This window comes from Crinia signifera, chromosome 5 (genome assembly GCF_055691185.1).
Source record: "Crinia signifera chromosome 5, ASM5569118v1, whole genome shotgun sequence".
Classification (NCBI taxonomy): Eukaryota; Metazoa; Chordata; class Amphibia; order Anura; family Myobatrachidae; genus Crinia; species Crinia signifera.
Genome location: NC_139221.1, coordinates 107,890,699 through 108,034,877, shown reverse-complemented (window position 1 = coordinate 108,034,877; position 144,179 = coordinate 107,890,699). Strand labels below are relative to the sequence as shown.

Sequence of the window (144,179 nt, the reverse complement as noted above, 5' to 3'; positions counted from 1 at the left end):
TTCACAAATAGGACTTCTAGCTATGAACTCTTCTATTATTGTACTTTGTGATTACTTAGTGTACAGTTAAATAGATAGAGATAGGTAGAGATAAATAGAAAGAGTAAAATATAAACTGATACCTTCCTTCACTGTCCGCTAAGGCAGCTTAACGGACATGGGGGTGGGAGGGAAGTCAGTAACCCACTTTTTTTCTGTCAGCAACCTTCTTCCCTTTGTAATGTTGCAGCTTGACCAGCAGGGAGGGTGGGATCCTTAATTGGGTAGGTAGGTAGATGGTAAACATGAAATAGAAAATGGCTAGGTGGTTGAAGCGCAATATCTGTAAAAGATATGTGGGTGATCCCTCACTCCTTGTGTAAAAGTACAGCTCGGCCAGCAGGGAATTGTTATCCTTTGGGACCCCTTTTTTTTTACTGAGCACATTAACTGTAGATAGATGGTTAGGTGAAAAAATGGGTGGGTGGGTGGGTAGATAAATGATAAATCATTAGATAGTGAGCGATCTAAATGTGGATAGACAGATAGATAGATAGATAGATAGATAGATAGATAGATAGATAGGTAGGAAGATAAATGGGAGGGTGGTTGGATAGGTCGGATAGATAGTGAATCATTAGATAGACAGATAAATGGGTGGGTAAGTAGATAAATGGTAAATCATTAGGTAGATAGGTGAGTGGGTGAAGCGCAATACCTTTAAAAAATATGTGGGTGATCCCTCACTCCTTGTGTTATAGTGCAGCTTAGCCAGCAGGGAGTTGTTATCCTTTGGGCCCCACATATTTTTTCACTGAGCACATTATCTGTTGATAGATAGATGGGTAGGTAGACAAATGGGTGGGTTGTTGGGTGGATAGGTGTATAGATAGTGAATCATTAGATAGACAGATAAATGGGCGGTTGGGTGGATAAATGTTAAATCATTAGATTGATTGATAGTTGGGTGGGTGGTTTTCAATAACTGTAAAAAAAATGTGGATGATCCCTCACTCCTTGTGTTATAGTGCAGCTTAGCCAGCAGGGAGTTGTTATCATTTGGGCCCCACATATTTTTTCACTGAGCACATTATCTTTTGATAGATAGATAGATGGGTAGGTAGACAAATGGGTGGGTTGTTGGGTGGGTAGGTGTATAGATAGTGAATCATTAGATAGACAGATAAATGGGCGGTTGGGTGGATAAATGTTAAATCATTAGATTGATTGATTGATAGTTGGGTGGGTGGTTTTCAATAACTGTAAAAAAAATATGTGGGTGATCCCTCACTCCTTGTGTTATAGTGCAGATCAGCCAGCAGGGAGATGTTATCCTTTGGGCCCCACATATTTTTTCACTGAGCACATTATCTGCAGATATATAGATGGGTAGGTAGACAAATGGGTGGGTTGTTGGGTGGGTAGGTGTATCGATAGTAAATCATTAGATAGACAGATAAATGTTAAATCATTAGATTGATTGATTGATAGTTGGTTGGGTGGATTTCAATAACTGTAAAAAATATGTGGGTGATCCCTCACTCCTTGTGTAATAGTGCAGCTCGGCCATCAGGGAGTTGTTATCCTTTGGGCCCCACATATTTGTTCACTGAGCGCATTAACTGTAGATAGATAGATATATGGATAGATAGATAGATGGTTAGGTAGATAAATGGGTGGGATGTTGGGTGGGTAGGTGTATAGATAGTGAATCATTAGATAAACAGATAAATGGGCGGGTGGGTGGATAAATGGAAAACCATTAGATAGATAGTTGGGTGGGTGAATCTCAATACCTGTAAAAAAATATGTGGGTGATCCCTCACTCCGTGTGTTATAGTGCAGCTCAGCCAGCAGGGAGTTGTTATCCTTTGGGCCTCACATATTTTTCACTGAGCGCATTAACTGTAGACAGATAAACAGATATATGGATAGATAGATAGATAGATGTTAGGTAGATAAATGGGTGGGATGTTGGGTGGGTGGGTAGGTCGGATAGATAGTGAATCATTAGATAGACAGATAAATGGGTGGGTGGTTAAATGGTAAATCGTTAGATAGATAGGTGAGTGGGTGAAGCGCAATACCTGTAAAAAAATATGTGGGTGATCCCTCACTCCTTGTGTTATAGTGCAGCTCAGTCAGCAGGGAGTTGTTATCCTTTGGACCCCACATATTTTTTCACTGAGCGATCTAAATGTGGATAGACAGATAGATAGGTAGGTAGGTAGATAAAAGGGAGGGTGGTTGGATAGGTCGGATAGATAGTGAATCATTAGATAGACAGATAAATGGGCGGGTGGGTGGATAAATGGTAAATCATTAGATAGATAGATAGATAGTTTGGTGGGTGAAGCTCAATACCTGTAAAAAAATATGTGGGTGATTCCTCACTCCGTGTGTTATAGTGCAGCTCAGCCAGCAGGTAGTTGTTATCCTTTGGGCCTCACATATTTTTCACTGAGCGCATTAACTGTAGACAGATAAATAGATATATGGATAGATAGATAGATGTTAGGTAGATGAATGGGTGGGATGTTGGGTGGGTGGGTAGGTCGGATAGATAGTGAATCATTAGATAGACAGACAAATGGGCGGGTGAGTAGATAAATGGTAAATCATTAGATAGATAGGTGAGTGGGTGAAGAGCAATACCTTTAAAAAAATATGTGGGTGATCCCTCACTCCTTGTGTTATAGTGCAGCTTAGCCAGCAGGGAGTTGTTATCCTTTGGGCCCCACATATTTTTTCACTGAGCACATTATCTGTAGATAGATAGATAGATAGATAGATAGATAGATAGATAGATAGATAGATAGATAGATAGATACATGGATGTGTAGGCACATGGATCGTAAATCATTGGATAGACAGATAGATTGGGTGGATAGGTAGATAGATGGTAAATTATTAATTAAATTGACAAATCATAGCTAGAATAGTTCATAAAATAGAGGCATGGATAAAGAGGTGAGGGATCCCTCTCATTTTTCTAAAGCCCCATAAACGCTAATCAAAAAGAAAAGTTATCGCTCAGAATGGCATTTTTGAGCGATCTCTTTTCTTTAAAACAAATCTGTAGTATGTATACTCAATATAGTTAATGATGTGTGCTCCCGCGCATCCTTAACGACCACCCTCCTGCCCCTTCACCTGAACATACAGGTCATCTTTGGCCATATAGCCTATGACCCGCATGTTCAGCAGGTCACTGGGACATCATTGAATGATATCGGTAACTGATTTCTTTCAGTGTGAATAGTGGAACCACAGATATAGTTGACTATATAGATGGTGCCCCTAGACTCCCAGTGTGTACAGGGCTTTAGGGTCAATGTATACTGAGAACATATTATCATGCCTATTTCCATTTTTTAGGTGAGAATTCTCCATAAAACATATGATGAGGTCATAACAGCTGACTACTGCGAAGTGACCTGGACTGCAGAATCCTCCTCAAGTCAAAAAACAAAGATTAAGCACAGCAACAGGAGACCGAAGTCAGGTAATTAATGAAAATTAATTACTGATAATATGTTTTTGGTATACATTTGGTCTTCACAAATAGGACTTCTAGCTATGAACTCTTCTATTATTGTACTTTGTGATTACTTAGTGTACAGTTAAATAGATAGAGATAGGTAGAGATAAATAGAAAGAGTAAAATATAAACTGATACCTTCCTTCACTGTCCGCTAAGGCAGCTTAACGGACATGGGGGTGGGAGGGAAGTCAGTAACCCACTTTTTTTCTGTCAGCAACCTTCTTCCCTTTGTAATGTTGCAGCTTGACCAGCAGGGAGGGTGGGATCCTTAATTGGGTAGGTAGGTAGATGGTAAACATGAAATAGAAAATGGCTAGGTGGTTGAAGCGCAATATCTGTAAAAGATATGTGGGTGATCCCTCACTCCTTGTGTAAAAGTACAGCTCGGCCAGCAGGGAATTGTTATCCTTTGGGACCCCTTTTTTTTTACTGAGCACATTAACTGTAGATAGATGGTTAGGTGAAAAAATGGGTGGGTGGGTGGGTAGATAAATGATAAATCATTAGATAGTGAGCGATCTAAATGTGGATAGACAGATAGATAGATAGATAGATAGATAGGTAGGAAGATAAATGGGAGGGTGGTTGGATAGGTCGGATAGATAGTGAATCATTAGATAGACAGATAAATGGGTGGGTAAGTAGATAAATGGTAAATCATTAGGTAGATAGGTGAGTGGGTGAAGCGCAATACCTTTAAAAAAATATGTGGGTGATCCCTCACTCCTTGTGTTATAGTGCAGCTTAGCCAGCAGGGAGTTGTTATCCTTTGGGCCCCACATATTTTTTCACTGAGCACATTATCTGTTGATAGATAGATGGGTAGGTAGACAAATGGGTGGGTTGTTGGGTGGGTAGATGTATAGATAGTGAATCATTACATAGACAGATAAATGAGCGGGTGGGTGGATAAATGGTAAATCATTAGATAGATAGATAGTTGGGTGGGTGAATCTCAATACCTGTAAAAAAATATGTGGGTGATCCCTCAATCCTTGTGTTATAGTGCAGCTCAGCCAGCAGGGAGTTGTTATCCTTTGGGACCCACATATTTTTTCACTGAGCGCACTAACTGTAGATAGATAGATAGGTAGGTAGATAAATGGGAGGGTGGTTGGATAGGTCGGATAGATAGTGAATCATTAGAAAGACAGATAAATGGGCGGGTGGGTGGATAAATGGTAAATCATTAGATAGATAGATAGTTGGGTGGGTGAAGCTCAATACCTGTAAAAAAATATGTGGGCGATCCCTCACTCCTTGTGTTATAGTGCACCTCAGCCAGCAGGGAGTTGTTATCGTTTGGGCGTCACATATTTTTTCACTGAGCGCATTAACTGTAGATAGATAGATAGATATATGGATAGATAGATGGTTAGGTAGATAAATGGGTGGGATGTTGGGTGGGTACGTGTATAGATAGTGAGTCATTAGATAGACAGATAAATGGGTGGGTGGGTGGGTGCGTGGATAAATGGTAAATCGTTAGATAGATAGGTGAGTGGGTGAAGCGCAATACCTTTAAAAAAATATGTGGGTGATCCCTCACTCCTTGTGTTATAGTGCAGCTTAGCCAGCAGGGAGTTGTTATCCTTTGGGCCCTACATATTTTTTCACTGAGCACATTATCTGTAGATAGATAGATGGGTAGGTAGACAAATGGGTGGGTTGTTCGGTGGGTAGGTGTATAGATAGTGAATCATTACATAGACAGATAAATGAGCGGGTGGGTGGATAAATGGTAAATCATTAGATAGATAGATAGTTGGGTGGGTGAATCTCAATACCTGTAAAAAAATATGTGGGTGATCCCTCAATCCTTGTGTTATAGTGCAGCTCAGCCAGCAGGGAGTTGTTATCCTTTGGGACCCACATATTTTTTCACTGAGCGCACTAACTGTAGATAGATAGATAGATAGATAGATAGGTAGGTAGATAAATGGGAGGGTGGTTGGATAGGTCGGATAGATAGTGAATCATTAGATAGACAGATAAATGGGCAGGTGGGTGGATAAATGGTAAATCATTAGATAGATAGATAGATAGATAGATAGATAGTTGGGTGGGTGAAGCTCAATACCTGTAAAAAAAATATGTGGGCGATCCCTCACTCCTTGTGTTATAGTGCAGCTCAGCCAGCAGGGAGTTGTTATCGTTTGGGCCTCACATATTTTTTCACTGAGCGCATTAACTGTAGATAGATAGATAGATAGATAGATATATGGATAGATAGATGGTTAGGTAGATAAATGGGTGGGATGTTGGGTGGGTACGTGTATAGATAGTGAATCATTAGATAGACAGATAAATGGGTGGGTGGGTGCGTGGATAAATGGTAAATCGTTAGATAGATAGGTGAGTGGGTGAAGCGCAATACCTGTAAAAAAATATGTGGGTGATCCCTCAATCCTTGTGTTATAGTGCAGCTCAGCCAGTAGGGAGTTGTTATCCTTTGGGACCCACATATTTTTTAACTGAACGCACTAACCGTAGATAGATAGATAGATGGATGTGTAGGCACATGGATCGTAAATCATTGGATAGACAGATAGATTGGGTGGATAGGTAGATAGATGGTAAATTATTAATTAAATTGACAAATCATAGCTAGAATAGTTCATAAAATAGAGGCATGGATAAAGAGGTGAGGGATCCCTCTCATTTTTCTAAAGCCCCATAAACGCTAATCAAAAAGAAAAGTTATCGCTCAGAATGGCATTTTTGAGCGATCACTTTTCTTTAAAACAAATCTGTAGTATGTATACTCAATATAGTTAATGATGTGTGCTCCCGCGCATCCTTAACGACCACCCTCCTGCCCCTTCACCTGAACATACAGGTCATCTTTGGCCATATAGCCTATGACCCGCATGTTCAGCAGGTCACTGGGACATCATTGAATGATATCAGTAACTGATTTCTTTCATTGTGAATAGTGGAACCACAGATATAGTTGACTATATAGATGGTGCCCCTAGACTCCCAGTGTGTACAGGGCTTTAGGGTCAATGTATACTGAGAACATATTATCATGCCTATTTCCATTTTTTAGGTGAGAATTCTCCATAAAACATATGATGAGGTCATAACAGCTGACTACTGCGAAGTGACCTGGACTGCAGAATCCTCCTCAAGTCAAAAAACAAAGATTAAGCACAGCAACAGGAGACCGAAGTCAGGTAATTAATGAAAATTAATTACTGATAATATGTTTTTGGTATACATTTGGTCTTCACAAATAGGACTTCTACAGTAGGAGCAAGTTTTATCTTTGCTCCTTTGGTCATGACTAGCCATGGCTAGCCATGGCTATTCTATTGTTCTCAGCTGCAATACAATACGTATTGCAGCTGAGAACAATAGAATAGCCATGGCTAGCCATGGCTAGCCATGGCCAAAGGAGCAAAGATGAAACTTGCTCCTACTGTAGCTATGAACTCTTCTATTATTGTACTTTGTGATTACTTAGTGTACAGTTAAATAGATAGAGATAGGTAGAGATAAATAGAAAGAGTAAAATATAAACTGATACCTTCCTCCACTGTCCGCTAAGGCAGCTTAACGGACATGGGGGTGGGAGGGAAGTCAGTAACCCACTTTTTTCAGTCAGCAACTTTCTTCCCTTTGTAATGTTGCAGCTTGACCAGCAGGGAGGGTGGGATCCTTAATTGGGTAGGTAGGTAGGTAGATGGTAAATCATGAAATAGAAAATGGCTAGGTGGTTGAAGCGCAATATCTGTAAAAGATATGTGGGTGATCCCTCACTCCTTGTGTAAAAGTACAGCTCAGCCAGCAGGGAATTGTTATCCTTTGGGACCCCTTTTTTTACTGAGCACATTAACTGTAGATAGATAGATAGATGGTTAGGTAAAAAAAATGGGTGGGTGGGTGGTTAGGTGGATATATAGTGAATAATTAGATAGATATATGGGTGGGTGGGTGGGTGGGTAGATAAATGATAAATCATTAGATAGTTTGGTGGGTAGGTGAAGCTCAATACCTGTAAAAAAAAATATGTGGGTGATCCCTCACTCCTTGTGTTATAGTGAAGCTCAGCCAGCAGGGAATTTTTATCCTTTGGGCCCCACATATTTTTTCACTGAGCGCACTAACTGTAGATAGATAAATAGGTAGGTAGATAAATGGGAGCGTTGTTGGGTAGGCGGATAGATAGTGAATCATTAGATAGACAGATAAATTGGTGGGTGGGTAGATGAAAGGTAAATTATTAGATAGATAGGTGGGTGGGTGAAGCTCAATACCTGTAAAAAAATATGTGGGTGATCCCTCACTTCTTGTGTTATAGTGCAGCTCAGCCAGCAGGGAGTTGTTATCCTTTGGGCCCCTCATATTTTTTCACTGAGCGCATTAACTGCAGATAGATAGATATATGGATAGATAGATGGTTAGGTAGGTAAATGGGTGGGATGTTGGGTGGGTACGTGTATAGATAGTGAATCATTAGATAGACAGATAAATGGGTGGGTGGGTGCGTGGATAAATGGTAAATCGTTAGATAGATAGGTGAGTGGGTGAAGCGCAATACCTTTAAAAAAATATGTGGGTGATCCCTCACTCCTTGTGTTATAGTGCAGCTTAGCCAGCAGGGAGTTGTTATCCTTTGGGCCCTACATATTTTTTCACTGAGCACATTATCTGTAGATAGATAGATGGATAGGTAGACAAATGGGTGGGTTGTTGGGTGGGTAGGTGTATAGATAGTGAATCATTACATAGACAGATAAATGAGCGGGTGGGTGGATAAATGGTAAATCATTAGATAGATAGATAGTTGGGTGGGTGAATCTCAATACCTGTAAAAAAATATGTGGGTGATCCCTCAATCCTTGTGTTATAGTGCAGCTCAGCCAGCAGGGAGTTGTTATCCTTTGGGACCCACATATTTTTTCACTGAGCGCACTAACTGTAGATAGATAGATAGATAGGTAGGTAGATAAATGGGAGGGTGGTTGGATAGGTCGGATAGATAGTGAATCATTAGATAGACAGATAAATAGGCAGGTGGGTGGATAAATGGTAAATCATTAGATAGATAGATAGTTGGGTGGGTGAAGCTCAATACCTGTAAAAAAATATGTGGGCGATCCCTCACTCCTTGTGTTATAGTGCAGCTCAGCCAGCAGGGAGTTGTTATCGTTTGGGCCTCACATATTTTTTCACTGAGCGCATTAACTGTAGATAGATAGATAGATAGATAGATAGATATATGGATAGATAGATGGTTAGGTAGATAAATGGGTGGGATGTTGGGTGGGTACGTGTATAGATAGTGAATCATTAGATAGACAGATAAATGGGTGGGTGGGTGCGTGGATAGATGGTAAATCGTTAGATAGATAGGTGAGTGGGTGAAGCGCAATACCTGTAAAAAAATATGTGGGTGATCCCTCAATCCTTGTGTTATAGTGCAGCTCAGCCAGCAGGGAGTTGTTATCCTTTGGGACCCACATATTTTTTAACTGAACGCACTTACCGTAGATAGATAGATAGATAGATGGATGTGTAGGCACATGGATCGTAAATCATTGGATAGACAGATAGATTGGGTGGATAGGTAGATAGATGGTAAATTATTAATTAAATTGACAAATCATAGCTAGAATAGTTCATAAAATAGAGGCATGGATAAAGAGGTGAGGGATCCCTCTCATTTTTCTAAAGCCCCATAAACGCTAATCAAAAAGAAAAGTTATCGCTCAGAATGGCATTTTTGAGCGATCTCTTTTCTTTAAAACAAATCTGTAGTATGTATACTCAATATAGTTAATGATGTGTGCTCCCGCGCATCCTTAACGACCACCCTCCTGCCCCTTCACCTGAACATACAGGTCATCTTTGGCCATATAGCCTATGACCCGCATGTTCAGCAGGTCACTGGGACATCATTGAATGATATCAGTAACTGATTTCTTTCATTGTGAATAGTGGAACCACAGATATAGTTGACTATATAGATGGTGCCCCTAGACTCCCAGTGTGTACAGGGCTTTAGGGTCAATGTATACTGAGAACAAATTATCATGCCTATTTCCATTTTTTAGGTGAGAATTCTCCATAAAACATATGATGAGGTCATAACAGCTGACTACTGCGAAGTGACCTGGACTGCAGAATCCTCCTCAAGTCAAAAAACAAAGATTAAGCACAGCAACAGGAGACCGAAGTCAGGTAATTAATGAAAATTAATTACTGATAATATGTTTTTGGTATACATTTGGTCTTCACAAATAGGACTTCTACAGTAGGAGCAAGTTTTATCTTTGCTCCTTTGGTCATGACTAGCCATGGCTAGCCATGGCTATTCTATTGTTCTCAGCTGCAATACAATACGTATTGCAGCTGAGAACAATAGAATAGCCATGGCTAGCCATGGCTAGCCATGGCCAAAGGAGCAAAGATGAAACTTGCTCCTACTGTAGCTATGAACTCTTCTATTATTGTACTTTGTGATTACTTAGTGTACAGTTAAATAGATAGAGATAGGTAGAGATAAATAGAAAGAGTAAAATATAAACTGATACCTTCCTCCACTGTCCGCTAAGGCAGCTTAACGGACATGGGGGTGGGAGGGAAGTCAGTAACCCACTTTTTTCAGTCAGCAACTTTCTTCCCTTTGTAATGTTGCAGCTTGACCAGCAGGGAGGGTGGGATCCTTAATTGGGTAGGTAGGTAGATGGTAAATCATGAAATAGAAAATGGCTAGGTGGTTGAAGCGCAATATCTGTAAAAGATATGTGGGTGATCCCTCACTCCTTGTGTAAAAGTACAGCTCAGCCAGCAGGGAATTGTTATCCTTTGGGACCCCTTTTTTTACTGAGCACATTAACCACATTAACTGTAGATAGATAGATAGATGGTTAGGTAAAAAAAATGGGTGGGTGGGTGGTTAGGTGGATATATAGTGAATAATTAGATAGATATATGGGTGGGTGGGTGGGTGGGTGGGTGGGTAGATAAATGATAAATCATTAGATAGTTTGGTGGGTAGGTGAAGCTCAATACCTGTAAAAAAAAATATGTGGGTGATCCCTCACTCCTTGTGTTATAGTGAAGCTCAGCCAGCAGGGAATTTTTATCCTTTGGGCCCCACATATTTTTTCACTGAGCACACTAACTGTAGATAGATAAATAGGTAGGTAGATAAATGGGAGCGTGGTTGGGTAGGCGGATAGATAGTGAATCATTAGATAGACAGATAAATTGGTGGGTGGGTAGATGAAAGGTAAATTATTAGATAGATAGGTGGGTGGGTGAAGCTCAATACCTGTAAAAAAATATGTGGGTGATCCCTCACTTCTTGTGTTATAGTGCAGCTCAGCCAGCAGGGAGTTGTTATCCTTTGGGCCCCTCATATTTTTTCACTGAGCGCATTAACTGTAGATAGATAAATAGATATATGGATAGATAGATAGATGGTTAGGTAGATAAATGGGTGGGATGTTGGGTGGGTAGGTGTATAGCTAGTGAATCATTAGATAGACAGATAAATGGGCGGGTGGGTGGATAAATGGTAAATCATTATATAGATAGTTGGATGGGTGAATCTCAATACCTGTAAAAAAATATGTGGGTGATCCCTCACTCCTTGTGTTATAGTGCAGCTCAGCCAGCAGGGAGTTGTTATCCTTTGGGCCCCACATATTTTTTCACTGAGCGCACTAACTGTAGATAGATAGATAGATAGATAGGTAGGTAGATAAATGGGAGCGTGGTTGGGTAGGCGGATAGATAGTGAATCATTAGATAGACAGATAAATTGGTGGGTGGGTAGATAAAAGGTAAATTATTAGATAGATAGATAGATAGATAGATAGGTGGGTGGGTGAAGCTCAATAACTGCAAAAAAATATGTGGGTGATCCCTCAATCCTTGTGTTATAGTGCAGCTCAGCCAGCAGGGAGTTGTTATCCTTTGGGACCCACATATTTTTTCACTGAGCGCACTAACTGTAGATAGATAGATAGATAGATAGATAGATAGATAGATAGATAGGTAGGTAGATAAATGGGAGGGTGGTTGGATAGGTCGGATAGATAGTGAATCATTAGATAGACAGATAAATGGGCGGGTGGGTGGATAAATGGTAAATCATTAGATAGATAGTTGGGTGGGTGAAGCTCAATACCTGTAAAAAAATATGTGTGCGATCCCTCACTCCTTGTGTTATAGTGCAGCTCAGCCAGCAGGGAGTTGTTATCGTTTGGGCCTCACATATTTTTCCACTGAGCGCATTAACTGTAGATAGATAGATAGATAGATATATGGATAGATAGATGGTTAGGTAGATAAATGGGTGCAATGTTGGGTGGGTACGTGTATAGATAGTGAATCATTAGATAGACAGATAAATGGGTGGGTGGGTGCGTGGATAAATGGTAAATCGTTAGATAGATAGGTGAGTGGGTGAAGCGCAATACCTGTAAAAAAATATGTGGGTGATCCCTCACTCCTTGTGTTATAGTGCAGCTCAGCCAGCAGGGAGTTGTTATCCTTTGGGACCCACATATTTTTTAACTGAACGCACTAACCATAGATAGATAGATAGATAGATAGATAGATAGATAGATAGATAGATAGATAGATAGATAGATGGATGTGTAGGCACATGGATCGTAAATCATTGGATAGACAGATAGATTGGGTGGATAGGTAGATAGATGGTAAATTATTAATTAAATTGACAAATCATAGCTAGAATAGTTCATAAAATAGAGGCATGGATAAAGAGGTGAGGGATCCCTCTCATTTTTCTAAAGCCCCATAAACGCTAATCAAAAAGAAAAGTTATCGCTCAGAATGGCATTTTTGAGCGATCTCTTTTCTTTAAAACAAATCTGTAGTATGTATACTCAATATAGTTAATGATGTGTGCTCCCGCGCATCCTTAACGACCACCCTCCTGCCCCTTCACCTGAACATACAGGTCATCTTTGGCCATATAGCCTATGACCCGCATGTTCAGCAGGTCACAGGGACATCATTGAATGATATCGGTAACTGATTTCTTTCAGTGTGAATAGTGGAACCACAGATATAGTTGACTATATAGATGGTGCCCCTAGACTCCCAGTGTGTACAGGGCTTTAGGGTCAATGTATACTGAGAACATATTATCATGCCTATTTCCATTTTTTAGGTGAGAATTCTCCATAAAACATATGATGAGGTCATAACAGCTGACTACTGCGAAGTGACCTGGACTGCAGAATCCTCCTCAAGTCAAAAAACAAAGATTAAGCACAGCAACAGGAGACCGAAGTCAGGTAATTAATGAAAATTAATTACTGATAATATGTTTTTGGTATACATTTGGTCTTCACAAATAGGACTTCTAGCTATGAACTCTTCTATTATTGTACTTTGTGATTACTTAGTGTACAGTTAAATAGATAGAGATAGGTAGAGATAAATAGAAAGAGTAAAATATAAACTGATACCTTCCTTCACTGTCCACTAAGGCAGCTTAACGGACATGGGGGTGGGAGGGAAGTCAGTAACCCACTTTTTTTCTGTCAGCAACTTTCTTCCCTTTGTAATGTTGCAGCTTGACCAGCAGGGAGGGTGGGATCCTTAATTGTGTAGGTAGGTAGATGGTAAACATGAAATAGAAAATGGCTAGGTGGTTGAAGCGCAATATCTGTAAAAGATATGTGGGTGATCCCTCACTCCTTGTGTAAAAGTACAGCTCGGCCAGCAGGGAATTGTTATCCTTTGGGACCCCTTTTTTTTTACTGAGCACATTAACTGTAGATAGATGGTTAGGTGAAAAAATGGGTGGGTGGGTGGGTGGATAGATAAATGATAAATCATTAGATAGTGAGCGATCTAAATGTGGATAGACAGATAGATAGATAGATAGATAGATAGATAGATAGGTAGATAAATGGGAGGGTGGTTGGATAGGTCGGATAGATAGTGAATCATTAGATAGACAGATAATTGGGTGGGTAAGTAGATAAATGGTAAATCATTAGGTAGATAGGTGAGTGGGTGAAGCGCAATACCTTTAAAAAAATATGTGGGTGATCCCTCACTCCTTGTGTTATAGTGCAGCTTAGCCAGCAGGGAGTTGTTATCCTTTGGGCCCCACATATTTTTTCACTGAGCACATTATCTGTTGATAGATAGATGGGTAGGTAGACAAATGGGTGGGTTGTTGGGTGGGTAGGTGTATAGATAGTGAATCATTACATAGACAGATAAATGACCGGGTGGGTGGATAAATGGTAAATCATTAGATAGATAGATAGATAGATAGATAGTTGGGTGGGTGAATCTCAATACCTGTAAAAAAATATGTGGGTGATCCCTCAATCCTTGTGTTATAGTGCAGCTCAGCCAGCAGGGAGTTGTTATCCTTTGGGACCCACATATTTTTTCACTGAGCGCACTAACTGTAGATAGATAGATAGATAGGTAGGTAGATAAATGGGAGGGTGGTTGGATAGGTCGGATAGATAGTGAATCATTAGAAAGACAGATAAATGGGCGGGTGGGTGGATAAATGGTAAATCATTAGATAGATAGATAGATAGATAGATAGTTGGGTGGGTGAAGCTCAATACCTGTAAAAAAATATGTGGGCGATCCCTCACTCCTTGTGTTATAGTGCAGCTCAGCCAGCAGGGAGTTGTTATCGTTTGGGCCTCACATATTTTTTCACTGAGCGCATTAACTGTAGATAGATAGATAGATAGATAGATAGATAGATAGATATATGGATAGATAGATGGTTAGGTAGATAAATGGGTGGGATGTTGGGTGGGTACGTGTATAGATAGTGAATCATTAGATAGACAGATAAATGGGTGGGTGGGTGCGTGGATAAATGGTAAATCGTTAGATAGATAGGTGAGTGGGTAAAGCGCAATACCTGTAAAAAAAATATGTGGGTGATCCCTCACTCCTTGTGTTATAGTGCAGCTCAGCCAGCAGGGAGTTGTTATCCTTTGGGACCCACATATTTTTTAACTGAACGCACTAACCGTAGATAGATAGATAGATAGATAGATAGATAGATACATGGATGTGTAGGCACATGGATCGTAAATCATTGGATAGACAGATAGATTGGGTGGATAGGTAGATAGATGGTAAATTATTAATTAAATTGACAAATCATAGCTAGAATAGTTCATAAAATAGAGGCATGGATAAAGAGGTGAGGGATCCCTCTCATTTTTCTAAAGCCCCATAAACGCTAATCAAAAAGAAAAGTTATCTCTCAGAATGGCATTTTTGAGCGATCTCTTTTCTTTAAAACAAATCTGTAGTATGTATACTCAATATAGTTAATGATGTGTGCTCCCGCGCATCCTTAACGACCACCCTCCTGCCCCTTCACCTGAACATACAGGTCATCTTTGGCCATATAGCCTATGACCCGCATGTTCAGCAGGTCACTGGGACATCATTGAATGATATCGGTAACTGATTTCTTTCAGTGTGAATAGTGGAACCACAGATATAGTTGACTATATAGATGGTGCCCCTAGACTCCCAGTGTGTACAGGGCTTTAGGGTCAATGTATACTGAGAACATATTATCATGCCTATTTCCATTTTTTAGGTGAGAATTCTCCATAAAACATATGATGAGGTCATAACAGCTGACTACTGCGAAGTGACCTGGACTGCAGAATCCTCCTCAAGTCAAAAAACAAAGATTAAGCACAGCAACAGGAGACCGAAGTCAGGTAATTAATGAAAATTAATTACTGATAATATGTTTTTGGTATACATTTGGTCTTCACAAATAGGACTTCTAGCTATGAACTCTTCTATTATTGTACTTTGTGATTACTTAGTGTACAGTTAAATAGATAGAGATAGGTAGAGATAAATAGAAAGAGTAAAATATAAACTGATACCTTCCTTCACTGTCCGCTAAGGCAGCTTAACGGACATGGGGGTGGGAGGGAAGTCAGTAACCCACTTTTTTTCTGTCAGCAACCTTCTTCCCTTTGTAATGTTGCAGCTTGACCAGCAGGGAGGGTGGGATCCTTAATTGGGTAGGTAGGTAGATGGTAAACATGAAATAGAAAATGGCTAGGTGGTTGAAGCGCAATATCTGTAAAAGATATGTGGGTGATCCCTCACTCCTTGTGTAAAAGTACAGCTCGGCCAGCAGGGAATTGTTATCCTTTGGGACCCCTTTTTTTTTTACTGAGCACATTAACTGTAGATAGATGGTTAGGTGAAAAAATAGGTGGGTGGGTGGGTGGGTGGGTAGATAAATGATAAATCATTAGATAGTGAGCGATCTAAATGTGGATAGACAGATAGATAGATAGATAGATAGATAGATAGATAGATAGATAGATAGATAGATAGGTAGGTAGATAAATGGGAGGGTGGTTGGATAGGTCGGATAGATAGTGAATCATTAGATAGACAGATAAATGGGTGGGTAAGTAGATAAATGGTAAATCATTAGGTAGATAGGTGAGTGGGTGAAGCACAATACCTTTAAAGAAATATGTGGGTGATCCCTCACTCCTTGTGTTATAGTGCAGCTTAGCCAGCAGGGAGTTGTTATCCTTTGGGCCCCACATATTTTTTCACTGAGCACATTATCTGTTGATAGATAGATGGGTAGGTAGACAAATGGGTGGGTTGTTGGGTGGGTAGGTGTATAGATAGTGAATCATTACATAGACAGATAAATGAGCGGGTGGGTGGATAAATGGTAAATCATTAGATAGATAGATAGTTGGGTGGGTGAATCTCAATACCTGTAAAAAAATATGTGGGTGATCCCTCAATCCTTGTGTTATAGTGCAGCTCAGCCAGCAGGGAGTTGTTATCCTTTGGGACCCACATATTTTTTCACTGAGCGCACTAACTGTAGATAGATAGATAGGTAGATAAATGGGAGGGTGGTTGGATAGGTCGGATAGATAGTGAATCATTAGAAAGACAGATAAATGGGCGGGTGGGTGGATAAATGGTAAATCATTAGATAGATAGATAGTTGGGTGGGTGAAGCTCAATACCTGTAAAAAAATATGTGGGCGATCCCTCACTCCTTGTGTTATAGTGCAGCTCAGCCAGCAGGGAGTTGTTATCGTTTGGGCCTCACATATTTTTTCACTGAGCGCATTAACTGTAGATAGATAGATAGATAGATAGATATATGGATAGATAGATGGTTAGGTAGATAAATGGGTGGGATGTTGGGTGGGTACGTGTATAGATAGTGAATCATTAGATAGACAGATAAATGGGTGGGTGGGTGCGTGGATAAATGGTAAATCGTTAGATAGATAGGTGAGTGGGTGAAGCGCAATAACTTTAAAAAAATATGTGGGTGATCCCTCACTCCTTGTGTTATAGTGCAGCTTAGCCAGCAGGGAGTTGTTATCCTTTGGGCCCTACATATTTTTTCACTGAGCACATTATCTGTAGATAGATAGATGGGTAGGTAGACAAATGGGTGGGTTGTTGGGTGGGTAGGTGTATAGATAGTGAATCATTACATAGACAGATAAATGAGCGGGTGGGTGGATAAATAGTAAATCATTAGATAGATAGATAGTTAGGTGGGTGAATCTCAATACCTGTAAAAAAATATGTGGGTGATCCCTCAATCCTTGTGTTATAGTGCAGCTCAGCCAGCAGGGAGTTGTTATCCTTTGGGACCCACATATTTTTTCACTGAGCGCACTAACTGTAGATAGATAGATAGATAGGTAGGTAGATAAATGGGAGGGTGGTTGGATAGGTCGGATAGATAGTGAATCATTAGATAGACAGATAAATGGGCGGGTGGGTGGATAAATGGTAAATCATTAGATAGATAGTTGGGTGGGTGAAGCTCAATACCTGTAAAAAAATATGTGGGCGATCCCTCACTCCTTGTGTTATAGTGCAGCTCAGCCAGCAGGGAGTTGTTATCGTTTGGGCCTCACATATTTTTTCACTGAGCGCATTAACTGTAGATAGATAGATAGATAGATAGATATATGGATAGATAGATAGATGGTTAGGTAGATAAATGGGTGGGATGTTGGGTGGGTACGTGTATAGATAGTGAATCATTAGATAGACAGATAAATGGGTGGGTGGGTGCGTGGATAAATGGTAAATCGTTAGATAGATAGGTGAGTGGGTGAAGCGCAATACCTGTAAAAAAATATGTGGGTGATCCCTCACTCATTGTGTTATAGTGCAGCTCAGCCAGCAGGGAGTTGTTATCCTTTGGGACCCACATATTTTTTAACTGAACGCACTAACCGTAGATAGATAGATAGATAGATAGATAGATAGATAGATAGATACATGGATGTGTAGGCACATGGATCGTAAATCATTGGATAGACAGATAGATTGGGTGGATAGGTAGATAGATGGTAAATTATTAATTAAATTGACAAATCATAGCTAGAATAGTTCATAAAATAGAGGCATGGATAAAGAGGTGAGGGATCCCTCTCATTTTTCTAAAGCCCCATAAACGCTAATCAAAAAGAAAAGTTATCTCTCAGAATGGCATTTTTGAGCGATCTCTTTTCTTTAAAACAAATCTGTAGTATGTATACTCAATATAGTTAATGATGTGTGCTCCCGCGCATCCTTAACGACCACCCTCCTGCCCCTTCACCTGAACATACAGGTCATCTTTGGCCATATAGCCTATGACCCGCATGTTCAGCAGGTCACTGGGACATCATTGAATGATATCGGTAACTGATTTCTTTCAGTGTGAATAGTGGAACCACAGATATAGTTGACTATATAGATGGTGCCCCTAGACTCCCAGTGTGTACAGGGCTTTAGGGTCAATGTATACTGAGAACATATTATCATGCCTATTTCCATTTTTTAGGTGAGAATTCTCCATAAAACATATGATGAGGTCATAACAGCTGACTACTGCGAAGTGACCTGGACTGCAGAATCCTCCTCAAGTCAAAAAACAAAGATTAAGCACAGCAACAGGAGACCGAAGTCAGGTAATTAATGAAAATTAATTACTGATAATATGTTTTTGGTATACATTTGGTCTTCACAAATAGGACTTCTAGCTATGAACTCTTCTATTATTGTACTTTGTGATTACTTAGTGTACAGTTAAATAGATAGAGATAGGTAGAGATAAATAGAAAGAGTAAAATATAAACTGATACCTTCCTTCACTGTCCGCTAAGGCAGCTTAACGGACATGGGGGTGGGAGGGAAGTCAGTAACCCACTTTTTTTCTGTCAGCAACCTTCTTCCCTTTGTAATGTTGCAGCTTGACCAGCAGGGAGGGTGGGATCCTTAATTGGGTAGGTAGGTAGATGGTAAACATGAAATAGAAAATGGCTAGGTGGTTGAAGCGCAATATCTGTAAAAGATATGTGGGTGATCCCTCACTCCTTGTGTAAAAGTACAGCTCGGCCAGCAGGGAATTGTTATCCTTTGGGACCCCTTTTTTTTTTACTGAGCACATTAACTGTAGATAGATGGTTAGGTGAAAAAATAGGTGGGTGGGTGGGTGGGTGGGTAGATAAATGATAAATCATTAGATAGTGAGCGATCTAAATGTGGATAGACAGATAGATAGATAGATACATAGATAGATAGATAGATAGATAGATAGATAGATAGATAGGTAGGTAGATAAATGGGAGGGTGGTTGGATAGGTCGGATAGATAGTGAATCATTAGATAGACAGATAAATGGGTGGGTAAGTAGATAAATGGTAAATCATTAGGTAGATAGGTGAGTGGGTGAAGCACAATACCTTTAAAGAAATATGTGGGTGATCCCTCACTCCTTGTGTTATAGTGCAGCTTAGCCAGCAGGGAGTTGTTATCCTTTGGGCCCCACATATTTTTTCACTGAGCACATTATCTGTTGATAGATAGATGGGTAGGTAGACAAATGGGTGGGTTGTTGGGTGGGTAGGTGTATAGATAGTGAATCATTACATAGACAGATAAATGAGCGGGTGGGTGGATAAATGGTAAATCATTAGATAGATAGATAGTTGGGTGGGTGAATCTCAATACCTGTAAAAAAATATGTGGGTGATCCCTCAATCCTTGTGTTATAGTGCAGCTCAGCCAGCAGGGAGTTGTTATCCTTTGGGACCCACATATTTTTTCACTGAGCGCACTAACTGTAGATAGATAGATAGGTAGATAAATGGGAGGGTGGTTGGATAGGTCGGATAGATAGTGAATCATTAGAAAGACAGATAAATGGGCGGGTGGGTGGATAAATGGTAAATCATTAGATAGATAGATAGTTGGGTGGGTGAAGCTCAATACCTGTAAAAAAATATGTGGGCGATCCCTCACTCCTTGTGTTATAGTGCAGCTCAGCCAGCAGGGAGTTGTTATCGTTTGGGCCTCACATATTTTTTCACTGAGCGCATTAACTGTAGATAGATAGATAGATAGATAGATATATGGATAGATAGATGGTTAGGTAGATAAATGGGTGGGATGTTGGGTGGGTACGTGTATAGATAGTGAATCATTAGATAGACAGATAAATGGGTGGGTGGGTGCGTGGATAAATGGTAAATCGTTAGATAGATAGGTGAGTGGGTGAAGCGCAATAACTTTAAAAAAATATGTGGGTGATCCCTCACTCCTTGTGTTATAGTGCAGCTTAGCCAGCAGGGAGTTGTTATCCTTTGGGCCCTACATATTTTTTCACTGAGCACATTATCTGTAGATAGATAGATGGGTAGGTAGACAAATGGGTGGGTTGTTGGGTGGGTAGGTGTATAGATAGTGAATCATTACATAGACAGATAAATGAGCGGGTGGGTGGATAAATAGTAAATCATTAGATAGATAGATAGTTAGGTGGGTGAATCTCAATACCTGTAAAAAAATATGTGGGTGATCCCTCAATCCTTGTGTTATAGTGCAGCTCAGCCAGCAGGGAGTTGTTATCCTTTGGGACCCACATATTTTTTCACTGAGCGCACTAACTGTAGATAGATAGATAGATAGATAGGTAGGTAGATAAATGGGAGGGTGGTTGGATAGGTCGGATAGATAGTGAATCATTAGATAGACAGATAAATGGGCGGGTGGGTGGATAAATGGTAAATCATTAGATAGATAGTTGGGTGGGTGAAGCTCAATACCTGTAAAAAAATATGTGGGCGATCCCTCACTCCTTGTGTTATAGTGCAGCTCAGCCAGCAGGGAGTTGTTATCGTTTGGGCCTCACATATTTTTTCACTGAGCGCATTAACTGTAGATAGATAGATAGATAGATAGATATATGGATAGATAGATAGATGGTTAGGTAGATAAATGGGTGGGATGTTGGGTGGGTACGTGTATAGATAGTGAATCATTAGATAGACAGATAAATGGGTGGGTGGGTGCGTGGATAAATGGTAAATCGTTAGATAGATAGGTGAGTGGGTGAAGCGCAATACCTGTAAAAAAATATGTGGGTGATCCCTCACTCATTGTGTTATAGTGCAGCTCAGCCAGCAGGGAGTTGTTATCCTTTGGGACCCACATATTTTTTAACTGAACGCACTAACCGTAGATAGATAGATAGATAGATAGATAGATAGATAGATAGATAGATACATGGATGTGTAGGCACATGGATCGTAAATCATTGGATAGACAGATAGATTGGGTGGATAGGTAGATAGATGGTAAATTATTAATTAAATTGACAAATCATAGCTAGAATAGTTCATAAAATAGAGGCATGGATAAAGAGGTGAGGGATCCCTCTCATTTTTCTAAAGCCCCATAAACGCTAATCAAAAAGAAAAGTTAGAATGGCATTTTTGAGCGATCTCTTTTCTTTAAAACAAATCTGTAGTATGTATACTCAATATAGTTAATGATGTGTGCTCCCTCGCATCCTTAACGACCACCCTCCTGCCCCTTCACCTGAACATACAGGTCATCTTTGGCCATATAGCCTATGACCTGCATGTTCAGCAGGTCACTGGGACATCATTGAATGATATCGGTAACTGATTTCTTTCAGTGTGAATAGTAGAACCACAGATATAGTTGACTATATAGATGGTGCGTCTAGACTCCCAGTGTGTACAGGGCTTTAGGGTCAATGTATACTGAGAACATATTATCATGCCTATTTCCATTTTTTAGGTGAGAATTCTCCATAAAACATATGATGAGGTCATAACAGCTGACTACTGCGAAGTGACCTGGACTGCAGAATCCTCCTCAAGTCAAAAAACAAAGATTAAGCACAGCAACAGGAGACCGAAGTCAGGTAATTAATGAAAATTAATTACTGATAATATGTTTTTGGTATACATTTGGTCTTCACAAATAGGACTTCTAGCTATGAACTCTTCTATTATTGTACTTTGTGATTACTTAGTGTACAGTTAAATAGATAGAGATAGGTAGAGATAAATAGAAAGAGTAAAATATAAACTGATACCTTCCTTCACTGTCCGCTAAGGCAGCTTAACGGACATGGGGGTGGGAGGGAAGTCAGTAACCCACTTTTTTTCTGTCAGCAACCTTCTTCCCTTTGTAATGTTGCAGCTTGACCAGCAGGGAGGGTGGGATCCTTAATTGGGTAGGTAGGTAGATGGTAAACATGAAATAGAAAATGGCTAGGTGGTTGAAGCGCAATATCTGTAAAAGATATGTGGGTGATCCCTCACTCCTTGTGTAAAAATACAGCTCGGCCAGCAGGGAATTGTTATCCTTTGGGACCCCTTTTTTTTTACTGAGCACATTAACTGTAGATAGATGGTTAGGTGAAAAAATGGGTGGGTGGGTGGGTAGATAAATGATAAATCATTAGATAGTGAGCGATCTAAATGTGGATAGACAGATAGATAGATAGATAGATAGATAGATAGATAGATAGATAGATACATAGATACATAGATAGATAGATAGGTAGGTAGATAAATGGGAGGGTGGTTGGATAGGTCGGATAGATAGTGAATCATTAGATAGACAGATAAATGGGTGGGTAAGTAGATAAATGGTAAATCATTAGGTAGATAGGTGAGTGGGTGAAGCGCAATACCTTTAAAAAAATATGTGGGTGATCCCTCACTCCTTGTGTTATAGTGCAGCTTAGCCAGCAGGGAGTTGTTATCCTTTGGGCCCCACATATTTTTTCACTGAGCACATTATCTGTTGATAGATAGATGGGTAGGTAGACAAATGGGTGGGTTGTTGGGTGGGTAGGTGTATAGATAGTGAATCATTACATAGACAGATAAATGAGCGGGTGGGTGGATAAATGGTAAATCATTAGATAGATAGATAGTTGGGTGGGTGAATCTCAATACCTGTAAAAAAATATGTGGGTGATCCCTCAATCCTTGTGTTATAGTGCAGCTCAGCCAGCAGGGAGTTGTTATCCTTTGGGACCCACATATTTTTTCACTGAGCGCACTAACTGTAGATAGATAGATAGGTAGGTAGATAAATGGGAGGGTGGTTGGATAGGTCGGATAGATAGTGAATCATTAGAAAGACAGATAAATGGGCGGGTGGGTGGATAAATGGTAAATCATTAGATAGATAGATAGTTGGGTGGGTGAAGCTCAATACCTGTAAAAAAATATGTGGGCGATCCCTCACTCCTTGTGTTATAGTGCAGCTCAGCCAGCAGGGAGTTGTTATCGTTTGGGCCTCACATATTTTTTCACTGAGCGCATTAACTGTAGATAGATAGATAGATAGATAGATAGATATATGGATAGATAGATGGTTAGGTAGATAAATGGGTGGGATGTTGGGTGGGTACGTGTATAGATAGTGAATCATTAGATAGACAGATAAATGGGTGGGTGGGTGCGTGGATAAATGGTAAATCGTTAGATAGATAGGTGAGTGGGTGAAGCGCAATACCTTTAAAAAAATATGTGGGTGATCCCTCACTCCTTGTGTTATAGTGCAGCTTAGCCAGCAGGGAGTTGTTATCCTTTGGGCCCTACATATTTTTTCACTGAGCACATTATCTGTAGATAGATAGATGGGTAGGTAGACAAATGGGTGGGTTGTTGGGTGGGTAGGTGTATAGATAGTGAATCATTACATAGACAGATAAATGAGCGGGTGGGTGGATAAATGGTAAATCATTAGATAGATAGATAGTTGGGTGGGTGAATCTCAATACCTCTAAAAAAATATGTGGGTGATCCCTCAATCCTTGTGTTATAGTGCAGCTCAGCCAGCAGGGAGTTGTTATCCTTTGGGACCCACATATTTTTTCACTGAGCGCACTAACTGTAGATAGATAGATAGATAGATAGATAGGTAGGTAGATAAATGGGAGGGTGGTTGGATAGGTCGGATAGATAGTGAATCATTAGATAGGCAGATAAATGGGCGGGTGGGTGGATAAATGGTAAATCATTAGATAGATAGATAGATAGATAGTTGGGTGGGTGAAGCTCAATACCTGTAAAAAAATATGTGGGCGATCCCTCACTCCTTGTGTTATAGTGCAGCTCAGCCAGCAGGGAGTTGTTATCGTTTGGGCCTCACATATTTTTTCACTGAGCGCATTAACTGTAGATAGATAGATAGATAGATAGATAGATATATGGATAGATAGATGGTTAGGTAGATAAATGGGTGGGATGTTGGGTGGGTACGTGTATAGATAGTGAATCATTAGATAGACAGATAAATGGGTGGGTGGGTGCGTGGATAAATGGTAAATCGTTAGATAGATAGGTGAGTAGGTGAAGCGCAATACCTGTAAAAAAATATGTGGGTGATCCCTCAATCCTTGTGTTATAGTGCAGTTCAGCCAGCAGGGAGTTGTTATCCTTTGGGACCCACATATTTTTTAACTGAACGCACTAACCGTAGATAGATAGATAGATAGATAGATGGATGTGTAGGCACATGGATCGTAAATCATTGGATAGACAGATAGATTGGGTGGATAGGTAGATAGATGGTAAATTATTAATTAAATTGACAAATCATAGCTAGAATAGTTCATAAAATAGAGGCATGGATAAAGAGGTGAGGGATCCCTCTCATTTTTCTAAAGCCCCATAAACGCTAATCAAAAAGAAAAGTTATCGCTCAGAATGGCATTTTTGAGCGATCTCTTTTCTTTAAAACAAATCTGTAGTATGTATACTCAATATAGTTAATGATGTGTGCTCCCGCGCATCCTTAACGACCACCCTCCTGCCCCTTCACCTGAACATACAGGTCATCTTTGGCCATATAGCCTATGACCCGCATGTTCAGCAGGTCACTGGGACATCATTGAATGATATCGGTAACTGATTTCTTTCAGTGTGAATAGTGGAACCACAGATATAGTTGACTATATAGATGGTGCCCCTAGACTCCCAGTGTGTACAGGGCTTTAGGGTCAATGTATACTGAGAACATATTATCATGCCTAATTCCATTTTTTAGGTGAGAATTCTCCATAAAACATATGATGAGGTCATAACAGCTGACTACTGCGAAGTGACCTGGACTGCAGAATCCTCCTCAAGTCAAAAAACAAAGATTAAGCACAGCAACAGGAGACCGAAGTCAGGTAATTAATGAAAATTAATTACTGATAATATGTTTTTGGTATACATTTGGTCTTCACAAATAGGACTTCTAGCTATGAACTCTTCTATTATTGTACTTTGTGATTACTTAGTGTACAGTTAAATAGATAGAGATAGGTAGAGATAAATAGAAAGAGTAAAATATAAACTGATACCTTCCTTCACTGTCCGCTAAGGCAGCTTAACGGACATGGGGGTGGGAGGGAAGTCAGTAACCCACTTTTTTTCTGTCAGCAACTTTCTTCCCTTTGTAATGTTGCAGCTTGACCAGCAGGGAGGGTGGGATCCTTAATTGGGTAGGTAGGTAGATGGTAAACATGAAATAGAAAATGGCTAGGTGGTTGAAGCGCAATATCTGTAAAAGATATGTGGGTGATCCCTCACTCCTTGTGTAAAAGTACAGCTCGGCCAGCAGGGAATTGTTATCCTTTGGGACCCCTTTTTTTTTACTGAGCACATTAACTGTAGATAGATGGTTAGGTTAAAAAATGGGTGGGTGGGTAGATAAATGATAAATCATTAGATAGATAGATGGGTGTGTGAATCTCAATACCTGTAAAAAAATATATGGGTGATCCCTCACTCCTTGTGTTATAGTGCAGTTCAGCCAGCAGGGAGTTGTTATGCTTTGGGCCCCACATATTTTTTCAGTGAGCGATCTAAATGTGGATAGACAGATAGATAGATAGATAGATAGATAGGTAGGTAGATAAATGGGAGGGTGGTTGGATAGGTCGGATAGATAGTGAATCATTAGATAGACAGATAAATGGGTGGGTAACTAGATAAATGGTAAATCATTAGGTAGATAGGTGAGTGGGTGAAGCGCAATACCTTTAAAAAAATATGTGGGTGATCCCTCACTCCTTGTGTTATAGTGCAGCTTAGCCAGCAGGGAGTTGTTATCCTTTGGGCCCCACATATTTTTTCACTGAGCACATTATCTGTTGATAGATAGATGGGTAGGTAGACAAATGGGTGGGTTGTTGGGTGGATAGGTGTATAGATAGTGAATCATTAGATAGACAGATAAATGGGCGGTTGGGTGGATAAATGTTAAATCTTTAGATTGATTGATAGTTGGGTGGGTGGTTTTCAATAACTGTAAAAAAAATGTGGGTGATCCCTCACTCCTTGTGTTATAGTCCAGCTTAGCCAGCAGGGAGTTGTTATCCTTTGGGCCCCACATATTTTTTCACTGAGCACATTATCTTTTGATAGATAGATAGATGGGTAGGTAGACAAATGGGTGGGTTGTTGGGTGGGTAGGTGTATAGATAGTGAATCATTAGATAGACAGATAAATGGGCGGTTGGGTGGATAAATGTTAAATCATTAGATTGATTGATTGATAGTTGGGTGGGTGGTTTTCAATAACTGTAAAAAAAATATGTGGGTGATCCCTCACTCCTTGTGTTATAGTGCAGATCAGCCAGCAGGGAGATGTTATCCTTTGGGCCCCACATATTTTTTCACTGAGCACATTATCTGCAGATATATAGATGGGTAGGTAGACAAATGGGTGGGTTGTTGGGTGGGTAGGTGTATCGATAGTAAATCATTAGATAGACAGATAAATGTTAAATCATTAGATTGATTGATTGATAGTTGGTTGGGTGGATTTCAATAACTGTAAAAAATATGTGGGTGATCCCTCACTCCTTGTGTAATAGTGCAGCTCGGCCATCAGGGAGTTGTTATCCTTTGGGCCCCACATATTTGTTCACTGAGCGCATTAACTGTAGATAGATAGATATATGGATAGATAGATAGATGGTTAGGTAGATAAATGGGTGGGATGTTGGGTGGGTAGGTGTATAGATAGTGAATCATTAGATAGACAGATAAATGGGCGGGTGGGTGGATAAATGGAAAATCATTAGATAGATAGTTGGGTGGGTGAATCTCAATACCTGTAAAAAAATATGTGGGTGATCCCTCACTCCGTGTGTTATAGTGCAGCTCAGCCAGCAGGGAGTTGTTATCCTTTGGGCCTCACATATTTTTCACTGAGCGCATTAACTGTAGACAGATAAACAGATATATGGATAGATAGATAGATGTTAGGTAGATAAATGGGTGGGATGTTGGGTGGGTAGGTCGGATAGATAGTGAATCATTAGATAGACAGATAAATGGGTGGGTGGTTAAATGGTAAATCGTTAGATAGATAGGTGAGTGGGTGAAGTGCAATACCTGTAAAAAAATATGTGGGTGATCCCTCACTCCTTGTGTTATAGTGCAACTCAGCCAGCAGGGAGTTGTTATCCTTTGGGCCCCACATATTTTTTCACTGATCGATCTAAATGTGGATAGACAGATAGATAGGTAGGTAGGTAGATAAAAGGGAGGGTGGTTGGATTGGTCGGATAGATAGTGAATCATTAGATAGACAGATAAATGGGCGGGTGGGTGGATAAATGGTAAATCATTAGATAGATAGATAGATAGATAGATAGATAGATAGTTTGGTGGGTGAAGCTCAATACCTGTAAAAAAATATGTGGGTGATTCCTCACTCCGTGTGTTATAGTGCAGCTCAGCCAGCAGGGAGTTGTTATCCTTTGGGACCCACATATTTTTTCACTGAGCGCACTAACTGTAGATAGATAGATAGGTAGGTAGATAAATGGGAGGGTGGTTGGATAGGTCGGATAGATAGTGAATCATTAGATAGACAGATAAATGGGCGGGTGGGTGGATAAATGGTAAATCATTAGATAGATAGATAGTTGGGTGGGTGAAGCTCAATACCTGTAAAAAAATATGTGGGCGATCCCTCACTCCTTGTGTTTTAGTGCAGCTCAGCCAGCAGGGAGTTGTTATCGTTTGGGCCTCACATATTTTTTCACTGAGCGCATTAACTGTAGATAGATAGATAGATAGATAGATATATGGATAGATAGATAGATGGTTAGGTAGATAAATGGGTGGGATGTTGGGTGGGTACGTGTATAGATAGTGAATCATTAGATAGACAGATAAATGGGTGGGTGGGTGCGTGGATAAATGGTAAATCGTTAGATAGATAGGTGAGTGGGTGAAGCGCAATACCTGTAAAAAAATATGTGGGTGATCCCTCACTCCTTGTGTTATAGTGCAGCTCAGCCAGCAGGGAGCTGTTATCCTTTGGGACCCACATATTTTTTAACTGAACGCACTAACCGTAGATAGATAGATAGATAGATAGATAGATAGATAGATAGATAGATAGATACATGGATGTGTAGGCACATGGATCGTAAATCATTGGATAGACAGATAGATTGGGTGGATAGGTAGATAGATGGTAAATTATTAATTAAATTGACAAATCATAGCTAGAATAGTTCATAAAATAGAGGCATGGATAAAGAGGTGAGGGATCCCTCTCATTTTTCTAAAGCCCCATAAACGCTAATCAAAAAGAAAAGTTATCGCTCAGAATGGCATTTTTGAGCGATCTCTTTTCTTTAAAACAAATCTGTAGTATGTATACTCAATATAGTTAATGATGTGTGCTCCCGCGCATCCTTAACGACCACCCTCCTGCCCCTTCACCTGAACATACAGGTCATCTTTGGCCATATAGCCTATGACCCGCATGTTCAGCAGGTCACTGGGACATCATTGAATGATATCGGTAACTGATTTCTTTCAGTGTGAATAGTGGAACCACAGATATAGTTGACTATATAGATGGTGCCCCTAGACTCCCAGTGTGTACAGGGCTTTAGGGTCAATGTATACTGAGAACATATTATCATGCCTATTTCCATTTTTTAGGTGAGAATTCTCCATAAAACATATGATGAGGTCATAACAGCTGACTACTGCGAAGTGACCTGGACTGCAGAATCCTCCTCAAGTCAAAAAACAAAGATTAAGCACAGCAACAGGAGACCGAAGTCAGGTAATTAATGAAAATTAATTACTGATAATATGTTTTTGGTATACATTTGGTCTTCACAAATAGGACTTCTAGCTATGAACTCTTCTATTATTGTACTTTGTGATTACTTAGTGTACAGTTAAATAGATAGAGATAGGTAGAGATAAATAGAAAGAGTAAAATATAAACTGATACCTTCCTTCACTGTCCGCTAAGGCAGCTTAACGGACATGGGGGTGGGAGGGAAGTCAGTAACCCACTTTTTTTCTGTCAGCAACCTTCTTCCCTTTGTAATGTTGCAGCTTGACCAGCAGGGAGGGTGGGATCCTTAATTGGGTAGGTAGGTAGATGGTAAACATGAAATAGAAAATGGCTAGGTGGTTGAAGCGCAATATCTGTAAAAGATATGTGGGTGATCCCTCACTCCTTGTGTAAAAGTACAGCTCGGCCAGCAGGGAATTGTTATCCTTTGGGACCCCTTTTTTTTTACTGAGCACATTAACTGTAGATAGATGGTTAGGTGAAAAAATAGGTGGGTGGGTAGATAAATGATAAATCATTAGATAGTGAGCGATCTAAATGTGGATAGACAGATAGATAGATAGATAGATAGATAGATAGATAGATAGATACATAGATAGATAGATAGATAGATAGATAGATAGATAGATAGATAGGTAGGTAGATAAATGGGAGGGTGGTTGGATAGGTCGGATAGATAGTGAATCATTAGATAGACAGATAAATGGGTGGGTAAGTAGATAAATGGTTTATCATTAGGTAGATAGGTGAGTGGGTGAAGCGCAATTCCTTTAAAAAAATATGTGGGTGATCCCTCACTCCTTGTGTTATAGTGCAGCTTAGCCAGCAGGGAGTTGTTATCCTTTGGGCCCCACATATTTTTTCACTGAGCACATTATCTGTTGATAGATAGATGGGTAGGTAGACAAATGGGTGGGTTGTTGGGTGGGTAGGTGTATAGATAGTGAATCATTACATAGACAGATAAATGAGCGGGTGGGTGGATAAATGGTAAATCATTAGATAGATAGATAGTTGGGTGGGTGAATCTCAATACCTGTAAAAAAATATGTGGGTGATCCCTCAATCCTTGTGTTATAGTGCAGCTCAGCCAGCAGGGAGTTGTTATCCTTTGGGACCCACATATTTTTTCACTGAGCGCACTAACTGTAGATAGATAGATAGGTAGGTAGATAAATGGGAGGGTGGTTGGATAGGTCGGATAGATAGTGAATCATTAGAAAGACAGATAAATGGGCGGGTGGGTGGATAAATGGTAAATCATTAGATAGATAGATAGTTGGGTGGGTGAAGCTCAATACCTGTAAAAAAATATGTGGGCGATCCCTCACTCCTTGTGTTATAGTGCAGCTCAGCCAGCAGGGAGTTGTTATCGTTTGGGCCTCACATATTTTTTCACTGAGCGCATTAACTGTAGATAGATAGATAGATAGATAGATAGATAGATAGATAGATAGATATATGGATAGATAGATGGTTAGGTAGATAAATGGGTGGGATGTTGGGTGGGTACGTGTATAGATAGTGAATCATTAGATAGACAGATAAATGGGTGGGTGGGTATGTGGATAAATGGTAAATCGTTAGATAGATAGGTGAGTGGGTGAAGCGCAATACCTTTAAAAAAATATGTGGGTGATCCCTCACTCCTTGTGTTATAGTGCAGCTTAGCCAGCAGGGAGTTGTTATCCTTTGGGCCCTACTTATTTTTTCACTGAGCACATTATCTGTAGATAGATAGATGGGTAGGTAGACAAATGGGTGGGTTGTTGGGTGGGTAGGTGTATAGATAGTGAATCATTACATAGACAGATAAATGAGCGGGTGGGTGGATAAATGGTAAATCATTAGATTGATTGATAGTTGGGTGGGTGGTTTTCAATAACTGTAAAAAAAAGTGGGTGATCCCTCACTCCTTGTGTTATAGTGCAGCTTAGCCAGCAGGGAGTTGTTATCCTTTGGGCCCCACATATTTTTTCACTGAGCACATTATCTTTTGATAGATAGATGGGTAGGTAGACAAATGGGTGGGTTGTTAGGAGGGTAGGTGTATAGATAGTGAATCATAAGATAGACAGATAAATGGGCGGGTGGGTGGATAAATGTTAAATCATTAGATTGATTGATAGTTGGGTGGGTGGTTTTCAATAACTGTAAAAAAAATATGTGGGTGATCCCTCACTCCTTGTGTTATAGTGCAGCTCAGCCAGCAGGGAGTTGTTATCCTTTGGGCCCCACATATTTTTTCACTGAGCACATTATCTGTAGATAGATAGATGGGTAGGTAGACAAATGGGTGGGTTGTTGGGTGGGTAGGTGTATCGATAGTAAATCATTAGCTAGACAGATAAATGTTAAATCATTAGATTGATTGATTGATAGTTGGGTGGGTGGATTTCAATAACTGTAAAAAATATGTGGGTGATCCCTCACTCCTTGTGTAATATTGCAGCTCGGCCATCAGGGAGTTGTTATCCTTTGGGCCCCACATATTTGTTCACTGAGCGCATTACCTGTAGATAGATAGATATATGGATAGATAGATAGATGGTTAGGTAGATAAATGGGTGGGATGTTGGGTGGGTAGGTGTATAGATAGTGAATCATTAGATAGACAGATAAATGGGCGGGTGGGTGGATAAATGGAAAATCATTATGCCCCTTTCCCACTGCAGGCTTTACACGTGTAAATGCCGTTTTTTTAGCCTTTTTAAACGGCTAGAGCTGCAGTGGGAAAGCTCCAGGTTGCTTTACACGGGTAACAAATACCGGTTTTTGTTACCCGTGTAAAAAGCAGTGTTTTTAACGTGTAAGAGCCGTTTTTTCGGCAGTGGGAAAGGGGTAGCCCTTACACGTTAAAAAAAAAACGGCATAGGGTCCCCCCCCACTGCCGTAACCAGCACCAGGCTGAAGGAGCCGGGGCTGGTATTAAAAAAATCAGGAAACCCGACAAATAGGGGTTCCCTGATTTTTTACAACCAGCCCCAGGCTCCAGGTCCGGGGCTGGTTCCCAAAATACGGGGGACAAAATGACTAGGGGTCCCCCGTATTTTAAGAACCAGCCCCAGACCAAACAAGCCAGCAGGGTAATGTCACAGCCGGGGGACACTTATAATATAAGGTCCCGCGGCCAAAACATTCTCCCTACCGACCAGTCAGCCTGGCCAGGGGCCCTGGGGGAGTGGGGACCCCCCCAATAAAGGGGTCCCCCCCCTCCAGGACTTACCTGACCAGGCTGAAGCCTGGTGCTGTCCTCGATGCCCCTGGGCGGTGGGCATCGAGCTGATGGTATGGTGTAAAAAATAGAATAAAAACCATTGTCTTTTACTGGTGAACTATGAGTCCCAGCAAGCCTCCCCCGCAAGCTGGGACTTGGAGAACCACAAGTCCCAGCCTGCGGGGCATTAAAGGGCCCGCTGGGTCTTGTAGTGCCACAGTAAAAGAAAGAGTTAAATAAACACACTGACACACGTGAAAAATAAAAGTTTAATACATACATAACACATACATACTGATACTTACCTATCTTGAGCCCGTAGGTAGCCCTGGTCCTGATGTCCTGGTCCGTGTCGGCGTCTGTATCCATGTCGGCATCCCTGTCGGTGACGGCGTCGGCGGTCCGGAGTCCGAAGAAATCCATTTGGGAAGCTGTGGAAGGAAACCATACTCACCTGTCCCAGCGCGACGTAGTCCAGGTAAGGTCTTTGCAAAAAAAACAAACCGACACCCGAAACCAGACCGGACTGACGGAGACGCACGTGTGTTTGTTTACATCGTGCGGCTCCGCCTCCCGAATGCCGCTATTGGCCGCCTTGCGGCCTAGCGGCTCCTGATTGGCCGCTAGGCCGCAAGGCGGCCAATAGCGGCATTCGGGGGCGGAGCCGCACGATGTAAACACACCGTGCGGCTCTCTGCCTGTTCGCTTGGTTCGGGTGTCGGTTTGTTTTTTTTGCAAAGACCTTACCTGGACTACGTCGCGCTGGGACAGGTGAGTATGGTTTCCTTCCACAGCTTCCCAAATGGATTTCTTCGGACTCCGGACCGCCGACGCCGTCGCCGACAGGGATGCCGACATGGATACAGACGCCGACACGGACCAGGACATCAGGACCAGGGCTACCTACGGGCTCAAGATAGGTAAGTATCAGTATGTATGTGTTATGTATGTATTAAACTTTTATTTTTCACGTGTGTCAGTGTGTTTATTTAACTCTTTCTTTTACTGTGGCACTACAAGACCCAGCGGGCCCTTTAATGCCCCGCAGGCTGGGACTTGTGGTTCTCCAAGTCCCAGCTTGCGGGGGAGGCTTGCTGGGACTCATAGTTCACCAGTAAAAGACAATGGTTTTTATTCTATTTTTTACACCATACCATCAGCTCGATGCCCACCGCCCAGGGGCATCGAGGACAGCACCAGGCTTCAGCCTGGTCAGGTAAGTCCTGGAGGGGGGGGACCCCTTTATTGGGGGGGTCCCCACTCCCCCAGGGCCCCTGGCCAGGCTGACTGGTCGGTAGGGAGAATGTTTTGGCCGCGGGACCTTATATTATAAGTGTCCCCAGGCTGTGACATTACCCTGCTGGCTTGTTTGGTCTGGGGCTGGTTCTTAAAATACGGGGGACCCCTAGTCATTTTGTCCCCCGTATTTTGGGAACCAGCCCCGGACCTGGAGCCTGGGGCTGGTTGTAAAAAATCAGGGAACCCCTATTTGTCGGGTTTCCTGATTTCTTATTACCAGCCCCGGCTCTTTCAGCCTGGTGCTGGTTACGGCAGTGGGGGGGGACCCCACGCCGTTTTTTTTTTTTAAATTCTCCCCCCCCCCCCTATCTTTACACTGCTTAAACGGGTTTTTAAACGGGTAAGTGGGAATGTGACAAAAACAGCTTTTAAACGGTAATTTACCGTTTAAAAGCTGCAGTGGGAAAGAGTCTTTTGGCTCTTTCCCCTTTTAAAGACCCGTTTAAAAAAAACGGGTCATTACCCGTGTAGGCAGTGGGAAAGCAGCATTAGATAGATAGTTGGGTGGGTGAATCTCAATACCTGTAAAAAAATATGTGGGTGATCCCTCACTCCGTGTGTTATAGTGCAGCTCAGCCAGCAGGGAGTTGTTATCCTTTGGGCCTCACATATTTTTCACTGAGCGCATTAACTGTAGACAGATAAACAGATATATGTATAGATAGATAGATGTTAGGTAGATAAATGGGTGGGATGTTGGGTGGGTGGGTAGGTCGGATAGATAGTGAATCATTAGATAGACAGATAAATGGGTGGGTGGTTAAATGGTAAATCGTTAGATAGATAGGTGAGTGGGTGAAGCGCAATACCTGTAAAAAAATATGTGGGTGATCCCTCACTCCTTGTGTTATAGTGCAGCTCAGCCAGCAGGGAGTTGTTATCCTTTGGGCCCCACATATTTTTTCACTGAGCGATCTAAATGTGGATAGACAGATAGATAGGTAGGTAGGTAGATAAAAGGGAGGGTGGTTGGATAGGTCGGATAGATAGTGAATCATTAGATAGACAGATAAATGGGCGGGTGGGTGGATAAATGGTAAATCATTAGATAGATAGATAGATAGATAGATAGATAGATAGATAGTTTGGTGGGTGAAGCTCAATACCTGTAAAAAAAATATGTGGGTGATTCCTCACTCCTTGTGTTTTATAGTGCAGCTCAGCCAGCAGGGAGTTGTTATCCTTTGGGCCTCACATATTTTTCACTGAGCGCATTAACTGTAGACAGATAAATAGATATATGGATAGATAGATAGATGTTAGGTAGATGAATGGGTGGGATGTTGGGTGGGTGGGTAGGTTGGATAGATAGTGAATCATTAGATAGACAGACAAATGGGCGGGTGAGTAGATAAATGGTAAATCATTAGATAGATAGGTGAGTGGGTGAAGAGCAATACCTTTAAAAAAATATGTGGGTGATCCCTCACTCCTTGTGTTATAGTGCAGCTTAGCCAGCAGGGAGTTGTTATCCTTTGGGCCCCACATATTTTTTCACTGAGCACATTATCTGTAGATAGATAGATGGGTAGGTAGACAAATGGGTGGGTTGTTGGGTGGGTAGGTGTATAGATAGTGAATCATTACATAGACAGATAAATGAGCGGGTGGGTGGATAAATGGTAAATCATTAGATAGATAGATAGATAGATAGTTGGGTGGGTGAATCTCAATACCTGTAAAAAAATATGTGGGTGATCCCTCAATCCTTGTGTTATAGTGCAGCTCAGCCAGCAGGGAGTTGTTATCCTTTGGGACCCACATATTTTTTCACTGAGCGCACTAACTGTAGATAGATAGATAGATAGGTAGGTAGATAAATGGGAGGGTGGTTGGATAGGTCGGATAGATAGTGAATCATTAGATAGACAGATAAATGGGCGGGTGGGTGGATAAATGGTAAATCATTAGATAGATAGTTGGGTGGGTGAAGCTCAATACCTGTAAAAAAATATGTGGGCGATCCCTCACTCCTTGTGTTATAGTGCAGCTCAGCCAGCAGGGAGTTGTTATCGTTTGGGCCTCACATATTTTTTCACTGAGCGCATTAACTGTAGATAGATAGATAGATAGATAGATATATGGATAGATAGATAGATGGTTAGGTAGATAAATGGGTGGGATGTTAGGTGGGTACGTGTATAGATAGTGAATCATTAGATAGACAGATAAATGGGTGGGTGGGTGCGTGGATAAATGGTAAATCGTTAGATAGATAGGTGAGTGGGTGAAGCGCAATACCTGTAAAAAAATATGTGGGTGATCCCTCACTCCTTGTGTTATAGTGCAGCTCAGCCAGCAGGGAGTTGTTATCCTTTGGGACCCACATATTTTGTAACTGAACGTACTAACCGTAGATAGATAGATAGATAGATAGATAGATAGATAGATAGATACATGGACGTGTAGGCACATGGATTGTAAATCATTGGATAGACAGATAGATTGGGTGGATAGGTAGATAGATGGTAAATTATTAATTAAATTGACAAATCATAGCTAGAATAGTTCATAAAATAGAGGCATGGATAAAGAGGTGAGGGATCCCTCTCATTTTTCTAAAGCCCCATAAACGCTAATCAAAAAGAAAAGTTATCGCTCAGAATGGCATTTTTGAGCGATCTCTTTTCTTTAAAACAAATCTGTAGTATGTATACTCAATATAGTTAATGATGTGTGCTCCCGCGCATCCTTAACGGCCACCCTCCTGCCCCTTCACCTGAACATACAGGTCATCTTTGGCCATATAGCCTATGACCCGCATGTTCAGCAGGTCACTGGGACATCATTGAATGATATCGGTAACTGATTTCTTTCAGTGTGAATAGTGGAACCACAGATATAGTTGACTATATAGATGGTGCCCCTAGACTCCCAGTGTGTACAGGGCTTTAGGGTCAATGTATACTGAGAACATATTATCATGCCTATTTCCATTTTTTAGGTGAGAATTCTCCATAAAACATATGATGAGGTCATAACAGCTGACTACTGCGAAGTGACCTGGACTGCAGAATCCTCCTCAAGTCAAAAAACAAAGATTAAGCACAGCAACAGGAGACCGAAGTCAGGTAATTAATGAAAATTAATTACTGATAATATGTTTTTGGTATACATTTGGTCTTCACAAATAGGACTTCTAGCTATGAACTCTTCTATTATTGTACTTTGTGATTACTTAGTGTACAGTTAAATAGATAGTGTACAGTTAAATAGATAGAGATAGGTAGAGATAAATAGAAAGAGTAAAATATAAACTGATACCTTCCTTCACTGTCCGCTAAGGCAGCTTAACGGACATGGGGGTGGGAGGGAAGTCAGTAACCCACTTTTTTTCTGTCAGCAACTTTCTTCCCTTTGTAATGTTGCAGCTTGACCAGCATGGAGGGTGGGATCCTTAATTGGGTAGGTAGGTAGATGGTAAACATGAAATAGAAAATGGCTAGGTGGTTGAAGCGCAATATCTGTAAAAGATATGTGGGTGATCCCTCACTCCTTGTGTAAAAGTACAGCTCGGCCAGCAGGGAATTGTTATCCTTTGGGACCCCTTTTTTTTTACTGAGCACATTAACTGTAGATAGATGGTTAGGTGAAAAAATGGGTGGGTGGGTGGGTGGGTGGGTGGGTAGATAAATGATAAATCATTAGATAGTGAGCGATCTAAATGTGGATAGATAGACAGATAGATAGACAGATAGATAGATAGATAGATAGATAGATAGGTAGGTAGATAAATGGGAGGGTGGTTGGATAGGTCGGATAGATAGTGAATCATTAGATAGACAGATAAATGGGTGGGTAAGTAGATAAATACTTGTGTTTCCCCCTATATCCCTATAGATTGTAAGCTTGCAGCAGGGCCCTCCTACCTCCAAGTCTGTATGTTGTTACCCAGTTTGTTTTATCACTGTCTACTATTGTAAAGCGCAACGGAATCTGCTGCGCTATATAAGAACCTGTAAATAAATAAATAAATGGTAAATCATTAGGAAGATAGGTGAGTGGGTGAAGCGCAATACCTTTAAAAAAATATGTGGGTGATCCCTCACTCCTTGTGTTATAGTGCAGCTTAGCCAGCAGGGAGTTGTTATCCTTTGGGCCCCACATATTTTTTCACTGAGCACATTATCTGTTGATAGATAGATGGGTAGGTAGACAAATGGGTGGGTTGTTGGGTGGATAGGTGTATAGATAGTGAATCATTAGATAGACAGATAAATGGGCGGTTGGGTGGATAAATGTTAAATCATTAGATTGATTGATAGTTGGGTGGGTGGTTTTCAATAACTGTAAAAAAAATGTGGGTGATCCCTCACTCCTTGTGTTATAGTGCAGCTCAGCCAGCAGGGAGTTGTTATCCTTTGGGCCCAACATATTTTTTCACTGAGCACATTATCTGTAGATAGATAGATGGGTAGGTAGACAAATGGGTGGGTTGTTGGGTGGGTAGGTGTATCGATAGTAAATCATTAGATAGACAGATAAATGTTAAATCATTAGATTGATTGATTGATAGTTGGGTGGGTGGATTTCAATAACTGTAAAAAATATGTGGGTGATCCCTCACTCCTTGTGTAATAGTGCAGCTCGGCCAGCAGGGAGTTGTTATACTTTGGGCCCCACATATTTGTTAACTGAGCGCATTAACTGTAGATAGATAGATATATGGATAGATAGATAGATGGTTAGGTAGATAAATGGGTGGGATGTTGGGTGGGTAGGTGTATAGATAGTGAATCATTAGATAGACAGATAAATGGGCGGGTGGGTGGATAAATGGAAAATCATTACATAGATAGTTGGGTGGGTGAATCTCAATACCTGTAAAAAAATATGTGGGTGATCCCTCACTCCGTGTGTTATAGTGCAGCTCAGCCAGCAGGGAGTTGTTATCCTTTGGGCCTCACATATTTTTCACTGAGCGCATTAACTGTAGACAGATAAATAGATATATGGATAGATAGATAGATGTTAGGTAGATTAATGGGTGGGATGTTGGGTGGGTGGGTTGGTCGGATAGATAGTGAATCATTAGATAGATAGACAAATGGGTGGGTGAGTAGATAAATGGTAAATCATTAGATAGATAGGTGAGTGGGTGAAGCGCAATACCTTTAAAAAAATATGTGGGTGATCCCTCACTCCTTGTGTTATAGTGCAGCTTAGCCAGCAGGGAGTTGTTATCCTTTGGGCCCCACATATTTTTTCACTGAGCACATTATCTGTAGATAGATAGATGCGTAGGTAGACAAATGGGTGGGTAGGTTTATAGATATTGAATCATTAGATAGACAGATAAATGAGCGGGTGGGTGGGTGGCTAAATGGTAAATCATTCGATAGATAGATAGTTGGGTGGGTGAAGCTCAATACCTATAAAAAAATATGTGGGCGATCCCTCACTCCTTGTGTTATAGTGCAGCTCAGCCAGCAGGGAGTTGTTATCCTTTGGGCCTCACATATTTTTTCACTGAGCGCATTATCTGTAGATAGATAGATATATGGATAGATAGATAGATGGTTAGGTAGATAAATGGGTGGGATGTTGGGTGGGTACGTGTATAGATAGTGAATCATTAGATAGACAGATAAATGGGGGAGTGGGTGGATAAATGGTAAATCGTTAGATAGATAGGTGAGTGGGTGAAGCGCAATACCTGTAAAAAAATGTGGGTGATCCCTCACTCCTTGTGTTATAGTGCAGCTCAGCCAGCAGGGTGTTATTATCCTTTGGGTCCCACATATTTTTTCACTGAGCGCACTAACTGTAGATAGATAGATAGATAGATAGATAGATAGATAGATAGATAGATAGGATAGATAGATAGGTAGGTAGATAAATGGGAGCGTGGTTGGGTAGGTTGGGTAGATAGTGAATCATTAGATAGACAGATAAATTGGTGGGTGGGTAGATAAAAGGTAAATTATTAGATAGATTGGTGGGTGGGTGAAGCTTAATACCTGTAAAAAAATATGTGGGCGATCCCTCACTCCTTGTGTTATAGTGCAGCTCAGCCAGCAGGGAGTTGTTATCCTTTGGGCCCCACATATTTTTTCACTAAGCACATTAACTGTAGATAGATAGATATATGGATAGATAGATAGATGGTTAGGTAGATAAATGGTTGGGATGTTGGGTGGGTAGGTGTATAGATAGTGAATCATTAGATAGACAGATAAATGGGCGGGTGGATAAATGGAAAATCATTAGATAGATAGTTGTGTGGGTGAATCTCAATACCTGTAAAAAAATATGTGGGTGATCCCTCAATCCTTGTGTTATAGTGCAGCTCAGCCAGCATGGAGTTGTTATCCTTTGGGACCCACATATTTTTTCACTGAGCACACTAACTGTAGATAGATAGATAGATAGATAGATAGGTAGGTAGATAAATGGGAGGGTGGTTGGGTAGGTTGGGTAGATAGTGAATCATTAGATAGACAGGCAGATAAATGGGTGGGTGGGTGAGTAGATAAATGGTAAATTATTAGATAGATAGCTGAGTGGGTGAAGCGCAATACCAGTTAATTAAATATGTGGGTGATCCCTCACTCCTTGTGTTATAGTGCTGCTCAGCCAGCAGGGAGTTTTTATCCTTTGGGCCCCTCATATTTTTTCACTGAGCGCATTAACTGTAGATAGATAAATAGATATATGCATAGATAGATGGTTAGGTAGATAAATGGGTGGGATGTTGGGTGGGTAAGTGTATAGCTAGTGAATCTTTAATTAGACAGATAAATGGGCTGGTGGGTGGATAAATGGTAAATCATTATATAGATAGTTGGATGGGTGAATCTCAATACCTGTAAAAAATATGTGGGTGATCCCTCACTCCTTGTGTTATAGTGCAGCTCAGCCAGCAGGGAGTTGTTATCCTTTAGGCCCCACATATTTTTTCACTGAGCACATTATCTGTAGATAGATAGATGGGTAGGTAGACAAATGGGTGGGTTGTTGGGTGGGTAGGTGTATAGAGAGTGAATCATTAGATAGACAGATAAATGGGCGGTTGGGTGGATAAATGTTAAATCATTAGATTGATAGTTGGGTGGGTGGTTTTCAATAACTGTAAAAAAATATGTGGGTGATCCCTCACTCCTTGTGTAATAGTGCAGCTCGGCCAGCAGGGAGTTGTTATCCTTTGGGACCCACATATTTTTTAACTGAACGCACTAACCGTAGATAGATAGATAGATAGATAGATAGATAGATGGATGTGTAGGCACATGGATCGTAAATCATTGGATAGACAGATAGATTGGGTGGATAGGTAGATAGATGGTAAATTATTAATTAAATTGACAAATCATAGCTAGAATAGTTCATAAAGTAGAGGCATAGATAAAGAGGTGAGGGATCCCTCTCATTTTTCTAAAGCCCCATAAACGCTAATAAAAAAGAAAAGTTATCGCTCAGAATGGCATTTTTGAGCGATCTCTTTTCTTTAAAACAAATCTGTAGTATATATACTCAATATAGTTAATGATGTGTGCTCCCGCGCATCCTTAACGACCACCCTCCTGCCCCTTCACCTGAACATACAGGTCATCTTTGGCCATATAGCCTATGACCCGCATGTTTAGCAGGTCACTGGGACATCATTGAATGATATCGGTAACTGATTTCTTTCAGTGTGAATAGTGGAACCACAGATATAGTTGACTATATATATGGTGCCCCTAGACTCCCAGTGTGTACAGGGCTTTAGGGTCAATGTATACTGAGAACATATTATCATGCCTATTTCCATTTTTCAGGTGAGAATTCTCCATAAAACATATGATGAGGTCATAACAGCTGACTACTGCGAAGTGACCTGGACTGCAGAATACTCCTCAAGTCAAAAAACAAAGATTAAGCACAGCAACAGGAGACCGAAGTCAGGTAATTAATGAAAATTAATTACTGATAATATGTTTTTGGTATACATTTGGTCTTCACAAATAGGACTTCTAGCTATGAACTCTTCTATTATTGTACTTTGTGATTACTTAGTGTACCGTTAAATAGATTGAGATAGGTAGAGATAAATAGAAAGAGTAAAATATAAACTGATACCTTCCTCCACTGTCCGCTAAGGCAGCTTAACGGACATGGGGGTGGGAGGGAAGTCAGTAACCCACTTTTTTTCTGTCAGCAACTTTCTTCCCTTTGTAATGTTGCAGCTTGACCAGCAGGGAGGGTGAGATCCTTAATTGGGTAGGTAGGTAGATGGTAAACATGAAATAGAAAATGGCTAGGTGGTTGAAGCGCAATATCTGTAAAAGATATGTGGGTGATCCCTCACTCCTTGTGTAAAAGTACAGCTCGGCCAGCAGGGAATTGTTATCCTTTGGGACCCCTTTTTTTTACTGAGCACATTAACTGTAGATAGATAGATAGATAGATAGATAGATGGTTAGGTAAAAAAATGGGTGGGTGGGTGGTTAGGTGGATATATAGTGAATAATTAGACAGATAAATGGGTAGGTGGGTATAAAAAAGGTAAATTATTGGATAGATAGGTGAGTGAGTGAAGCGCAATACCTGTAAAAAAAATGTGGTGATCCCTTACTCCTTGTGTTATAGTGCATCTCAGCCAGCAGGGAGTTGTTATCCTTTGGGCCCCACATATTTTTTCACTGAGCGCATTAACTGTAGATAGATAGATAGATATATGGATAGATAGATGGTTAGGTAGATAAATGGGTGGGATGTTGGATGGGTACGTGTATAGATAGTGAATCATTAGATAGACAGATAAATGGGCGGGTGGGTGGATAAATGGTAAATCGTTAGATAGATAGGTGAGTGGGTGAAGCGCAATACCTGTAAAAAAATATGTGGGTGATCCCTCACTCCTTGTGTTATAGTGCAGCTCAGCCAGCAGGGAGTTCTTATCCTTTGGGCCCCACATATTTTTTCACTGAGCGCACTAACTGTAGATAGATAGATAGGTAGGTAGATAAATGGGAGCGTGGTTGGGTAGGCGGATAGATAGTGAATCATTAGATAGACAGATAAATTGGTGGGTGGGTAGATAAAAGGTAAATTATTAGATAGATAGGTGGGTGGGTGAAGCTCAATAACTAAAAAAATATGTGGGTGATCCCTCACTTCTTGTGTTATAGTGCAGCTCAGCCAGCAGGGAGCTGTTATCCTTTAGGCTCCACATATTTTTTCACTGAGCACATTATCTGTAGATAGATAGATGGGTAGGTAGACAAATGGGTGGGTTGTTGGGTGGGTAGGCTTATAGAGAGTGAATCATTAGATAGACAGATAAATGGGCGGTTTGGTGGATAAATGTTAAATCATTAGATTGATTGATAGTTGGGTGGGTGGATTTTAATAACTGTAAAAAAATATGTGGGTGATCCCTCACTCCTTGTGTAATAGTGCAGCTCGGCCAGCAGGAAGTTGTTATCCTTTGGGCCCCACATATTTTTTCACTGAGCGCACTAACTGTAGATAGATAGATAGGTAGGTAGATAAATGGGAGGGTGGTTGGGTAGGTGGATAGATAGTGAATCATTGGATAGACAGATAAATGGGTGGGTAGATATATGTTAAATCATTAGATAGCTGGTGGGTGGTAGAAGTTCAATAGCTGTAAAAATATATTTGGGTGATCCCTCACTCCTTGTGTAATAGTGCAGCTCGGCCAGCAGGGAGTTGTTATCCTTTGGGCCCCACATATTTTTTCACTGAGCGTATTAACTGTAGATAGATAGATAGATATATGGATAGATAGATAGATGGTTAGGTAGATAAATGGATGGGATGTTGGGTGGGTAGGTGTATAGATAGTGAATCATTAGATAGACAGATAAATGGGCGGGTGGGTGGATAAATGGTAAATCATTAGATAGATAGTTGGGTGGGTGAATCTCTTTGGCATCTGCAGCCTTTTATCGGGCGTTTTCCAAGCCCCTTCCAATAAATCCTGTAAACCTTCATCTGCAGGGAAGGTAACAGCTTGCTTACGCTGCCGTTTAAACACACCTTTTGCAGTTTTATCTTCCACAGACAAATTCTAAGCCTGTTTTACAGCAGTAATCAAATCCTCCACCCCTGCGGCAGAGGAATCCTCAGAATCATCACCCTGCTCCCAGGGAATGTCTGCATATTCTCCTTCCTCTTCAGCAACAAGTAAAGGCACTGAATAAGACCTTTTAGGGGTCCCCACAGCATCAACATCTATTTTGTCTAGTGATTCACTAAACCTGCTAATCCCTTTTGCAGTATCCTGCATGACCTGAAGGAAACCAGGATCTGCCTGGGTCAGAGGCAAGGAGCCAGAAGACTGCTGAGATGATGACATACAGTAGGTCTCTGAGAATCTACCAAGACATCACTCTGTCTGTCCAGCAATTGCACTAAAGCATTCACAGACCTGCCCAGGGCACTGGCCCACGCAGGCTCCAATTGCTCTACCCTCTGGGGTTCACTCCCCATGGGTCTCACAGCAGCGCAAGTAATACACAAGCCCCCCTTGGCCATCTGCTCAGGGACAAAATTCAGTGTACAAACACTGCAAGCGCTCAATGTATTAAGGGCTCCCTCCCCCAAAACCACAGACTGATGCTCAGACATGATGTAAAATAACACAGTCAAAGCGCATTCACTGTACAGGCGTTTATACCGAGCCAATGCACCTAGTCACTTATCTGTCTGATGGTTTCAGATGTGGGGAAAGCGATCCCCAGGAAATCCAAACACTCTGCCAGGATCTGTCAGCCAGCTCAGCTCCGCTGCAAGCGTTCCGAATGGCGCCAAAACAGAGTAAGGGAAGAGACCAAGTCCCTGCTGCTGCTGGGTCCGTGACTTTTGGCACCAAACCACCCCCAGACAGCCGCTCCCATTACAGGATCTTCTAGTTCCAGTATCTCCCCCTCAGCTGGGGACCACTTGGAACATGCCTGTAACACACTGCTGTCCTCTCATACAGGAGCTCAGTGTGTAAGCTCTGCGGAAAATGGCCGCCGCCATCACGGAGCGCCTGTCCCCCATGATCCCCACCTAGCGTGGAGCCGGTTTCAGAGCGCTCCGGAGCCCAGGCAGCTTCTTAAAAGAAGCTGTAAGCGCTGCACAGGGAGGCCAGACAGCGTCTCCCCTGTGCACAGCGAGCTGACAGGACTCGCTTCTGTCAGCTCCTGCTGCGCTGTCAGTGTGAGGATTCAGTGAGAATCCTCACACTGTGCCTACCTAGCTAGTGTAAAAGTTAATAAAATAATAAAAACCCTAACTAACTCTAATCCTTCGGCTGCTCCGGCAGCCCTTTAAAATAGCACCCACTCCAGTGGGCACCTAACACGAACTGAGGAGTCTGGGATGCAGAAGGGAGGAGCCTACCCTCCAAAAGCTTTAAGATAGGTGCCTGGCTCCTACGGACCCTCCTACATCCCAATGTTGAGCTGTGTCACCAGGACCATTGAAAGAGAAATGTGACACATGACTGTCAAAATGCGGCTGACTGGCTAAACAATCCATCAGCCTATCTGACAGTGTATACACTTATTGGGCCAGTTGTAATGTTGGACAAAGTCCACCCCCAAAGCAAGTACATATAGCACAATTCACCAATATATCAGCATCATTCAGAAGAAGTGCCCACGATATGTCCGCTGTTTAGTTGTATTGGCCACCCAGCATTAGTTTAAGAATTGGTTGCAGCTGTAGCATGCATTATTGTAGGACAAATGTCTTAGCATGGGCCATTCTGGGAAATGAACGAAGTGTCCAGTCATGTGCTCTTCTGTTTTACAGCTCTATAATTTAATAATGCTATTGAATATAAATAGTCATTGTACAGTAGTCCACTTTAATGATCATTGTGTGAATATGCTATGTATCAGACATTACATCACAGTATTGCCATGCAATAACCAGCTACTGTGCAATTAGTTTATTTGGAAAATAGTTGAATTATAAATCGAAGGATAATGCAGTGAAGTAAAACCATATTTATAAATAAAGGATAATAGTAACTGGGTTTAAATACTCTGAATTTCATTTAAATTATCATAGTTTGAAATGTGCAAAATAACACCAGAGACTTAAGTGGTAACAGTACAAACTTTTACTGAAAAACACCGTCCATTTTAGCAAATACCTCCATTGGATTACACATGTTTGTATTAACATTGTAGACATTGAAGTTATTCACATTTACATTTATATAGCACAATATTATGAACATAAATATGGAGATTTCCCTCACATATTTCTGTAGAAGTAGAATGTTCAGCTTAACAAAATATATAATAAAGTTGATTATACTTCATAAAAATCCCCTTTTGTCTGATTTGTCTCACATGTGCTTAGCCTCTCCAGGATATTAGGAAGCCATCCATTGTCATTCTGAGAGGTCAATTTATTAAAGCTTCTAAAACTGAAAACTGGTGATGTTGCCCATAGAGCAGGCATGTCCCAACTATCACACTATGGCCCTCCAGCTGTTATGAAACTACAAGTCCCATCATGCATTGCCACAGTTTTACTACAGGTATTAGGGAATGCTAAAACTATGGCAAGGCTGTGGAGGGTCACAGTTTGGACATGCCTGCCCTAGAGAGGCCCCTAGATAGAGAGAATCTGGTTGCTATGGGCAACATCAACTTTTTATACTTTTTAGAAGCTTTAGTAAACTTACTCCTTAAAATGGATGTGGCCAATGCATTCAGAAGAAGCAATGTAACAGCACATCAAAAATAATAGTTCTTCTAAAATAACTTTATTAACATCAGTTGCAATGACATCCTTACAGATATTTTAATAAAATGTTTAAGTATGCATTAATGTTTTAAAAATCTGTAAGGCCTCAATATTTTCCATTTTGAGTGCGATCAAACACCTGGTCCTGAAAATCCATTTCTGCTCTCACTAGCTCAGTTTATCTGCACTTTGAGCTAAAGTTAAAAGGTGCCCCATTTTTGAGGGCTCCGCTACTGAGATTTTTTGGGTTCTCATGTTCCACCTTCTCTCGACTGAAAATTGTATCTTGCTCACTGTCGAACTCTGACTCGGATACCATAAGACTTGAGTTGTGCTCTGTGCTCCTATGTTTTATACCTGTGAAATAGAAAGATTACAGGAGTCATGATTATAGCACATGGGTCCAAGAACTTATTTCGGATGCCACGCATTCTCACTCAAAGACGGGTGCTTTTTCAGGTGTGTTTTTTCGGCTGAAAAATGAATGGGCTAAAAGCAGGGCAGTTTTGAGGGCATTGGGAGCCCTAGGCAAAGCAATGCACTGGGGTCCCTACTTCAGCAAAAAAAAAACCATCACAACCTCCAGAGATGTCTCTCCACCTGCTTATCAGCCAACCAACAATTAGCATTAGCTTAAAGCCATTGGGGTGGTATTCAATGCCGCCGACGCAAGGGTGGCTTGTTTTTGGCGAGGATCGCTGTAAACAAGCCATCTTTGCTGTTTAACCACCGTGCCAGTTGCTCGCCCCATTCAACGTTCCAGGTGACATCTGTCCATCAGAGGACAGCAAGGATTCCCCAGAATGGTGAGGTTCCCCGCTAATGCAGCGAGCCCACTGCATTTAACCGCAAACCTTGCCGTTTTGGTGGCTGAACTCAATGGGGGGTATTCAATGTTCGGGTCACGGCAGACAAGCTTGCTCGCCTGCCGTGACCCAGTCCCGTTCTCAGTCAGCTCGACCGAGAACATGCAGGCGGGATTCAATGTCCCGCCTGCAGCGGGGCGAGAAGGGGGCGTGGCCGCGAGTTGCGGCCGGGAAGAGACGAGCTGCCGGCTGCTCACTTCCCGGCTGTTCTCGGCAGAACGAGCCCGACAGCTAGAGATGTCGGGCTCGTTCTGACAGGAAACCCTGTTCAATGCTGTCGGGGAAGACAGCATTGAATAGGGCCCGTCGAGCATCTCCCCCACGGGAGATGCTCGACGGAGATTGAATCTCCCCCAATGTCTCAACCTTGCTGGAAAAGGCGAGTGCAGGAGGATCACTTGAATACTGACCCACGAGCTATCGGCACTGCTCGCCATCACAGCTCGTGACAGAGCATTTAATACCCCCCCCCCCCCCCCCATTAACTGTTTGAATGTTTCCCAGCAGCTCTGATTTTGTGTAAATCACAACCAAGGCAGCCAGGGAGCAATCTCTACGAGTCTCACAAGACACTCCGGAGGCACCAGCAAACCCCTGCTTGAAGGCCCCTAGAATTTGGGGCCCTGGGGTAGCTGCCCAGTAAGCCCATGCGTTAAGATTGCCCTGGCTAATAGGACTTGGCCTCAACTGTTAGAGAATTATTGGATAATGATTAAGTGCTAATAAGTTATCTGTAATGTCTTCATACATACCATACTTTGGTCTCAGTGCCATTCTTTCTTGCTCGTCAAAGTTATCCAGGATTGTATATTTCGTTTTTTTCCGTATTTTTGTCCTTTTTCGGCTGAAGTTAAAAAAAATATGAATTTAATTTAAAAACTGAGGTACAAATGGGCATATACTAAGTATGAAATGTAACTAAACGATCTGTGCCAACAGCAAATTTTAATGTAATCGTTTCAAAATGAATTAGCCAGTTGTGCAAACTGGCTATAAGCTTGGGAGATCCAGAAGATTGAATAAAAACCTCATGAAAACTCCAAAAAAGTAACTTATTTAGGTTCTGACCACCAAATTCATATTTATTTTTACTTTTGAAACTACAAAACAAAGCTAAGTGCCAACAACATATTTTCTATATAGTGCTATACACATAGTCACTAGTAATGTGACTTATTTATGCTTTTATTTGCTGTTCTTGAGTCATCTGAGAGAGAACTGACAAATCATGTGAAGATTTAAAACAAGAGAACTGTGTGTTCTGTGCTATGAGGCCTGACATTTGATTATCTAAAGTTTAGATGGAGATTGCCTTTGTATTTTGTTTACCTCTTGTAACAGCAAATGCAAAACCATGTTAGACCCATCAAGATGGCAACCAAGGCAAATGTGAGCACACTGATATAAAGGACACTCCATTCTGTAACACAAACAAACAATTATGTAAAAAATCCGAAGGGATGATACTAAAATATGTACGATAGCAGTCCGCTCCAAAACAGCATTATTATCTACCTTATATGAAGCAATAATCTATAGCATGTACAGGGCCGAAACTAGGGTTTCCGGAGCCCGGGGCAAGGCAGTCATTAGGTCACACACAGTCATTAGGCAGTCATTAAGGGACACACACCAAATGACTGCCTTGCACCTGGCGCTGGAGGCTGGGCGACCCCCCCCCCCCCCCCGCTGCCAACATACCTGTGTGCAGCCAGCGGGGGTCCGGGGAGACTGGTGTAGGGGCAGCTTTCACTCCGTCTCCAAGCGCTATTTGCCTTGCGGCGCGGAGCGCTGATGACTTTGAAAAGGCTTGCCGGACGCTGATTGGCTCAATTCAGCCAATCAGCGTCCGGCAAGTCTTTTAAAAATCTGCTTCCCGCCTACTGCCCTGGACATAGCGCTAGGAGACGGAGTAAAAGCTGCTGCTACAGTGTACAGTGTAGCCTACACCCGTCCCCGGACCCCCGCTGCCCGTCCCCGGACCCCCACTGCCCGGACCTCACAGCGCCCGGTGCGCCTACTGTTACAGTAGGTGGATTAACAGTCTGATGTAGCAAATACCTGTGTTACAATACAGGGGTGCCATTAGACGGGGCCAGATGTATCAAGCTTCAAAAAGTGATAAAATGGAGAGTGATAAACAGTCAACCAATTGGCTTCTAACTGCAATGTTACAGGCTGGGTTTGAAAAATGACATGTAGGAGCTCATTGGCTGGTGGTTTATCACTCTCCACTTTGTCACTTTTTGAAGCTTGATACATCTGACCTAGGAACTGTTCATTACAAAGACCTGCAGCTCTGCCTTTGCACTTTCGGTTTCATTTGGACTTAACAATTGATTGTTGTATATACTCAACATTATCACAAAACTTGTTGACTGTACTGCTTTAATTTATATTTTGAACATTTAAATAAAGTTTTTTTTTTTTAAATGGCTTGCAAATACAAATAGAACATGGGATGTGATTAGGAGGCAGAGGAAGACCGTAATGTGGATAAGTGCTAAGTTGTCTGGAATGGGAACAGTAGTTGGGCAGTAGCGATTGATATTAATACAATGTACTCACCACAATTGCTCTCACCATCACTTATGTAACGCTGGATCAAGTTCTCCATCCAAAACGCATAGCACAGACATGATTTTGTGATTGGATCACAGTGTCCGTGGCCTGAACACTTCAAAAGACAGACTAGTAGAAAGAGTATTTAAGGGTTAATATTTTTGCTGGCATTTTGAACTTATTGGTGGTAATTCAGTTGCGTTTGGTACCTCCTGCTGGGCATCTATATGAATGGGCACCTGATAAAGCAAATCAATAGTTTCTCCATTTGGGTGACAATACTTAACATGCGTGAAAGCAATGTGTTAACCAAGCTGCTAAATGGATCTCAAGTTCATGTCTGGGCACCTCAAATCCTACTTTTGGGCACACTATTTTATTCTCCCACCATGCCCTAGTGGATAGAAGGGCATGAAATACCGCCTGTCGGCTCAAAAGGAAACCCCAAGTCAAACTGTTGACCTTCCCCATGTCCACTGTCAACCTTTAGGCATGTCGACCTAATGCTTGTTGACCTAGTGACCGTATCTCCTTCCACTATAGTAAAGCAGCAAAACTGGGGAGCCTTGCTAACAGGTCTGAATTAGGCCCTTTGTAACACACACACACATATAGGTCCTTATTCTGGTTGACTTGCAAGGATACAAATTTTGCAGCCTCGTGAATCCCCCAGAAGCCGCCCATACAGCCATTCCGCCCCCTGAACCCCCGCAGGCATGCAAATGGTTAATTTGCATAATCGTCCACCCCCTACATTTAGTACAAAACAATGTGCGATGCAAGTCTTACCCGCAGCATCTACTCTGATCACCTTGTAGAGTAGGAAATCTGCCTTCTCCTTTAGCAGCTGCCGCTGCAGTGTACGCGCTACTTCTGCTGCCTTTCGTATTTTAAGGGGGTGACCGCTTTGGACATAGAATAAAATGACAGTGCTGTTGTGGAGATACAAAACAGACGCAGTCATATAGAGGTCGGAAATGCAGATAATGGAAATGTTAAGCTTAAAACATTGTAAAAAAAAAAAAAAAAATTCTCTATAGCAGTGGTTCTCGAACTCGGTCCTCAGGACCCCACACAGTTACGCTTTCTAGGTCACCTGACAGGTGCACTCATTACTCACTGGCACATTTAAAAATATCCACAAGTGGAGCTAATTATTTCACTTGATTCTGTGAGGAGACCTGCAAAACATGCACTGTGTGGGGTCCTGAGGACTGACTTTGAGAACCTGTGCTCTATAGCAGTGGTTCCCAACCCTGGTCCTCAAGTACCCCCAACAGTACACGTTTTCCAAGTCACCCTGCAGGTGCACTCATTATTCAGACACATTTTAAAAGATCCACAGGTGGAGCTAATTATGTCACCTGTGATTCTGTGTGGAGACCTGGAAAACGTGAACTGTTGGGGGTCCTTGAGGACCAGGGTTGGGAACCACTGCTCTATAGCAAAGTAAGTGGAACATTGGCGCATATCGTACTAAGGCTGGGGTAGCCAACCCTAGTCCTCGAGAGCTACCAACAGTGCATGTTTTGCAGGTCTCCTCACAGAATCACAAGTGAGCTAATTAGCTCCATCTGTGTATCTTTTAAAATGTGTCAGTGATTAATGAGTGCAGCTGTGCAGCAGCTAGGTTGTCTGGAAAATGTGGACTGTTGGTAGCTCTCGAGGGCTAGGGTTGGCTACCACTGTACTAAGGTCACTAAAGTGTACATGAAAACATTAGACACTGCTTCATACATACAAATAGATGGACAGTTCTATAGCTGAGGTTGCACTACTAGGGAGAGATCTGCTGAACGGTAAATGTCCAACCTCTTGCAAAACTGCTCAAATACTGCTCAAATAGAGCAAGTTTTGCCCCAAACCATTTGTTCTTTTATATTCTAGAAAGCACAGTATTTCCTATTGAATTTAGTTTTAGTGATTTGCAACTATCTTGACTGGTAATGGAAAACTCAAATTAATATAAATGGTAAATTAATATTTTCACATTTATTTCAGTGTGCCCTTTAAATTCGGGATACGGTGATTTGGTCTACAGCATAATGGTCGACACCATTAGGTTGACATGCAGATAGGTTGACATGGCTTTAGGTTGACAGGTCATTAGGTCCACATGGCGAGCGCATGCGGTGCTACGTTTGACTGTCCATGTCGACACGACATGTGCCAACAGGCAGAATTTCATGCCGTGATTTTTGCAGTGATGGGGAAATGGCATGTGCGGCCTCTAAAACAGCGAGGCTCACGGCTAAATGCAGCGTGCTCCCTGCAATAGCCGTGAGCCTTGCTATTTGGACATTGAGGATTCCCCCAGAACGTAGGGTGAGCCGCTGGTGTGGGGGTTAAACGGCGAGGATCGCTTGTTTTCGGTGATCCCCGCAGTTTAAGCCCCCCTCCCCTCCAACCCTTCCCCCCTCACCCCCTTCCCCCGGCCTCATTGAATAAGGCCCAATGTCTGTTGTTAAAACTTTGCAGCTAATTCACTTTTTTATATAGAAAACTGAAATAAGTATTGGCAGTATACCTTAAATCTGAATGTGCTTGTATCTTCTGAACCTTCATGTCAGAGTCGAGTACATTGAGAAGGACGGCCAGCTGCCTCACTAAAGTGTCTTTCTGTTGTTCACTCAGCTGTCCGACTGCCACCTCTAGGATCAGCTCTACCAAGTTCTGTTTCCTTGGATCTTTAAAAATAGATAAAATATCACAGAAAGGAAATATAAATGCATAATTCTACAGATGCTTCTTACATAATACTGATAGTGAGCACAGCTGAGAAGAGGGTTCCATCTGTTTATCGCTGTTCTAAATAAAGCAGCACTAACCACCACTTTCCATGAATAAGACACATGGGATGGGATGTAATGCTGCTCGAACTCTGATAGTCCTTTAAAGGGGCAATCATTTGCAAGGCCAAACCATGCCTTGTAAGTTATTGCCCCTTTAAAGAAAAAAAATCAGAGTTTGGCACATACCATACCCTGACTGTTCGTAGACACCACTGTTGGGTAGAGAGGGCCTGATTCAGACCAGTTTTCTAGGCTGTGTCTACTCTTAGCCTAGAGAACAGGCACGTGCGTATGACACCCCCCCCCCCCCATGCCAAATCTCCTCTCTAACATGTGAGGGTATGTGTACACAAACACATCCCCTCGCATTCAGCCAAAGGGGAGTGGAATCATTCGATAGTCGCTGGCCGTCAAATGATCTCTCTCCCCTTCGGTAATAAAAGAGTCTGAACTGAGTTTTATTACCATCAGAGATGGCCAAAATGGGGGTGCCGCTGATGTCATGTGACATCAGCCACCTGCCCAGACCAGGCATCGACCAGTCTGCATTCCCAGGGGAATCGTTTTTTATGGGGCACCCATAAATTGCTGGGTGTTCCCCTGCACCTGTCTGCCCCACCTGCCTCCTCTCTAACAAAAGGCCCGGCGAGTGTGAAACTTGCTGAAGCCGTACACTCCTGCACAGGCAGAGGCAAGCCCCAAACATCGGCAAAGGGGTCAAATTCTTTCCCGTACGAATGGGGCTGAATCAGCCCCAGAGATGCTTGCAATAGAGCTGGTGCTGTGCAACCATGAGCGCTCATGGGCGGTAACTGTGAGTGCGTGTTATGGAAATAGCACAGACGTGTCAGTGAATGTTTCCAAATGCAGATTCACAGCCATAGAGACCCTGTTTAGGGGGATTTCATAGGAAAACAACAACCTGGCCATAGGCTGTCACATGTGTGAATGGTTGACACAATGGCAGAGAGTTCGGAACAACCAATGCAGTTACACTGTTCCCAGGCAATACAACCTGTCCTGTCAACGCATATACAGTACTTTCTGTTGCACACTACAAGGGGAAAGCTAAAAAAATAAAAAAAATTATATATTCACTCTCCGTGGTTCGACAGTGGCCCCTGTTACAGATGTTGGAGCATTCGCCTCTGATTCAGGCCCTGTGTCCAGCATGCGGGGCATTAATGGGCCCGCTTGGACTTGTAGTCCACCGGTAAAAAGAATGTTAGGTCCTTGTTTAGTTTCACGGCGGCAGATAAATCACATGTGATTGCATGCGATCAGATGCGATTTTGTACCTGTTCATAACCCCACTATCCACTATGCATGGAGTTGATTTTATATAGTGTGGCGAGCGCAGTGAGCCACCGAGCCTGAAGCGTAGCGAGCGCATGTGGATTACTTTACATGTATTCCATGCCGAGCACAGCGAGCCGCGCAAGGGGACGCACAATACATGTAAAGTCATCCGTGTCCGCTCACCTTTCTCATTCGATTTATCTGCCACCGTGAAACTAAACAAGTACCGAATGTTAAAATGAAACACACACACACAGAAAAGTAGAACTTTATCACACACACCTCAATTTTACACCAATATACTGTACTTATCGACCCAGGGTCCAGCGCTGACTCCCTCCTCTAGAGCCAGCTCACCCTGCACTGACAGCGTGGTGAGCCGGCTTCCTCCAGCGCTGATCACAGCTTCTATAGCACTGTCCCAGCACTACAGAGGCTGCTAGCATCCTTGGCTGATGCGTCTCCATGGAGACGCATAGCTCAGATAATCAGGGCTGAGCTATGCGTCTCCATGGGGACGCATCGACCAACCACACTAGCAGCCTCTGTGGCGCTGGGACAGCGCTATAGAAGCTGTGATCAGCCCAGGAGGAAGCCGGCTCACCCCGCTGTCAGTGCGGGGTGAGCTGGCTCTGGAGGAGGGAGTCAGCGCTGGACCCTGGGTCGGTAAGTATATTGGTGTAAAATTGAGGTAGGTGTGTGTGTGTGTGATAAAGTTCTACTTTTCTGTGTGTGTGTTCTATTTTAACATTCTTTTTACAGGTGGACTACAAGACCCAGCGGGCCCATTAATGCCCCGCATGCTGGGACTTGGTGTTCACCAAGTCCCAGCATGCGGGGGAGTTCACCTGTATAAAGCAATGTGATGTATGAATGAGTTAATCCTATCAGGCTGGCATCCAATGGCCAGGGACGCCGGTGACAGCCCCGGGCTTCAGCCCTGGACTGGTGAAGCCTGGGGGGGGGACCCCGCTCCCCCATGTACCCCGTCCAATTCTAAGCAGCAACGGTGCTCATGGTATGGCCGGGGGACCTTATGTAAAAAGTGTCCCCCGGCTGTGGCATGACACTGCGGGCTGTTGGAGTCCGATGCTGGTTTAAAAATACGGGAGACCCCCAGATTTTTGGAACCAGGTCCGGCCCAATGAGCCGGGGCTGGTTATGCTCAGGAGGGGGGACCTCACACCATTAAAAAAAAAAAACTTTTACACATTTTTTTAAGACAGGACCATGCACAGAACTCAATGATCTGTGCATGGTTCTGTCAAATTCGCCTGTCAGAACCTGGTCTGCATGTGTGGCGATTTTTAGTAACATTTTCCCATCTCATTAAATATGCGATTTGTATACTTTACAATGCGAAAACATCTGGATGCGAGACTAAAAAAATCGCACCTTCAGAATGTGCGATTTCGCTGCAAAATCCGCTTTTTTTTTGTTGCCGTTTTTCGCATCTCATTAAGGCCCTTATTCTGAACTGAGCGGTACGGCCCGCGTGCGGCCGTACCGCCGATGTTTTCACTCTGCACATGCGCAGAGGTCAATCTGCGCATGTGCAGGCGAAATCGCCGCACATAAAGTTTCTACGCCGCAAAGGGGGCGTATAGGGGCGTGAGGGGCTTCATACCCTCATTTCCCTATGCATACGCCCCGCGTTTCATGGGCGTTCCCATGCAAACGCGGGGCGTATGCATGGTAATGAGGCTATGACGCCAGTGATGGGGGCGGAAAGCTGACATCGCCGGATGTCAGTTCTCCGCCCCCATACAAGCTTTCACACGGACGATTGTCCGTGTGGTCTCAGCTTGCGGGAGCTGGTGGGGCGTGCGGCCCTGCCTTCGATGGTCGCAGACCATCGAATGCAGGGGGCAGCTCCCACCATGGTGGAGGCGTACGCCCCACCATTTTCATGCGGATCGCCAGCCGTCCGTGTACGGACGGCCGTGGCGATCCGTATTGTGGGCGGGGATTGGTTTGTGCGGCCGGAGCACCGTATGCGGCTCCGGCCGCACAGATCTGAATAAGGGCCTAAATATGCAATGTCGGAAAAACATGCGATTTTGGCCGTTCTTTGCCTAAAAATCGCACAAATCACATTTTCACATCTCATTAAATGTCACCCCTCATGTATGTCTATCCAATGATCCCATTCCGTGGTTTCCAAACTCTGCCAGGGCCCAGGTTTTAAGGCTATCTATGCATAAGCACAGAAGACTTCATTATTACATCAGTTCATTATATCATCTGTGCTCAAACATGGACAAACTTGAAACCTGCACTGATAAGGTGCCTTAAGGACTTTGGGAACCCTTCCCTGTAGCATAGGTTTTATCTACTTGTCCTTTTATCTTTCATACCAGGACGCACTTCCACTGTTGCCATGTCAGTATCTGACTCTCCTTTGGCGTCGGTGACCTTAAGATGAAAGCGATATATTCCTTCTACTAGGCCGGTGAGCTGTAGGATGGGCTTGTGCTCAGATAAGTCCATCACATCCTGCCAAATACAGATGCACAAATGTTATGGTCTGGAAGACATTGTAACCAGCTGCAAAACGCACTGGAAGTAAAATATAAGGTTACTTCTACATTAGAGAACACAATAGACTTGTGAATTACCTTTGTCTACTTGCAGTTTAGTTGTAAAATGAATGTGCATCTAAGCAATGAAACAATTAGGGTTAACCCTTTGCAGTCCAATTTTTTTGCAATTCAAACATTCTGGTTTAAATGTTTAAATTAATTTTAATTTTAATTTCATTCAAAAAGGGTCTATATTAAATGTTGAACGATGTTAATGCTCTTATTTTAAAGTCTCTCACCATTGGATCTGTTACTAGCGTAGGGCTGTTGAGACTGGCTAGACGTTGGACCTGAAAGGGTTAATAGGCTAACAATGAATTGAAGACAGTGTAACAGTGCCCATAGACATGGAGATTTAGACTCATAGCTAATGTATGTCTGACCACAATATGCCATATAGCGGAGGCATTCCTAATGCAGTCCTCCAGCTGTTGTGGAACTACACATCCCAGCATGCCCTGCCACAGTTTTTCTATTAGGACAAGTTAAAACTGTTATGCAAGAATACACACTGCGCTGTCAATCTGGTCTATAATTGAAAAAGATAATAAGGATATATGGCACACCAAGCACCCCCTGAAGGGACCATCACCAATTTTATCACTCCCGCTGGGACGCCAGCTAATTGTGTTACTTAATAGTCACTGTCTGCTACTTTTATCATGAAACACTGGTCCAGTGAATAGGATTTTTTATTATTCTTGTACTATATATACAATTGTACTTATTAATTCCAATTTTAGTTTATTACCCACCTAATTCTTATTATATCATTTGTACTTTTGTATTCTTGTAAATGTATATGTATTTGTGATTATTATACTCCAATTTTAGTTTATTTCCCACCTTATTCTTTAATTGATTTTTTTGTGTCTATATAAAAATGTTTTACATTTAATACAGCGTGTCCTCCTTCATTGTGCTTGGTGTGCCATATATCCTTATTATCTTTTTCAATTATAGACCAGATTGACAGCGCAGTGTGTATTCTTGCATACCAATTTTTGTGTGAAGAGAACTCGTTTTCTTCCTCATTTGAAGTCTGGCCGACTTTTCACTTCTGCAGCAGCCAATCAGGTCACTTTTTATACAATTTATTTATTAAAACTTTTTACACAGACCATAATACTTTTGTAAATTAGCGCCGGGGCTCTTAGGAGACTGGGTCATTCCCTTTCTCCTGAGAACAAAATCTCCAAGTTAAAACTGTGGCATGGTTTGCTGAGAAACGCAATTCCACAGAAACTGGAGGGTCCAATTGCCATATAAGGTCCAATTCTCCAGCCGGAGAGATAAGTGACCAGGTTTGTCTTATTTATCTGAACGAGTGTGAACATAGGCCCTAATCGGACCGGTGCTAATTTTTGGAGCCCTGCTATCAGATAGTCACCACCCGCCAAAGTGAAATCCCACCCTCTGCAAGCCTGCAAATCCATTTGTAACCGCTCATCATCGAATGATTTTTCCAGTGTGTGCAGACTCTGCGCAGCCCAGGACTTACTCGGTGGCTCCTACTGAAATGCCTAGGCACGCCTGCATTTTCTGTGACACTCCCAGAAAACACCCGGCTTTTTGTCAATGTCCTTGTGTATGGCCTTGCGCTTGCATACTATAGGCCATACGAATGCACAGTATATCGATAATCACTCAGCCTGCTATTTCGCAGCCATGCAATCAGGTCTGAATTAGGCCTATAGATCATTCCACTTGGTAACTAAGTCTTCAACACCGCATGTGAAATTCCCAGAACGTACACCATACATAACACTGGCTTTGTTACACAATAATTATACCCCTTTCACACCAGCCTAAATTACCGGGTTGGAACAACAACAACAACAACCCGGTACTACCGCTGGTGTGAAAGGTACCCGGGACAAATTACTGGGCTAATTTGCCGGCAATCCAACTCTGCTAGGTAGCAGGGTTGTTCCCGGGTACAACCCGGGGACCTGGCTTGTATGAACGGGGTAGGGTATACTTACCCGGGTTGCCGGTCCTCGGTGTGCTGTCCAGCCGGGAATCCACGCAGGCGGCGGGCGCAAATGACGAGACAGGTGGTGGATGATGATGACGCAGCTCTCCGGTGGCAGTGAGGGCGCCGGAGAGCTGTGTCCTCTTCATCCGCCGCCTGTCCCGTAATTTGCACCGCCGCCTGTGTGGATCCCTGGCCTGCGCGGAGGACCAGCAACCGGGGTGAGTATTCTTACCACCTCTTGCCCACCTCCGCCGCCATCCTGCCGACTGCCTGATGCCATCCCGCCTCCTCCCCACCTCCTGACGGCCTCCTTCCCGCCCCTTCACACACCAGAAAATGCAGGGACTTTTCTGGTGTGAAAGGGTCCCAACCCGGGAATGTCCCTGCTTGTCCCGGGAATGTAATTCCCGGGTTTGTCCCTGCATTTCTGGTGTGAAAGGGGTTGGTTAGCCCTTTAAAAGAATATGACTACTCTCAAGCAATGCTAAACTAAAGGGCTCATTTATCAATAAGTGATAAAACTCATTGTGAATGAAAAATCTCATTGCATATGAGCCAATCATTTACTGTAATGTGTTCAGCTGCTGTCATGGGTTGGAGAAATGACAGTTGGGAGTTGATTGGCTAAAGTACCATTTATAATACTTAACGTGTTTTATCATTGACAGTGGGACACTTGTTCATACATGGCCCCTTAGTTTGCAGAAATTCAGAAGGATGGTTCTAAAACAATATAGGAATGAGTGACAGACCACTATATATGTAGGCTTATATTTAGTACAGGGAAAGGCAACTAGCAATATGTAATTTAATTTTGTCATGCAGCCATAACTTGGTAGATTTTGAAATTGCTGCAACAATGCTCCCTGCAATAGTCATCCTGGAGACCCTTATCCATTGGCGTCAAAGGACCTACAGATGAAGCGCCCTTCATTCTTGCATGGGCTGGAGGTGGGATCGCCAGCCCCCGGAAGGGGACGCGCGTGTGTCCCCTTACTACAGCGCTCCCTGGCGTTCCTACCCGCCTGCTGCACCCCCTCCCCGATCCTGCCGTCTCCCTGAAGCGGAGACAGGCAGGGTTCGTGTCCCTCGCCTGAAACTGGGACACGCGTGCGTCCCAGATATGTGGAGCACCATCTCGCCAGGGGGGCAATCTGGCGACCCCCAGCACTGGCTGAGAGGCGCTTCATCTGTAAATTGTTCAATGGCCAATGTTCACGCAATGGAGCGATTGAAATGTGCTGCAATCTCAATGGGCAAGAGTGAAATTGCTGCTGTGATCTCATTCACGGTGAGGATTTTATGGAGTGGTAAATGACAGGAAATGTTCAATTGGAGGCGTCAACAAAGAGCGTGTATTTACCCTCAGCTGCAAGCTCGTACATGCAAAAATATAGGCAGATGTAACATGTATAGAAAGAGTTAGATTTGTGTGAGTTATTTTGTTTCTGTGCAGGTTAAATACTGGCTGCATTATTTTTACACTGCAATTTAGATTTCAGTTTCAACACACCCCACCCAAATATAACTCTCTTCGCACATGTTACATCTGCCCCACCTGCAGTGCATATGGTTTTGCCCATTTTGAGAACAAATTTGTAGCCATAGTGTACGGCTATGTTCAGTCTGAATAGCCAACTGACCCCTAACCTTGATGTTTCTCCAGTATGCGTATGCATTTGCAAATGAGTTTGCCATGGCTCCAATGGGTATCTTTTCATTTTGTAAGTAATTGCCCCTTTAAAAAAAAATACCCTCCTCCTTAGGGAGTAATATATAAAAAAGTGTGCAAATTATTTTTTAATTGGAGGATATAAATTAAAAAGGCGAGACATCTCATATTTTTAAACCAAACTGGCCATACAGGGTTGTGTGGTCAACCATACAATAGTTTGACCCAATTTGATTGTATTTGCTAAATCCAAACAATCCGATACAGTACAGTAGATTATTTTATTTAGGTTTTTTTGTACAACACAAAACTGTTCTCTGGATGCAATTGTTTCCAATTCCAAGAACACAGACGAGTTTTATCAGGATCAGGGGTAACAGAAGAGAACAAGTCTGCCTACGTATCATACTTGACCTTCAGTGGTCGACCCAATAAATGTCAACCATACCCGTACGAAGGTGGGAAATCCCTCATGGCTGGATATGGCCTATATTTCTGGGTACCAATGTAATTCTTCACCAGAGATCACAAATTATATATATATATATGTATATATATATATATATATATATATATATATATATATATATATATATATATATATATATATATATATATATATATATGGTCTATAACTGATTAGCGATACATTTATCTGCCTCTTTATTTCATTACTTTTATATATAAGCAGATTTCATGACTTGTATATAAACTGAAGTGTATGTAAGTACCCCGGCTGCTGGACTCTGGCCATCTCTTGTCCACTGGTATGACACTATTCCCTGATCATCAATGGACTTTGATCCATCCAATGAAACGGAGCAATTAGGAAGCACAAGAACATGTGTCCCACTAGCATAAGCTTTAGGAGGGCTGTTCTTTCCTAAAACCAAAATATATATTTATGTTATGTACATAGGCAACAAAAAATATAGACACAGAACTGTTTTAAAGACCTCAACATACATTTTGGACCTTTAAAGTAAAAGACTGCTATGGCCAAATAGATTACATTTATGTGACAGCAATTATATGTACTAAAGCATAGCGTTATATCAGAATGGAAGCTATGTGAGGTAAGGGCTGTGTGTGTGCTTTGTAGGAATACTTTTTGGTACAGAAGATGGAAGCTATAACTATGGCATATCAAATACCTGTAGTTCTGAAATATTGCATATACAGTATATTTTAAGATTATATTAGTAAATCCACAACATGAGACAATATTTGTTTAATTTTAGTTTCATTATGAATTTTAGAAATTGCTCCAAAGCAAACTTGTATCAGATTAAAGCAGACTCTTATCTAAAGAAATCAGCGTTTCCTCGATAGCACAAAAGTCACGTAGAGGCAGGGCCACCATTAAGGGTGTATGGCCAGTATTGATGTAACAGAGCCATGCTGTTGGGGGAGGCCCCACCGATGCCTGTGATCACAGACTCAAGCTGCTTAACTTTCACTCACAGTCCTATCACTGAAGCAGTTAGCGGCTTAAGGTTGGGATCATCAGTGCTGCATGAGTCAGCTGGAGAGGAGGCACATTTATTGGACCCACTGTGCGAGGATAATGGGGGTGCCAAACCAGCGGGACATGATGATGCCTTAAAGGCAGGCAACAGGCGCACTACAACCTGCCATATACTGTATGTCTCTGCCCATGGACACCACCCCCACCACTGCTAGCTCTCACCCAGTTTCCTCTTGTTTGGCCAAGCCTCTTGCAGCTGCGGTACCACATAGACCAGTCCAGATATGATATGGCCATGTAAGTACTCACAGTTGTGTATCTACTGCCCTTTGTTTCTGTCACCCCATGTGTCTGTTTCAGTCTGTCTCCCACTGCCTTTCTACAGTGTTGGTGTGTGCCTCTGCTCCTCCCATTGGTGCCTCTGCCTGCTTGTCACTTCCTTTTTCCTTCTTTCTCCCATTGGGGTAGATGTATGAAGTAGTGATAAGGGAGGAGAAGTGTCCCATGGCAACCAATCAGCTGCTTTGTATAATTTTATATTTTGCAAATTATAGATGTTATTTCAGTATCCTCAGTATCCTCTGGCTCACTTCTCCTCCCTTATCACTGCTTCATACATCTACCCCATTATTTCATCTGTCTGCCCAACCAGTAAAATGATTGCTTACAAATAGGAACATTTTATTGCACTTGATGAACAGAATCCCTACTGATATTGTGTGTATGTATGTGTGTATATATATATATATATATATATATATATACACATACATACATACATACATACATACATACATACAATATGTCCTGTGCACATATCTCCACCTTAGCTAATCTCCATACTTACCTTCCTTAACAGTTACAGAGAGAATAGCCGTGTTGCCTAACCCTTCCTGGTCTTTGACAGCCAATAGAAAGCGATATGTACCAATCTGCAGGTCAGACACAACAGCCACTGGTTTCTTTCTGTCCATAATGCTCACCGCGGTTGGACCACTGAAACATTCACACGCAAAAAAAAACATCACTTAGTTTCTTAAAGCCATACAAAATAATGGATCTTTTTTTTAGATAAGAGCTAATAGTAGTTGTGTACTCGTAATATAGTTAATGGTATAATCAATGTATATTTAACTAAATCTGAAAAGTCATGCTTTTCCAGGTACTACAGTTCTGCAGTATTGGGCCTTATTCATGTTTGCATGCTATGGCCGATTATCACGCAAGTGAGTGGCTATCGTCAGACTGGGAAGTTGCTGCAATACAGACCTGATTGCACAGCTGCAAATATGCAGTGCAAACGATTATCGATAGACTAAACATGCATACGGATCGAGAGGCTGCCATGCAGATTGCATATGGTTTTGCAGCTATTCACCACTAAGCAATTTGCAGGCTTGCACTCATTGAGATTTTACTCTGGCTGGGTGGCATATACCTCACTAAAGCCACTCATTAAATATGCGCATATGTAATGAGCAGTCCAGCTCATTAAATATGCACTGCGCTGTCTAATAGCTACTGTGTGTCCTGTTCACTGCAAACCTGCTTGAGACCTGGTGTTTACGTTCGGTGTAAAAGGGGTTTTACTTGCTCTGCCCCATTTTAAGAAACGTTTTAAAAACCAGGTCTAAGCAGGTTTTGCAGTGTGAAAGCAGCTGTAGGAGACACTGCAATGAGAAAAACAATATTTATATTACAAAAGTATCACATATTGATTACATGTGTAATGGTGGTAACAATGTTCTGTACCTGATGTTGTCCCATTCATAGGAGACAATGCCATGATCATCTGTACTTTTGCTCCCATCTAAAGTTGTAGAATTTACTGGGAAAGTAAGTTCTTTATCAGGCTCGGTGTCTGCTACCGGTGGACGGTTTCTCTCTATGAACAAAATACAGAAATTGCTTTTATTTTATATACATATCATATATAGTACTGCACTATACTTTAGCTGAATGCTACATTAGCGCAGGTATGGGACCTGCTGTCCATTAGTGGTCCAGAGTAAGCATAGATAATGCTCAGGCAGCCTGATTCAGATGCAGTTGGAGTTGCAATAGCTGCTGATTGCATGGTAGGAGCAGCGGTGCACTAGTAGGTAAATGCAGCAGAAGGTGTCTGATATTAAGTAGACGCATCCTGCATGCATTATTAATGCAAGCTGCATCCTAGAACACAGCATCGGATCACCTGTGATTAACTGGTTGGCTGCATGAACTATGGGGTCATGCAATCCAGCCACCACAAATCCAGCAAAGGGGTCATGAAACACCTGTCTTCTGATAGAAATCTTGGCCTTTTCACTCCCCCAAAATGGAGGTGACATGGAATGCAATCACCATGTCAATAGTGATTATGCTGATCCCAGAAGTCAAGCGCCGGCATGCAACAAGGTTAATAAGCTACTTACAGCATCATTATAGATGTACAGTAATGCCGATCCGATTAACATGTAGTAAGTAGCACGTTAGACTTCTCCACCTGCCGACACATGCATTCTGGAACCAATATCATCGCTGGTGACATAGTGGCTAGCAATCCTGCATACCTAACCCGTGTGAAGCTAGGGAATCAAATAAATGCCACTGTCCGTCTCCATATGCCCATGTTACACAAGATACTTTGTAGCTTGCCAATGGTACTACAACTCTCTCCCAGCCACACCTTACCCTGGGTTTATGGATTTGGTAAGCAGCCCTATGGGGCTGTGAACAGAACTCTGAAGTCCAGACATAGAATAACTTTGTCATATAGCCACACAGGGGTTTACTACTAAGATGGGAGTTCTATTTCAGATGGGATGTTGCCCCAACAACCAATTAGAATCTACTTATGTATTGCCCATAGCCACATCCCATATGAGATAAAACTCTCATCTTATTAATAAACCCCACAGACTCTCACTGTTAGGGGACTTGCATGTGATTTTACACAATGATTATAGACTGAGATTTTGGTACTCTTTACCTAGAACGGCGCCCATCGCGACCATCGAATGCACTAAAAAACGGGTGCAATGCGATGCCCGCGATTTCCCATAGGGACCAATGTTAAAAGTGAGATTGGACGCGATTTTAGTGTTCAATGCCCGCGATTTTTCCATAGGAAACAATGTTAAATGGGCCACAGAGCCCTAATAGTCCCCCTGAAGTCTGAAATGGCCCCCACAATTTTTAACGGCACCCCACGATCAACGTGAACCCGAAGCGTGGCGAGCGCAGCGAACCCGCGAGGGGCGGCGGCACGCGTCCTCCGACCTTTTCATACCCCCACTATCCACGTCGGCGTGGAGTTGAGAATAGAATAGTGTGGCGAGCGCAGCGAGCCACCGAGCCCGAAGCGTGGCGAGCGCAGCGAGCCCCGCGAGGGGACGCGGATACCTTCACAGGTAAACGCGTCCCCTCGCGGGCTTCACAGGTGTCCGCGTCGCCACGGACACCTGTGAAGCCCGCGAGGGGACACGTATAACTGTGAAGGTATCCGCGTCCCCTCGCCACGCTTCGGGCTCGGTGGCTCGCTGCGCTCGCCACACTATTCTATTCTCAACTCCACGCCGACGTGGATAGTGGGGGTATGAAAAGGTCGGAGGACGCGTACCGCCGCCCCTCGCGGGCTCGCTGCGCTCGCCACGCTTCGGGTTCACGTTGATCGTGGGGTGGCGTTAAAAATTGTGGGGGCCATTTAAGACTTCAGGGGACTATTAGGGCTCTGTGGCCCATTTAACATTGTTTCCTATGTAAAAATCGCGGGCATTGAGGCATTTAACACTAAAATCGCGTCCAATCTGACTTTTAACATTGATCCCTATGGGAAAATCGCGGGCATAGCGGGCATCGCGTCGCACCCGTTTTTTATGTACCCGCGATGGCCGCGATTTTTTACCCCTGACGCCCGCGATGCTAATCGCGGGCGCCGTTCTAGGTAAAGAGTACCGAGATTACAAATATTGACCGTCTAGCTGAGAACAGAATAAGGCGTGGAGGCTGGACCTGTGCTTGTGTACAAAATGTATCATATGAGAACACCATATTGCCCTGCGGTAAGTACCATAAACGTGCATAGTGTATGTAGGCATGTATGTAGTGGGGATGTATAGTAGCACACAGCACCTACCAGGCTGTACAGTAACCATCACTTGAGCCGTGGATTGTTGCGCAGAGGAATCAGTCACTACTAGTTGAAATGTGTAATCTCCAACCTGCATTGTATTAGCTTGAAGATACGGAGAGCGCACACCCTGCATAACACAAGAGGAAAGTCATACATACCCTATGCAATCATCTACGGCGGTAATACTTAGATACCTGCTGCTAAATCACAGCCCCTAGCAACACTGCCAGACAACGCCCAAATTCTATAGAATTCTACAATGTTTTGATATATATTATTATCCAAAAAATGTAAATGTTGTGTTGGAATACATACTGAATACATCTTCCATTCCAAATAATGATATAATGTGGAGTTTATTATGACGACAAATTTGTAATTTCAACAATAACATTTGTTATACTCAATTGCCTACAAATGATGTGTCTGCATGAACAGAACAACCTGTACGTGACCACACAATGCTGCCTCCATATACCTAGTGCTGATAGCAGACACAATAACCCCATTACCTGCATGGCCACCACTGTTCCTGTACTACTGGGGCTGAGAGACCACTCGTAGCTGACAATTTGGTGATCATCGCTGCTCAGATTTCCATTCAGAGTGATGTGATTTTGGGGAAGGGTTATAACTTGATTGGGTCCAGCGTTGGCAATAGGTGGGTTATCCACAGGATCGGTCACTCTGACCCAGGCTTCAGTAGAATTTGTGCTCCCATCAGAATCCGTTACAGTTAACCTGAAGACATGACAGTGTCAGCAAGAAATGTGTAACAAAACATCACCCTACATTATGAAAACAAGCTAGAACATGTCCTCACACTACAAGCGACTGTATGTTCTTATAGTAGACCTGCCAGGAAAGCGACCTAATGTCAGGCTAGCAGAGCTATTTCTCTCCGGTGATGGCCTCCATCCTCTACATCAGCCAACGTTTCTAGCAAGGACTCCGTCTGTTTCACCCCTTTAAGTACATTGACAGTAAATAATCGTTCACTGCAGCTATTTAGGCAAATAGACAGAAATTCCAGTCATGGTCCTCCAGCTTATAACAATCATACAACTCCATGTAATCATGTGTAACCCAGAAAATCAGACATAGAAGCATCCATAATGCAGGGCAGACACAGGAGAGTTCCATGTAAGCTGCACTGCAATATGGTTACACATCCCCATTGCCATTTTAGTTCTGCCTGTCTATCCCATCTGTCTATCCATGTCTAAGATGACTGCATATCTGGGGTAGGACTGGCCCAGTAGGGTACAGGAAAAATCCCTGGTAGGCCCGCCGCTTCATTTAATGTCCGGTTCAATAACATGCACAGAAAATAAATTGCTGCTCTATTAGGGTGTCAATAACTTTATAGAACATGAACATGCGTCCTTAGTTTGTTTCTATAGAAACCACTGCTGTAATTCAAAATTACCGGTTGGCTGGGCCCATGATGATGCCGCAAGGAAGTTGTTACCAATGGGTGTCTCATTATGAAGACCATCGGCCGTGGCCTTATCATAGAACATATTCGATGCAAAGATTCAGTAGCAACGTCCAATTCATGATCAGACCCATAATGAAAATAGCATTTAAAATATAGTGCAGTGTTTCCATTACTGGGTGCCACAGGACACTTGCAAGGGTGCAACTCATAGGCAAACGTGGGGGGGGGGGTGTTTCTGGTTCCCTTGAAACCCCCTCCTCTTAGCAGAGTGCCTTAAATTATGACAACAATAGCACTGGTATAGAATATGATCAATAGAGCTGCCACCACATCATGCAGTGTAAGGGACCGAGCAGAGCTGTTGCACATGCCTAGTGTACCAGCTTCTTCTACCACATTTACTGTATGTGTGGATCTGAGTCTTCAAACATTGCAAAGGACCAGAAAGTAGCTGCCAGGAGGAAGAGGCAGGAGCCTTACCATGAAGTGGGAGATTGCGAGCTTAGAAAAGCAATACTGGTTCTCTTATGTTTGTGTATTTATTTATTATGATGTTTAATCTTTCCCTGACCACTTATCTTATTTAAATGTTTGAAACAGCCTATACTACAGACCATCTGTACTGTTAAATATTAATATTCCATACAGTATCCTGTGTATAAAAAGACCAATTTTCAGGGCTGTTACAGCTCCCCCAGACTCCCGTACTTACTCCAATGTCTCTGAGTGGGAGATTTTGGATTACATTTGGAAACCCCCTCTAAAAATCCTGTGGGTGCCACTGGTGGGTCAGGACCAAACTAAACTACAGTATTTATGGTCAATGTGATAGGCTGCCAATCATAATTATAAGCAGACAAACATAAGTGCAACCAGTGGCGTAGCTACAGGGGTCGCAGCGGTCGCAGATGCGACCGGGCCCCTGAGCCAGGGGGCCCAACCCCCGCCACTGTCCCGTGTAACTGTCTTCCTCCTGGCTCCCGAGACCAAGCTACTGTAGCAATCCCCTGCACCCTGTCAATTCTTTAAAATAGTGCTGTTGTCCCGTGCCCCCAGTTACCGTCCTATCCACATAGAAATTGAATATGAAGGGGCCATCAGCGTAACAGATGCAGCGTAGCGCTGGGGAGGCGGTCCTGCCTCTCTCTTGTGGCTCAACGTCACTCTTTAGTGACAAGCCAGACAGCGCGAAATACAAGTGTGCTGTCTGACCTGTCCTGCTTCCGGGGCTGATGACAGGAGACCCGGCGCGACAGTGTGCGTGCAGTGAAAACCCAGCGCAGCAATGTGAAAAACCAGCAGCGCTCTGGAGACCTGAGGTGCGGGGACCCGGCCATGCAGTCCAGAGACCCAGTGGTAGCCTGGCACTGGTGAGTGGAACCCGGTGCTGCCGAGGTATACAGTGCCACCTTTCCTCTTGGAGGGGGAGGGAAGGGGGGATTTGGGGAGGTTCACAGAAGCACACCGCACCATCTATAGGGGGGGGGGGGGCTGGGGGCTCTCCTGCTCTCTCTCCCCTGCTCTCTTTCCCCCTGCCACTGCTCCTTCTCTCAACCCTCTGTCTCACCTCTTTATCTATCTCTCTTTATCTCTCTCTGCCCATAGACTTTATCCTCTCTTCTCCCCACTTCTTTCCCCATGCTCCCCCTCTCTCTCCCTCTCTCTAACATACTCCATCCCCTCTCTTTACCTGTGCTCCCAAACCCCCACCCCACACCCTCTCTATAGCCCTAACTCTCCCCGATACTCTCTCCGATGGTCTCCCCCCAACCCCACCCCTCTACCTAGCACAGTCTCACACAGTGGGACGTGTAGTTCCAAAACAGCACTGACTCCAGTCCTGTCAGGCTTGTCAGCTTTTATTTTCTTGGACCGAGACCGAGATTTTAATTTTGTTGTATGTAGGGGGGCCCCAAGCTGACCTTTCGCACCAGGGCCCATGAACCCTTAGCTACGCCCCTGAGTGCAACCCTGCCCCACATCAAGTCACTGGCCCTATGGATGACAAGTTAGCACAATTTATTTAATGTTTTTCTGAATTTCTCAAGAAGAAAATTTTTTGTGCTAGGGGAGCCATGAAAAATTACTGATAACATAGGCACTGTGAATAAAGAAAGTCTGGGAATCACTAATACAGCATATTGAAAATGAAACGGTAGTTATGAAAAATAAAACAAAAAAACAGGGCAAAGGTAATAACTTAAGGACCCCATACACGGTACAATTGCTGGGTGCGATGAGATGCGTCACATCTCATCACACAGCTCAAAAAGTATGTGCTGCACATACTTTTTGTACTAGATCTCATCTCATTGCATTGCAAAACCTATGCGATGAGATGCGATGAGATGCGATGTTGTATACAATAATTGTACCGTGTATGGGCACCTTTAGATATCTGAATTTATTTACAATGGCATGTATTTTGTCTTTATTAGACCTAATGCAGTTCTCATTGAACTTTTACACTAACCCAATGGTTAGCATACAAGTTTGGTGACAGAGATTTACTGATCTCAGCTGAGGACTAAAGCTGGAAATCTGAGTAACCTGAAGTTTACTTAGATGACCGATGGTCACAGTGTGATCCGATGGTGTGTCTTCAGATGCACCAGCAGATCTCAGAAGCAGTCTGGAGATGCCTCCTTTACATATGGCTTTATGGTATTGTAGCTGTGTAATAAAGTACAACTCTGAATTGGGACAATTGTGCTTTAAACACTGGCTGGTGTGTACAGGGGGCCTCCGTCATATGTAGAGTACCTTAATGCGGTATATACATAGTATAACCATCATGTGCTTTATTACTAAACAAGTTACTATACACTGCATTCCCATGACTATGATGTCTTCAGTACAGTGTGTAATCTGATCCCTGCGGTCTGCTTCACCGGGTAGCCGAGGTCCGTGCATGCGCGATTAGTGCCGACCCCCACTTGACACGTGCTGACCCATAGGCTACATTAGGCCACTGCCATCTCAGAATGGCGGTAACCATGGGATCCGATGTGATGCTGCCGGATATTGATACATCGGGCAGCATTGCATCCCCTATGGGAGATGTAGCTGCTGGCGGATAGGGAGGGATTGCAGTAGATATCGGAAATTCCTGCTGTGCTCCACACGTGATACATGTGGGGTGTACGTAATATTTGCAGCTAACACCCCCCCCCCCCCCCCCAAAAAAAAACCCCTGTTTTCAGGGGTTAGCCGCAAATATTCAATAGTAAATGAGCCCCATAGCCGCTATTGCATACCTCCCAACTGTCCCGTTTACTGCAGGAACGTCCTGGTTTTTGGGGACTTTCCCGCGTCCCTCCCGGGGCCAGCAGTGTCTCACGGCAGGGGCAAAATGGGGTGTGGTCTTGGGCGAGTGACGGGATTTGAAGGCCACGCCCCTCGCCACAAGGCCATGCCCCCCAGCGCGAAGGTCCCATTGAGCAACCAATGAAAGTTGGGAGGTGTGCTATTGTTAAATCATATGCGTAAGACACACCAAGCATAGTCAGTCTAAATCATACAGTACTGGCCTCACCTAAAAGTATAGTTTCCAGTTACCAGATCAGACAAATGCAAGACTGGTTGATCTCCTAATGTCTTCAGTTCTTGTAAAGGTCCTCTAATCTCTTCCCAATGATACGCTACTATTTTAACATCATCTCTGCTTTCTGTGTTAGAAACATAAGAGAACTCACTAGTTTGAAGCCTCTTTCACAAATGATATTCATCAAATAAAATGATATACAGATAAACCTGTGTATAGCACTAATATAGGGAAATAATTATACATACTTACGGGTTGCATCAATAAAGACCGGCGTTGTAGGTAATGATACTTCCTGTGTTTCCGGTGATACAATTGCAACTGGAGGCTGATTGATTCTGGCTGCTGTAAAAATTGAAAATTAAAATATTTTGTTAACTATTGGGTACTCATAAACCCCCCCTGCGTGCGCTACTGTGGATGGGGGACCCCCCTTTAATGGAGAATTTCTGACTTCCCCATGAACACCGTCCAGGGCTAACCAGCCACGGTGCTCATGGTACGGCCGGGGATCTTGTATAAAAAGTGACCCGCAGCTGTGGCATGACACCCAGTTTTTTTTGTCCCCCATATTTTTAGAACCAGGACCGGTCCAAGAGTCCGGGGCTGGTTTCAGAAATATGGGGGGACCCCTATGCTTTTTGTCCCCCGTATTTTTGGAACAAGGTCACATACAAATTCTGACTTTGTCTAAAAAAACACACCCTATTACATTTGCAATTGCAAATGTGATATGTGCAATTTGTTGCGATTTTTTTAGACACCTTAAAATTCACACCCTATTACATCTCGCCTGTTATGTCAATAAATCCCATGCATGAGAAAGCTTGACCTGCTGTGGATGTTCAAGCATCATATAGGAAACACACTCAATTATGAAGGCCATACATCTACTGGCCCATTCCTCATTCTGCTAATGCCAATTTGATGTTTTGACATTTTTCAAACACAGTCTGTGACATGGCAGGTAGGAGCTGATTGGCTGGCTGTTTATCACTCTCCATTTTATCACTTTTGAAGCTTAGAGAATCTGGCCCGAAGTGAGGAGTCAGCAGACAAAGCACGAGGATGGGGTTGTCACTTAAACATGGGCTACTAGGATACTAGAGGAGCCAAATGTATCAATCCTTCAAGAAGAGGATAAGTGGAAAAGTTGCCCATAGAAACCATTCAGCTTCTAACTGATATGTTACAGGCGTGTCCAATGTATCACTCTTAAAAGTTAGATACATATCCCATAGGATGAGAGGATAATGTAAATAAGAGATAGGGCGCATAGACCTCCGACAAGCTTGGGCTTCATGGCAGAGATTTTTTTACATCTTGCCACCCACTGAAGTTTCCCACGGATGCCTATGGCTAATTGTAGTTTGTTCAAGATATCTCAAAAAGGTACAGAACATTTTTAGTACTGGTGATGCAAAATCTTAACACAGTAGCCACATAGTATTCTCAGTGATTAACATTATATACATAGACAGCGATCATTGACTCAGGCAGAGCAGACCTGTTTTCAAGAGAAAATTGGGCTGCGGTAGTCGGAAACACACAGGTTTAATTTGTTTTCGGTACTTGTTTCCTAGCACGGCCACACCGATTTACATCGGGGTGGTCGTGTCGGAAAAATCGGGTCGATCGCATCGCATGCGATGCGATCGTCGCGACCGACCGATTTTGGACCCGATTTTTTTTTTTTATTAAATGTAAATCGGGTCCCTGGGACCCGATTTTACATTGGATTCAATGTAAAATATTCCCAACCCCCCCAAATGTCACGGCGTACACCCCACCCCACGATAGACGCCAACCCGAAGCGTGGCGAGCGCAGCGAGCCCGCGAGGGGCGGCGGTGCGCGTCCTCCGACCTTTTCATTCCCCTACTATCCACGTCGGCGTGGAGTTGAGAATAGAATAGTGTGGCGAGCGCAGCGAGCCACCGAGCCCGAAGCGTGGCGAGGGGACGCGGATACCTTCACAGGTAAACGCGTCCCTTCGCGGACTTCACAGGTGTCCGCGTCGCCACGGACACCTGTGAAGCCCGCGAGGGGACGCGTATAACTGTGAAGGTATCCGCGTCCCCTCGCGGGGCTCGCTGCGCTCGCCACGCTTCGGGCTCGGTGGCTCGCTGCGCTCGCCACACTATTCTATTCTCAACTCCACGCCGACGTGGATAGTAGGGGAATGAAAAGGTCGGAGGACGCGCACCGCCGCCCCTCGCGGGCTCGCTACGCTCGCCACGCTTCGGGTTGGCGTCTATCGTGGGGTGACGACGGGGACATCTAAAATGTGAAATGGGTCATATTGGCCCATTTCACATTTTTCACATTTTTTCAGGATTTCAATGTTAAAAAATCTTTTAACATTGAACCCGATGGAAAAATCGGGGGCATCGCGTCGTGACCATTGTTAATGGTCCCGACCGACGCAATGCCCCTGATATTTTACCTTTCCCGACACGATTTCAATGTTAAAATATTTTTTAACATTGAAGCCTATGGGGAAATCGCGGGCATCGCGTCGGTCGCGTCGGGACCATTGTTAACGGTCCCGACCGACGCGATGCCCCCGATATTTTACCCTAGCCGGCCAAATGGACCTGATTTCAAAGGAAATCGGGTCCATCTTATGGATCGTGTACCTTAACTAAAGGTACACGATCCATAAGATATGTGGCCGTGCTAGGAAACAAGTACCTTGTTTTCTTTACGGGTGACCAAATTGGATAGCCCAAACAAATATTCAGAAAACATTGGAAAAAAATCAAGAAAGTTATCTGTTTTTCGCTCCTGAGGGCTAATTGGATACCCCTCATAGTGTGTTGGTAAATAAAAATGGTATGAAACGCTACAATGTGCATAGGAATATTACGATTACCTGGCTTAACAGTAACGTTAACAAATCCTTCTCCAAGAACATCTTCTCTTGAGACAGTCACTCTCAGTGTATACAGTCCCGCTGTAAGCTGAAACAGACAACATCCTTATCACTCCTTTTGTCAGCGATATGCAGTGACGTGAGCAGGTTGCGCATAGCCTTTCCTGTTATATTACAGTATAAAATGGAGTTTTGACCAAAATAAAGTATATAAAAAATACAAAGGGTATATTATATATATTTTTTGTATTATTCAAATAAAATAATTTTTATAGTCAAAACTCTGGAGTAAAAATTTTTGCCACCTGTGTATAATGCTCATGTGATCCCTTGGGCTCATGAACTGTGTTAAAATCTAGCGTTGGCACTAGCCAGTGTCTCCCCAGCCATGTACCCCACTGGCCATTCCTGCATATTACAGATGGAGCCAGCCTGCCAGAGGGACATATCCATAGCACTGGCAGGGGGCGTGGCCAGCAGACGGGGAAGCGTGACTAACTTGCTTGCGCGTCCCATCAGCAAGGCGGTGGGGACCAGGTGCTTACCTGCCCGTCTCCACTTCAGGGAGGTAGGCAGGGAGTGGGGTAGAGTAGGCGAGACAGGCAGCGGCAGGAGATGGTTGCAGGGGTTCCGATAGAATGGGGCGCACTCTGGCAGAAGGGCGGAGCATGGCGATTCTACCGCCAGGAGCCCGCTTTAATGAGAGCGGCTCCGTCTGTATATCACACTTTAACCCTTGCAATATTTGAACGTTTCACTAGCAATTATAAGTGTAATAAATGGCACACTCCAATATATAAACAGCAAGACCAATTTGTGCATATTGTCTACAAGAGTTTAATATAGTTTTGCCGTTACAGTACTAAAGACTGGGTATAGCTGACTGGCAGAGAGGAGTGAAAATGAAAAGAGAACACAATTGACAAAACATTTCCCAAGCTGAATGTGGCTATTAGTGTTCTGCTCGGAAAGAGTTTTATAAATGATCGCAAAACATGATAGTTGGGGTATTCCCTCGTTTAGAGTAACATGCTAGGTTAATAAAAATCAATAGAAAACAACAAAGGTAGAAAGAGAAGAGGAAAGCTCACTTACCTCTGACAGTACCGGAGACCTTGTGTTTTTCATTTGCAATTCACCCTGGAAATCTGACGGCTGCTTTATCATCTCCCACTCAATCGTATACGGCGTGTCTGTAAGTGACCGGTCATTACATCATGGAACCAGTGTACCGTAAACACATATACTTTTCAATTAACTGGATACAGTTGCCAGGTCGACACTATAAAGGTCGACATGGGAAATAGGTTGACATTGCTAAGGTCGACAGAGTTGGAAGGTCAACACAAGCATTAAGTCGACAATGAAAAGGTCAACAATCAAAAGGTTGACATGAGTGTTTCTGAGCCAACTTGTGCCGACAGGCGGTATTTCATACACTACATAGAAACATAGAATTTGACGGCAGATAAGAACCACTTGGCCCATCTAGTCTGCCCATTTTTTGAAACATGTTACCTCAGACCATATTTGATCCTTATTTTTTTGTAAGGATATCAATATGCTTATCCCAAGCATGTTTAAATTGTTCTACTGTATTTGCCTCTACCACCTCTGATGGGAGGCTATTCCACTTATCTACTACTCTTTCTGTGAAAAAATTCTTCCTCACATTTCCCCTGAACCGTCCTCCCTCTAGTTTCAGTGCATGTCCTCGTGTTCTGTTGCTCCTCTTCCTGTGAAGAATGTCTCCCACCTGGACCTTGTTAAAGCCCTTGATATATTTGAAAGTTTCTATCATGTCCCCCTTTCCCTTCTCTGCTCTAAAGTATACATATTAAGATCTTTTAGTCTTTCCTGGTACGTTTTGTGATGTAGGCCATGCACCATTTTAGTTGCTCTTCTTTGTACAGTCTCTAATGTATTTATATCCTTCTGGAGATATGGCCTCCAGAACTGAACACAATACTCTAGGTGAGGTCGTACCAATGACCTATACAGTGGCATTATTACTTCTTTCTTTCTACTGCTGATACCTCTCCCTATGCAACCAAGTATCTGACTTGCCTTCTTCATTGCTTTGTTACATTGCCTACCTGCTTTTAAGTCCCCTGAAATAGTGACACCTAGATCCCTCTCTTCCTCAGTAGTTTCCATTATAGTGCAATTTATACTATATTGAGTCTTTGGATTTCTGAGACCCAAGTGCATGATTTTGCATTTTTTGGCATTAAACTGTAGTTGCCATTCTCTTGACCATTTCTCTAATCTACCTAGATCCTCAATCATTTGTTTTACCCCTCCTGGTGTGTCTACCCTGTTGCATACCTTTGTGTCATCTGCAAAAAGGCACATTTTACCCTCAATTCCATTTGCAATATCACCAATAAAGATATTAAAAAGCACCGGTCCAAGTACAGATCCCTGGGGTACTCCACTTGTAACCTTTCCCTCCTTTGACTGTACTCCGTTTACTACAACTCTCTGTTTTCTGTCCTGCAACCACGCTCTTATCCATTCAACTAACTTAGAATCCAATCCCAAGCTTTCAAGTTTATTTAACAGTCTGCGATGTGGGACAGTGTCAAAAGCTTTACTAAAGTCTAGATAAGCTACATCTACAGCCCCACCTTGATCTATTACTTTAGTCACCCAGTCAAAAAAAGTCAATAAGATTTGTTTGACATGATCTTCCCCCAGTAAACCCATGCTGTTTTGGATCCCGTAAATTGCTGGTTTTGAGATATTCTACAACTCTTTGTTTTAAGAGTGTTTCCATCAATTTCCCTACTACTGATGTAAGGTTTACTGGTCGATAGTTGCTTACCTCTTCCTTGCTTCCACTTTTGTGCAGTGGGACTACATTCGCGGTTTTCCAGTCCTCTGGGATTACTCCAGTAGCTAGTGACTGGTTGAATAATTCTGTTATTGGTTTTACCAGCTCCCCTTTAAGCTCTTTTAGTATCCTTGGAAGTATCCCATCTGGCCCCATTGATTTATACACTTTCAGTTTTGAGAGTTCTGTGAGGACTTTCTCCTCTGTAAATGTACTTGTCTCTCCCTCAGTTTTCTGACTATACTTGCAACTTAACTGTGGCACCTTCCCCTCTCTTTCATCAGTGAATACTGAGCAGAAATAATTATTAATATTATCTGCTATTACATTGTCCCCCTCAAGAAAACTTCCACTCTCTGTCTTCAGTCTAATTATTCCACTTTTTGTTTTTCTCCTTTCACTTATATACCTAAAAAAGTTTTCCCCCCTTTACCCACTGACTGGGCCATTTTTTCTTCAGCCTGTGCTTTTGCACATCTGATTACCTTCTTAACCTCCTTCTGTCTAACAAGATACACCTCTTTGTCCTCATTCTTCTGTGTCTGCTTAAATTTTATAAAGGCCAACTTTTTTGCTTTCACAATACTTGCTACTTCTTTTGCAAACCACAATGGCTTTCTTTTTCTTGTGTTTTTCCTAACTCTTTTGACACAAAGTTCTGTTGCTTTTAGAATTGCACTTTTTAATTTTTCCCACTTATCCTGCACTCCTTCCAAGTTCTTCCACTCTGCCACAGAATCCCTTACAGAGTTTCCCATCTCTACAAAATCAGCCTTCCTAAAATCTAACACCTTTGTTTTTGTGTGCGATGAGTCAGTCTCTGTCTTTATTTTGAACCATACTGCTTGATGGTCACTGGATCCCAGATTTTCACCCACATTTATGTCAGATATTCTGTCACCATTTGTAAGTATTAAGTCTAATATTGCGTCCTTACGAGTGGGCTCCCTCACCAATTGCTGGAGGGATGCTCCTTGCAAGGAATTCAGCATGTCCCTACTTCTGGTGGAACTTGCAACAGGCAGCTCCCAGTTTACATCAGGTAGATTAAAGTCTCCCATGATTATCACCTCTCCTTTTAATGCCATTTTATTGATGTCCTGCAATAGGCTCTTGTCTAGTTCCTCTTCCTGATCTGGTGGTCTGTAGAAAACCCCTATATGAATAATCGCCTTCTCCCGTTTCTATGGTCACCCAAAGGGCCTCCGTTTTTTCTTCAATACTTTGTATTAAGGTATTAAGGTAGTCTTTATATATATATATATATATATATATATATTTTTTTTTACCTACCATCCGCTAGGGCATGAAGGGGGAATATAATAGTGTGCCCGCAGCTGTTCGCCATGCTAGGGAACATGGTACATTGATACGGTGTCCATGTCGACTTACGTCGAAATGCAGGACAAAAAAACTTGAAAAATGCACGTTGACCCTATGACCCGTAACCTTTAAAGTTACCCAGATTACATATGGAACATCAACATTCCCCCATCACCATCCCCACCACCACCAGTAGAGCAGCCATAGTTGCAGCACAGACACAGAGTCAGAATACCGGGGGTTGTCTGCATTGGTTTCTGATCACTGGAAGCCGCCACATTTGCGACCACTTTACCTGCGAATCAGAATCAGGCCCATAGCCACTGTTTAATATGTTAATTATAAGTTTTTTGTATACAAATAACCTAAGTCACCTTCTTGTGCTTCAGGGTGCACATAGACGTCAAGTTGGACATCATGGGTCGGCAAAGTCACTTCAATGTTGCCTGCAGTAGACACTGTTACAGCTTGCTCTGCAATTCAAGTAATACACAAGAATTGTGATTTCCATAGCAAGACACCCACCCACAGGCACACACTCGCACACATATGCTTCCAAGGAGAGGAATGTTTCCCTTACACACCAACATTTTAACTGCCTTTAATCATATCAAAGATTAGTATACTGGCATTATCCTGGCACGGCTGCATTTTTCTAATCACTCCCACTAAATGGGCAGTCACAAACCCCAGGCATCTACTTTCTGACAATCACCTTGCAAACCAGTGGTTCTGAGGAAGTTGTTGAGTCACCTCAGGTGGGGAAATGCGTAAATCACAGCATTGCACCATCCTTATTGTCAATCGCATCGGAAGCTGCTGCTAAAGAACTCTGGAGAAAGCTGCATTCACATTGGATCAGCACCAGCAGCTGTGAGTCGTGGTACAGCGAGCACAAGCGACAAGTAAAGGTTCTACATATCATTTTATACAGTCCTGTGTTCTGTAACTTACTGGGCACTTGGGCAGAGATGGGTAACACATTGTTTGTAGCAGTGGGATTCAGTTGTTTAGTAATGGTATGTTCTGTGACTTCCTGATGTTCTGTTATCCAATGAAATGTATTGTTTTCAGTTTTCTCAGCTCCACCAGCCAATAGTTGTTTATCCACAGATAAGGAATTAGGCAAAAGAGTTGGACTCTACACATGTGATGATAAGACAGAGTTAATAAAAAAAAAAACATTTGAATTATTTCCACACTACTAGGTCTACTGTAATGAAATACTGAAAAAAGTTAATGCAAAATACATACAAAAATAGTTTTAGAAAACCTATAAATAATAATAGGATGGCCAAAAAATTGTTTAATGGAGAGAGTTAAAATGTATTAAATAAATGTCTAAAGAGAGGGGACATTGGAGCGGTCATTATTACAGTGGTAGAAATGCAAACAGTTCACTGAAGTATAAAATGTATCTAAAGGTGCAAAATAGTTACCACTGAAAAAAATAAGAATACTCCGTTACAGTATGTTAAAGAGGATACACCCCTGTAAATATGGTCTTCAAACCTGAAATCGCATCAATATTTGGGTGCAACCAAAACGGTGCATTGAAGGCCAGACTAAGGACCTTATTCTGGTCCACATGCAACACTGCAAGTTTCACAGTGTTGCATTGATTCCCATCAATCAGCGGACCTGTTCGTGGATCCAGCCATCGTATAAAAAATTTGGGTCGCATCAGACAAACAGAACTTAGGTGTATGGGGGCCATAACAACATTTAAACAATTATATAAATAAACAAAATTAGAGTGTGTAATGAAAACAATGTCGGAATATGAGCATATAGGCTTGATTATCTACCTACTATGTAAAGGAAATCAAATCCAGTAAATATAAAGATGAACATACCTCTCCTTGGTAATCCTGGTTGGTTATCCTTGTCCTTGCCAAAACAGTCTCTGCTTGTGTTATAGTAGGCGTTATATTAGCTCTTGATGATGTCTCAGAAACATTGGTCATAACCACATTACTCGGTGAGGACTCTTCTCTGGGATGTTCTGCTGCGTCATCATTGCGTCTGCCAACTTCTACAACAGTGGCATTCTTATCTACTTCTGGCAAAAGCCAACCAATATAGTCCAAGTCAGGTCTTACTTTGTCCTCGTCCTTAGCACTTAGATGAAGAAAATCCATTTGTGGGCCAATGTAGTCATCTGCATAGTCAGTCAGTTCCTCAAGGGCGGGGCTCTTGATTAGGGAAGATAATTCTTTAAGACTTTCCATATCATCTTTAGGGTCATTCTGATCTCCCAATAAATATTCTTGATTGGGGGCAAAGTTTTCGTAGAGTGGTAAGGGAATAAATCTTGGAGAAGCCCTTAAGACAAATGTTAGGTAAGACTGCATGCTGTCTAATTTTTGGGGTCGACAGCTCTCTTTATGCTGACAGTTCACAATGTAGCATTGCCTGCCCAACATCCAGGACAGATCACAGCCTGAGTGGTTACAACAGGCTGTAGTGCAGTCTGACATAGTTCTAGCGTTTGGCACTCTCATCAGGCGTGTCTTCTCCAGGTTGGGCGTTATAGCTGCATTAGTGAACGTGGCCCCCTCTCTGCACTGGTTGCACAGATATCCTGGAGATAACACAAGAAAAAATAACATATTTTGGAACAGCAATATGTGAGAAAAAGGACTACTGATTCAATTGAGGTCTCTAAATGACCATTATTTTTATCTGAATAAAGCAAGCATATAACGTCAATAATATGCAATAAATAAATTATTTCACTTTTTTTTTTAGAGATGAATCATAATGTGTCTGTGTGTATTCTATATGTCTCCTAATTTACTGTCCCCCTAATTCAGTACTTAGGGGCTAAGTGTTCAGGAACAAAGCAAAACAAATATAGCAAGAAACTAACTTGACAGCAAAGGTGGGTTGTGCAGGGGGCATGCATATTCATAGTTGGTGCAGGCCAGGGGTGTAACTAGATATTCGTAGGTCCCATAGCAAAGGTTTGTAAGGGCCCCCTATTTAGCAACTGATGGTGACAAATGTATGTAAAACATATTACTAAAGGCCCATACACACTGGGCGACTTTGAGCTGAAAGCCGCTCAAAACAGCCTGTTTGAGTGGCTTTCAGCTCAAATCCGCCCAGTGTGTATGCCCCAGCGATGAGCGCTGAACGCTGTTGCACACTCCCGCATCATTGCCGGGAAAGCCACTCATCTGCTGGTTATACCAGCAGATGAGCGGCGTTGAGGACGGCTTTGAATAGCTCTGCACTATGCAACGCTGTCCTCCCCCCTCCGTCGGCGCCAGGCAGGGGGAAAGCCGCTCAGTGCACTGAGCGGCTTTCCCCGCAGCGATGATTGACATCATCGCTGTCCATAGTCGCCCATTGTGTATGGACCTTTAGACAGTAAAGATGGGCCCCCTTCATCTCTGTTACACTGTTACTATGTATATTCTTTGTATGATACTGTCAACACTTTGGGGTGCCTTAAAATCAAATAAATAATAACAATAGACGTAGGGGGGGAAATATTCAGAATTGTGCTGAAATGACTCTTACCAGTAACAGTGCACAACCAGATGAACAAAGTGTGTAAACACAAAGTCATGATGTCATGTTCCGCCATTAAGTGAAGTCTTAAGTGAATGATATATATTCATGTAGGAAGCCTGTAGAAGACGGAACAAACAAAAAACATTCAACACAACCAAAGTAAGAAAAATAACATTTTACATTTTTCGTACACAGCAGTTGCTTCCAAACCTTCTTGAATCATGGCGCCCTAGAGTATCAGCATTTTTGCATTGCTAGGCCAGACGTTTCCTACTGAGAACTTCAGTAAACATCGTTGACCTAAGGGGAATATTCAGACCTGCTCACTAGGGTGCGTATATTCGAAGCCTAGTAAGCAGTTTAACGCTACCCCTGCGAACGCACCCCACCCCGCCGCCCAAATTGCTTACACATCCGCTCACATGCGTCCACACAGACTAATTCTTTTTTGGTACTCTTTACTTAGTGCGGCGGGCATCGCGGGTACATTAATGTATGGCCGCGACGCGACCGACGCGATGCCCGCGATTTCCCATTGAAACCAATGTTAAACAGGGAAATCGTGTCGGTCGCGTCGCGGCCGCACATAAATGCACCCGCGATGCCCGCGACGCGATGCTCACGATTTCCCATAGGGAACAATGTTAAAAGTCGCGATGGACCCGATTTTAGTGTTAAATGGCTCAATCAACCCGATTTGGCCATAGGAATCAATGTTAAATGGGCCACAGAGCCCATTAACCCTTAAATGTCCCCCCAAATTTTTAACGCCACCCCACGATCCACGCCAACCCGAAGCGTGGCGAGCGCAGCGAGCCCGCGAGGGGCGGCGGTACGCGTCCTCCGACCTTTTCATGCCCTACTATCCACGTCGGCGTGGTGTGAGAATATAATAGTGTGGCGAGCGCAGCGAGCCACCGAGCCCGAAGCGTGGCGAGCGCAGCGAGCCCCGCGAGGGGACGCGGATACCTTCACAGGTAGACGCGTCCCCTCGCGGGCTTCACAGGTGTCCGTGGCGACCCGGACACCTGTGAAGCCCGCGAGGGGACGCGTCTACCTGTGAAGGTATCCGCGTCCGCTCGCCACGCTTCGGGCTCGGTGGCTCGCTGCGCTCGCCACACTATTATATTCTCACACCACGCCGGTGTGGATAGTAGGGCATGAAAAGGTCGGAGGACGCGTACCGCCGCCCCTCGCGGGCTCGCTGCGCTCGCCACGCTTCGGGTTGGCGTGGATCGTGGGGTGGCGTTAAAAATTTGGGGGGACATTTAACGGTTCATTGGCCCTATTTGGGCTGTGTGGCCCATTTTACATTGATTTATATGCCAAAATCGGGTCCATTGAGGCATTTAAGTGTCAAATCGCGGTCAATCAGGCTTTTTAACATTGTTTCCTATGGGAAAATCGCGGTGATCGCGGTCATCGCGGGCATCGCGATCATCCAATTTTACCCGCGATGCCCGCGATTACCGCGATCACCGCGATTTTTACCCGCGATGACCACGATTTTGATCGGCGGCGCCGTTCTAAGTAAAGAGTACCTCTTTTTTTCCTCTGCTCACAGCTGAGAAGTAGCCCAGGACTTACGTTTTGGTTGCATTTGGTTTTATGAATTGGGGGCAGGCGCTGACATCATGTGACATCACCTGCCCCGAGCAGGCCTGGGAAATGCCTACATCCAAGGGGCCAACCCAGCATTTCTATGGGCGCGCCCACCATTTTTTTGGTGGGCACGCCCATAGCATGCACGGTGTTCACCCCAGAACGCCCCCTGGCTGCCCATCAATGTGTGAACACACTTACAAGTGGAAATCTCGCTACATGCGCAGACCCCCTCCATAAACAGAGGGGCTGAGTTCACTACTCAACGAGCAGGTCTGGATCGGCGCCTAAGTGCAGTACATGGTACATGATTACCTGTCACCCCTAAAACAGGCCATACAATAGGGTGACTTCTCCACCCGGATCCCCCCTTGAGCCACCCTGGACCTTCCTGGGTGGCAGGAGTGCATGCAATATATTGTATGTAGTCCTTTTGCATACTATATACTGCATGAGATCCCATCCAAGCCTGCCTGGCAGAGCTGTGATCCTGCAGATTGCATCTGGCTCCCAGGTTTCGGTACCGCGCATCCGGAGAGGAGTATCCACACCTCCAGGTATTGGGCTTCACACCTTCCACCCCAGCTTATGTTGTTTTAATATATAAAAAAATGTATGAATTGAATTGAAAGAGGATTCTCTCTTCCTTTCCAAATACCATACACCGGGGCAGATGTATCAAGACTGGAGAAGAGATAAACTGAAGATAACATGGAGATAAAGTGAAAGGAGATAAAGCACCAGCCAATGAACTGTGTTTGAAAATGACAGTTGGGAGTTGATTGGCTGGTGCTTTATCTCCTTTCACTTTATCTCCAGTTTATCTCTTCTCCAGGTTTAATACATCTGCCCCATTGGGAGTAAAATTGTTCAGTGAGGAGCTGCTGATGTCAGCCAAAGATACCTTTATATACACTTTCCTGCCATTTCATGAGTGAGTATGGTACAAGCCCATTACTGAGGACTTGTTTGTTAAGCACGTAGTGGAACCCGGATGCATGTAAAAGATACCTTTACGCACACGTCTTTGTACATATCAGTGTGAGTGAGGGTAGGCATAGTGGTATCCACCCCCATGTGTCTCAGTTGTTATTCTCAGGCAGTCTAGACATTGCTATTTTTGTTTTCTTTCATGTACCTCCTCATGATTACCATTCGGGTGTGACGGAATCCATTTTGAAAAAAAAAATGTTTTATGTAATCAGCTCTCCATCACCTATGGTCCAATTCATTTGACATTCTATTATTGGTGGGATTGTATGGTGATCAGAGGTGCCGAAGTATGATTGGCTGTGACAAGTACATAATTTCTTCTAGAAGGAATGTACTAAAAAAGGTAGAGCAAAGCTGGGTACACACTAGTAGATAAAACAAATGATTTTGGAACGACAAAATGTCCATATCATCCAGTGAACATACCCGCTTCTACATATCATTAGCAACATGCAGTATGAAAAAGGACATCACAAGCGAGGGCAGCATAGTCCCTGCCCCCGCTCCAGCACTTAGCGATGCCAGCATCTCGCTGTGCTATGCTATATTGTAGAAATAGGAAAACATTTTTTGGAGGCCATGGCCCATGATCAGAGGCGGTTTTAGATATCAAGGCACCCCTAGGCATACCAATATTGGCCACCCCCTCCCCCCCCATTTTTTTATTTTATCTTGCCCCCCCCCCCCCCACACACACACACACAGTATGTAATATAATTTGCCTCCCCTACCTTTAGTATAGAATAGAGGGCCTGATTATAGTTGACTAGGAAGCTTACAGAGTCCCAATGTGCCCGCCCTGCTGTAAAAACACCCCCTGTCGCCATATCCCCTTGCAACCATGCGAGAGGGGACGTGTTATGAAAACCCATCCCCTCGCATGTGCCCGCAGACGGAGAAATCATTTCGACCATCAAATGATTTCTCCTGGGTTTGCATATATAAGACAGTGGGAACTGACTTATATTTCTGGGCTCCGGGACGAAGACAGGGCATCAGCCACCTGCCCCGGCACACTGCATCACGGGCACATTTACATGGGAATGCCCATGAAACGCTGGGTGTTTCCATGTCGGAGCACCACCACAGCCCGCCCCCGTCCCACCCCCTGTGCGAGCGCCATGCTGATGGTGCAGGTCAGAGAGGGCATCCACACAGAATCCCTGCACATGCGCCTATCAGAATATGTGCAGGGTACAAATATCGGTTCCACGTGCGAACACGTGGGTGACCAATCAAATAAGAATCAGGGCTATAATGTACTTCCTCCTCCCTAATTTATAAAATGTGTCTCACCCTCCTTTAGTATAGAATACAGTGTGCCCGTCCCTTTACTGCTGTGCTATGCCCAGGAAGTGGCACCCCTAGGCACAAGATCATATTTCATCATTTTGATTATGTGCCTGCTGATTCCTGGTGAGCTCTACGCCAGCCTTCCAACAGGATGGACAGACACCACCATGGAAAAGGCTTTCACCATGGAATGGCCCCACGTGGGCCAACCAGGAAAAGCATCATGTGCGGCTACCAGACACGTGGGTTCACCCAGGATTTAGAGGTAAATTTACCAGAGTTTCTAAGAGAGGTGATGTTGCCAATAGCAACCAATCTTTCATTTTCTAGAATTGCATTTGGAATTGATGGCATAGACATCACATTAATCATGTATATTGTGCTGAGTGAGAAGAAAAGAAATGTCACAGTGTATATATAGTTACTTTCAAGAAACAGCATATTGAAGACAGAAACGTTATTATCAATACAATAAAACTTCTCAAAATATATGACTAATTTTATATAGAAATATCTTGCAATAACCATCGTTCGCATCTACACACCTATATGTGACGCCCCCTTAATGGCTTGATGGATATATATATATATATATATATATATATATATATATATATATAATTTTGGATATTATGTATTTCATACTAAATTCAAGTATTTAACATCTGTTTCTACAACCCCCAATCACAATCAAGACAGGTGCTGTAAAAGGAATGGCAGTATAGTAAAATAATTGTATTGCAATATACTTGTCATTTACTGAAAAAGCAGTAGTCATGGAAAATGGCTGGCTCTTTTATTTTAAAATCAATCATAAAACAATGGTGTGATTTCCCATTAGTAGTGATATTTCAATAGCACTGTTATCAGAATCGTCATTACAAACCACAAATGATTTCATATAATGTTCCTACAGATGATGAACTGACTGCTAAACAAACATACGTACATGCATTTTGCCAGCACTGATGGTGCAATATGTAGTAACAGATTCTAGCTGTAGAAACTAGAAACTCCCATGTGGTAGAGGATAATACACAAAGCATGATCTTGCAGTTTCTGGCCCTAGCTAATATATTCAGAGCAGACAATGGTAATGGCTCGGCAGGAAGGACTAGCAATTCCCACAGAAAATATTGAGCATCTTGTGTTCTACCTGCGGTGCTGATGATGGAGAGGAGATGCTCGTTGCTGCTTGTGAAATGCCCAGGATGCTGGTTACTGCTTGCGAGATGCCCAGGGATGCTGGCTGCTAGTTGTTAAAGGCAGGTCTGTGTGTCTCTTGTTGCCTGATGTCTTCCTGTCTTTCTCATGATCACAGATGGGCTGGAGGTGAGGGGAGTGGTGGTGGAGCTGCTGTTGCTGCAGGGGGTGGGAGGTGGGGCTGGTATTCTGAAGGCTCTGTGGATGAGACAAGATATGTGCAGTTTGCTTGCGTAAAAATGATAATAAATGAAGGATAGAAGTTAATATAGACTGTAATGCTCATGTAAGGATGATATGTTGTTATTGTAGATTAATTAAGAGATCTCTGTCAATATTATCTGGAAACACTTTGATGCTATTAGAATTCTGTGATATTTTCAGAATGGTTTACAACAGAGATGAGATTATTTATGAAGGGGAAAATGGTTTTGCCCTGCAGATGTGTAAATCACAGAGAATCCCAATGGGAGAACATGTTTGTGGTGCAAAATGGCTGCAGATATGGAGGTGAAAATATTTAAACAGGGAGAGGGAATGCTTGTCTGAAGTTGGGTGGGTGGTGGTTTCAGGGGGGGGGGGGGGGGGTGCAGTGAAGGTGTTGTTACTGAATTATGGAAGAGGTGCTCTGTATTTTAAAAGTGTGGTGTAAAGAACAGATTATTTTTAGAATTAGGAGTAAATTCCATTGGAATTTGGAACTGTTCAGCTATGAAATCAGCAGCGTGCCACCGGCTTTTACGTTCCATGCACTTTAGCAGTGGGTGACCCTGCTCTCTGATTTTAAGTGGTTTTCCTCTTTGTGGCAGAGTTGCTGTTGTTACTAAATTCTTAAGCTGGATACACACCTACAAATTTTTCTGTCCAATCTGTCTGGTGGGAACAAAAATAATGTATGGGAGTAAATGAGAATTAAACATTTGCACCCAAACACTGTAAAACAGACAATGGTCAGTCAGACAAATTGGTTAAATCCATTTGATTTAACAAATTTATCCATAAAAAAAAAAAAAAATTTTGTCCATTTCCCAGTGTTTGGAAGCAAATGGTTGATTGTCATATGCTTCCATATATTGCCAGATTTTTGTTCCAACTAGATAGATTGCACAGATAAACCACTGTGTGTGTACCCAGCCTTAAAGCTGGGCACACACCTAAAGATTTATCTGTCCAATCTGTCTGGTGGAAACAAAAATTTAGAACTGTAATTGGGCAAATGACAATCAACCATTTGCTCCCAAATCCTGGTAAATGGACAAGATAATTGTGCTTATAATGGTCAACAGATTTAACTAATTTGCCTGAGCGACCTTTGTCCTTTTTCTAGCATTTGGGAGCCTGGATTTATCTGACCAATCTGGTGGGAGCAAAAACATGGAAATATAAGGGAGAAAAAGGCAATCAAAAATTTGCTCCCAAACTCTGAAAAACTGTCAATGGTCATTCAGACAAATTAGTTAAATCAACTTATTATAACAAATGTATCCAAGCAATTGTTTTTGTCTGTTTTCCAGCATTTGGAAACAAATGTTGAGCAAATGTTGATTGTCATTTGCCCCTATACATTTCCAGATTTTTGTTCCCACCAGGCAGATTGGACAGATACATCTTTAGGTGTGTACCCAGACTTAAGGCCCATACACACTATCCAATCTGGCTGATTGGAATGAAAATCTGGACATTTTTGGGAGCAAATGACAGTTGACCATTTGCTTCTAAAAAAGGAAAACAGAAAAAGGTACTCTTTACCTAGAACGGCGCCCACGATTGAAATCGCGGGCGTCGGGGGTAAAAATCGCGGTCATCGCGGGCATCGCGGGTAAATCGGGATGGCCGCGATGCCTGCGATGACCGCGATTTTCCCATAAGGAACAATGTTAAAACGGCAGATTGACCGCGATTTTACTGTTAAATGCCTCAATGGACCCGATTTGGGGCCAAATCGGCCAAATTAACCCTTAAATGTCCCCCCAAATTTTTAACGCCAACCCACGATCAACGCCAACCCGAAGCGTGGCGAGCGCAGCGAGCCCGCGAGGGGCGGCGGTACGCGTCCTCCGACCTTTTCATGCCCTACTATCCACTACGGCGTGGTGTGAGAATATAATAGTGTGGCGAGCGCAGCGAGCCACCGAGCCCGAAGCGTGGCGAGCGCAGCGAGCCCCGCGAGGGGACGCGGATACCTTCACAGGTAGACGCGTCCCCTCGCGGGCTTCACAGGTGTCCGCGTCGCCACGGACACCTGTGAAGCCCGCGAGGGGACGCGCATAACTGTGAAGGTATCCGCGTCCGCTCGCTGCGCTCGCCACACTATTATATTCTCACACCACGCCGTAGTGGATAGTAGGGCATGAAAAGGTCGGAGGACGCGTACCGCCGCCCCTCGCGGGCTCGCTGCGCTCGCCACGCTTCGGGTTGGCGTGGATCGTGGGGTGGCGTTAAAAATTTGGGGGGAGATTTAAGGGTTAATGGGCTCTGTGGCCCATTTAACATTGATTCCTATGGCCAAATCGGGTGGATTGAGGCATTTAACAGTAAAATCGGGTCCATCACGCCTTTTAACATTGATTCCTATGGGAAATCGGGAGCATCGCGTCGCGGGCATCGCGGGTACATTTATGGCCGGCCGCGACGCGACCGACACGATTTCCATGTTTAACATTGGTTTCAATGGGAAATCGCGGGCATCGCGTCGCGGCCACACATAAATGTACCCGCGATGCCCGCGACGGGCGCCGTACTAGGTAAAGAGTACCCAGAAAAAATTGGTCCTAGAGACAAATTGGTTAAATCAATTTATGGAGATGACTGCTTTTCCTCCATTTTTTCCAGCATTTGGGGCAAACAGTTGATTGTAATTTGTTCCAAGAAATTTCCAGATTTTCATTTCCAACCAGCCAGATTGGAAAGATAATCTTCTAGTGTGTATGGGCCTTTAGACCTTCTAATAGTATTAATTACAGAGTAATGACTATACAAGAGATATATCCCTGGTTCTGCCTTGAAGATCCCATGAGTGAGGGTCGAAAAGCCTTGAAAATTGTGGCACCATTCATTGACACAGGGATTCAGAGACAAGTTTTGTTCCATCCCCATTCCAGGTTCCTGTTCTGATACCCGGACGATGGCGTGGTGACTACTGTATGTTATGCTGATAGCACTGCTTCTAACCAGTTCTTAACTGGTAATTGCTCCCTTGATATCATTCCATTTTTTTTATTGACAATTTTTTTTATTGTAATTCTACTGTTATGTGTACCATGTATTAAAACTTGCCTCACCAAGTTTTCCTTCTTATTTATGCTTCTCACCTGATGCTGGGTCCCTATGAAAATAAGGGGAAAAGTATGCAACAGGATGGAAATATTTTTTCATATTATATAATCGTATAGTCATTGTACTTTTTGTTCATTAATCCTTTGCAGTTCAATTTTTATTATTTTTGCAATTCAAACAGTCTGGTTTAAATTGTGTTGTTTTTTTTTTAATTGTTATTCAGAAATGGTCTACATCAGGCATGTCCAAACTATGGCCCTCCAGCTGTTGTAAAACTACAAGTCCCATCATGCCTTGCCACAGGTTTTGCTATTAGGGAATGTTAAAACTATGGCAAAGCATGCTGGGATGTGTAGTTTCCCTACAGCTGGAGGGCCACAGTTTGGACATGCCTGGTCTACATTGAATGTTGAACGATGTTAATGTTCTTTTATTAAGGTGGCTCACCATTGGATCTGCTACTAGCGCTAGGGCTGTTGAGCCTGACTAGATGTTGGACCTGAAAGGGTTAACAATTTCCTCAAGTTAGTAAGGTGATACCATATTCTATACTATGCCTTGTTTGTAATAGTATCAATTACAGTTGACTGGAAAATCCATCAGGAATTAAATTTCATGAACCGTCTTGTTGCAAAGGTAGCACCCTATCATAGTCCCATGTTTGAATGTTTGTAAATGGAGACCGTAGGGCTACAGTAGGTACTTGATACACCTGTGGCAACAGGTCTGATTAAAACACCTACACTCAGTAATTAACAACTGTGGCCGAATACGTTTGTCTATATAGTGTATATATTGCTCAGTTTCTCCTTTTCATCAGCAACCAGAGATGAAAAAGAAACTGCCAGGGGGGAGCCCGGCAGTGGTAATCAGCTGGTCGCCGGAGCATTTTCCTGCAACCAGCGATCACTACAGGGGTAAAAACGGGAGCGCGCACCCGGCGATATATATCGCTGGTGCACACTCCCATCGTGGGCAATATGGTCGCTTAGCGACCATATTTCCCGCGATATTGTACTAAATCGCCCCCTTGTGTACGCACCTTAACACATCATAAACTGTGTACACACGGCTGCGATGGGGGCTGATATCGCTGGGAATATGGTCGCAGGCGACCATGTTGCCAGAGATGGGAGTGTGCCGCGAAGATAAATCGCCGGGTGTGCGCTTCCGTTTTCAGCTCCGTTCTAATCGCTGGTCGCAGGAGCTTGCTCCTGCGACCAGCTGATTACCTCTGTGGCACTGCCGGCAGAGGTTCCCTTTCATCAGCGACCATCTCTGGTCGCTGATGAACAGGAGAAACTGAGCAATATATTGCTAGCAATATATGGCTGAGCAATATATCTCCCCCGTGTGTACGGGGCTATAGATATATGCAATTAACCTTTACATTCCCTCCATTTGTCATTTTTGACATAACCACATTCCCTTTCATTAACTATTTCTCCTGCAGGTAAAATACATCTACTTGATCAGCATGATATGTCCATCTATTGTTTATTAACCCATTTATGTAATCACTGTTAAAACACAGCTATGACTAAGTAATCGTTAACCGGTAAATGGGTGGACAGTCAATATGACCTTTTGCCCGGTTACTTAACAGTGATGTATACGGACATATCATGCTGATCATCAAGTAGATGTATTTTACCTTTATAAGGTCGACATGTACAAGGTCAACATAGACAAAAGGTCGACACATGAAAAGGTTAACATGAATATTTGTGATTTTTTGGTTTTTATTTTCTCTTTTGGACTTGATCACACCCCACCAGCTACATGAACTCCATTTGAGACAGGTAAGCATGGTGAGTGGCCCGGGCCATGCAAGGGAAGGTGCTAAACGGATTGGGAGTCTACTTACTCAGGTGTCGACATTAACACCTGAAAAAGTTATAAACTCATGCCGACTTTTTCACATGTCAACACTTTATTATAGAACCATGTAATCCTACTTTAGGCAAAACAAAAATCACAAGAGAGTCATCTGCAGCCTTAATTCTCCAAACCACGCCATACGGTTCCAGGAGCTGTCCCAGGACAACATGGCAGCCAGTGTCAAATGTGTGCTGAAAGATCCAAGATTCATGGAGAATTATCAGGAATATAGAGCCATCCGACCTGCCGCTGCTCCACCACAGAGACTGTAAAGCCATTCTATTGGGATGCGTTCAGGATGCCAGAGTTCTATATACCGACACCGGTATCCTAACGGCGTACAGAGTTGACTCAATGTAGGTCGACATACATTGGGTCGACCACTGAAAGTAGACAGGGCTTAGGTTGACAATACAAAGGTGGACAGGAGTTTTTCACATGGGCCCTGATTCACACAGTACACATGCATTTGCAGCTGCAATCCCATATGCAAATGCCTGGTTTTCTATTGGACAAATACGCCGCTGTAGTCACAGACCCTTCAATAATAAACTCCTTTAGTTACCTTATGGTAGCGCAGAATGCAGACAAACTGGTGTCAGCGTCTCAATTCAAAGAGGTGTAGGTGGATACCACCACCACCACCCCCCCCCCCCCCCCCCCCTCCTGTTACCTCTCCCAAATGGTCTCACTGCACTCCACATCTTTACTATTAGCAACTAATCCACTGGCCTAAAACTACCCTTATCCACCCAACAAGAGGAATATGTAACTAAAAAGTGATTTGCATTTTCCTGCCCATATTTCCCAGCCTTCAAGGTTCTCCAAACTACGAAGGCTAGTGATCAAGCTTTCACCAAGCACTGGCTGTGCTTACTCTAGATCAGTGATTTTCAACCTTTTTACCTTGCGGCACACTGAATAAGATTTTAAAATTGCCAAGGCACACCATGAGATCCCCACAGCGCAAAACACATTGGCCCCCACAGGAAAATACCAAACCTATTGCCCCCCATATAAAAGACAATCACATTGGTCCCCACAGGTAACACAGATAAAATACATTGGCCCTTTAAATGAAAAGAAGAGACCAGTAAATAACAGTTGAACTGGTGGTGGCTGTAAACTGGTTTGGGCATCTCTAGATCTGGGGGCACACTTGAGAACAGCTCAAGGCACACTAGTGTGCCACAGCACAGTGGTTGAAAAACACTGCTCTAGATATTAACAGTGTGAGAGTTGCTCAAACTAGTAATACCCCTCTGGTGCTGCAAGGGAAGGGGGATTTAACCCCCAGCCCACCAAGGGCATTAGTAATATAATTTTGAAAACCAACATAACAGAAGATAATTCAGTTATTCTTAGTTACATATTCAGATCTTAGTAAAAAATATTTAGCAAATTATATGATTAGCTTCGGGACCTTGACAAGGCTTCTCTGATACCGGAGGTCCCTATATTGCATGATAACAGCACCCATTCTGGGCCATATAATTGTCTACTGTAAGGCTACATGGTAACAGCACTTACCAATATATTGAAGTTGAGAACCAGCCTATCAGGAGTTACTCCTAAATCCTCCCTGTGGCACTACAGGAACCAGCATTCCCCTTAAAATGCAGGACCCATTACATGCATCTTGCACATAAAAACAGTAAAAGCTGCTCAATCAAATTAGTAATGCCCCAGATATTAGAAGTTCTAGGTGTGGGGAATGGAGGAAAAGGAAGACACAGGGTGGCTGCTGCAGGGAAATTTTAGGTTGACATAAGGAGTCCAATATTACAGTAGATGGTGGGGAAAGTAAATAACAGGGTGAGGGGAAGGTGATGAGAGAAAGCCAAAATTTCCATAGCAGAGAATACTTCAGCATGGGAGAAATAAGTTGTAAAGATCTACAGATCCCAAGTGTACTGGCTGCTTGGGAAATATAGCATGAAGAAGGAGCCACAAACCACAGTTGTATGTATATTTCTGGGATAAAGCTGGAGACAAACCATGTAGCTATTTTCATAACCCTCGAATACCAATACTACTGTACAAAGAAGGGCAACTAAAATGGTGCATGGCCTACATCACAAAACTTACCAGGAAAGACTAAAAGATCTTAATATGTATACTTTAGAGCAGAGAAGGGAAGGGGGGGGGGGGGACATGATAGAAACAAATATATCAAGGTTTTTAACTACAGGTGGGAAACATTCTTCACAGGAAGAGGCGCAACAGAACACGAGGACATGAATAGAAACTAGAGGGAGGAAGAATTACTTCACAGAAAGGGTAGTGGATAAGTGGAATAGCCTCCCATCAGAGGTGGTAGAGGCAGATACAGTAGAACAATTTAAACATGCTTGGGATAGGCATAGTGATAGCCTTACAAAGAAATCAGGATCAAATATAGTTTGAGGTAACATGTTTAAAAAAGGGGCAGACTAGATGGGCCAAATGGTTCTTATCTGCCGTCAAAATTCTATGTTTCTGTGTTACTTCTGTAGGCAGGGTGAATTGGCACAGGCTTTGACTAGTACTTTGTTTGACCCTTATTCTCATCTGGGGAGAGCAGGTAGTAGATGTAGAAGCTGGTAGACAAAATCATAAGTTATGCAGAAACTTTATGGAGACATGACATACACATTTTCTATGAAGTAAAAAAAACAACCCCTTAGTATATAAAGGGTATAATAATTGAGGTTGGTTTTAAATTATCAGTATAGGTAAAAGAATCTTTAAAACACTGTTGAATTATAAATTCAATAGTTTTACAAGATTACATCAAAATCACACAACAGGCCCCAGTGATCGCTGGGGAATCTGCCACAGTCCAGTTTTTCAGTTCCAATTAGGTCGAGAGATTGGGGAACCACTTGGCCTCCATTTACAGCTGCACGGTACAGTATACGGTCAAATCGCAACCTGCTGGAGTATGCTGTTTGCAGATTGTTGTTTATTTTTGTGTCCCATGTATAACGGCAATGTTCAGGCTTTCCAAGAAACTCCCATACGTCCAATACGTTACTTGGTAGACCTCCAATCTTTTCCACCTGTAGACAGAACACCTACCATTAGTCATGAGAAGTAATTTCATATTATAGAGGTAAAAATAAATAAAAAAAATGTTGTGCTACTCCGTTCTAAATGTAATGCCGACATAAAACCTACCACATCTGCAGAATATAGGAGAATAGAATCAACGGTACGAAACATATTAAGACACTGCAGAACCTTTCCATTTGTAAAACACACCCACTACTGGGCAGTTTCAGGAAGCAAACGTTTACAGACCTCCTTATCCCTGAGGTTTGTATCTCCACCAAATATCACAGTGGTTGCCGGAGGAACGTCTTGCATCTTCTTCAGTACTATGTGCAGCTGGTTCACCCGTTCTTTCGAATGATCTTTGGTGCTTTCTAAATGAGAAGTCATGAGGCAGATATTGTTCCCACATATATTTACCTATAAGAAAGAAACACAAGTGTTTATTGCTTATCAATTTAATAGATTATCTTTTAAAGGCCCAGAAACTGCCTTTGAATGTTATATAAGATACAGTGACCTAGCAATGGTATGAAAGTAATAATTTCCATAACCTTTTGTTAAGCATTTACGTTAATGTCCATGTCCCCCTTCATATTCCCATCACTTTTTTATTTATTTTTTCCCAACTTACATTCGCTATCAGCAAATTCCTCATCATGGATGTACTTGGGAATGGAACAATTTCTTGGTTCATTAGTTTTACTCTGGATTTTTTAAGCATTATGGCAGTATAATAACCATCGTCATTTCCTAGAAAGAACAGACAATGAAATGTAAAGGAGGTGATTAATGCCCCTTTCCCACTGCAGGCTTTACACGGTAAAATGCCGTTTTTTTAGCCTTTTTAAACGGCTAGAGCTGCAGTGGGAAAGCTCCAGGTTGCTTTACACGGGTAACAAATACCGGTTTTTGTTACCCGTGTAAAAAGCAGTGTTTTTAACGTGTAAGAGCCGTTTTTTCGGCAGTGGGAAAGGGGTAGCCCTTTACACGTTAAAAAAAAAACGGCATGGGGTCCCCCCCCACTGCCGTAACCAGCACCAGGCTGAAGGAGCCGGGGCTGGTATTAAAAAAAATCAGGAAACCCGACAAATAGGGGTTCCCTGATTTTTTACAACCAGCCCCAGGCTCCAGGTCCGGGGCTGGTTCCCAAAATACGGGGGACAAAATGACTAGGGGTCCCCCGTATTTTAAGAACCAACCCCAGGCACAACCAGCCAGCAGGGTAATGCCACAGCCGGGGGACACTTATGATATAAGTTCCCGCGGCCAAAGCATTAACCCTACCGACCAGTCAGCCTGGCCAGGGGCCCTGGGGGAGTGGGGACCCCCCCAATAAAGGGGTCCCCCCCCTCCAGGACTTACCTGACCAGGCTGAAGCCTGGTGCTGTCCTCGATGCCCCTGGGCGGTGGGCATCGAGCTGATGGTATGGTGTAAAAAATAGAATAAAAACCATTGTCTTTTACTGGTGAACTATGAGTCCCAGCAAGCCTCCCCCGCAAGCTGGGACTTGGAGAACCACAAGTCCCAGCCTGCGGGGCATTAAAGGGCCCGCTGGGTCTTGTAGTTCCACAGTAAAAGAAAGAGTTAAATAAACACACTGACACACGTGAAAAATAAAAGTTTAATACATACATAACACATACATACTGATACTTACCTATCTTGAGCCCGTAGGTAGCCCTGGTCCTGATGTCCTGGTCCGTGTCGGCGTCTGTATCCATGTCGGCATCCCTGTCGGCGACGGCGTCGGCGGTCCGGAGAAATCCATTTGGGAAGCTGTGGAAGGAAACCATACTCACCTGTCCCAGCGTGACGTAGTCCAGGTAAGGTCTTTGCAAAAAAAACAAACCGAACACCCGAACCAAGTGGACAGCTGAGAGACGCACGGTGTGTTTACATCGTGCGGCTCCGCCCCCGAATGCCGCTATTGGCCGCCTTGCGGCCAATAGCGGCATTCGGGAGGCGGAGCCGCACGATGTAAACAAACACCGTGCGTCTCCCTGTCCGGTCTGGTTTCGCGTTCTCGGTTTGTTTTTTTTGCAAAGACCTTACCTGGACTACGTCGCGCTGGGACAGGTGAGTATGGTTTCCTTCCACAGCTTCCCAAATGGATTTCTTCGGACTCCGGACCGCCGACGCCGTCGCCGACAGGGATGCCGACATGGATACAGACGCCGACACGGACCAGGACATCAGGACCAGGGCTACCTACGGGCTCAAGATAGGTAAGTATCAGTATGTATGTGTTATGTATGTATTAAACTTTTATTTTTCACGTGTCAGTGTGTTTATTTAACTCTTTCTTTTACTGTGGAACTACAAGACCCAGCGGGCCCTTTAATGCCCCGCAGGCTGGGACTTGTGGTTCTCCAAGTCCCAGCTTGCGGGGGAGGCTTGCTGGGACTCATAGTTCACCAGTAAAAGACAATGGTTTTTATTCTATTTTTTACACCATACCATCAGCTCGATGCCCACCGCCCAGGGGCATCGAGGACAGCACCAGGCTGCAGTGGGAAAGAGTCTTTATGGCTCTTACCCGTTTAAAGACCAGTTTAAAAAAAACGGGTCATTACCCGTGTAGGCAGTGGGAAAGCAGCATAATTTTCTACAAACGGCTTTTACAAATCAGTTACACATCGTACAACACATTCGTTAACATTTGTATTTTCAAGGCTAAATTCAAGTGTCAACTGATATACAAATGAAACACCTGTTACATAACATTGTGCCACTAGTGTATATTATGTAAAGAGAACAGGTTAAAGTGAAGGGCTTTCTGTGCTTTTATATTCTCCAAGAGCTTTTATAAAAAAGGTATATAAGTCTACTAGGCACAAAAGGCATCCATAATAAAATAATGGTATCACTAAACAGTTTATTATCTAGTGCAGGGTTCCCAATCTTTTTCAAACCACGGCACCCCTAGCCCCCCCCCTCCCCCCAAAAATAAATAAAATACACATACATACATATACACATACATATATTTTTTTTTATTTATTTATTAAGTAGATTGGGTTTATATGTGCTTCTTAGGTCAGTTATGTGTTAAAGGGCAGGATTTGCTTCTGATTGTACATATTTTATGATTGGCGGCCACCAGCACTGACTTTGTCCATAAATAATTGATCATAAATAATTTGAATTGGTCCTGGACCACCAATCCGTGGCACCCCTGCAAGTGTCCCGAGGCACCCCAGGGAGCCACGGCACACAGCTTGGGAACCACTAGTCCCCATTTTAAACAACCTTTAAGGCATGTAATATAGTATCTGTAGGTAACACAGATGTGCAGGATCATTACTAACATTCATTTATCTTGCGTTTCTGCAATACACACATAACCTAGTCATAACCAATGCATTAGTGCTTTGTACTATCAAGGGTATTACCCATGCTCTGTGGATTTCCCTGTACACTAGCCAGTCAGAGCTGAAATTCTGGTTTAGAACAATTCTAAAGACAATCCCCCTCTTTTCTAATAACACAGTATACCATAAAATGCTTATGGTCATTTATAAATCAAATCATGTATATAAAACATACCTGTGATGATTGCGTAGCTGACAGCTCTCTTTTTCAGATATTCGTAATATGGATGAATAACCTCTTGCAAAAATATTATATCCGGGCTATACCTGCGATATTACATGGAAACATCCATTACTTTAACGGTCATGTTTTTTTTTACCATATGTATACTTCACAAGCTACATTTATACCATAATCTTCCATATTTGCTACATGGTGTATTTACTTCTGGCTAATAAATGTCTAATGGTGTGTACACACGGGTACAATCAGCATGAGATTTTGACTATATAATCAAAATCGCATGCAGATCGCACATGTGTTTTACCTTGCGATCCCGATGCGCGCTCTCGTGGCTGCACAAATCGAAATACTGAGAGACAGTGCTGCAATGACTATATAGTGCAAATCTGCACTATAGCCTCCAAATCGCATGCAGGTCGGGTGGCTTGCCATGCGATCGCATCGGGATCGAATAGCAAGCCTAATCGACCATGTGTACACACCGTAAGATCTCTGATGCACAAGAGTTCATCTAATCTGATAAAGTGGAAAGAACTCTACTCAAAGCTTATCAGAACTAAAGCTGCCCATACACGGAGCCGTTCGTCGGCATCCGTTCTGTACTTTGCGATGCGCGCTCCTGCACATCACATAGTACGGTACAAAAAGTATGTGCTGCACATACTTTTTGTACTAGGTACACATCGTATCGGATCGCAGTGCATGCACAAGGGATGCGATCCGATGTGTGCTGTTTAAGTCCCAAACGGATCCGTTAAACGGACCGTGTATGGGCAGCTTTACAGAGAAAAAGTACAAACCAATCAGCTCTTACCTGATCATTTTTCAGACACAGTCTGTAAAAATGACAGTTACCGTACATGCTTACTTGTTAATACTTGTTCTCTCTAAGCTTTGGAAAAGCCCCCTCAAAGTACGTGATGTGTTCCTTCCACATTATATGATTATATTCTGTTTTTATTAGAACACCAATCACCTGTGTCAAACAAAAGGTCTTTTCCGCATGATTAAAGGTACGGGATTGTGCTACTAAAGTGTTATTATATTGTGTAAGTTTGAAGCATTTGACAAATTGTGTAAAGGTGCCCACACCCGGTACGACAGGGCAGTGCAATGAGACGCGCGCTCCCGTGCACATCACATAAAGTCTGTGCTTTTAGTACTAGATTGCATCGTAACTTGTACAAAAAGCACGGTGCTGTAGCACATTGTATGTTTTTTTACTAGATGCAATGCAATCTAGTACTAAAAAGCACAGAATTCATTGCACCGTGTATGGGCACCTTTACATTTATTGTTCTAAAAAACATGCATCAGGAACATGGTAAGAAGAATGGTTAACAATTGAAATTTGTTTTATTATTGTTTATGATTATTAACGTCATTGCATAAATATTGTTAACACTTTATAAACAGAAGTTCCTGCTCAGAGCCTTTCATACAGAAGAGACTGTTCTATTGTGAATGAGACTGGTGAATGGAAACTGCACAAAGGAACAACTATATACAGTACAGTAGCTAAAGGATGCATATTAAAATGGTATGTTGGAAATATATGCTGCTATACAGAGACAAGTTACTACACAGATATTTATTACATAAATCTATTGAAAACTGAACTTACAATGCCAAATAAGAACAAACACCCCGAGCCCTTTCTGGAAGATTGGTTTGGTCGAGTCCATCAATATTCCAGGTTAGGAAGGTAAAATGGCTCTCATCTTCTTGGTTCAATGTAATGAGACTACTGCTAGCGGGTGCTTGGTCAGTTACTGCCTCATCATTAGTCAGGTCAATGCTAAAATGAGAAATATGAACATATAAAAAATCAGATTATTACCTGGTAATATGCTTTCCTCTACTCCACCATGACAGCCCTGACTCATGGGTTCCTCCCCATGAGGAAAGGAAAAAATAAAATAAAAAATAAAGACACCTCCCTCCTGGCTCCAAGGTCTTTGAATTGTCCAGCTTAAATATGAAACACAGTTATTCCACATAACACATGATAACAGTAACACAACGAGGGTCGGGAACATATGCTGCCATGGTGGAGTAGAGGAAAGCATATTACCAGGTAATAATCTGATATTTCCTGTACCTCCCCCATGGCAGCCCTGACTCATGGGTCTTACCCCAGCAGTTAATACCTGGGAGGGTTATACTTACAAACCAACTCAAATAGCACTTGGCTTTAAATTAAAAATAAGGTAAAGAATATTCTCTCTTCTTCCTTTATTCATAACACCGTGCTAAGGACCTTCCTCCCGAAGTTAGCATCGGATGAAGACATCACATCAATTCTGTAATGTTTCGTGAAGGTGTGTATTGACGACCACCCTGCCACTTTACACAGTTCTACTACTGAAGTGGATCCTTTCACCGCCCATGATGCCGCCTTCGCTTTCGTAGTATGAGCTTTTAGCCCTTTTTGTGGCTCCTTTTGCTTTATCTCGTATGCTTTAACAATACAGGCATTGATCCATGTCGGCTTGGAGGCCATTTGACCTTTTCTACTACCACTTGTCAGAACAAAGATTATCGGACTTGCGAAATTCCCTTGTCCTCTGGACATAAATGTTTAAGGCCCAGCTATTCCTTGTCATTTGTCGGATTAGCACAGAAAGAAGGCAAGACAATTTCTTGATTTATGTGAAACTCCGTCACGACCTTTGGCAGGAATTGAAGATTAGTTTGTACCACCACCCTATTTTCAAAAAAGTTTTTAAAAAAAAGGTTCCTCCACCCACAATGCCTGTAACTCAGACACTCTTCTTGCGGAAGTTATCGCCACCAAAAAAATAGTCATCCATGAAAGCAACTTTAGTGATATCTCCTGAAGCGGTTCAAAAGGTGCTTCCATAAGAACCCCCAGGACCAGATTCAGGTCCCAAGGCGCTAGGGGAATAGGAAACTTGGGCTTTAATCTTTGCACTGCTTGCATGAATCTACAAACATACCGGTCATTTGCTAGATCCCAGTCCAACATTGCTGCTAAGGCTGACACTTGTACCTTTAGCGTGCTCAGAGACAAATTCATCTGCAATCCTATTTGTAGGAATCCTAACACTGAAGAAGTGTCCTGTGGGACCTGCTGACTTTCTTCAGATGAGGATACATATTTTTTCCATATTCTGTAATATGACCTTGAGGTAGACCACTTCCTTGCCCTGAGAAGGGTGTCCACTACCCCTTTATCAAAGCCTTTAGCCGTCAATGACTTGGTCTCAACAACCAGGCAGTCAGCCTCCATGTTGATGGCTGTGCCTTAAATACTCGACCTTGAACTAGAAAGTCGTGCCTTGAAGGAAGCGTCCATGGTCCTCCCACTGCCATCTGTAGAACTGTGGTGAACCACGCCCTCCGTGGCCAATAAGGGAGTATTACTATTTATGTAGGACACCACGGCCTGATTGTCCGACCTTATGATCTCCTCCTTTTCTCGTAGCTGATCCTGAAAATGACGACAGGCCCTGACTACAGCCTCCATCTCTTAGGTTGGAATGTGCTTCTTGACACCACGCCGACCATTCTCCTTGTGCCATTTCTTGACCGCAGGTTGCTCCCCAGCCTGCCTGGCTGGCATCCGTAGTCACAATGACTTGTTCCCTTATCGCAAATGATTTTCCTCCCTCTAATCGCACTTTGTCCGACCACCAATCCAAATCGGACTTAGTCAGTATGATCTTTTGGGGAAGATTCTCGCTGTTTTGTCCCACTGGGCCAGAAAACAGCCTTGCACTTTCTTGTGTGGAACCTGGCCCGCGGGACTGTCTCTAGGGCAGCTGCCATAAGTCCCAGCGTCTTCATACAGTCCTGGGATGATACTACTGATTTCCTTAGCATCATTTTCGCTTGCTGAACCAATTTCGCACTCCTGGTTGTGGTCAATGCCACATTCATCCATTGTGAATTGATTACTACTCCCAGATATTGTAATCTCTGTGTCAGAATTAAATGGCTTTTCTTTCGATTTATTAGCCATCTGGGATGCTCTAAACACTCTGAGTGCAACCTCACCGTCCTTTCTGCCTTTGTCATGATCAGAAGGTCATCCAGATAAGGCCACAACTTTATACCTTCTTGCCTTAACTTGGCTATGAGGACCATCAGTACTTTTGAGAATGTTTGTGGTGATGTCGCCAGCCTGAAAGGGAGTGCTGTGAACTGGTAACTGATCCCCCGAACATGAAAATGAAGGAACTTTCGATACCCTCCAAATATTGGAACATGTAGGTATGCGTCCTTCAGATCTATGGACGTCATATAGTTCCCGTGTCCTATATCTCGGAGAATAGATCTGACCGACCATCCTGAATGGCCTGATTTGCACCCATTTGTTCCGACGTCTGAGGTCCAGGATGGTATGGCAACCTCCTGACTACTCCTTTACGACAAAGAAACGGTAATACCATCCCTGTCCTTCTTGTGACCTTGGCACTATCCTGACCACATCCTGATTCAACATTTCTTCCAAACTTGAAATTAGAGCATCTCTCCCCTCCCTGTCTTTGGGAACTGGAGATTCTACCATAAGATTTCCCCAATATCTTTTGAATTCTATTTTGTACTCTTGCCAGGCCTGATAAAACTGAAGTAACCTGGCTCCAACTCTTTGTATGTTGGCGTCATTGCTGATCCTTTCTGAAGGGGAACCTGCCCTCCTTGCCCCCTTGGGCACGAAAAGTCGCTCTGGACGTCCAGGTCCCTCTCCTGTACACTCTTCCAGGTCTGTATGCTCTTGCTTCTCTGTACTCCGGAGAAGTATCTATTACATCTATTAAAATTTCCTGGTGCCGCCTTTTTACTGGTTTTATCTTGCAGAAGCCACACTGACTTGTCCCCGCAAAATCTTCGTAATCAAGTCATTCAATTGCTTCCCAAAGGTAGTCTCCTTGAAATGGCAGGGGCAACAATTTATTTTTTTACTGCACGTCCGCCACCCATGGTTTTAGCTATAGAGCCCTACGAACTGCTGCCGTGGTAGTCCCTGCCCTTGCAGCTAAGCGCACAGTATCCATAGATGCCTCACATAAAAATTCTACCACTAACTGTATGTCCTGTATGAGCTTTAGTAATTCAGATCTTTTGATCCTGTCCACGACGTCACCTTCAAGCTGCTGACACCAGCCTCTCAAGACACGGGAAGTCACTGCCATAGCAGTTGCCAGCTTTAGAGATGCCCCTGCAGTCACGTGCTGCTTCTTAAGGCATAATTCAATCCTCCGTTCCATCGGATCTTTGAATATATTGGCGTCTTCAAGCGGTAAAGTCGTCTTTTTAGACCAGGCATGTCCAAACTGTGGCCCTCCAGCTGTTGTGAAACTATACAACCCAGCATGCCTTGCTATAGTTTTAGCTCTCCCTTATAGCAAAACTGTGGCAAGGCATGATGGGACTTGTAGTTTCACAACAGCTGGAGGGCCACAGTTTGGACATGCATGTTTTAGACAATCTTTCTATGGCCGCATCCACTCTCGGTGCTTCCTCCCATGTCGACACCTGCTCCTTCACAAAGGGATACATTTTACAAATTTTCCCCGGTATAGCCACCCTCTTGTCAGGGTGCTTCCATTCCTCTGAAATCATGTCCTGCAGAGTTTGAGACAGTGGAAAGGTTTTACACTTTCTTTTCCTTTCTTTAAACAAAAGCTTCTGTAAGTTGACATGCTCGTGTGGATCTTCAATATTCAGAGCTTTATGGACTAGACTTAATAAATTATCAATCATATCAGGATTAAAGTCCGCATCTGACTTATCCTGAAATTGCTCTTCTTCCTCCAGGTCTAACCCTGGCAATTTAATACTGCTTGATTCCTCAACAGAGTCCTTCAATGGAAAAATACATTCAGTCGAGAATCCCCCCCCCCCCCCCCTTTTTTTTTTTATCTTTACTTGGCTTTGCCAGCCAAGTCCAGATCCACCAAATTGCAGCCAATCCCGGCAAAACCAAGATATCCCTAATTCCAGAAAAGTAGATAAACCGCAATTAGTCAATAACTACAAAACCAACATTGGTGATATAGAGGAATTGGTTATACTCCATAGATGCCTCACGCTCACACTCCGGCGCGCTCCGTGCTCCTGTTTCTGACCCCCCACACGCTGAGACTGCAAGCTGACACTGGCAGGGATCCGGCGCCGGCTATTTCGGATCTTCTCAGCCGGAAGACGTCACAGGCCAGCGCCACACACCGCCGATGACATCCGCCCGCTCTCTGACAGAGGAACGCGGACCAGGAAGTGCTGCGGACGAACGCTCTCCCGCGCGCCACATACAGACACCCCTGTGGATGCCACCGCGTGTAGCTGCCTCCCATGAGGGTCCACATGCAGCAATTGGGACCAGCATCGTTCCGGGGCTCGGTCACCCCCCTCCTTCCACTAGGAAGCGTGGCTGTAGCAGAGTAGAAGACAGATCTTCACAGGGTAAGCCTTTCCTCACTACCCGGTAAGGAAAAAAAAAAAAAAGGACACTGGAGCCAGGAGGAGGTGCCTTCTTATAGGGGCTGGTGTCCTTTTTTCCTTTCCGAACCACTACCCAGAGGGGAGGAACCCATGAGTCAGGGCTGCCATGGGGGAGGTAGAGGAAATATTGTTTTATTTTATCATAACATTTTTCTGAAGCAGGTAGACAAACATATGACTGAAGAGATTTAATAGACAGATATGAACTAGCCCCCTGTCACTAACAGAAATTATTAAAGGATTTTACCCTGAGAATGAATATCGCAGCTTATGTCAGTTCTCATACCCACCATTCTTCAGTTTGTATGGATCACTATCATTACCAAGTACTTTGCAATCTAATGACTTAAGCTGGGTACACATCTAAAGACAAAGGGTCGATGTATGAAGGGGCGCTATGTGCTTTATGCACATATCGTGTCTTCAACTACATGCTTTATTGTTTTAAAATGTATTAAACTGTGCACTCAATGTGCGCTAAGGCCAGCCCGCCAATAAACGGCACAGCTGTTCCCTTCAATCCCCCTGCCATTTACAGCCCAGGTGATGTATAACTGGCTGTCAGGCATACATAGCCCATTAAGCCGCCACGGCCGCATTGCCAGCCCAGGGCTAGCGTTGTCCTATTCCCACTTCAGGGACAATGCTAGCCCTGCTGTTGGCTCCGGGCTGTGCTTGAGATCTCGCACATGCCCAGTGAGCCAGCCGGGAAGAGAGGGAGCTGTTTTTCACATGACACATACGCAGTGCTACCAGGGGCGACGATAAGCAGAGCTGTGGACACAGGACATAACGGCTCTCCTTATCGGCTGCAGCGGGGTTAATACATTAGGCTGTTATGGTGCCCACTTCTCATTATCCAGGAGAAGCGGGACCCGTTATTTTTCAAACGTAAAATATATAATCATACATCTGCCACATTGTTTGGTGTGTACTAAGCTTTAAACTTGATCTTCCATGTTATCTCAGCAGGATATAAAATATAGATGCATTGCCAATTAAAATAGCGGTCTCAAAACATTTAACTCATTGGTATTTCATGAATGGACTGCTGGACAGTCTAGCTATTTCAGGCATTTAATTCAGTTCAATGACACTAGGGGAAGATTTGGTTGAATGAAGATACTGCCTGCTCACATTGCGTGTTTATCCTCCAATCAAGGTAGGCGGACTCTGCATGCACCTCCATAGTCTACCAGCAACAGCAGCCTCGGCCACTTAACTGAATATGCAACCTGGGGTTATGCACAAGATACCCCCAGAAAAGTGCCACCATGTTTTTACTGCCACTCCTAAATACCAGTTCCATCCTATGCCAGTCTAGAGATGATTGACCAGCCAGAATAATTCTGTTCCTGAGGTAGCTGGGAGGCTGATCCCAGGGAAACACATTGAGCTGAGCTATATTGTCCTGCAAATACTACCATTGAGGGCCACTATATGGACTATGGACATTACATCGTCCATAACCAAGAAGTCTCCCTAAAAAAACTTAATCCAGAAGCCTATCCGAGGCAGCAAAAGACTTGCATAAGTCTTCCAGGTATACCAACACCCACTCCAGAGGAACTGAATTAATCCATACAACTGAACTCTGATCTTGGGACTCACTGGCCACCTGGTGTCCATCTGCTGCTCAATTGGAGACAATACAGTCCAAATCACCATGCCTATATGTTAGTATACCGGATATAACAATTTTTTTAAATTGCTATTGGTCACATAAATGCATTTGTACTATTCTTTTATATTTATTTTTATTTATGGAATTCCATAGTGTAATTTAGTATATTTTTATTATTACATTTTTTGTAAAAGAAACCATTCCTATTCAGTATTTCTTTTTTATTTGTTTTACAGCCTGCACTGGTACATTCCTGTCTTGTTTCTTGTATGTTAATTTGGTATTGACAACCCCAGTACCAGTCGCAGATAGTAGTGCACCAATCAAACTCTTCTACCATTGTAGCCAGAATAATTAACCTGGGAAATATTTAAACAAAATCATCAGAACATGACATACTGGGAATAAAATAAACTGTTCTCACACCTTTGAAAGCCTTCCCGAGATGCCATGGTTTAAGAGTCAGCTTTTGTTTCGTGTCCCAGGAAAACACCTCACTGTCATAAGTGAGATTATAGTACAAAGGTTAACTGTGTTCACCTTACCATGTACTGGAAGATGGAACAGACATTGCTTGTTCTTCAGATGGGTTGGTTACATTAGTCAAAGGTTGCTCCTGCGTAAGACTCTCCACCCCTGGTTCAAAGTACGAGTTGACAGCCCTCTGTAACCAACAATATATACATAGATAATACAAGTGTTCATTTAAACATAAATAGCGAAATAACTACTAGTCCCATGATCAATTTGTATTTTAAGAATACATAAATAGCACATTAATTCAGAGTAATACAAAAGAAGGAAATATTGTGTGTTTAGACAAGGAATATTACTAGTGTTCATTCTAGCACCCGCCATCTTTGAAAACCCATGCAGTTCCTCTTCCCTGCCTGGGGTGTCGCTGTCTGCTGTTGTGCTTCAAGCACAGTGTGGTCTGAATATCAGCACTGATATGAAAACCAGACCTGTGCTAGAAACACCACAGCAGACAGCAACACCCCAGGCAGGGAAGAGGAACTGCATGGGTTTTCAAAGATAGCGGGTGCTAGAATGAACACTAATTATCTAAATTATTATTTAGCTGCATGTACTGTATGTGCCCTCAGTCCAGAATACATACGGATGGCTAGTGCTCAGGATTCCAGCAGTCAGAATACAGATGCTGGCATCCCAATGGAGGGAAGTATACTTACCCTCCCCACCCCCTGACCCTCTCAGCTATTGCCTAACCTGGCACCCCGCCACCTAATCCTAATACCCCCATTAGTGCCTTAACCTAACACCCCTTCCCGTCTGCCCGCTAGCAAGCCTCCAATACTGGCTGTTGGTATTGGGGTGTCATGTTCCTCATCTATTCGGAATTCCAGCACCAGTGTTGTGAGGGCAGTTGGGATGCCAGTGCTGCTATATTGAACGCTGGCATTTTGACCCCTGGGATGTTAACCGAATCCCCTCAGTCCTTATCCATCCACTTGTGAAAGAAGCAGTCATCACTATTAGTTTATGTGCACCCATAACTGTGTGTTCTAGGATTCAGTGTGAAAAACCGCAAGGTCTGACTGTAAAACAGAATCAGGCCTATGGTACTAAAGCCTAGATTTAGCAATGCTTAAGGCCCATACACACTAGAAGATTGTCTTTCCAATCTGACTGGTTGGAATGAAAATCTGGAAATTTCTGGGCACAAAAGCAGCCATCCGCATAAAGGCCCATACACACTAGAAGATATTGGCATCAATCTCATTCAGAAAGAGGCTTCTGACAGATATTGATGGAAATATCTTCTAGCGTGTATGCCTAATATCTTTAACAATGCACCCCCAGGCTCACTGTTAAAGTTATTGACATCTTCCGGACATGCAGGTCAATCTGCCAATATTGCTCATGCACCCAGTGTTCAGTGTGGATGCACAATATCTTTCACAATCAGCTCAAGGGAAATTGTTCAACAATGTCTTTTGTCTTTCATATCTTCTAGTGTGTAGGACCAATTTGTGTCTGTTCTCCATGTTTAGGAGCAAATGGTCAATTGGTCCCAAAAATGTACAGATTTTTATTCCAACCAGCCAGATTGGAAAGATAATTTTCTAGTGTGAATGGGCCATTAGAGATGAAGTACTGCGCAATCACCTCCTGTCACTTTTCAAACACAGCCTGTAACATGGCAGTAAGGAGTTGATTGGCTGGTACTTTTATCTAATTTCAAAACTTTTAGAAATGTACCCCTATATGCCATCCAATGGTTTTGACCTTTTAAGGTTTAATCTGCATGGGTTTGGGAGCACGGTCAAAAGGGAACTTGAGTCTATATAACTTGTGGCACCTGCTCCTCCAGCAAGAGATAAAATCAGAACATAGGATAGCTTTTTAGCTCTGAATGCTTCTGCACATGCACACACTAAAGTCCCCCATACACTACTGCGACTTATTCCCTCAAGAAGTGGCAGCGGACCCTCCTTGAGCCACCTGGGAGCTACCGTTTTAATGTGATATATCACATGCAATCTCATTCCCCACTGCCGGAAGGCTGTACGAGTCAGAGGTCGGATGCCAAGTAGGTCTGCTTTCCGATGCACGTGGTACAGTGATCAGATTTCAAACACCTGAGATTTGGCCACAGTTTGGCCCACAATTTCTCAACTTAGGGGGAGATTCTCCAATATTCGCCGCCCAGCTCCGCCCCCCTTCGCATACATAATTATCGCATATGCACTAACATATGCGATAATTATGGCAAAGGACAGCTCTTGCGTTAAGAGCTGTCCTTTGCGGTGAGAGTCGCCGGGTCCCAGCAGGTCCCGGCGGCTCCCGCCTCCCTCCCTTACCCGGCGCTGCTGTGCCGGGCTCTCCTCTTCCCTGCACCCGGAAGAGGATCAGTGCAGTGAGGAGGTCACAGGTCTGGGCAGCACATCGCTGTGCTGCCCGGACACAGGTGAGGGGCGAATGCAGGGCGGCGGGGGTGCGTGCGAGGCGTCAGGGGTCCGTGCGGGGCGCCGGTGGGTTCGCGTTAGAAGCCCATTGGCTTCTATGCGGCATCGCCAGATTTTTCTGGCGATGCCCCCCCGCTGCAGTAACCCGGCGGGGGATGCTTAGAGCATCTCGAAATGCGGTAAAAACCCCGATAACGGGGTTTTTACCGCATTTTTACCTTAGAGAATCTCCCTCATAGTGCGTTGAAATCAGGTGAAAAGTGGCCAAGTGTACGCCCAGCATATGTCCATTAATGGTTAGCCTATCAAATGGTTTTGATGCAAATGGCTAGTAGTAATGCATCTCTGGCTTTGAGGTCAGTAGCCTAGCAACCATTCAGTGTTAGGCTTTACATTCCCAAAGAGTTAGGTCTATATCCTAATTCAGGCATTAGTGATATTCAGGCTTGACCACAGGTGACTTAAACAGTACCTTTTACTTTGATTTAACTATCTGTGCTGAAGCCTGGATATCACTAAAACCTGCACTGTTGGTGTGCCTTGAGGACCGTGGTTAGTCAGAGGAAGGACATGTCATGTGACAGGGCAATGCAGGGAGAGGAGCAAAGTCTGAAGAAGACAGCCCAAACGGACCCTCACCACACTTCAAGCACAGTGTCTCCTTCCACTTCGCTTGACACCTGGTTACTAAAGGCAACTGGTAGTGGCGTGGATAACTACTTTAAAATAACAGGCAATGATGAGTTGCTTTGGGCAAATACTCCACTTACTCATCTCTTGGAGGGGGAGGGAGACAGTTATAAACAATCCATTGCAGAGCAACGCTCCCATAGGGTGCTGATCTAGTTACTGGCACATCATGTAGCGGTCAGGACAGCCGAGAGGGGGGGGGGGGGGCAGGTACTAATTACCCAGGCTTGCTGGAGGAGCCCGGCAGGGGCCCTGGTCTGACCCCTCCCTTCCCCCTTCGTCCCTCCCGGGCAGCAACAGCAGCACATGCTGTGCTGACAGCAGGCTCAGCATGAGCATCTCACTGACAGCGTGAGAGCTCATGCTGAGCCTGCTGTCAGCACAGCACATGCTGTAGGTGTGTGCTGCTGCTGTTGAGTTTAGAGTTTTCATTCACCACCTCTAAACATTTTGGGGGCGTGGCCTAAGCACGGGAGGTGGCCACACCGCCGACACTTAGGCCACGCCCCAAAATGTTGCCGAGGCTCGGCATTCCTCGTAGCTGCCCTGGTAGCGGAACATGTACCAGCTCATTTCCTGCAGGTGTGGATTGAAAGGCCAACTGTGTTTAGGTACAAACAATAGGTCAACAACACCATTAAAAGGAGGTCAACATGTGTTTTTTCACATTTTTGGGAAACAACTGAACCCCCAAATGGTGTAGCATTTCACTTGCTATGCTTTGGGCCTGGCACATTTTACCATTCCCAATTGTAGTCCACTTGGATGGTAAAAAAAATATTGAAAAATTTGGAAAACTCACGTCGACCACTCATGACCACCTCTTGTCAATGTCAATCTTTTGGTGTTGATCTAATGAACGTCTACAATAGACACTGTAGCCACTTTCCATTTCCTGCACTGGCACAGCATGTAGGGGCACATGTACCATCACATTTTCCGCACACTGGAGCAGATGTATTAAGCCTGGTCAAGAGATAAACTGGAGATAAAGTGCAAAGAGGTAATGCAGCAGCCAATCAGCTATGTTTGAAATATGACAGTCGGGGGTTGATAGGCTGGTGACTCGAGTCATCGCCTTTCACTTTATCTCCAGTGTATCCAATACATCTGCCCCAATGCGTCCCCTGCCCTGCCACAGCTAGGCGCTTACTTCCAGCTCCCAGTCGTTCTCCGCAAGGTAACACTGGGCCACAGCCAAGTCACAGCCGGCGATGCTGGCAAACTCCTCACATCTCTGCGTCCTCTCGCTGACTAGCGCCCCAGTCCCTGGCTCCAGCATTGCTATTTCTCCGTCCCCCTCCATCCCATGCCCGGGCCGACCCGACCCACTTCAACTAAACTCTTCATACACTAGAGCAGCGACCCCAGCCAAAGACAACCAGGCGACTGGCGCTGAGGCTAAGCGACTAGTAGCCGCGCCCACCTGAGCCGCACCATGCATCTACAGCGTCACTGCCCGTCGTAGAATCCAACGTCCAATCACCGGCCGCCGCCTCACACAGCTCTCTGCTTATTTGCTGGAAAGGTGCAGAGACAACGAATAGGAATCACGGTATTTATTTACAAGGCTCTGGCAAATCGCGACTCAGGAGTAGATGAGCACAGGCTGTGTCACGTGATGCGCTGCCGCTAGGATGGGCTGGATGGCGGAAGCAGACATTACCGTGTTGCATAGAAAATGCGGTGACGCCCTAACTGACACTTCCGCCACACTAGGGCGGTGATTGGTAATGCCCTTTGTAACGTCATTGGGCACAGTGCGGGGCCGGCTATTGCTTGGGGCGGGGCTTGTAGTGTCCATAGTATTCGGAGTGAGTCGCATGTCATCGTGCTCCGAGAGCTCTGAAGGTGACCCGCAGATATGGGCAGGAGCAGCGCGTAGGTTGTGTATAGCCCTGCATCGCCTGTCATTGCTGGGCAAGTGCCGCACACAGCAACCATGGGATCCCTTTCTGCCCTGCGGATGATGATGAAATCGCTGGGAGAGGGTCCGGGATTTGATCGAGTTTTGAACAAGGTATAATGAATGACTCGAGTTGAGTCAGTGATCGCGCTGGAAGGCATCACCCTGCGTAGTGTTTGTACTGTGAACTTGTGATGTAGGATAGTTCAGAGGTTTGGGCCAACTGTAGAATTCCAGCTGCTGTGGAACTGCAAATATCAGCATGCTGGTACTGTTAGCTTTGGAAACGCTCTAGAAGTGTAGCTGGTGGGAATGCCATATTAAGTAAATAAATCATTTTAAACGTGGAGTCGCTAAAAGTCTAGGGGGTAGGCTTAACTGTGGAGTAAAACAACTTTGTCAGCTGGGCAAATGACAGTGCATACATGCCGAGCGACATGGGCCAATAGTTGTTAATGATCTTGGAGGTCCACACTACGTTTTTTTCCTTTTAAATATTGCTCACAGATACGGTCGGTTGGTCAACCGTCATTAGGTCGACAGGTCATTAGGTCGACACAGGCATTAGTTCAACATGGGCAAGGTTGACAGTCAAAAGGGCAACATGGCGTTTTTCACAGTTTTTTGTGCCGACATGCGGTAATTTCATGCCCTACTATCCAATAGGGAGTGGTGGGAGATTAAAATAGTGTGCCAAGCACAGCGAGCCATACCAGGAGACGTGATGCTATGTTTCAGCATCAATGTCGACATTTGTGTAAAAAAACTGTGAAAAACCTCATGTTGACCTAATGCTTGTGTCGACCTAATGATTTGTCAAACGACCCATGTCGACTAATATGCTGTAGACCTAATGATCCACACCCCTTCTGAGCAAGGTTTTAAAGAAAAAAAATTGTGTAGCGCAGTGGTTCCCAAACTGTGTGCCGTGGCACCCTGGTGTGCCTTGGGGGACTTGCAGGGGTGCCCTGGGTTGGTGGTCCAGTACCAATTCAAGTTTTTTATGTCCATTATAACAGTCATATTGTGAACAAACAGAAGTGAATCATGTCCATTACCACATAACTGACCCTAAGGATGAGATATAAACACAATTTATTTAACTTAATATTTGTTTCGGTACTTATGTAGTATCTGGGCTGCCGATTTTTTGATTGTATGCCTTAAGTTAAGGCATACAATCAGATGCGATGCGATGCGATATCGCATCGCATCGCATACGATGCGATGCGATGCGATGACCCGATTTTTCCATAGGATTCAATGTTAAAATGGACTGAGTCCATTTTAACATGGAATTCAATGGGAAAAAGGGGTCCTTTTCATACCCCTACTATCCAAGTGGGCATGGAGTTGGATATAAACCTGTGGCGAGCGTAGCGAGCCACCGAGCCCGAAGCGTGGCGAGCGTAGCGAGCCCCGCGAGGGGACGGTATTCTGTGTCCCCTCGCGGGGCTCGCTACGCTCGCCACGCTTCGGGCTCGGTGGCTCGCTACGCTCGCCACAGGTTTATATCCAACTCCATGCCCACTTGGATAGTAGGGGTATGAAAAGGACCCCTTTTTCCCATTGAATTCCATGTTAAAATGGACTCAGTCCATTTTAACATTGAATCCTATGGAAAAATCGGGTCCATCGCATCGCATCGCATCGCATGCGATTTGGTCGGGTGCGATGCGATGCGATGGACCCGATTTCAAAATCGGCAGCCCAGTTACTACATAAGTACCTTTGTTTCTGACTTTCCCAATAAAAAACCTTTAGCCTAGGGGTGCCGCAAAAACATTTCTGATGCTTTGGGGTGCCATGATTCAAAAACTTTGGGAACCCCTGGTGTAGCGTGTATGTGGTTTTACACTCAATGACCCTTGGTCTGATGTCAGCGCAAATGAGAGTCATTGGCAACAGCCATGAGTGTGAGAACACTGAGGGAATGGATAGAGAAGCTACGGTCTAAGCACCAAGGTTTGACACCGGAGAGAACTGTTGGTTTTGAGGAACAGGGGTGATTTAAGGGAGCTTTTGAAGTGGTGTAAGCTGGTACATCCATGCAGGAGTGGGAGGAAGAAACAAACACAGGCAGGGCGATGGATGGAAAGGGTTGAGAAGGAGCGTGAACTGAGGTGAGGTGAAGAGATAATGCCAATGTGCTTTGAAAGATAATATATTTTTTGTGTGTCCAAAAAACTACATTGTCCATTAGATAAATACATTAGTCCCCTTTTCATGGTAAAGCTTCATATGACTCATCCCATCTAAAATAGTTTCCATAGTTAATGGTGGTAAGTTAACAGAGTATGGCAGTCAGATCTCTTATATCAAGCGAGCATTTGATCCAGTCCATCTGTTACAAATATGCAGGGCAAGGCAACATAAGTGATAAAGAAACTGGTTCGATCTTCATCCATTGGGATAAAATAGTATTTTTGGACACTGCTGCTATTCTAACAAAGAGTACATGGACATTCCAGGTATTCAAGAGGTAGTGCAAGAAGAATAATGATTCTACAATGCCCAGGACATACAGTATACACCCTAAAGGAGAACTGTAATTCATTAGTAAGGAAGGAATGCACCTCCATTCAAAATGCATGAACTAAAGTTTAAACCTTCATACAATGAACAATGTCTGCGTCATGGGAGAGCCATTTAAAACGATTAGGATAATCCAAGGCGCCTGTTAAATAACGATGTATGCCCTATGTAATAGTTTATAATGCATTTCTGCATATGAAGAGACCAATTGCTTATTGAATGTGACATAAGACCATATTAGCTTTTAAATCAAGTTCTGGGAAAGTGTCTCTCCACTTAGCAAGGCCTGTAGTAATTTTTATTAAAATCTAATCTCCTAGTATGGTCATAAATCAAGAAAGTAGGATGCGGACTGCGTGACCTATACCTCACCATAGTCTCTAAGGAACTGTATACAGCAGGCTGAAGATGATGCAACAGCCTCAATATAGCTACAAACCTGAAAATAAGCAAATAGCGGGAAACGTAAAGAGGAGTCGCGCTCCATCAGCTTAGATAAGGTGGAGACTGAGGAACACTCATTGTCCATGAATTGATGTGCTAAACTGGGCCCCTGGAGATGCCAAGATTGGACCACCATGTCAGATTCGCCAGGTTGAAAATTGGGATTGGAAAGTAGCAGCAAAAATAAGGATTGAGTGGAACATAGACCTAGCCATTTACTTTATATACTCCAAACAAAATGTGTTCAAGTATTGGATTAACTGTTAGATATTAAAGGGTTGTGCGGTACCGTATTAATACAAAATAATTTTACTCGCACACAAAGCCATAAACCAAACTACACCAACATACATCTCTTCTCTTTTCTCAAAATATCTTCCAACCCAACTTCTTCTCTCATCACGAGATCTACATCTCTTATCCACACTCATTACTTGCCCACATTACCGATTGGAGGACTTTTGTCGGGCTGCACCCACTCTGTGGAATGCTCTCCCATGCACAATAAGACTCCAGTCTCCAAACCTAAAAGTGTTCACTGAAAACTCACCTCTTCAGGCAAGCTATCAAATTACAGAACCAGCTGCTTAACCTTCATATACTGTTCCTATCTAATTAGATCTCCACTGTAGAGTCCACATATATCCACTATCTTTCTTTTTCACATTTTCCATGTTCCTAACCCCTAGCCAAACTAATGGGTCGCCGTATCATATGGCACACCAGGGTCCAAATGTTATAGGGTGAGAGTTTCAGAAAGTGAGAGATTTTGGGAGAGTTTATTTTTTTTTATTTTTTTTTTAAGCGGCAATCATTTACACTGCAAAACCAGGTTGATTTTGCCATGTAATTGATTGCTGCTTTTAAAAAAATGGCAAAAATCTTCCAAAATTCCAATTTCTGAAACTCTCACCCTATTACATTTGGCCACAGGAACCATTGCATTCTGGTGAAACTAATGCCTATTTCCCTATAGATTGTAAGCTTGCGAGCAGGGCCCTCATACCTTTGACTGTCTATACATACCCAGTTTGTTGTATCACTGTCTCCTATTGTAAAGCTTAAAGGAATATGCTGCGCTATATAAGAAACTGTTAATAAATAATAAATACAACACTTAAAATATGGGTCCAGGAAATGCGATCAGCACCACAACTATGATGGTGACCTGATTAGCTACCGCTTATTACATAAATTATAGATGACCAAATTAATGCATTTGTTATACTCTATGTCTTATTTAGCTAATAATTAGCTGTAAATGCAAAACTTGTACCAGTGTTACAATCTTTGCTGACTGAAATCACTGGAAAAACAAAGTATTTTTTTGGAACTTGATTGTCACAAGGTGTTAATGGACATAAAAAGCCAAAAAGTAAATGTGTGTTTTTTTCTTTTTTTTTTTTTTCGTTTTTTTTTTCTTCCCAGTTACAACTTGTATCTGCAACTCCTGGTAAGATCATTTGTGAACTGAAAGTGGATGAAGATCACACAAACCGTGGCGGTACATTACACGGAGGCCTTACTGCTACCTTGGTTGATATGGTGTCCACAGTTGCTCTGTTGAATACAGAGAGAGGGGCTCCAGGAGTTAGTGTGGACATGAATATCACGTAAGTATATTTTTTGTATTCTAATCCTTTACTTCTACATGACAAGTGGTGGCCAGTTAGTTATGGTCCCAATCTAGCTTACTAACAAAGAATGTGCTGGTTACTTTTAGGATAGGACTGTACAGTCAGCATTAGAGGACTTGTGCTGTATTAGCCATTAGAACAGATGCAGCAACCATAATGGAAGATATTCATTTTCATATGATACTTATGTAGAGTTGAAAGTAAATTAGGCATATGGTACTTCTAGACTACATACCTGGAAACATGCGTGTATGTTCACACGTATGTGTTCACTTGGTATGATCATCACCTCCACAATCACCATATTGCACTTACTTTATACTATATGAAAAATCTATGCCTGAAAGCGGGTGTATTTCCACTTGCGCCCAAGTATGCACGGCTATGTGATATCACAGTTACCTCCCAGCTAGGCCTCATCTGCTGCAGGCAGCAATATAATACAAATCTCATCATCATCCTCTGTCCACACCAGATACGCTATGCTTTACATCAGGCTCCTCGGCAGTGCACATACTCTGGGGTGATTTGATATTGTAAGGAGAAGCCCCCCCCAAAAAATCATTCTCGTAATCATAAAATAGGCATTAAGAGTTTGGCTATTTAACACTTGGGGTGGCTAAAAACAAGTCTTCCCGATGGTCGGACCAAATTTCCTGAGGAGAGCTAATCATATTTTACTTATTTTCCTGAATGTATTAGATTAATGGTAGAGAGAAGCTGATTGGTTACTATGGCCACATCCTTCACTTGTCTTCTTCGGAAGGTTTGATACATTTCCTCATCTCACAACATCCATATCCTTCTGATGCGCCACTGTAAATGGCCGATCTGTGCGCAGTTGGGCATCGTCACGATGCCTAGTGGACATTGCTTTGAACTGCGTTTCCTCCCCAGAATGTTAACTTCTATTAAAAAAATATATCATGCTCTTTAATATCCTGCTGATAGCAGCTATCAGACAGCCTTTATAATGGAACTGTTTAGTGAGCGAAGTGTTAATTGCTCCAATTAGATTTGTCCAGAAGGTATGCATTGGATTGCATTAATGTGTAATTGTAGAGCTGCCAATGGTTCCATGTCTTGCTTTGTTTTTAATAGCAATCTCCTGATCATTCTGCTTTTATCTGCTAACTCTAGTCTCAGATAATAGGCCCGATACTAATCTCTGAATAAGCAAAGTAAAGGTGGCCATACATCTACAGATCGATTGTCAGTTTGGGCTGGTTGGAACAAAAACCTGGTAATGGATGAGTGGCAGTTTTCCAGCATTTCAAAGCAAATGGTCAACTGTCATTTACTCAGATATTACCAGGTTTTTGTTCCAACCAGCCCAATCTGACAATCGATCTGTAGATGTATGGCTAGCACTTTGCACCTAGGTACACCCAATATGTCTGAACAATGTTATATACATATCCATCACCGCAGCTGTGCAGTGCATCCCATGTGTGGTGCACTTGGTGCAATGCCTGATGTCACAGCTGGGTGGGCAATGCCCTAGCAGCTGGATAAGAAGACATGGAACAGCTGAATGTGTATACATATCGGAATTATCTGCTCTGATGGCACAACAGTGGATTCATTGACATGCCTGGTGTGTACCCAGCCTTAATTTAAGGTGTGTCCAAAATTTGAACTCCAGTTCTCTCGCACATCCTGTATCAGATACTTTCTGTGTTCCCATGCTGCGCATAAATATCATGCTGTCTATTTTCCAATCTATAACAAATGTATGGCTGATTTTTTTTTTTTTTTTTAATTCTATTTTCTTAATGTGTATTTCCTTACCCCTGCCTTTTTTCTGTAACCCTTTCCCTATAACATTTTATTTTAACAATTTTTTTACATGTTATTGCCATTTAATAATCCTGTATTTTTTTGCTTTTATAGGTACATGAATGCTGCTAAAATAGGGGAATCAGTACTTATTACTGCTCAAGTTTTGAAGCAAGGAAGAACTTTGGCCTTTGCAACAGTAGATTTGGTTAATAAGGAGACAGGGAAACTTATAGCACAAGGAAGACACACAAAACATCTTGGAAATTAGATGATTCATAAAGCGGTCACCTTTTTTCCCCCATCATGAGGACATATTTACCTACAGAGACTGGGTTCCATTGAAATTCTTACTTTAAACATTGTTGTTTTTTTTTAGTTTGAAATATGTATTATTAAAACATGCAAACAAGATTTTTGCTAACTTTCAGAATTTCTCCACATGGAACATTTCAGTGGGTGCTGAAAAAAGGATGTTGTCTAGAGACGGTGGAGCTCAAGCACCAGGAGCCAGAGAGAAGGTGTGCTGGTGGCTCCCTCTCCCTCCTCTGCTGGAGAATAAGCAGCAGTCTCTGGCAACTGTGCCTCAGTCTGTCAAAGCAGTGTAGTATGCCCAGGACTACCCGGAAACAGCCATACGCTGGCCGTATACAAGGTGCTGGGCATTTGATGGTAGAATGACAGCATTTTCTGAGTCACAAAAAAAAACAACATTGCCCCAGTAGATAACGGATTATACTCACGATAATTCCTTTTCTTCGGAATACTTCATGGCAGCCTTACAATGGGTTAATCCCTTATCTCCTAGTATGTAGACAGATAGTTTTTTTCCACGTGACGCTAGGATCCTCCCTATGCTCCTCCTCCTTATGGTATATCTGCTCACTCCGCTTGTTCCCCCTCAGTCTTTGAATGTCTCCTCTGGATCCTAGCCATGAAAAAACACATAGAGGGAGGGTATATACTGGCTGCCATGAAGTATTCAGAAGAAAAGGAATTATCGCGAGTATAATCCGTTATCTTCTCCTTCATACTTCATGGCAGCCTTACAATGGGACATACCAAAGCATAAATGAGGGAGGGCAATACAATACCTTAGGACAGAGGTGTCAAACTCAAATTCATCGGGGGCCGTATCAGCAGTTTGGTAACCCTCAAAGGGCCGGTTGTATCTGTAGGTCCCCCTGTATAATTATAATGCCATGACAGGCTGCTCCCCCTGTATAATATAAAATGAATGCCATGACACCACAGGCTGCTCCCCCTGTATAATAATAATGCCATGACACCACAGACTGCTCCCCCTGTATAATATAATATAATAAAAGAAATGCCATGACACATAAATGATTATACAGGAGGAGCAGCCTGTGGTGTCATGGCATTATTATTATTATTACACATGGGGACACCTCAGGAAACAGCAGATATATATCTGTTTCTCCGTCTGTCCTGCAGCGGCTTCCAGCTTTTCTTCACTGCTTGCTGCGGCCACACTGTCCCCGACTCCCGGTCCAGCTTCCCTGCCTGCTCCTACTTCTCTACAGACGCATGGGCGGGCGGGCGGCGTCATCATCATCATCATGACGTCCCCACCCAGTGTCTGTCACTGCCGGGCATCAGAGGGAACAGGCAGCCGGGCCCTCCTCCACGTAGCCGTGGAGGCCGGCGGCCATGTTTCTGTAGCCGCATACATATGTGCCTACAGGAACATGGCCGCCGACAGTGGAGGAACATGTAAGGCGGACGTGGACCCGGCCAGCAGCACTCCTGTTTTAGACACACTGCCCCTGCGTGCTATCTCCTCGCGCAGGCCACATGACGAGGTCTGGCGGGCCGGATTTGGTCCGCGGGCCTTGTGTTTGACACCCGTGCCTTACGACATGACTTTACTGAGAACCTGTCTCCCGAACTGTTCTCTAGACACATCCAATTCATAATGTTTGGCAAACGTATGAATAGAAGACCACGTCGTTGCTTCACAAATGTCCTTCATGGACACTCTTGCTTCCTTAGCCCAAGATACAGACATTGCTCATGCAGAGTGTGCCCTTACAATTCCTGGTAATTGTCTTCCAACCTTCTTATAACAGAATGTAATAGTCTCCTTAACCCATCTGGATAGGGTTTGTTTTGATGGCATAAACCCTTTTCTTATGCCTAATGGAATAACAAATAATGTTTCTGAATGTCCAAATGTTTTCACTCTGCTCAAGTAAATTGATACTGCTCTCACCACATCTAAAGTATGAAGATCCCGTTCCTTTTTACTTGATAGTTTTGGATAGAAAGATGGAAGGAGGATTTCTCTATTTATATTAAATGTTGACACTACCTTCGGCAAAAAGGCTGGATTTGTTCTGAGCACTATACGGTCCTCAAACATCTTTAAGTAAGGCTCCTGCGCCCACAGCGCCTGTATTTCTCCAATCCTTCGAGCTGAAGTGATGGAAATCAAAAATATAGTTTTCCATGTTAAAAATTTAAATTTTGCTCTATCTAATGGTTCAGATGGAGGCCGCATAAGAGCATTAAGAACCAAATTTAGGTCCCACTGTGGTACAATTGATTTTATTCTAGGTCTTCTCCTTCTCATAGCTTGATAAAAATCGAGTAATTAATTTTTCTTCTGCCAGTTTTTTATCTAGCAAAATACTCAAGGCTGAAATCTGTACCTTTAGCGTTGAACTGGCCAAACCTTTTTTGGGTATTTGTGTATTATCACGGCGCCCGATTTCATCCGATTTATCGGCCGATTTTGGGCTGATTTTTTTGCCGATTTTCGTCCATTTCCTGATGATTTGCATGTTATTCCATCCTTGCACACCACCAGGTACTATGCGATGGTATGCGTTGTGATTTTTGGGAAAATGCCCCTGATTGCACAATTAAATATCGCATAGCAACGCATGCCAGCAAGTGGCATGCGATGCGATGTGATTTGCAATGTTAAATGCACCCCCATTGTTAACGCCACCCCCACTATCAACGCCAACCCGAAGCGTGGCGAGCGGCGGTATGCGTCCTCCGACCTTTTCATACCCCCACTATCCACGTCAGCGTGGAGTTGATTTTAGATAGTGTGGCGAGCCACCGAGCCCGAAGCGTGGCGAGCGCACGCGGATTACTTTACATGTATACCGCGTCCCCTCGCCATGTTTCGGGCTCGCCACACTATCTAAAATCAACTCCACGCCGACGTGGATAGTGGGGGTATGAAAAGGTCGGAGGACGCGTACTGCCACCCCTCGCGGGCTCGCTACGCTTCGGGTTGGCGTTGATAGTGGGGGTGGCGTTAACAATGGTGGTGCATTTAACATTGTAAGCATCCATCAGGGTGATTGTACAATTACAAATCGAATTGCTTCACATGCATCACCACTATATTGCATGCGATGAACTACGATGGAAATCGGGGGTGTGCAAGGTGTGCAATAATGGAACAGCTTGCAAATTGGCCGGAAAAAGTGAAAAATCAGCCGCATAATCGCATCCGATTTTTCCATGCGATTTTCGGCCGATTTTGTGGGCGCCGTGATAATACACAAGTACCCTTTTTTGTAACCATCACCTAGAAATTGAAGGATATCTGAAATTTTTTAATTGTTCACATCACATCTATTCTTGCACCATTCAAGGAAAGTCTTCCAAATCCTATAATAAATTTTGGAAGTTACCTTCTTTCTTGCTTGAAAAAGAAGTCCTATAACATACTCTGAAAGACCTTTATTTCTCAATAAATCGCTTTTCAACCTCCACGCCGTCAAAGCCAGTTTTTGAGGTTCCTGGTAGAAGATGGGACCCTGACTCAACATGTATGGGGATGTCGGTAAGGTCCAAGGTTCCTCTAGCGCCATGTCTAGAACCATCGGGAACCAAGATCTCCTTGGCCAATAAGGGAGAACCACTACAGCTTGCACTTTTTCCTCCCTTATTTTCTTTAACACCTTGGATATTAGAGGAAAAGGTGGGAACACATACACCAGTCTGAACTCCCATTTCTGAGCCAAAGCGTCTATCCCTTATGATCCTTGCATCTGATACCTGGAAAAGTACCGATTCACCTTCTTGTTCTTGCTGCTTGCCATAAGGTCAATTTCCGGTTTCCATACCTCTGAACTATCAGTTGAAACAAGGAATTCTGCAGCTCCCATTTTCCTGGACATATTACTGTTCTGCTCAGAAAGTCTGTCTTCTGATTTTCCTTGCCCGGAAGATAGAAGGCCGATATCGATTGCAGGTTTGCTTCTGCCCAATACATAATCTTTTCCAATTCTTTCAACATGTTTGCACTTTTTGTGCCTCCTTGTTTGTTTATATATGTCACCGTAGTGATATTGTCTGACATAATTCTTACATGAGAATCTTGGATTTGATATGCGCACATAGCTCACCACACCGCTCTTAATTCTCTTTGATTTGAGGAAAGTTCGCTTTCTTGAGGAGACCAAGTCCCTTGACAATTCTTGTTCCGCGTGTGAGCACCCCAACCTGTTGCGCTTGCGTCTGTGGTGATGATGACAAATTGAGGAATTTCTAGAGATGAGAATCTTTCTTTTAGAAGATTTTCGTTCCACCATCTTAGAGAATCTCTTGCTTCTATTGGAATGGTTATGAAGTAACTTTGCGCTGTTTGATATCTTGCATATTTCAGCAGACTCCACTAAAAAAACTCTCATCCTCCATCTGGCCCAAGGAATAATTTTGATAGCAGATGACATCATTCCCAGAAGACTTACTGCCACCTTTAGCTGAATCTGTTTTCTTGTTTGAACAATATCTATTATTTTTTGTATTTTTACACAACGTTCTTCTGACAGAGCTACTGTGAATTCTGTCGTGTTTATTATTACCCCTAGAAATTGGATAATTTTTGACGGTTGTAGTTGGCTCTTTCTCCAATTTATCAGCCATCCATGATTCTGGAGTATTTCTAATACCATAGCTGTGTCTGCCATTACCGCTTCTCTTGAGGCCCCTAAGATAAGGAGATCGTCGAGATACGCCCACATTTTTATTCCTCTTTTCCTGAGATAAGCAATTAATGTTACTAAAACTTTTGTGAATATTCTTGGTGAAGAAGTGAGGCCGAATGGCAGACAAGTGAACTGATAATGTGTTCCTTTCACACAGAATCTTAGATATTTTCGGTCTGCCTTTTTCACTGGAACATGGAAATATGCATCTTTTAAATCTACTGAGATTAGATAGTCTTCTTTCCTTATTCCTGAAATAATGGAATCTAGAGTTTCCATATAGAATTTTTTCTTTATCATTCTTTCGTTCAACCTTCGTAAGTCTAGTATTGTCCGGAACCCTCTGGATGCCTTTTTCACTGTAAATATTCTTGAATAGAATCCTGTTCTTCTTTCCGAGGTTGGCACTTCTTCCACAGCCCCTGATAGAACCAACTCTTGAACACTTTGACATAATACTGATCTTTCTGTCTTCTGACATGGAAGACTGGATTCTATGAAGGTGTCTCTTTTTGGCTTTCTGGCAAACTCCAATTGGTATCCCCTGGTTACAATTTGTAAGACCCATTTGTCTGTTATAGATTGTTCCCAGATTTCTGAGAACTGAGCGAGTCTTCCTGCCACCGCCACTGTAACCAGAGGATCTAAATAGTCACTGTTTGTGACCGCCTCTTCTGTTGGATTGACGAAAAAATGATCTTGTCGTGCCTGAAGCATATCTGTCCCTATAGGACCGACCAGGACGATAGGATCTTGCCTGTTTGAAAGTCTGTCTAGATGAAAATTCACTGTATCTGCCACGTTTATCCTGGGGTAATCTAACCGATTTTCCCCCTGACATGCGTTGAATCATGGCATTCAATTTAGTGCCAAACAAGCATGATCCCTCAAAAGGTAAATTTGCCAACTTATTTTTGGAGTGTGAGTCCGCTGCCCATGATCTGAGCCATAGCGCTCTTCTTGCTATTACACCGGAAGTAATAGACTTTGCTGAGAAATCTAGTGTATCTAATGACGCCTCACTGATATAATATACTGCCGCCTGAATGGAAGACAAATTTTTTGCAATCTGTTCTCTAGGCACTCTAATCATGTATCTGTTCTTGCAGAGAAGCACACCACAACCGTAATGCTCTAGACACTGAGGCCACCGCCACACCAGATTTTATAGAAACTGCATTAGAAATATGCAACCTTTTAAATGAACTTTCCATTTTGCGATCCATTGGATCTTTAAGGAATGCCCCGTCTTCTATAGGAATAGTGGTTTTTGTGGTTAACTCTGCAACCGTAGCATCCACCATTTTAAAAACTCTTCATCCTTAATAGGATACATTTTATCAACTCTTTTCATATTCCCAATACATTTCTCACCATTCTGCCATTCTTTTGTCAGTATGTCTTTGACTACTTTATGTATTGGAAAGTGTCTGCCTTTTTTATCTCTATCTTCAAAGAGAACATCACTTTCCTCTTTAGCTGTTTCCTTATAATTCAAGGTTTTGTACAGATATTTGAGCACCAAATCTACAATATCCAAATTAAATGTACGGTCATCATCCACCACTTCGCCTGACTCTATAGAAGTGTCTAAGGAATCAGCATTATCTGACAAGTAAGGGTTAAAATTTTCTGAATCCTGATCCAGGCTTGCCTGAGATCTACTTCTTTTTAAAGTGGATAAATAATCCTCTTTGGACATGAAATTCCTTTTGGTACTTGTGGAGTATCACGGCTCCCACGATGGCCATCGTACACCAAAAAATCGAATCGAATGCGATTTTGCACTGAAAAGCATCCAAATGCATTGGAATTAGTATTAAACATGTTTGATTGCCCCCAACTGGCATTTTTGAAGCTCTACCACCCCCACCATCAACGCGAACCCGAAGCGTGGCATGCGTCCTACGACCTTTTCATACCCCCACTACCCACGTCGGCGTGGAGTTGAGAATAGAAAGTGTGGCGAGCGCAGCGAGCCCGAAGCGTGGCGAGGGGACGCGGATACCTTCACAGGTATCCGCGTCCCCTCGCTGTGCTCGCCACACTTTCTATTCTCAACTCCACGCCGACATGGATAGTGGGGGTATGAAAAGGTCGTAGGACGCGTACCGCCACGGGTTCGCGTTGATAGTGAGGGTGGTACAGCCTCAAAAATGCCAGTTGGGGGACATTGAACATGTTTAATAATTCCAATGCATTTGGATGCTTTTCAGTGCAAAATCGTATGCGACACGATTGTCAAAAACGGCAAAAATCTCTCAAAATCGCATGCCACTATATATGGCATGCGATGGGAGCCGTTATACTCCACAAGTACCATCCTTTTCATCCATTCTATTAACTCAGAGTATTGGGCAGGGACATTATGCGTTTCCTGTGCAGGAGTTTTAGATTTAATGCATTGTTCACAAACTGTGGCTCCTATGCATCCCACAAAAGGTTAAATCGCATGATAAACATTGCTTAGATGTGTATTTTTTCTTAGCCGTCCTCTTTTTTGGTGCTGAAGACACACTACAAAAAAGAAAGAAAAGATGCTTACTAACTATTCCCTATTACTAAACTAATAGCCAGTCCTCTATGAGGACTTACCTGGGCAGCGCAATCACAGTATTAGAGGGCTCCTCCATAGTGTCAGCATACACCAATATACAAAGCTTATAATATAGTGGCATAAATACTGCCTTGATTTTGCAGCGTCCAACCAGCCCTTCCGCTAGCAGGAACACACGCCGATGTCGTGGAAGCACGTCATCTCGCCGGACAGCACTAGTAGCCGCCGGGAGCGTGCACGCTGTAACATACCTTCTCCTGCTGAGACGCTATCACTGTCCAGGTATGGAGAGACCTTTACTTGCACACGTCACTGCCACCGGCCCGGACCAAGCGTTGGGATATCGGCACCGCCATCCCACTCTGCTGCCCGGGGGATCAGCCGCATAACCAGCACACCGATCAGGTAATAAAATAAACCTATCTACCTGTACCTTCTCCTAAGGAGACAGGAAAAAGACTCAGGGGGAACAGGGGAGTGAGCAGATATACCATAAGGAGGAGGAGCATGGGGAGGATCCTAGCGTCACGTGGAAAAAACTACCTGTCTACATACTAGGAGATAAGGGATTAACCCATTGTAAGGCTGCCATGAAGTATGAAGGAGAAAAGGCAGGCAATGTCAAAGTACATCACCCTGGACACTGTATAAGTACCATGTTTTCACGCATGGCTCATTGCGCTTGCCATGTTTCGGGCACGCTATTGTCAACCTTTTTCATGTGTGTACCTAGTGCCTGTTGACTAATAGTGATTGACCGAATGACTTTCCACCAAATGACCACATAGCGTTGCGGGACTCCTGACACCTTATACGCTAATCTCACATAAGTGATATCCACAACTAAGCAGTCTGATATCTCCCCTATAGGTACTAATGTGTCTAAGCTCAGTAATAAGTCTGCCGGCAAAGCTGCCTACTTCAGCAATCAAATGTACTGTTGATAACACAAGCACAGCCAACCCTGCATCCCATTGTTTACGTTTTGGCCTCCAGTTTCCTATTACAGTCCTTTAAGATTGTAGGTTCTAGAGGCATATGCCATGCAGACCTCAGAGGTTTATTTTCCTAAAATAAGGTACAATGCTTTAAGAATGTCATACTGGTTACAAGAAAAATCTAGAGAATATGTAGACTTGCGACTGCTTGGCTTTTTGCTAAAGTGTCTTTTATAGCTGAGCTCTACTGAAAAAATTGGTTTGATGGAACCAACATTTTTGTTCTGAGTCTATGCTTAAACTCAGTCTTATAAATAGCATCCATTACCATTTGTACTTAATGGGCCATTAACTTTATTTTCTTCAAAATGTTATTAAAATTTGAACACGGCAAGAATAGGAAACATGGACTATCAATAGTCTGAGTTGTGGTTGGACCTTTTTGTTGCATTTACAAGAAGATACTAATGGTGTCTACACAGTGATTCCCTTGCTATTCGACTTAAGGTTTGATTGCTATGCAATCTTTGTTAACTCTACTAGTAACATACAATTCCTACTATCTGCATTCAATTTTGCATTATATAGTCATTGCTGCACTGTATTTGGCTTTTCAATTTCAGCTGAATGGGAGTGTGCATCGAATCGGGATAGAAAGCTTAAAAAACATGTTCTATCTATCTATCTCTATCTCTATCTAGAGATCCAGATTTGATTTTGACTATATAGTCAAAATCGAATGTCAAATTGTACCATGTGTACACAGCATTACTTTGGTCTACAGCTCCTATTGGACCCCACACATCTGTGGCACATTTTCCTCAATCTGCCACATATCTGTCAGCGATCAGTCAAGGATATTAAACATGGCAGAAACCCCCAATTCCATAAGCCAGGGGAATGGGACATTACCTCCAATATATCAGTGATGTAGGGGGAGACCATAACTCTTCTATATTGTGTACAACTACACAACCACTGCTGATCTCACCCCCTCCCACTGCAGATAAAATCTCAGTTCATCTGCCCTGTACCTGGAGGCTACGGCTGGTGCTTTACATGGGACCAGCTATAGCAACCAGCAGCAGCTCAGGACCTGCCCCCTGACATTCGTGCAACTCCGTTGGCATCTGTGCCTGGCAACTGCACCCTGCTCTGTTATCGCCATCTTGGGGGCCTTGCTACTGCAGTGGCTGAAAATGGCCACTGTAGATTGCCGAGTCCTCCTGCAGTCTACTGGTGGCACTACCAGATATGTTTATTATCAGCTCCCAGTATACCTGCTCCCTATACAGTCATCCACTAGCCGTCCACCGGCCTGGTTCCAGGCTTGGGCCTACCATCCCCCTCCCTAATTTCTCAAGGTCAGAATGAATACTGCATTACTGATATTGCAAGCCTTCTCCAAACCATATCCAATTCATTTCAGTTTGAGTTTCAAACCTAATTTCCTACTAAATCTTGACACCTCTTTCATTTCACTCACATAGCCAACTATCTCAATGTATTTGAGAGTTAGGAGATTTTTGCCTTGCAGGATCAGATATAAACGTTGGCTTTACCCTTCAGTTAGTGGAAAACCCAATACCATGCTAACCGCTTTGCGCTGGCTGAAATTACACATTTAGTCATGCATAGTTAAGGCCCCCATACACTGGGCAATTTACCTGCAACTTGGGCTATTTCGCTGTGATTGCACCAGAGCCTCCAAGTTGCCCCTGTTGCATAACCAGTTGCTTAGATTGCATGTGATATATTAAAGCAGTTTTACAAACCTTAGAGCTCAACCATTCTGTTTACACACTTTAGGAAGTTGGTATTCTTGCTAGTTTGCAACAGCCATTGATGGGCATCTCTAAAACACAAGTTTTTTTTAAAGTCAGTCCTCAGGACCCCACAATGCATGTTTTGTAGGTCTCACAGAATAAAGTAAATTAATTAGCTCCACTTGTGGATATAATAAAGTGTGTCAGTCAGTAATGATTGCACCTGTCAGGTGACCTGGAAAATGTGACCTGTGTGGGGTCCTGAGGACAGTTTGAGAACCACTGCTCTAAAGTTTGAACACATAGTGGTCAATCTTATTAGGTCCCAAGGGTATTAGGTCCTGGTTTCATGCATTTAAATGCAGAAAACAGCACCCAAATTATGCCGATCTCGCACCCTTCGCTGGGCCAGATTTGCTTAAAATTGCTCGCACCCCTATGGAGGCTTTTAACCCCTTCCCGACATTTGACGTACATTTACGTCATGGTCGGGAAGTACTTCCCGACACATGGCATAAATGTACGTCATGGTTTCTAACTGTCACTGCGTCTAGAGACGCAGTGACAGTTAGGTGATGTCTGCTGTCCCTGACAGCAGACATCCCCCCTCGTCGCCCAGGGGGGGCAGGGGTGCCCCCCCCGGTCGGCGATCGCTGTGATTGGCTGTTCAAATCTGAACAGTCAATCACAGCGTTTCCTGTGTTACCGGCGGCTAAGCCGCTCGGTAACACAGAAAACGGTGGTGATCGGTGCAGCACCGATCACCACCGAGCGGCAGCACCCCCCTCCCACCCGCCGGGCACTCACCCGGCAGCAGCAGCAGCTCCAGCGGCTCAACCGCTACGTCCGGAGCACACGCTGCGCTCCCCTCCTCCCCCCCGCAGCAGCATCATGCTGCTGCTGGAAAAGTTAAAAATAAAATAAAAAAATGTGCAAATGTGTGTATATACATATACACACACGTGTGTGTGTGTGTGTGTGCGTGTGTGCGTGTGCGTGTGTGCGCGTGCGTGCGCGTGCGTGTGCGTGCGTGCGCGTGCGTGTGCGTATACCGCAACGATCGCCAGCCCCCCCCCCCCCCCCCCTCCCACCCGGCAGCCCCCCTCCCTCCCTCCCACCCACCCGGCTGCCGCAGCGCCAGCACCCCTCCCACCCCCCCGCCAGCCGCAGCGCCAGCCCCCCTCCCAAAGCTGGTGACCAAAATGGGGTCACTTGTGGGGGGGTTCCACTGTATTGGTGCTTCGGGGGTCTTGCTAATGCGACATAGCACCCACCATTCATTCCGCCACCAAAAATCACTCCTTCCCTTCTGAGTCCTGCCATGCACCCAACTGGTATTTTTTGGTCACACGTGAGGCATTGCCGTACTCGGGAGAAATTGGGGCACAGATTTTGGGGTGCTTTGTCTCCTTCATTCCTTGTGAAAATAAAAAATTTTGAGCCAGAACTGCATTTTTGTGTAAAAAATTACATTTTTTTACACAAAAATGCAGATCTGGCTCAAAATTTTTCATTTTCACAAGGAATGAAGGAGACAAAGCACCCCAAAATCTGTGCCCCAATTTCTCCCGAGTACGGCAATGCCTCACGTGTGACCAAAAAATACCAGTTGGGTGCATGGCAGGACTCAGAAGGGAAGGAGTGATTTTTGGATTTTGCAGCACAGATTCTGGTTGAATGACCCCCGAAACACCCATACAGTGGAACCCCCCCACAAGTGACCCCATTTTGCAAACTACACCCTTCAGGGAATTCATCAAGGGGTATAGTGTACATTTCAAACCCCCAGGGGTTTCACCAATTTTGATACAACTGAGCTGTGAAAATGAAAATTTTTTTTTTTTCATTTTCACTGCCCAGTTGTACCACAATTGGTGAAACCCCTGGGGGTTTGAAATGTACACTATACCCCTAGATGAATTCCCTGAAGGGTGTAGTTTGCAAAATGGGGTCACTTGTGGGGGGGTACCTAACTTTTAGCATCTTATGGTGCCTAGAAACCTACATGGTTCCTAAAAAATAATCTCATAAAAAGGAGGCTCCAAAATCAAGTAGGTGCTCCTTCTATTATGAAGCCTGTGGTTTGGTCACCGTGCACACTAGGGCCACATATAGGATATTTATGAAAACCAAAGAATTGGGGGAATCAATTTTTAGTCACATTTCTCTAGTAAAATGTACTGTGTTCCTTAGAAAAATGTATTAAATTTGCAAATCTGCAAAAAAAAATGAAATTTTGAAATTTCACCTACACTTTGTTTTAATTCCTGTGAAACACCTAAAGGGTTAACAAACTTCCAAAATGCTGTTTTGAATACTGTGAGGGGTGCAGTTTTTGAAATGGCATCATTTATGGGGGTGTCTCACATACAAGTCCCTCAAAGTCACATCAGAACTGAACTGGTCCCTAAAAAAATCAGTGTTTGAAATTTTCTTGAAAATTTGAGAATTTGCTATTCATATTTGAAGCCTCCTAGTGTCCAAAAAAATTAAAAGGAAGTTGAAATAATGATGGCAACATAAAGTAGACATATGGTCTATGTTAGTTATTAACTATTTTGAGTGGTATGATTATTTGTCTCACAAGCAGAAAATTTAACATTTTGCAAATCGCTAAATTTTCCATTTTTTCACGACATTTTGGTATTTTTCACAAAAAAACACAGACTGTATCGACCCAAATTTACCACTAATTTGAAGTACAATGTGTCACGAAAAAACAATCTCAAAATCACTGGGATAAGTAAAAGCAAAAAAAAGTTATCCCCACTTAAGTGAGACATGTCAGATTTGAAAAAAATGGCTCTGTCAGGAACGCAAAAACTAGCTCTGTCAGGAAGGGGTTAAGCAAATTCAGCCAGCCGTAAAGATTCGCACTCTGGAATCATCCCCGTGGAATAGGATCCCTTTGTTGGTGTTTAGAGTTTCATCACAATACTATTTAGTGTAAATGCAGCCATTCAGTAACTATTAATATTAAACACATTGATTTACACAAATACTTATAGCAGAAATAAAAACTTCATTTATTTCAGCATTGCAGAAATTAGACTACAACTGAACATTCAGATTTAATCTCATTTAATTTTAAATTTTCCAATGTAATCCAATTTCAAACAAAAGCTAGATACAAATTGAAACCAGGTATGCACTAGTATTAGCCAACAGGATCAGGCATATACAAGTCTAATCAAAAAGGTATTGTAACCTTTTAAGCAAAGCGGTCTCTCAAAATACAGTAGTCAACCTTATTTTCATTGCACAAAATAAAAATTCCTCTGATCTAACTTTGCACATTTGTCAACTTTCATTTACAGTTTGCAACTGCTTTATAACTTAGTTTCTAGAACCCGCCAGGAGTTCATAGATGTATTACTTTATTTCAGAACAAAGTAATAACTGCAAAAATCACCAGCAGGTTTCTGTCTCAGTCCCTCTATCTATAAAGATATGGTTTCCACAGTGCCCAAGTACTTGACTTCTAATATAGCTCCTGCAGTCTGCTAGGCTATATTAATGTCAATGCATCCACAATGGGAAATGCAGATCGGTATGCAGCAACTGGGAGAAGAGATCAAATTTATAAGTGCCTGTACACTTTCTCATCCCTGCAAAAATGAACTAAGATATGAAAGCAAATGCTGAATAAACAGGATTTATTTTCCTATATCTGTCCAAAACCAGCCTTCATTTTACTGCAACAAATCCTTGCTTCTTTGAAGCCATTCAGATAGTGCTTTCATAGTTTGGTAAAAGCAGTGAAGCTCCTATACCTGTTACATTCATGCTTCAGCCTCAAAATTTTAGACTAACTCTCTAAAAACTTTGTTAAGGGACGTGACCAGTGCAAATGGGAAGACCACCAAAACAAATAATACCTTGTGCTTACTGATATACATTTGATTCAGTGCGCCACAGTCCCATTATTTCACATTTTACGAGACTAAAGCAAAAGATGTTGCGGAACATCATTTCTTTTTCACAAGGTCCATGCAGAAAAAAAAAAAAAATTTAAAAAAAAAAAAAAAGTCCAGATACATAGTAATGGAAAATTAAATGGAAAAGAAACAAAATTAAAAGAAAAAAAAATCCAGCATGAAGGTTCACAACATACAAGTGTTCTGAGCATGAGTCCATATTCTTCTGGAATCTGGAGAAGAAAAAAAATAAAATTGCCACTAATATCTGATCTTCCCAGTTTGACTGGCCACCATCTTATTCGGGCATGTAAGGGTGGAGGTGATCCTCAATGGTGCCAACCGCCCAGTGGGTGAGCTGTTCCTGTGGCAGGTAGAGGCAGATGCTGCATAACTTGAGGATTGTGGCTTTGCTTTTAGGAGTCTAAAGACAGATCAAAGTTAAATCAGTGTTCATTTTAAGTCATATTCAACTAAATGAAACAAAGTAAGATAAGACGTGTGCATGGAAGCACTGTTTGGGTATATTTCTACTACAATAGCTGGTTGATTAACGGCAGCAAAGTAAAAAACAAGCAGACAGGAATAAACACACTGATATATTTGCCCGTTTTCTAATGGTCCATAGTGTTCCCCCTATGAATTTTTTGGGGCAGGGCGCCGCTGCATGGGGGCAGGCAATGGGGGCGAACTGGGCCCGCCGATGTCAACGTTGTAGGCGGTCCCGGGCCGCCGACGTCACTAAAGGAGGCGTGCCCGGGCTTCCTCCGTTGTACAAGGGGGCGGACCTGGCCCCGCCGAAGTCAGTGAGCTGCCGGGGAAGCCTAGCACCGCCGAGATTGCGGTGCCTGGAGCTTCCCCGGGCACACCATTAAGTCAGGCAGCAGGCTGTTTTAGCGAGGCGCTGCTGGAGGGGCAGGGCGCATTTTGCCCTTTAGAAGTTGGGCAGGGCGCAGCGCCCCGCTAAAAACAGCCTAGCGGGAACACTAGTCCATACACACTAGGCGATTACGCATAGCCATCCTCAAGGCCGCTCATCTGCTGTAATACCAGCAGATGAGCACCTTTCCCGGCGATGCAGGAGCACGCATCACCGGGCCAACTTTGCGTTTTAAGCGGCTTTCAGCTCAAAATCGCCCAGTGTATATGGGCCTTAAGTGATCTCTCTGTCCCGTGCACCTAGTGTGCAAACAATCGAGTTAGATTGCTTAGCAGGGTATTCATTTTTTTGCCTAGCACAAACCTCAACTTGTGTGTGGGCCTATAACCTTGATGTTAAGGGAACAACAGAGTAAAGTAGTGTACAGCCAGGGCCATGCAGTGTATAAAAACTTCTCATTAAATACAAGTCACACACAACATTTCTACTTCATGTAGATGAATTATGTGACCACTTATGGCAAGTTTTATGTAGTTCAGAGTATCCCAACCTTCCCCATTACAGTCTGAATGATATCCATGCCCGGATAGAGATGGTTAAATCAAATTGGCTGAGGTACTAATTAAGTCACCCGTGTACATGCATAGATATCCCTAAAACCTTTGCTGTAATGGTGGTGTTCAGGAAACCCTGATGTAGTTCTAAGAAGTTGTGGATAAAATAATGTGGAATTCAGAAGTCAGTGGTAACCTCTGCAGACTGTTAAAGGATCAAAGTTTTTACAGGTTAGATCAGGGCTTGAAAAGTTTCTTTAAAATCTGGGAGCCAGGATGAAAGTGTAGGAACAAGACAAACTAAAGATAGGAACAGTGCGTGTCCGAAGCCACGCACCAAAAATGTACAATGTAATGCCTATTACATGTACACACACCCATTACATATTATACTATGTGCCATTATGCCACACACTATAATACCCATTACATATGCCATAAAGCCCATTATATATACACACACCACACACTGTAATGCCCATTAAATATTTTACCAAACACCATAATGCCCAGTACACATTATGCCACACACTAATACCCATTACATATACCACACGCCATAATGCCTATTACATATTACGTCACATAAGGTACGCTTACCTACATGCTCTTTGCCAGGAGTTACATGCTCAGCCAGGGGTAAATGCTTGTTGCCAGGGCTAATGCTCATTATCATGGGGTTATCCTGGTTTGCCAGGGGTTAATGCACGTTGCTATCCTGGTCTGCAAGGGGTAATGCTTGTTATATCATGGTCAGCCAGGGGTTAATGAGTGTTAACCTGGTCTGTCAGCTAAATGGCAGCTCCTACCATCCGTGGTAACAGCAGCAGCCGCCCGGCAGACAGGTTGACGACTGCCCTGCCCTCCCTGCAAGCTCACCCAGCCACAACCAGATTCTGCTCACCCCCCCCAAAAAAAGAGAATATGCCAGGAGTCAAAATCTGGTCGGCGTGGTAACCTGGCTCCTGGGGTTTGTCAAACCCTACAGTTTTTCCAGTCATGTCGTCAGGCCAGTCTTTACCCGAAAAAGTGGTTGGGCTTGCTCCAGTAATGTTAAGAACTTACAATGATATGGTGGTGTGTATCCCTATCTAAACCAGGAAGTTAATCTGAATAGCTTTCCTGGCATGTCAAAGGACATGCCAGAAGATGGTAATATTCGGTTGGAAACATCCATATAGAAGACCAGTCTGCTGTTTTCTTCCTTTGAAATGGCATCATTTATCTCATTTACATAGGAATTGAGTAATCTAGGAACAGAGGGGTAGATTTAATAAGATTGGTGAAGTGATAAAGTGTCTGGTTTTTATCACCGGCCAATCACCTCCTACCTGTCATTTTTCAAACCGAGCCTGTAACTTCAAAGTTAGGAGCTGATTGGCCGGTGACAAAAAACAGACACTATCACTTCACCAAGCTCAATAAATTTGCCCCAGAATTCTTTCCTTAGCAAAAAGTAAAGCCATTATGGATTATAATACAATATTCAGAGAAGGGAAAAAAAAAAAAAAAAAAAAAAACACACACCTTCCTTTACACACAGTTCATTACCTGCAAGTGCTGTCTATCAATGAAGAGGAACACTGACTGGCTTGGATTGTTCAGAACAATTCCAGTCTTGTCATTACGGCTAAGTACATGCAGAAGATGTTTTTCATAATCACCATGATGAAATTCAAACTTGGCCTAAATAAAAGAAAAAGCTTAGCAATTATGTAACTATTTTTACTAGTCAATGGTTGTAATCATCCATCAGGTGCTCATATTACACTTCCCAGACTAAACCATCATAGATAAAGTACAATACAACCATCAGGAGTAGGGTGGCCAATCCCAGGATTTGGCCCCAAATTGTCCAGGATATCAATAGCGGGATAAATGCCAGGCAGCATCTGAGCACCCGCTCAGATGCTTTCCAGCTGTTCCCGTCATGCTGCTGGAATCCTCCCACCGCCCGTTCCAGACTCCATGTTTTTCTTTTAGGAATGCCAATGCTGGAAATCCCAGAATAGAGCATTTTTCAATACCAATCCCCGGGATTGTAAAAATAACCCAGGATTGGCAACCCTAATCAGGAGAGATCTATAAAGCATAATGACTTTGTTGTAAGAGGCTTTCTTGTATAAAAGGACAATATAAACAAGTGTAAATGAGCACCATGGCATTACAAATACATTTGGTTGCAATTGTGGACACTAATTGTTAGTTTTTGACTTAAGCCTATTAGTAAAGTTACACAGGTTCTACATTTAAAGTATAGATTTTGCCTTTGCGGTAACAACCTCTTTATGGCACTTACCAGAACAGGCCTATAGGGCTCATCTGATCCCTTCCATCTTGAAAACAGAAGACAGACAATCTTCTCTATATCATTCCGAGGCCAAAGTATAAAGTCCATCTCTTGAGTGCACCCAATTACATCCTATAAAAATATAGATATCATGAAGTTTACCATGATGATAAAGTATATGTGGTATAATCAGTGCAATACATCTGATACTGTACATTACAAAATAAACTAATGGTGACTGGATATTAAATGCTGAACTACTGACTATACAGTCATAAAATTGAAAACCATACTACTGAGAAATCCATTACAAATTAATCGGTCAAAGAAATTGACCACATACCATCGTACCAAGTGGAACAATTTCATACTAGACCTGTGAACACTGAACAAAGTACTGTAAATAAAGATATGATTTTACCCTGCGCATGGACTGATAGCGAGGTGCGTGAAGCTGTACTACATCCTTCTGCAGAAGCTCAAGGGAACTTTCCAAAGAATAGCTGGAATCCCGCACACCTTTCAGAATATTTTCCTCATAATTATTAGTCATAACCGGTATAACATCAGCCACTTCAAAGAGAGCCGACTTCTTTTTCTGAAGGGGAAAAAAAAAAAAAAAAAAAAAAAAGTTATATGAAATAAGTAGCTTCAGATTTGAAATCCAATTGCATTTCTGTACAGTGATCTATTTCCATAGATAAATCAAGAAAGAAAAAAAAAGAAAAATAATTTCATGCAGTTCAGACCACTACCCCAGCAGCCAATTTTCCCTGCAGCCACTGGATAGCGATCCACACAGCCAACATATAGAAGCCATCCAAAACATGCATGTAAATTATGCAAGCTGTCAAGGAAGAAGTGACAACTACAGGTGCACAAAGTCCCATAAGGGAGGGGGGTATTCAATCCCAGCCACTTTTTTCACCAGACTAAAATTGCTGCTGCTTCGGACATTAAATAGGTCGAACGTCACACAACCTATTCAATTTGGACTCCATTCCGCCAGTCAGGAAGTCCAGGCATCGGTGGAAACTGTCATAGATTTGACAATCCAGCCGCCATTTATGACAATACAGATTTCCCTCCTAAATCTCTAGTGCAATAACGGGACATGTTATCAAGCCTTCTAACCAGGGGAGAAGCAAACAGGGTCCCATTAGCAATGCATTAGTCTACAAAATGATAAGTAAAAGTTTCATTCCTATGGGCTAATTGACAATTTTAATAAAGAGACTTGATACAAATTCCTCTAAACTTAATACAGTACTATTGCACCAAAATAAAAGCGGTAAAGAGATAAGTTCTATTACAGATATTGGCAATGCACCCAGTAGTTTAACCTGGGTTATGCTGCTAAATGTGGAGAAACAAGTAGAGAGCACCAGTAACAGTCATACCCAATCGGAGCAACAATTGTATGGCAATCGGGCAACTCTCCCCACCCCATAAAAGTGTAATCACCCGTTTACTCAGTCCATACCAAAATGACCCTTAATAGTCATGTGCTACATCCTAAAGCTAGGTACACACCTACAGAGATGTCAAATCTGTCTGGTGGTGATCAAAATACCTACATCTGGTAATGTGTAGGAACATATGACAAACTATTCACTCCCAATCGCTGTAAAAAGGGACAAAAACTAGTGTGTGGATAAGTGTTAATCAAATAAATCTAAACGATTTGTCTGAATGATTATCGTCTGAGAATTGAGTACTTGCTCCCAAACACTGAAAAACATTCTCCCATACTTTTCCAGGATTTGTGTTCGCAGATTGAACATCTTTACATGTGTACCAGCTTTAGTTGCATCAACTAAAGAGTCAGAAGTAGAGTAACCAGGTAGCATACAGATTCAGGTTATAGGCCATTGCATGTTTTATTACCTTATCTTTAAACACAAAAGCGATGTACATCTTGAAGTCAAACTGGTCAGCTAGCGACTCTCTCTTCTTCCTTAGCTGAGAGCGCAGTCTGTTCAAAGCCTGCTTCTTACGAGAGTTTGGGTCCCCCATGTTTGCAATTCAGCCGCTATTGCCTATGTAACCTGTGTACTTGCCACTAATTGCGGGTAATTTTTATGTGCAGGTAGGACACCAGTTCAACAGAAAGTAGACATGTTACCTCCTTTAAATTACTTAATTAGGTCAATGCAACCTAAATCACTACTTAGGCAACGCGTGACAGGGCCATAGCACTACCAGGGTCAAGAAATGTAAAGGCTGTACAGCCATGACAATGTGGTATTTTCTGATGAAACTAAATGAGGCATCATACACACATATATGAACAGATAACCAAAAACATGTTAAAACAGTAGGGGCACGGTGGTGAAAAAATAAAGATGTTTCTTGCTTTCAGCCTGTACCATAAAATCAAAAGCCATCCTGCCTAGGCATGTTACTGCAGCCTCCCTGTTTAGGTGGAGGAGAGAGATGGAGCGGCCAGCCCCAGGACTGCCCTATACATATTGAAGAGAGATGATGATGTCGCTGCTGCTGCACCTCAGGAGCGCCCTGTCCTTCCCCTAAACTGCGGACACTCGCTGCTAGTATTTCTCCCTGTGACAGCAGCTTGGGGTGGGCTGCTCACAGCACAGGTTGAGTCGCCCCAAGGTAGCGGCCTTAGGGGCAGAGAGGAAGCCCGTGTGCGAGTCCAGCGGACACCCCCCGGGGAGGGAGACCATGGTGCCGAGGCAGGGGGATACCAGGAGAGGGGGGAAAGGGCACCTGTGCTCGCTGATCTGGTCACCGATCTATTCTTCTCAGGCTTCCCTAACTACAGGCTCAGCGATAAGTGACTGGGGCGGTCATGTCGCGATAAGAGGCGACAAGAAGAAACGAACAGGGTGTATGGCTGGGGGGAGGGGGATCGCTATGGTGTCCTAGCCGCGCCGGCTACCGGTCCTGCTCATCGCTATGTGGCGGCTGCTGCTGCTGGGCTCAGCGGTCTCTGCTGGGGGAAGGCTGGCGGCGGTGAGGGCGGGAGCTCCGGCTGGATCCATGTCAAGAGAACACCAGGGACCCCAGCGGAGCCCTCTGCTTGTGAGCGGCAGTGCTCAGCGGGCTGCGCACCCTACTCCACCCCGACCCACCCATAGTCCGGACCGGAGGTCGCGCTGGGAGAGGGGAAGGAGGCGGCTGCGAGAGGGAGGAGCGGGCGAGGGCCTCGGTGCCACGCAGTGCTCTCAACCTGAGGGAGGCGATGGAGCTAGCGGGGACCCCTAGCCCGTGTCGGTGGTGGTACACAGGGAGGGCGGCGCAGACGCACACAGCCGGAACAGCGGGTCCAGCGTCCGCACAGCCCGGAGACAACAGAACAGAAGCAGGCAGTCAGCAACGCGCACACACAAGGATAAGATGGCCGCCACTGCGTCACCGCCTGGCTGCTCCCGCCCAGAGCCCTCCGGGGCAAACCATTACCGGGCAGGGGCCCAGGGGTGGTGAACATCAGATAATGTAGTCCCGAGTGTGTGTTTGTGTGTGTGTACCCTCACACCGTATCGCAGTGCTCCATAGCATTGGGGTGTAATGTCTGCCATAGGATCGCCAAGTCACACTCTGCGGCAGTTCAGGCGCTGGCTGCTAATCCCCCCCCCACACACACCGTGTGGAAGCGTCCACTGTGCCCCCCCTCAGGAGGAAGAGCGCTGGGCCGGGCAATGTAGAGCGAACACACGGGGGTGACGTCAATTCACATGACGTCTCGTGCAATCTCCTTAGCTGTGTGTCTCATCACTAAACTAAACTTTATTGAGATGAAAAAGGAAAGGAAAAGACACATAGCAGCGTCTGCTGAATGTCGCCAGGGGAGTCTGCACTGCTATGTACCGTAACCTCGCCGACATGAAATCCCTGGAAATGTCACTTTTCTTAAGTACACTAATGCTGTGTACACACGGCACAATCCAGCATGAGATTTGACTATATAGTCAAAATCGTATGCAGATCGCACAGGTTTTTTCACCTTGCAATCCCATACCCTCCAACATCTGAGGGGAAGAATTCGGTACACAATATGAAAGGGGGCGTGGTCACTGGAAAAGGGGGCGTGGCAAAGCCTACTTTCCAATCCTTCAATGGTAAAGTTTTTGCAGCCTGGCCAAGCACCTGACCCGTCACCCTACCCCCCGGCCCAGAAAATGATGCAGCTGAGCGCATGTCACATGGTGGCTTGATGGGCTGCTGGCATATTAAATAAGTATATTTAATATACTTATTTAATAAATAAGTATATTAATATACTTATTTAAATATGCCAGCAGCCCATCAAGCCACCATGTGACATGAGTTGCAGGCAAACAGGTGCGTCACACGATGCTGGATTTAGTCAAAGTGCAGCCCTGGCTAAACCAACTTGCCCTGCACTGGATCTGATGTGCTGTGCTGACAAGACAACTGTGGCAGGCTCCGGATGGTCCGCTGCGAAGATGACATCATCATGAGCGCCGGGGCTGGCCTGGCACCTCTCTCCCTCACAGAGGTTCGAGGCTTCGCACCCTCAGTTTCTCCGTCAGTGAGGGTTGAGACTGAGACGTCTTTTCCCGTGAGTGCGCACGGTGCGCGGTCCCGGCATTTGACATCATGACACATGGGACCGGCCCTGCAATACACTCATCGGAATGGAAGAGGCCAAGGGGGGAGATCCGCAGTGCATGGAGCGGGGACCGGGAACGCTCAGCCCGGAGCAGAAATTATTTTGCGGCGCAAAGTCAGTGTGAGTGTCAAAAATCGGTACATTCGGTACAAACTGAATTTGCCGGTACAGACTGTTAAAAAACGGTACTGTACCGGCAAATTCGGTACAGTTGGAGGGTATGCAATCCCAATGCGCTCTCCCATCACAGCACAAATTAAAACCCAGATAGACAGGGCAGCAAAGACTATATAGTGCAAATCTAAAGCTGATTGTATGTAAAAAGTAATGGTGTGTACACACGGAGGCGATATGCCATGCTACGCGAGTCCCGATGCGATCAGATCGCATGGGGACTCGCATCGCACGGCATGATAGAGTGGCACAAATTAGACTATATAGTGCAGATCTGCACTATATAGTCTTGCCTGCCCTCTATTTCACTGCCGATTTGCGCTCACACGGGAGAGCGCACCGGGCTCGCAAGCAATAAAAAAGCATGCGATCAGCATGCGATATGGCTTTTGATGTTCATATCGGCAACATCGGAAGCCATATCTTACCGTCTGTACACACCATAACTCGAATAGCAAGGTAATCTCACCGTGTTTACACACCATAAGTTTTTAGTTGTAGTGCTGCAAGTACTATTGCTGTTATCATTATTCTTTATATGACACCAGGGCATACTTGCCTACTTTTGAGGGTAGTGTCTAGATCCCCTTCAGTTTTGACAATTTTCCCATCATGCCCTGGGTCCACGTATACCTGGAGGGGGAATATAAATCTGTGGCGAAGGCATCTAACAACTTCCGCCCTCACTGAACATCACATCCTGTAATCAAAAATGAAGGGGATCTAGTCTCTACCTACTTTTGAGGCTGCCTACCGCCCCCCTCCTGCGGACCCGTGAATTCCGGCATTTCTTCGCAGGGGTACTGGGCTTTGGCGGGCATGCAGAAGATTTGACCACCTTCCCATACTTCCCAACATGACCCATGCCAGGAGGTACACAATGCTCTGCTTCTGGACTTTTTCCTCTTAAAGTATGATTGCCATCACCTGTGGTGAAACACCTTTCTTATTAGTAAACCTGTTCAACACAGGTGATGGCAACCATACATTAAGAGGAAAAGTCCAGAAGCAGAGCATTGTGTCCCTCCTAGCATGGGTCATTTTGGAAGGTATGTCTTCCCGGGGGCCGGGAGGGGGACCTGATTTTCTGGAGACTCCCGGCCCATCCGGGAGGGTAGGCAAGTATGCACCAGAGGTGTAACTAAAGTGGGTGTGGATCATTAGGTCACCAGCATGTTGGTCGACATGCATTTAGGTCGACATGAGTCTAGGTTGACAGGGTCATTAGGTCGACAGTCAAAAGGTTGACATGGGGTTTTTTGAAAAAAATTGTCCAGAATGTCGACACTGAGACCACCATGTCCCCTTGCATGGCTAGCAGTGTTTGCCATGCTTCGTGCACACTATTTTATTCTTCTACCACACCCTAGTGCAGGCATTCCCAACCACGGTCCTCAAGGCACACTATGGCTGGTTTCACACACTCCGGCTGCTGCCGGACGGTGAAATCCCGCACGGCCAGGGAGCCGTGCCACACACACTAATTTATAATGGAAGGGATGGCCACAGCCCGGCAGCCGTCCCTTCCAGTGGTGGGATCCGGCTGCAGCCGTGCGGCCGGGCCGTGGCCGTCCCGTGTGAATGGACACAATAGTGTCCATTCACAACTAGTGTGTGCGGCACGGCTCCCTGGCCGTGCGGGATTTCACCGTCCGGCAGGAGCCGGAGTGTGTGAAACCAGCCTATGGGCTATTTCACACGCTCCGGCTCCTGCCGGACATCGAAATCCCACACGGCCAGGAAGCTGTGCCGCGCACAGTAGTGTACAATGGAGGGGATGGCCAAAACCCGGCGGCCGGGCCGTGGCCGTCCCGTGTGAATGGACACATTTGTGTCCATTACTAACTACGGTGTGCGGCACGGCTTCCTGGCCGTGTGGGATTTTGCCGTCAGACAGGAGCCGGAGCATGTGAAATAGCCCCAACAGTACAGGTTTTAGTGATATCCAGGCTTGAGCACAGGTGACTTAATTAGTATCTGAGTGATTCTGATTAATCCATCTGTGCTGAAGCCCCCCCCCCCCCCCCCCCACACACATATTTACAGTTATATACATAGATGTTAGATCAGGCACCTGGGGCAACAGAATAACATATATAATTGTCATCTTAAGTTAAGGGACTGATGGGCAATCATTAACTTAAAATGTATAATTAATTTAAGTGTATCCAGTATGAGCTGACTGTGAGACACTGCTGCGACCAGCGACTGGCGACTCCGAATCCAGCCACAGACGTGGCTCTGCTGCACCACTTCCAGGGTCCAGATATCTCAACGGCGCACAGAAGGAGGAGGAAAGGCTCCAGCGCTGACAAGCCGCGGCACCCGGAAGTGACGTGGCAACAGCGTGTGTGCGTTCTACTGCAGGTGGAACGCATGCTGACGGGTGATGTTTTATCATTAAGCTGGCTGCCATGATTGGACCGCTGCCCTGATTGGACCTCAAGAGATGGGGAACGGGTGCTGCTGCATTGCTAGACTCCCGATCCGACCAGAATTCCCGATCTGACCGCAAATCATCAGAAATCGGTACATTTGGTATATTTCTTTTAAGCCGGTACAGACAGTTAAAAAACGGTACTGTACCAGCTAAATCAGTACACTTGGAGCGTATGTTAGAAACTGTAAATAAATAAAATAAAGGCACTCACCTACAGTATCTTCACCTGATGTCACAACCAAACAACCTGCTGCAGCTTTTACCCATTCCTGGATACACCTTCTTGGGTTCACACATTTTTAGGGGGTTATTTAATTTATTTAGGCAAATTCGACAACAGCTATTCAATCTGTGACTATTGGAAACATTCCAAAAGTCTGAAAACACGTCGATTGGCAAAAAACTTGTCGATCTACGTGTTGTAAGACAGTGGCAGGGAAAGTCATAGACGGCAGGTACCTTTCCCCTAGAATCCTGTCTTATGGCATATAGACTGCAGGCTATTTCAATCTGTGTGGTAAGCTCCGGCTTACAAAGGGTGTTCTGTCCTGGGCTGGTAATCAGGAGAGCACCTGATTCTTTAAAAAGGAGTCAGCCCTTTCCATAGAGCTCTCTCTCTCTCCCTGGGTGTTGGAGGCAGTAAGCTGCTGCTAGAGAGAGACAAGGCTGTAAGTACTGCATTACTTGATCTATATCTGCTGTGTGTGTCCAGTGTCACATAGTGTGGCCCTGGTATAGAGAGGGACGTTTATTCTGTTTAGTTAGAGCTCAGACGAGCAGGTTTTATTTTCTGTTTTGCCTGAAGTGTAAAGGCTGTTTTTTTTAGTTTCTTGCTCTGAGTGCTGCAATAAACTCAGGCAAGCCCTGTTTTGGACCCAAGCCGTGATGTCACTGTCTAAGTCTGTGCCAAATCCTCACCTGTGCCTACCCGTTTGATGCTAAAACCCCACATATGGTGGAGAATGCGAGCAAGCATCTCACTTAACCCCTTCCCGACATTTGACGTACATTTACGTCATGGTCGGGAAGCACTTCCCGACACATGGCGTAAATGTACGTCATGGCATTTAACTGTCACCGCGTCTATAGACGCGGTGACAGTTTCAACATGTCTGCTGTCCCTGACAGCAGACATGTCCGTGCATGCCCAGGGGGGGCTGCGATGCCGCCCCCCCGTCGGCGAT

The 144,179-nt window shown here is 43.5% G+C and overlaps 4 protein-coding genes across 11 annotated transcripts; 1 reads left to right on the top strand and 3 right to left on the bottom strand.

Annotated features, from left to right (window-relative positions):
- Nucleotides 1-45,523: 45,523 nt before the first annotated feature.
- KIAA0319 (KIAA0319 ortholog) lies at nt 45,524-86,386 on the bottom strand. 6 transcript variants are annotated; one of them, XM_083187828.1, is made up of 21 exons: nt 86,098-86,384; nt 81,060-81,169; nt 79,388-80,115; nt 78,486-78,672; nt 77,906-78,004; nt 74,468-74,565; nt 73,373-73,460; nt 70,752-70,841; nt 70,491-70,623; nt 66,027-66,255; nt 65,518-65,641; nt 63,153-63,285; nt 62,248-62,396; nt 60,664-60,815; nt 56,058-56,196; nt 52,137-52,296; nt 50,399-50,541; nt 49,616-49,738; nt 48,377-48,467; nt 47,800-47,891; nt 45,524-46,538 (listed from the first exon to the last, which is right to left on the bottom strand). In XM_083187828.1, the coding sequence occupies exons 2-21, from the start codon at nt 81,124-81,126 to the stop codon at nt 46,360-46,362; spliced, it is 3,204 nt and encodes a 1,067-aa protein (XP_083043954.1). In that variant the 5' UTR covers nt 81,127-81,169; nt 86,098-86,384; the 3' UTR covers nt 45,524-46,359. The 6 variants fall into 6 exon arrangements, with proteins under 6 accessions (XP_083043954.1, XP_083043953.1, XP_083043956.1 ...); XM_083187827.1 differs by having other exon boundaries at nt 70,752-70,844; nt 86,098-86,382; XM_083187830.1 differs by lacking the exon at nt 70,491-70,623 and having other exon boundaries at nt 70,748-70,841; nt 86,098-86,386.
- A 7,510-nt stretch (nt 86,387-93,896) lies between these two features.
- TDP2 (tyrosyl-DNA phosphodiesterase 2) lies at nt 93,897-111,223 on the bottom strand. Of its 3 annotated transcripts, none has more exons than XM_083187824.1 (7): nt 111,032-111,223; nt 106,531-106,649; nt 99,518-99,691; nt 97,885-97,976; nt 94,969-95,087; nt 94,584-94,754; nt 93,897-94,342 (listed from the first exon to the last, which is right to left on the bottom strand). In XM_083187824.1, exons 1-7 carry the CDS (start codon nt 111,047-111,049, stop codon nt 94,061-94,063), a joined length of 975 nt encoding a protein of 324 aa, XP_083043950.1. In that variant the 5' UTR covers nt 111,050-111,223; the 3' UTR covers nt 93,897-94,060. The 3 variants fall into 3 exon arrangements, with proteins under 3 accessions (XP_083043950.1, XP_083043951.1, XP_083043949.1); XM_083187825.1 differs by having other exon boundaries at nt 111,043-111,223; XM_083187823.1 differs by lacking the exon at nt 111,032-111,223 and adding an exon at nt 110,759-111,013.
- A 54-nt stretch (nt 111,224-111,277) lies between these two features.
- Nucleotides 111,278-118,580, top strand: ACOT13 (acyl-CoA thioesterase 13). Its single transcript, XM_083187826.1, has 3 exons — nt 111,278-111,625; nt 115,919-116,103; nt 118,021-118,580. Exons 1-3 carry the CDS (start codon nt 111,548-111,550, stop codon nt 118,175-118,177), a joined length of 420 nt encoding a protein of 139 aa, XP_083043952.1. The 5' UTR covers nt 111,278-111,547; the 3' UTR covers nt 118,178-118,580.
- Nucleotides 118,581-131,207: 12,627 nt separating this feature from the next.
- C5H6orf62 (chromosome 5 C6orf62 homolog) lies at nt 131,208-139,167 on the bottom strand. Its single transcript, XM_083187822.1, has 5 exons — nt 137,672-139,167; nt 136,206-136,382; nt 135,794-135,916; nt 135,046-135,180; nt 131,208-132,484 (listed from the first exon to the last, which is right to left on the bottom strand). The coding sequence occupies exons 1-5, from the start codon at nt 137,798-137,800 to the stop codon at nt 132,359-132,361; spliced, it is 690 nt and encodes a 229-aa protein (XP_083043948.1). The 5' UTR covers nt 137,801-139,167; the 3' UTR covers nt 131,208-132,358.
- Nucleotides 139,168-144,179: the final 5,012 nt, after the last annotated feature.

Bases quoted from the DNA above. Each gene is read 5' to 3' on its own strand.
- C5H6orf62 (XM_083187822.1), bottom strand. From the start codon at position 137,800: ATGGGGGACCCAAACTCTCGTAAGAAGCAGGCTTTGAACAGACTGCGC. The intron at 135,917-136,205 runs GTAAAATCATAT...ATATTTTTATAG, and splicing joins GCTATCAGTCCATGCGCAGG to GATGTAATTGGGTGCACTCA. The intron at 132,485-135,045 runs GTAATGAACTGT...ATCTGTCTTTAG, and splicing joins TTGATAGACAGCACTTGCAG to ACTCCTAAAAGCAAAGCCAC.
- KIAA0319 (XM_083187827.1), bottom strand. From the start codon at position 81,126: ATGGCGGAACATGACATCATGACTTTGTGTTTACACACTTTGTTCATC. The intron at 70,624-70,751 runs GTAAGTATGTAT...TTTCTAACACAG, and splicing joins GGTCTTTATTGATGCAACCC to AAAGCAGAGATGATGTTAAA. The intron at 48,468-49,615 runs GTGAGTACATTG...TTTGTGTTACAG, and splicing joins TGATGGTGAGAGCAATTGTG to AATGGAGTGTCCTTTATATC.
- TDP2 (XM_083187823.1), bottom strand. From the start codon at position 110,911: ATGGAGGGGGACGGAGAAATAGCAATGCTGGAGCCAGGGACTGGGGCG. The intron at 99,692-106,530 runs GTAAGGTGAACA...TTCTCATTTTAG, and splicing joins GTTCCATCTTCCAGTACATG to CATTGACCTGACTAATGATG. The intron at 97,977-99,517 runs GTAAGTTCAGTT...GTAATATCGCAG, and splicing joins GTTTGTTCTTATTTGGCATT to GTATAGCCCGGATATAATAT.
- ACOT13 (XM_083187826.1), top strand. From the start codon at position 111,548: ATGGGATCCCTTTCTGCCCTGCGGATGATGATGAAATCGCTGGGAGAG. The intron at 111,626-115,918 runs GTATAATGAATG...TTTTCTTCCCAG, and splicing joins TTGATCGAGTTTTGAACAAG to TTACAACTTGTATCTGCAAC. The intron at 116,104-118,020 runs GTAAGTATATTT...TTGCTTTTATAG, and splicing joins AGTGTGGACATGAATATCAC to GTACATGAATGCTGCTAAAA.